The sequence below is a fragment of the Symphalangus syndactylus genome, chromosome 20 (genome assembly GCF_028878055.3).
Source record: "Symphalangus syndactylus isolate Jambi chromosome 20, NHGRI_mSymSyn1-v2.1_pri, whole genome shotgun sequence".
NCBI lineage: Eukaryota > Metazoa > Chordata > Mammalia > Primates > Hylobatidae > Symphalangus > Symphalangus syndactylus.
Window position 1 is genome coordinate 34,334,454 of NC_072442.2, and position 144,179 is coordinate 34,478,632.

The 144,179-nt window shown below is 41.0% G+C and overlaps 1 protein-coding gene, 1 long non-coding RNA gene and 3 pseudogenes across 4 annotated transcripts; 2 read left to right on the top strand and 3 right to left on the bottom strand.

Annotated features, from left to right (window-relative positions):
* Positions 1-1,400: 1,400 nt before the first annotated feature.
* LOC129469472 (protein FRG2-like-2) lies at positions 1,401-18,612 on the bottom strand (annotated as a pseudogene).
* A 660-nt stretch (positions 18,613-19,272) lies between these two features.
* LOC129469638 (angiogenic factor with G patch and FHA domains 1-like) lies at positions 19,273-21,249 on the top strand (annotated as a pseudogene).
* Positions 21,250-22,178: 929 nt separating this feature from the next.
* LOC134735181 (uncharacterized) lies at positions 22,179-28,718 on the top strand (annotated as a pseudogene).
* A 3,144-nt stretch (positions 28,719-31,862) lies between these two features.
* Positions 31,863-32,563, bottom strand: LOC129469475 (TATA-box binding protein associated factor 11 like protein 2-like). The gene has a single exon (XM_055256120.2). The coding sequence runs from the start codon at positions 32,535-32,537 to the stop codon at positions 31,941-31,943; it is 597 nt and encodes a 198-aa protein (XP_055112095.2). The 5' UTR covers positions 32,538-32,563; the 3' UTR covers positions 31,863-31,940.
* A 238-nt stretch (positions 32,564-32,801) lies between these two features.
* LOC129469477 (uncharacterized) lies at positions 32,802-106,213 on the bottom strand. 3 transcript variants are annotated; one of them, XR_010118431.1, is made up of 6 exons: positions 106,144-106,213; positions 105,487-105,666; positions 68,588-68,660; positions 64,086-64,160; positions 63,665-63,737; positions 32,802-33,257 (listed from the first exon to the last, which is right to left on the bottom strand). It is a non-coding gene; the product is annotated as an uncharacterized lncRNA (long non-coding RNA). The 3 variants fall into 3 exon arrangements; XR_010118433.1 differs by lacking the exon at positions 106,144-106,213 and adding an exon at positions 105,933-106,131; XR_010118432.1 differs by lacking the exon at positions 106,144-106,213 and adding an exon at positions 105,912-106,131.
* Between the last annotated feature and the right edge of the window lie 37,966 nt (positions 106,214-144,179).

Genomic DNA, 144,179 nt, shown 5'->3' on the forward strand with positions numbered 1-144,179 from the left:
ATCTGCCTCGCGCTCTGTTGCAGGCTCAGCGTGGGGCTATGTCGTCTGTGAACCATGTGGATGAAAAACAGACAGTCACCCGAGTCTCCGCTCATTGCTCTCTGGGCAATTCGCTCATTCTTTGGGAGGCGGAATTCGTCTGAATTGCTCCGGGATGAAGTGACCCAGGCTGGCGATCCGGAGGGCCGGTGAACCCACCGCCGGCCAACGCGGCTGTCGGCGGAGCAATCCGCCTGCACCGGGCACCCAACATTTTCCCAGAGTGCGAGGTCCTGCTGGTCCTGGAGGCGAAAGACCGCCTTTCTCTCTGCCTTCCTCTCTCTGTCTCTTGCTCCCTTTCTCCCTCTGTCTTTCCTTTCCTCCCTCCTCCCTCCCTTCCTTCCTCCCCCTCTCCCCACTTTCTCCTTTCCAATGTCCTTCTGTCCATCTGTCCTTTTGTTGTTCCATTCCTCCCTTTCTCTCTGTCTCTGTTCCTCTCCCCATCTCTATTTTTCAACATTGTATGACCCCGGCGACCTGGGGCCCCAGCCCCACCACGGACTGCCCTGGGACATGGGTGGCGCAAGCACACCTTGGCCCTGTGGCCCGGCTTGAGCGGCCCCGGCTGTCCCACCGCGCAAGGGCCCGGCAGGCCGTCGTGCTGCGGGTGCCGGTCCTCCCGGCATTTGCTCGGGTGCGGAGGTCATTGTGTGTATCTGTGTGTTAACATTTTTTAGCAATGAAATTCATTTTCATTAAGATATGTACATTGTTATTTAGACACGTTATTTATGTATGTGCATTTGTTTAATAGACATAATTTATTTCAGAGTTATTCTATAGCATAGTGCAAGCATAACTCATAAGCAGTGTCAACCCAAAAATTGTGACTCACATTACTGATTATTTTCTATTGCAGTGGTCGAGAATAAAATCTCTATATCTCCAATTTATGTCTGTGTATTACCATTGAATTGGCCCCATTTCCTGTAATGATAGAACACTATTCCCGTACTATGACAAGAGCTGTGGGCTGTGGGGACGTCAGGGATAGGATGACACAGAAGTGAAGATAAGACATTCTCTTTTTCACATCTTTATTAAATACAAATTCCATATGAAAGAAATTTAAAATTCCAAACAACATTAATGTTTATTTCATTACATAAAATGAAAATTATAAAGCAACCAAACAAGTAATTAATACACTTAGATAATGAAAGATTGTATGATCTCAGTACAAAATACAAGTAGAATATACCTCAAATATAACAAAATACACTGTATTGTAGTATGTGATGAAATCTCCATATCCTGCAATATAGTACAATCAATTGAAATGTATAAAATACAATAAAATATAAATTTAGGATTTTAAAATGAAATAAAACATAAGGCAGTTCAATAAATAAGTACAATCATTTACCATTTAATATATCTTGACTTAAATTTTATGTAGGAATATTAAAAGTAAACAGCTTGCATAGTAATTTTACTATAATTATATCAAACTGTAAAAATGTATAGACATTTTTTCACAGGGAGTGCTATTAATGATTTGTGGATATTAGTACTCCAAGGGTTCAGGCTGGAAGAGTGAGAGCCTACAACATTTTCCGGATTAAAAAAGAAGCAATTTCTTGGTAAGGGGGCTCATGCAGGCCGGGCGCGGTGGCTCACGCTTGTAATCCCAGCACTTTGGGAGGCCGAGGCAGGCGGATCAGGAGGTCAGGAGATCAAGACCACGGTGAAACCCCGTCTCTACTAAAAATACAAAAAATTGGCAGGGAGTGGTGGCGGGCGCCTGTAGTCCCAGCTACTCGGAGAGGCTGAGGCAGGAGAATGGCGTGAACCAGGGAGGTGGAGCTTGCAGTGAGCCGAGATTGCGCCACTGCACTCCAACCTGAGAAACAGAGCGAGACTCCGTCTCAAAAAAAAAAAAAAAAAAAAAAGAGGGGGCTCATGCCTGTAATCCCAGCACGTTGGGAGGTGGAGGCTGGAGGATCACCTGAGTTCGAGGCCAACATGGCCAAAGTGACAAAACTCTGTCTCTACTAACAATACAAAAAAAAATTAGCCAGGCATGGCAGTACATTCCTGTAGTCCCAGCTACTTGGGATGCTGAGGCATGAGAGTTGTTTGAACCCAGGAAGCAGAGGCTGCAGTGAGCTAAGATTTTGCCACTGCACTCCAGCCTGGGTAACATAGCAAGACTGTCTCAAAAAAAAAAAAAAAAAATGGAGCATATAATTTTATATTTACTTTTCTACAGTCTAAAATATGCAAATTCACGATTACATTCTAATATTTTTCTGATTATATAGAAATGCACGACTTTCAGACATCCAAAAGGCATCAAATGACTAACATGAAATATAAAATTTGTCTATAGCCTTAGCGGTCTGCAAAATGCAGGGCTCACCATTCTGAGTATACCGCTCAAGTTTCTTTCCTATGACTTCTTCAGGTTCTGTCATTTATTAACACAGTGTGTCTGAAATTGTCACTGCTGGTCATTTGGAAGATTCTGAGAAGAAGCAGGTCCTCGTTCTCATTCCCAGAGCTGCATCTCTGCTGAATAGGGTCAGGGTGCTCCCAGCTTAGCCTCATCTGATCCACTGACAGGCTCAGTTACCTCCTTCCCACGGAAGGGCTGGGCTTCTCTCTCCAGGGCTGAATCCCCAGGACCAGGCAGTGTGGCTGGGACAAGCCAGACCTCTACGGGGAAGACATAAGCTGCCTGGGTGGCCATGGAATACAAGGTCTGCAACTGGGCACACAGAGGCCCCCGGAGCTGAGTTAGCAGTGTCAGCTGCTCACAGGTCAGTAGAGAATGTATCTGCTGTGCCCACACCTGGGCTAGGTCTTGATAAACAGCCTCTGACATAGCTCGCACCGAGGTCACCAAGCTTTTTTGAAGTGACGATGTTTGGACTGCTAGGGCCCGAGACCTGTGCCGCTTGCTGTGCCCAGTGCGAGCCCTGGAATGTCCCCTATGGTGGGCATCACAGGTCTCCTGGATTTCACTGTTGTGCACAGCAGTGGAGGATCTTGATTTTTTTTCAACATCAAGCTTCACTCCTCTTCTGGACGGTTCCCTGCAAAGAAAGCATGTGAGAGACTCACCAGAGCAGTCCCAACAGACCCTCATTTCCAGAACCTCCTGTGCACCCAGGTGAACCCCACTCGTCTCTCCCATTCCTTCCTGACCATCTCAGCACTGGAATGAAGTGAGGCTGAACCTCTTGGGAGTCCCCAGATATTCTCACAGTGCCAAGATCTCAAAAACTTACTCGTCAATAGGTAATTCCCTTTCTGCTCAAGCCTCGTATAAGTTTCCTGATTATTTGCCTTTTGGGGCAAACCAAAAACAAAAAAACCACCACCAACAACAACAAAAAACACCAAGATTCTACCTGCTCTGTCTTGGCAGCTGTTTTTGGAACTGATTTTTCTTTTCCTGCAGTTTTCCCGATATGAGTTGGACTCTGGTTCTGTGAATACAATGAGAGTTTGAGAAAGTGCCTCCAGCTGAACACCCTGAAATTCCTAGTCCGTCCTGGACACACAGGAGCTGAGGTTGCCACCAAACCCCAGCTCTCGTCTGTTCTCCAGTGTCCAGGATCTGTATGGCCCTGGCTGCCAAGGAGCTCCCAGTGTCCTTGCCAGGGGAGGCTGTGTTGCTGCCCTGTCCCTTCTCACTTTGAAAGAGTCAAATCTTACCTGATCCAGCAGCACTGTTCCCGGCCTTGAGCTTGGTTTCCTCAGAATTCTCCTTGTTTGGATTGGGCTCTGATCCTGCTGCAAAAGAAAGTTTCGATGACTCACCTCTCCCTAGGCAGAGTCCCATAATCTATCTCTGATGCATTTTTGCGAATCAGTCTTTCATGGAAGTTCTTCTGCCAGTGTCACGAGTGAACACATTTCTCAAAGTCCCCTGAGGGCACTAAGCCATTTCCCATCCCCAAATCTCAAAATAAAACCCTGCTAAAGACACATAGCTCAGTATCCCTGAATCCAAGCCTCTTTCCAGCCTCCATAGGAGCAGCCCAAGGCCTTACCTTGCCTTTGTATGTGCTTCTCACTGAATGGGAGAAGGCGGTCTTGCCTTTTCCTTTGAATGGTTTCTTCTCATCTAGCCCTTTTCTGTAAAGGAGATCTGTTGGAAAGGGGGCTGGTCAGTGGAGCATCGGATGGAGGAGCAGTGGAGATCGGGGTCTTCATTTCCCTTTCCCATGTTGAAGCTCAAGTGAAAGGTGCACTCTCACACGTTCAAAGGCAGAGTGTGGGTTATTCTGATAGACCTGCCTTTTATACGTCCCTCGGCTGTGCGTGGCTTACTCTTATTGGCTGAACAGTTTTCTCATTCCTGCCGCTTCTTAGAGCCTCAATCAGAAGTTTCTTGCTGTAGTTCTACTGGGGACCTAGACACAGTTAAGGGGAGACATTTTCAGGATCCTGTCATAGTATCAAGAAAACAAAGAACCAGTAGCACAGGGATCGGAAGATCAGGGAATCATTTCTTCCGATTTCTGTCCCAGTTCCTACCTGGAAGTATTTATGATCCCGTTCACCTTTCAAGATGCACAATTAAACATGCCTATATTGACATACGTTATATGTTTTGCACAGAAAGAATTTATTATACATGGTGCTAACATTCTATGCATAGATATTGTAATTTCTTAAATGCTTGGAAACAATAAATGTCAAATTATGGTTGATTGTATTATCCACACATGATGAAATAAAAATGCAGAGAAAAAATAAATAACGAAATGACCCTTCCTACCTTAAAAATGGGGAAGATAATTAGATCAAATGCAATAAAATTCAATTGATTAGGTTGAGCCAGTGCTAACCTAATCAGCTCCTGATTCCTGAGGTAGCAAAAAGTCTAGGTGGAAAAAGTTTCCCCCTTTCTCACCCTTCCTCAGTCATCCTGGGAGCGCCATTGTGTTCTGTGGAATTTATTCAGCCTCCCTAGTAAAAATGGACTTGCTCTCAAACAGGTAATCCAACTGATCACAAGAAAAGCAGCCTCGATTCTGAACATTCAGCTCCTGTCTTCATACCACAGACACCACCTGAATCCCGGCAAAGCCCATATTGTTTCTCAACATCACCATATTCCAGGGCAGCCTCTCAAAATTGCCTCAGTGAGACGGGACAAGGTGTGGTGGAGCTCCAGCTTCAGAACAGCTGCCTCGTCCCTTCCTACTGCGGCGGAGTCTGTCTCTGCCGGTCAGAGCCCTCCAACTAGCCTCGTCTATGTCCAAGCAAGTGTCCCCTAAAAGGACCTTCTTGTCTCCCCCTTTGCTGAGGAAAGCATGCAGGAATGAGAACTTCTATGTTAGGGAGTACTCAGCCTCCAGTCCCACATGACTTGATTGACTGATGAACTGATCCCTTGAGGAGGAGAAAGACACGGGGAAGAGACTGTGTTGGGTGAGGCTGTGTTTTCCCAGCTGTGCTGCCTGTGCAAATAGTGGAACCAAAAAAAAAATTAGTGGTAGACAGACACTGCCTAGTGAAGTTGTCTGAATGTAAATGGAACTTATCGTAATATAATATCGTTATATATTATAATATTATGATATCATAAAATTTATTTGACATCTAAATAAATTTTGATATATTGTGATATAATATATAAAATTTGATCAGGTAATTTATAAGAAAATTGAGTTAAATTTTGTAACAACATTAACATATAAACTCAACAGAAAGTTAGGAAAATTGTCTGCTCTTGTGTAAATGACTGCTTTTTGGATAACTCTGTAAAAGGTGTGAAGAGGGGTCTGTTACTTACTTGATAAGTAAGTACTTGATAAGACATCAACTTCCACATCTTTGCTGTTTTTAACCAGTGCCCTCTCAAGATATGAGAATACTTTAGTCTAAGAAAGTATTTTCATAGGTATCATAATAGGAATTTTGTTCATTTTAGTTAATAAATTATTATAACATTTAGTGATTATTAATAATTTATGCCATTGTTAAAATACACTCCTACAGACAACATATTACACATGTGTTTTGACTTGCCCTTTAATCTCAGGTAAATTTTTTAAATTTTTATTTATTAAATTCTATTCATTTTAGATAAAAGAGTCTTTGTAACTGCCACATGATGTACTTACTTAGAAAGAGAAACTCTCAGTCAAAACTCAGGCTTGGCCGGGCACGGTGGCTCATGCTTGTAATCCCAGCAATTTGGGAGGCCAAGGAGGGTGGATCACCTTAGATAAGGAGTTCAAGGCTAGCCTAGCCAACATAAGGAAACCCCATTTGTACTAAAAATACAAAAAAAATTAACTGACTGTGGTGGCTCACGCCTGTAATCCCAGCTACTTGGGAGGCAGGAGGATTGCTTGAACCCCCGGGAGGCAGAGGTTTTGGTGAGCTGAGATCACACCACTGCACTCCAGCTCGGTGACAGAGCAAAACTCCATCTCAAAAAAAGAAAAAAATCAGGCTTATTTTTATCAAAATCTAGATTTTAAATAACATTTTTAGGTGTCCCCTTTCAATAAAGATCCAAACCAAAACAAACAAAAAATTTCTAGGTAATTCCCATGAATATTAATAACTGTTAAATTGGGTACTTTCATTTTTAAGAGAGGGATTGTTTATATGGATGTGTTGATGTGTCAAACATGTACAGTTAAAATTGTACCTTTTTTTGACACATTCTCACTCTGTCCCTCTGGATGGAGTGCAGTGGTGCAATCACAGCTCACTGCAGCCTTGACCTCCCAGACTCCCGTGATCCTCCCAAGTCAGCCTCCCAAATAGCTGTGACTACAAGTGTGCACCACTATGCCCAACTAAAATTGTTGTAGAGATGAGGTCTTACTATCTTGACCCAGTGAGATCTTGTTATGTTGCCTGGGCTGGTCTCAAACTCTTGAGCTCTGGCTTCCAAAGTGATGAGGTTACGAATGTAAGCCACCATGCCCAGCCAAGATTAGACCTTACAATGAGTGCACATCTTACCTCAAAAAAAAAAAAAAAAGAAACTTATTAAAAGATAAAGTCTGAGTTAAAAATGGGTTCACATTAATGATTTTTAATTTGGTACTTCTATTGTTAAAAGAGGGATTGTTTATATGGGTGTGTTTATGTGTAAAAAGCTAGCTAAGATTGAACCTCTGTTTATTTTTCTTTGAGACAGTTTCACTCTGTCACCCAGGCTGATGTGCAGTGGCACAATCACAACTCACTGTAGCCTCAAACTCATAGAATCAAGGGATCCTGCTATGTCAACATCCCAAGTAGCTGGAACTACAGGCATGCACCACCGTGCCTGATTAATTTTAAAAAAAAATTAATAAAGATGTGGCCTCACTATGCTGCCCAGGCTGCTCTCAAACTCCTGACCTGAAATGATCCTACTGCCTTGTCATTCCAAAGTGATGGGATTACACGGGCTTAAGCCACTGTGCTCAGCCAAGATTTTACCTTCAATGAGCACACATTTTATATCAGAAAAAATAATAATAATAAAGTCTGTGTGAGAAATGGGTTGAAGTACAGATAATACAAAATGGGCATGTTATTAGTCGTTGTTGAGCCTGGGTAACAGGCCTATTGTACTGTTTCTTTTATTTTGTGTGTTTTAAATTTTCTGTAATAAAACATGTATAATAATACAAAGTTGATCTACAGTGTTAGCTCTTAAGATCTTAGTGACTTTGGAGGAGCAAAAAGAGAGAAAGTGGTTGCCAGGGAATCAGTGACGCTGGTTCTATTTCTAGGTTACACACGTGTGTTCACTTTGTAATAATTCATTGAACTTTACATGATTTCTTTGTATACATCTTTCTGCATGAATGTTATACATATATAAAAATTTAAATATTACCTATTTGCACAAAATTTTAACTTCATATCTCAAAATAATAGCACTGTTTCATATTGTTTTAAAGTGGGACATGTTTGCTCAGGGCATTATCAGATGGATTTTAATATTCCAAGGTATTTACTTATGTCCTAACTCTTTGGTGACCTTCTAGGTCTTCCCATGTTTACATCAATTTAGTAAGTAAGATAGTTTTAATTTTCTAGGGTATAGGCCAAGCACAGTGGCTCATGCCTACAGTCTCAGCTCTTTGGGAGGCCAAGGCAGGAGGATCATTTGAGTCCACTGTTTAGAGTTTTTTTAGGATACAATTATTATTCAGCAAAGTCCTCTTCTCCAAGTGAGGTTCAGCAATGCAAGGGCACCTAGTGCATACTATTCATTTGGTATGAGTAGAACTGGATTGAATCAGGAATAAAATGTGTAGCAGAGGTCAGTTCAGCAAAGAAAAGTAGGTAATGCAGGTAAGATCAGAAGACCACAACCCAGCAGCAAATCTTTCCATTTATTTCAGGAATACATTTGCCACTAGTTCACCGGAAGAGGATGATTTAAAGCAGCAGTTTGGGCGCTTGGTTGTACCCCATACTCACCCAGAGAGCTTTAAAAGGCACTGTGGCTAAGGTCTCACTGCAGGGATTCTGAATTAATTTATCTATTGCCTTTTGAGTTTAGGTGATTTTAAAAGCCTCCCTGGCGATTCTCGTGTGCACCCACGGGGAACAACCCCTGGTTCGGGGTGAGAAATGTGTTTGCTGCCCATGCATTCCATGTGTGCAGCAGTGATTTGCCCCGTGGCCACTCCTGAGTTTGGGGTCTTAGAAAATAGACTTGTCCTGTTGAAAACCAAAAAATAACTTCAAGACACACTCAGTTGTTTTGCTAAAATGCAACAGGAGAAAATATCTTCTCAACAGATGTATCTGGATGGCACTTGCTTTCAGAGTAAAAGGTGGTTTCAAGCACAATATAGCACTTTTTTCCCAAAGGCTTTTAAGGCCTTATACTAACATATCCTTATGAATCACAGGAATAAAAAAATCACAGTTATATAACTGTCAAATATTGTATTAGGAAAAAAATTAAGGGCATGTCTTCCATGCTCAGGTACCCTGATTAAAATCAGTTAAGACCCATCTGCCCTGTGTGGTGGCTCACACCTATAATTCCAGCACTTTGAAAGGCAGGGGCTGGAGGATCACTTGACCTCAGGAGTCCAAGACCAGCGTGCTCAACAGAGAAAAACCTCATTTCTGCCAAAAATACAAATATTATCTGGTTGTGGTAGTGTGCACGTGTGGCCCCAGCTACTTGGGAGGCTGAGGTGGGAGAATTGCTGGAGCACAGAATGTCAAAGCTGCAGTGAGCGACTGCACCCCAGCCAGAATGACAGGGAAAGAGACCCTGTCTCAGAAATAAAAATAAATAAAGAGACCCATTCTTTCAGACACTCTTATTCTTCTACATAAAACACGGGGCTTTTGACTGAAATGTTTTAAGATGAACTGAAGATTCTCCCATGATCAGGAGCAGTAGATGGGGGTTGCTCCCTTCCTGTTCTTTGAGTTGAAGCAAAGCAGAGGTCTGGAGACTCAAACTGGTAAATACTCAAACTGGTAAATATATCAATTGCTTTCTTTTCATATGATGTATTAAGCTATTCTTGCATTGTTATTTAAAAAACCTGAGACTGGGTAATTTATAAGAAAAGAGTTTGATTGGCTCATGGTTCTGCAGGCTGTACAGGAAGCACAGCACCAGCGTCTGCTTCTGAGAAGGTCTGGGGAAGCTTACAATCATAGTGAAAGAGAAGCAGGCATCTCACATGGTAGAAGCAGAAACAAGAAAGATGCGGGAGAGATGGGCCACACTTCTAAACAACCAGATCTCGCGAGTACTCACTATCACAAGGATGGCATAGAGTCATGAGGGACTCACCCGGTGATTCAACCACCTCCTCCGCAGGCCCCACCTGCCATATTGGGGATTAAAATTCAATATGAGATTTGGAGGGGACATCTAAACTACATCACGTGACCATCAGAAAATCAGATGAAGAATTCATGGTTTCTACCGTCCAGAAACTTTTCATCTAGAGCAAACGGATTAATGGCTGAATTCAACATCCTGTGGTCAGAAGGGAAATGGATTAATGGCTGAATTCAACATCCTGTGGTCGGAAGGGAAATGGAATAATGGCTGAATCCAGCATCCTGTAGTCAGAAGGGAAATGGATTAATGGCTGAATCCAGCATCCTGTAGTCAGAAGGGAAACGGATTAATGGCGGAATTCAGCATCTTGTGGTCAGAAGGGAAATGGATTAATGGCTGAATTCAACATCCTGTAGTTGGAAGGGAAGTGGATTGATGGCTGAATTATGCATCCTGTGGTCAGAAGGGAAACAGATTAATGGCTGAATTCAGCATCCTGTGGTCGGAAGGGAAATGGATTAATGGCTGAATTCAGCATCTTGTGGTTGGAAGGGAAATGGATTAATGGCTGAGTTCAACATCCTGTGGTCAGAAGGGAGAAGGGAGCTGCACAGGGGGCCTTGGCTGCATTTGCTCCACTTCCCTTATGCTGTTCCTTGAGTTCTGATGTCACCACCTGAAGGGCTATTCATGGACAAAAGAATTATTGTTATTGTTGTGATTATGTCTATTTCTTTTATCTTGGTAAAAATAAGTTTTTAGCTTCTCATATAATTGTCCTAAAAAACCCTAAGAGTTTTGCTTAAGTTTCTTGTTATTGTGTGTTATAAAAATTGACAGGGAAGTGGCTAAAACCGATTAAAATTACACAAGCTCTAAGAGTCAAGTCTCTGTCAGGCAGGCTTAAGAAAGACAGAACTGGAAATACTCCACCAGCATGAACATCAGAAACATGGGGTCCACTTTCTGTTCCAGCCCTGCCCAGATCCGCCCTCTTCTAAGGCCTCATCCAGATCTGGCCTCACCCTGGAATCTTCTCTCACAGAACTGATTAAAGGAGACCAGAGATTCGGGCGGGGGCTCCTGCTGCCTCTCCTGAGCTGGTGCCCACAGTTTCCTAAAATGGAAAAGCAGATAAATGGAAAAAAATAATTCTATATGTGGGGGCTATAATTTACTTTTCATTGAAGCCAGTGCTTCTAGAGACACCCCACCTAGCAACTTGTTTTCCATTCCTGCAAATTCAGTAGCTGCTCCACAAGGCACAAGAAGGTAAATATAAATATAAAACATCTCTCTGAACAGTTCACCCTTTTTTCTCTATCCCTCTCATCTGTCGATATAGCTTTTATTCTGCACATTTTATTTTCCAGGTAAATAATTTTTAAAATGGAAGAAGAAATAGAAACGCTAGGCCCTTCATTTGAATCCTGAAAATTACAGAAAACTTAGCACCCAATTCCCAGGGTGCTATGAGGATTAACTCACATCATGTAATGTTTCCTGAACAGTGCTCTATAACAGACTTCTGAACACATAGTATGTGCTCAATAAACATTGTATTAACTCATGTGCACATGTTTTCCAAATGCAGACTTACTCAAACATTGATACCTTCTCCAGGCTTTCTAAACTGTAAAGAGCCAGCAGAAAATGACATGTTTGAAAATGGTGATTGGTGGCTTCCACTTTGGGCCAAATGTATTTGTGTTGTGGTAAGAGTGTTGGGTGTCAGGAGCTCTGTGCTGTGCCTACTTTCTCTAGCTGAGTGCTACTATATTGGATGTAGTGGAAGCAACATCAGCATTAAGAGGAGACTTTTTAAAGAAGCCAATTCACGGACCCCTTCCAAACCTGCAGAATCACATTACTAAGAGAAAGCCTGGAATCGGAAATAATTCATACGCACATTGAAACTTGAGAGGCAGCTGGGCGCGGTGACTCACGCCTGTAATCCCAACACTTTGGGAGGCCGAAGTGGGCAGATCACATGAGGTCAGGAGTTCAAGACCAGCCTGGGCAACATAACCAAACCATGTCTGTACTAAAACATACAAAAGTTAGCCAGGTGTGGTGGCTGGTGCCTGTAATCCTAGCTACTCAGGTGGCTGAGACTGCAGAATCACTCGAACCTGGGAAGTGGAGGTTGCAGTGGGCCAAGATGGCACCACTGCACTCCTGCCTGGACAATGAGTGAAAATTCTGTCGAAAGAAAAGGAAGAAAGAAAGAAAGAAAAGAGAAAGAAAGAAAGAAAGAAAAGAAAGGAAAGAAAGAAAAGAAAGGAAAGAAGAAAGAAAGAGAAAGAAAGAAAGAAAGAAAGAAAGAAAGAAAGAAAGAAGAAAGAAGAAAGAAAGAAAGAAAGAAAGAAAGAAAGAAAGAAAGAAAGAAAAAGAAAGAAAGAAGAAAGAAAGAAAGAAAGAAAGAAAGAAAGAAAGAAAGAAAGACTTGAGAGGCAATGCTTAGCTAAGTGGCTCTCGGCCCATGCTTCCAACCATAATCACATGGCCAGCTTAAAGAAATACCATCACCTGTGCCCTCCACAGAGACTCTGTCTATTGGTCTTGGTGGCAGCATCTATGTGGTTGTAATTAGAAAGTCAAATTGTCCCTCTTTGATGATTGTATAATATCATATATACAAAAATTCTAAAGACCACCAAAAAAACTCTTAGATTTGATAAATAAATTTAATAATGTTTCACGATGCAAAAATGAATGTACAAAAATTGGTAGCATTTTTATACACTAATGATGATCAAGCTGACAACTGAATTAAAAAGTCACTTCCTTTTACAATAGCTACAAAAAAGGTAAAATGCTTAGAACTAGAATTAGTCAAAGAGATGAAAGATCCCTACAAGGAAAACTACAAAACACAGATGAAAGAAATTGTATATGACACAAATGAGAAAAACATCCCATGCTCATGGATTGGAAGAATTATGATCATTAAAATGACTCTACTGCCCAAAGCAATCTACATATTAAATGCAATTCCTACCAAAATGCTAATGTTATTTTTTATAAAATTAGAAAAAAAAATTAAAATTCACATGGAACCACAAAAAGAGCCTGAATAACCAATGCAAATCTAAGCAAAGAGAATAAAGCTGGAGATATTACATTATCTGACTTAAAATTATGCTACAAGGGTGTAGTAACCAAAACAGCATGGTACTGATATAAACTGACACATAGATCAGTGGTACAGAATAGAGAACCTAGAAATAAAGCCACATACCTACAAACAACTGATCTTTTACAAAGTCAACAAAAACATACACTGGAGAAATGACATCCTAGTCAACAAACTGTGCTGGAAAAATTATACTGCCGTATGCAGAAGTATGGAATGGGACCTGTATGTCCCACCATATACAAAAATCAACTCAATATGGATTAAAAGACTAAAATGTAAGACCTGAAACTATAAAAATCCTAGAAGAAACTCTAGGATAAACTCTTCTAGAGATTGACTTGGACAAAGAATTTATGACTAAGATCTTAAAAGCAGATGTAACAATAACAAAAATAGACAAAATGAACTCAATTAAACTAAAAAGCTCCTGAAAATGAGCTTTTTAATTAACACAGTGAACAGAAAACCTATGGAATGAGATAAATGTTTACAAGTTTTGCATGTGACAAAGATCTAATGTCCAGAATCTACAAGGAACTCAAACAGCTCAACAAAAATAAAGCACATAACCTTATTAAAAAGCAAGCAAAGAACATGAACAGTAAAAAAAAAAAAAAAGACAGTGATGGTCAATGGTCAACAAGCATGTAAAAAATGCTCAACGTTGTCAATGGTCAGAGAAATGCCAATTAAAAACCACAATGAGATACCAACTTACACCATGCAGAATGGCTATTACTAAAAAGCAGAAAAATGAGCTATCGGCAAGGATACAGAGAAAAGAGAACACTTATACATTGGTTGTGGGAAAGTAACTTTCTACAACCTCTATGGAAAACAGTATGGAGATTTCAAAATAGACTAAAAATAGAACTTTCATTTGATTCAGCACTCTCATTACTTGGTATCTACCCAAAGGAAAATAATTTGTTACATAAAGAAAATACATGCTCACATGTTTATCACAGCACTATTCACAATAGCCAATATATGAAATCAACTTAAATGTATCAATCAATAATCAAATAAAGAAAATGTGCTATACAAGTATACCATGGAATGCTACTCAGCCATGAAGAAGAATAAAATCATGTCTTTTGCAACAACATGAATAAAACCAGAGGCCATTTTTGTAAGTGAAAAAACTCAGAAACAGAAAATCAAATTCTGTATTTTCTCACTTGTAAGTGGGAACTCAATTATGCACACGCTTGGATATAGAGACTAGAAAAATAGACACTGGAGACTCAGAAAGATGGGAGGTTGGAGAGGGTTTAGGAATGAGAAAATAGCTAATTGGGACAATAAACAACATTCAGATGATTGTCACACCAAAAGCCCATACTTCATCACTATGTAACATGCTTCTTTAAGGGAGCTGCATTTGTACCCTCTAACGTATTAATAAAGAGATAATAAAAAGGCCTGGCGTGCTGGCTCAAGCCTATAATCCCAGCACTTTGGGAGGCTGAGGCGGGAGGATCACGTGGTCAGGAGTTCAAGACCAGCCTGGCCAATATAGTGAAACCCCGTCTCTACTAAAAATACAAAAATTAGCCGGGCATGGTGGAGCACGCCTGTAGTCCCAGCTACTCGGGAGGCTGAGGCAAGAGAATCACTTGAACCCGGGAAGTAGAGGTTGTGGTGAGCCGAGATTGTGTCAGTGCACTCCAGCGTGGGGAACAGAGGGAGACTCTGTGTCAAAAAAAAAAGAGAGAGAAAAAAAAGAGGACAAACTGAATAGACCTCATAATTTTCATAAATAATTAGATTAGGCAAAAAAACTTTAATAAAAATAAATAAAAAATAATACTGTATTTTAAGAATGGTATAGAAAGATAATTTGATGAATTAGAGTAGTTAGTACTTAGCACATACAGTATGTTAGGCAAGATTCTAAGCCACTTAGACCTTTATGGACAGAATATGTAACAGAGTAAAATAAATAACACAAAGATTCATTGGCAATGACAAACTGACATATTTTCAATCATATTTGATGATATTAAAACCATTAACAAATTTACTGTTTAGTTTCATAATAAAAAAGAATGTTAAATAACTTCATTAAAAATTTGACTAGTTAGGCATATAGATAAATGGGCAGCATTTTGACCAATACACAGAGGATACACATTTTCAAAGACCAGACAAAATTATTTATTTGTTTTTTGGTGGGAGAGAATAGTTTTATTATCTGGGGATACAGTGGGGTCCTCTCCCTGGGAGGTGGGTCTTCCACTGGTTACTCCCGCCAGGGCTCCAGGGGGCGCCATGTGATTCAGTGGTGGGCTCCGCTGGGGGCTGCACCTTGGAGAAAGCGAACTGTGCGGGGAAGCAGCAGCTGTGGGGTCCTCACAGCCCGCTCCGCCCGGTTGCACCGGGTTTCCTGGTGCTTCTCAGGCTCCCGCAGAGTCTGCGTCTCTGGAGGGTGGCGAACCATCCTGGCCAGAACCTTATCCTCACAGCCCAGTTTGACGCAGGTCAGCCATTTCTGCTTCCTCCCCTCGGGCTGGATTTTGCACTTGGGTTTCTTCCAGTCCTTCCTCCGGCCGCTTCTCTGCCCGAGCTTAAATTCCAGCCTCACAAATGTTCCTGCTGGGAAGGGCGTGTCCTGGGCGCTGTCCACACTGGTCTTCCGGAAGGCCCGCTGCACGGGCGGGTGCTTGCAGATTCCTCCAGGGCCACCTGCAGGTCCCGGCGCTGGGCCCGTGAGCTCGGCCCCTCCCGCCTGCCCCGCGCCCACCCACGGGGCCAGCGAGATCCGCAGCCGTCTCAGGCTTCCCATGTCACCCCGGCCCTGCGAAGCGGGTGTGCGCCCCTTAGTTCTCCGAGCCCACCGGGGGCCACCTCCTCCCCTGCCCTGCCCCTGAGGGGGCCTGCTCGCAGAACGCTGGGCAGAGGCGAAGGAACCGGGAAATGTCCCTTTCTCCACACTGACCTTGGGGTCTGCTGGGTCCTCTCCACTCCCTCCCACCCAGCTCGCGCTCTTTCCTGGGGCCCGCGGTTTCAGCAAAGTTCCCTGCCGCGCCGGGAAGCCGTCCTGTTGCTCACTGTGACCCTTCCTCCTTCTCTGTCCCATTCTCTCTCCACACTGGGTCTCTGACACGACCCTCTCTCCTCCCGGCTGTCCCCAAGCCTCTCTCTACTTCCCCAGCTCAGCCCCCTCTCTGAAGGCTTCTCCCTCCCACCCCCAAGCGAATCTCCGGGCTCCCACGGGGTGCCCCCAATCCCTGGGGCCTAGGTCAACCAGATAAAATTACTTTAAATGGGAAGATTTGAATTCCATTGAATTCATGAAAGCAGGAATCCATCTGGTCATATTTTAAATAATTTTGAAATGATAATAGCAACTATCAATTTAAAGTTTAACCAGAATTCAGAATACTCACCATTTTACCAGAAAAAAAAAAAAAAAAACCTGTTATAACTAACCAAGTCAGTAAATTTTCAGGATACAATATTAACACATGAACATCAGTTGCATTTTTTTACAGTAACAACAAAATATTTGAAACAAGAATAAAGATAGTTTTATTTACAATATTATCAAATAGAATGAAATACTTAGGAATGAGTTAATGAAGAATATGAAAGATCTGCATACTGAAAACTATAAAATATTGAGGAAAGAAAATAAAGAATACAAAATGGAAAATATGTGTTCATGGATTCTAAAAATTAATATTGTTAAAATACCATATTACACAAAGTGATCTACAGAGTTAAATTTCTATCAAAATTTAAATGCCATTTTATTAAAAATGTAGAACAACAATTTTAAAATTAGTATGGAACCACAAAAGACCTCAAATAGCCAAATACTGAGAAGAACAAAAAGGGTGAAAGCCTCACACTTCCTGATTTCAAACTATATTACAAAGCTGTAGTCATCAATATAGTATAGTACCTACATAAAAACCAATAGAACAGAATAGAGGACCCAGAAATAAACTCACAAATGTACAGTCAACCGATCCCACAGAATGGAGAAAGGATAAGCACATCAAGGAGTGGTGTAGGAATAACTAGCTATGCACAGAAAAAAATGAACCTTTCTCTCATATCATCACAAAATGAATTTGAAATGAAATAAAGACTTAAACATAAGAACTGAAATCATGAATCCTCTAAAAAAAAAATGGGGAAAAACCTCCTTGACCCTGGTCATGGCAATGATGTTTTCGATATGACACCAAGAACACAGTCAACAAAAGCAAAAATAAACAAGTGGAACTATGTCAAAGTAAAAATTTTCTGCACAATAAAGGAAACAATCAACAAAATATAAAGGCATTATAGGGAATGGGAGAAAATATTTGTAAACCATATGTAGGATAATATGTTACTATCCAAAATATATGTCATACTAATCAATACAAAAAAAGAACCCACAGCAGAATTAAAAGCAATTTCTTGATTAATAATTGGGCAAAATATATAAATAGCAATTTTTCCAAAGATATACAAATGGCCAGCAGGTATATAAAAATAAAGTATAAAAGCTACACAAATTAAAAAAAATAAAGCAGTTTAAATATTCTACAATTTGCACTTACTTTCTTAAATTATAGAATATCCTAGGATGTAATATTGCACAATGAATAAAATGATGTTTGAGAAAACTGTTAAAAATCAATCAATAAATAAATAAAATAAAAAAATGCTCAACGTCACTACTTATCAGAGTAATTAAAATCAAAATCACAATGAGGTATCACCTTATCGTGGTGTTTGGATGCCTATTATCAAAAAGTCAAAAGATAAAAAGTGTTAGGGTGTAGAAAGAGAGAACACTTGTACACTGTTGATGAGGATGTCAATTGGTGCAGCTATCATGAAAAACAGTATGGAGGTTCCTTAAAAATTTTAAACTAGAACTACCACTAATCCCAATTGGGAGTATATAGTCAAAGGACATAAAATCAGGATCATCAAGGGCATCTGCGCTCCTCTGATACAGAAAAATAAACTGAGAGATACATCGTTTCAGCTTTAATACAAATGAAACTCTTTCATCTACAACAATATTGATAAATCTTGCAGACATTATACTAAGTGAAATAAGCCGAATACAGAAGGACAACTACTGCATGATCTCGTTTTATGTAAAATCTAAAAAAGTAAATAAAAATAAAAAATAAAAAGCCATGGAAACAGTAGAACGATGGTTCCCATGGGCTAGGAAGAGGGGAAAGTGGGGAGATACCCATGGAAGGGGCGCACGTTCAGTTATAAGGTGAGTAACTGCTGGGGACCTAATGTACAGAATAGTGACTATAGTTAACAATACTGTGTACTTGAAATTTGCTACAAGAGTAGATCTCAGGTGCTCTCACCACACACACAGAAACGTATTAACTATGTGAGGGGATAGATATGCTAACTAGCTGAAGTGAGATAATTTAAAGACTACTGACATCTCAAAACACTATTGTACACCCTAAAAATATACACTTTTCAATTTGTCAATCATAGCTCAACGAATGGAGAAAAAAATAAGAGTGACCAGCAGGTCATATCTAGCCACACGGAAACTCGATTTAAAACACGCTTGGCCACTGTTTCCAGCTCAACTCAGGGACTGGCCAGAACGCTTCTGGCCACTGGACTTGGACGCTCCTCCCGCCGCCCCCGTGGCTGGGGAAGGTACCTTCGTTCCCAGGATTCCAGGCCACGCAGATCCGGCGGGGCCATCGCCGTCCCCTTGCTCTTGTCGAAGCCCGGTTAGGCTCCGCGTTTCGGGGCGTCCAGGCCCAGGCCGAGGAGGCTGCCTGTGGCTGCCCGCGCGCCCCCGTGGCTGTGGCTCCGCCGGCCCCCGCTTCGGCCCCGCGCAGCCCCTCCGAGGCCGCAGCCGTCTGGCGCCCGTACTCACGGCCTCGGGCCCGTACCCGCCGCCAGCGCCTTGGCTGTGGCCACTCCTCCCCCTCCCTGAGCCCGAGCTGGCCCAGCGCAGAAGGAGGGCGGAGACGCTGGAACGCGAACGCTGAGCTGCAGGCGGCAGGTGCGGGAACGGTAGAAGCTATGGCCTCGCACAGGACGGCTTCTTAGAGCGACACGAGCGACCGCCAGGAGCTCCGCACGCAGCTGGAAGAACTCAGTACCCTACTCCGCTGTGGGAGAAATGGAGATAATAAAAGTCTGATGTAGAAGTACTCACAGAGAACCATGCTCCTTCGTCAGTCTAGATTATTATTATCAGACCTACTCTAATGATGTTAGTCTTCCAAATAAAGTGAGTGACTGAACAGTCAAATCAGCAAGATCAGGATATTGAAACTCCTGTTTTGAATTCTAACGACCAGTTATAAATAGAAAATGGTGCTCACCCTGGTACTGATAGGACAGCAAATGTTGAATGTAGACAAGAGGGTCATTTGCCTCAAATTCACAGGAGCCAGCATCTGCATTAGCAGCACAAGGTACGTCCTTGGAAGGTTCGTCATTAGCTGGAAGTTTGAGAGCTGCAGCAGAAGCTGCTTTATCACAGACTGGATTTAGTTATGATGAAAATACTGGACTGTATTTTGACCACAGCACTGGTTTCTATTAAGATTCTGAGAATCAAATATATTATGATTTAATTTAGTACTACTGTGATGTGGAAAGTGGTCACTATCAGTTTCATTCTTGAGTAGATTTGCAACCTTATCAGACTTACAGCACAAAACAAAAATAAAAAATTGAGAAAAGAAAGGATCCAGATTCTTCTACAAAAAAAAAATGAGGAAAACGATTTGAATTCAGAGGATCAAGAAGCCTTCAGTGTTGAACATACAGGCTGCAATGGGAAAGACAATTTCACAAATGTGAAAAAAATGCCAAAATAGGCATTCATCAGAAAAATAATCCCCCAAAATTCACTGTTCCAGTTAGTAGAAATACTGTGGAATCTCTTCTTAATGAAAACGTGTCAATTCAACTTTAAGGATGAGAAAATCACAGAGACTCATAGTGAACCAGAAGAAGGTGAAATTACAGACTCTCAGACCGAGGGTAGTTATGATGAAGGCGTTACCGGTAAAGGCAATGCAACTGCAAAAGATGCTGAGGAGGAAGATGAGGAAAAAGTGTGGCCGTCATATATGAGAGTAACTGTCATTAGATCACCTGTGTTACAGACAGGATCACTCTTCATCATTACTGCTGTGAAACCTGCTACAATTGGAAGGGAAAATGATAGGGAGCATACTCTTTGAATCCCTGAAGTTGGTGTAAGTTTCATGCAGAGATTTATTTTGACCATGACTTACAAAGTTATGTCCTTTTGGATCAGGCCGTCAAAATGCAACAATTGTTAATGGAAAATGGATTGTTCAGCTGAAAACTAAATGTGACCCTTATGAACCTGAGCATGGAGATAAAGTGAAAGTTGGAGACACTGTGTTATCTTATTACATTCACCCTGGCAGTAATAGCTGTGTTGGATGTGAACCAGGGCAGGTTAGAGCTCACCTTTTCCTTGATAAGAAAGATGAATCATTTGTTGGTCCATCATTAACTAAGAAGGAAACGAGTTGGAAAGGAGAAAAGGATTTTAAAAATATATGAGTAAAATATGGTTTACAGAATACATGCTACAAAGATAAGATACTAGAGAATCAAAAATATAAAGATAGAGCTGGAAAACATAGGGAGCAGATTGGAAGTGAAGGAAATTTCCAAAGAGATGATGCTCCTGCATCTGTTCATTCTGAAATTACTGATAGCGACAAAGGTCAGAAGATGTTGAAAAAGATGTGTTGAAAACAGGAGAAGGCCTGGGGAAGGATGGTGGGAGAATAAAAACTCCAATACAGCCTCAGATTTGGCAAACACATGCAGGGTTGGAGACAGAAAAACCATCCTCTATTAAAGAGACTCACCTTCTCCAAAACAATAACAACAACAACAACAACAACTGGGACAAAGCACAGGAGAGGTTTGCTGAAAACTTTCAACAACAACAACAACAACAACTGGGACAAAGCACAGGAAAGCCTTCCAGAAACTAAACTTCCAAAAGATGACCTAGGAACCATTCCTTGGGTAAAAGGGACGGAGGAGTGAAGGTTAATCACAGAAGAAAACTCAAGCTTTTTTATAAATAGAGTTTGGAAACTCTTATTTTATTGCAGAATGTTTCTCCCCAAAAAAGTCAGTGGCACAAGAATGCTGGGGCACAGTTCACCCCTTCCTGATTCAGAAATGTGTAATAAAGTGTGGTTTTCAGCTTTTAAAAAACATTTTTTAAACTAATTATTAGTGACTGAATTAAGTTATATAGTAAGTGAACTAAAGTTCACAGGGCACAGATAAGTTTATCAAACTTTACTGTTTTATCTTGTCATTTACAACATCCATATAAGCAATTAGCCTTATGAGCAAAATTCATATAACCACTTAAATGTACATTTGTCCTTGTCTCCATATATTCATACTAGTATGCACAGAAAATACAGCAAAAGAAACATCTAAAGTCTATAAAAATAAATCTGACAATATACATTCTTTTTTATGCCCTCTGGGACCTAGATAAAAAATGTTGAGACAACATGGATAGTGATGCATACATTTTCTTACATTTGGAATAGCCTAAATCATATTAAAGAACTAATGAACCGGTGACATGTCACAGAAAATTCAACTTTTATTGTTTTCTTCAGTGAAGAATCTGAATTTGTTGATATATATTATACATCAGAATTTGTATTTGCTTTGTTTCATAGCTAATGAAATGTTTATACATGAACAAATGAGTACAGTATTGAAATAGTCCATGTGCTGGCATTCATAGTTTTTATAAATACCATTGCAGCATCTCAAGGCAGAAGAATTTTTCTTGCACAGAGCAAAATGGAGACTCCTATGTCTACTTCTTTCTACATAGACACAGTAACAGTCTGATCTCTCTTTCTTTTCCCCACATTTCTGTATCCCGAGATCATGGTCATTTTCTTGACTATTCTGCCTCAATTTCCTCCTAAGAGATCTTAGGGTCATAATCGTATTGGAGGTTGAGGGGCTAGATCATTTTTTCTGGAGCTGTTTCCTGCTGAGTGGGTGTTATTCTGCCTAGCCTGGGCCCTAAAGTTTATTCCTGTGTGATCTAACCTGGTGTAAACGATGTCATTCGTGGAACCAGTGGGCAAGATGTTGGCAGCCAAAGGTTGAAAGCCTTGCAAAACCATCATGCAAACACGGAGTTGCCATAAGCAAGAGAGCAGGAAATCAGTAAACATTTTAAACAAAATTGGAACAAAAGTAAAAGCTGACAGTATAGTAATGACTGTTACTATTAAAGAGAGTAAGGCAGGTAATAGACATTGCTTTCATGTTCCCATGGAGGTTCCTAGAGATTCAATTTTCTCTGCTGGGGTGATGATATTATTAATATTTTCTTGGACTAAACCAGGCTGATTGATCTCAAAAACAGCATTCTTCTTCTAGATATAAACATGCTCCTCATTGCCCGGCTGGGAGAAGATCCCAGGCTCTTTGGTTTTGTTGGACTGCAGTGGCCATTGTGTCCAGATGTTGTTGAAGTCTATTGAGGCCTCTGCTGCTTGTTGCTGACCCATTGAGGTTTTCTGAGAGTTTCTACTGGATTCCCAAGGCTCCACCTTATGGTGACATTTGTCCTGCAAAAGTATTTTGCATTAACATGGTGAAAGCAACAAATGTTTTAAGTATTTTCTATTTTTTTGCCAATAAGCAAAATTTTGTGCAGCTAAGTTGACAGAAGTCATTCTGTCCATTTATGGATGGTACAGTTGAATGGTGGTCAAATTTAGAGCCTGGAAGTCTTCAGTAAATGCGTTGAAGTTGTCTGCGGGCCATCAGAGTTGTTGCTTATATTGGATTAGATCATTTATTGAGAGTAGAACAAGCACTCTGATGGTCCTCTCTCTATTTGGGACTTTCTGTAAGGGGAGCAATTTATCTGGCCCTGGATGGTGTGAAGCTCCACGTGAGTAACCGCAGCTGGGCTGGTCTCGATTGTACCTGGCAAAGGCCGATAGAGAGGAGCATAAGGAGGAAGTGAAACAAGCTTAGATTCTACATTGGACTCTGATAGTGGGGGGACGCTGGGGATTCTAAAGGTGGCATGGGCCCCTGAGGGCCCCTGTCTGGAGCTGGTGTTGGGCTGTGGGGTCTGGGGTCCCTTCCCCTTAATAACAGTTGATCTTCTAATTTCTCTGAGGGGCTTTCTGGCTTACTAGGCTTTAGCCCACAGGTGCTGCATAGAACTGGGTTTTGTTGTCAGATCAGAAAGGTTTGCACATAGGATACTTCAGACAATTTTCCCTGATTTCCACAGAAAAGATCTAGCTGTAGGATGGAGTTAAAGTTCACAGTCTCATTCTCCAGCCATGTTTTGTCAGCTAATCTCTAGGCAGGCTAAATAGTGTTACAAAAGGAGATAGGGTTTTCTTTTTTCTTAGTTCATTTAGCCAAAAGCTGTTCTAATTTTTAGATATACATCCCAGGGGTGTTTCAGTGACAGTAGAGGAAGCGGCTCCCACGGTGCCGAGGGAATCCTGCAATGACAGAACATTTACTGAAGTCCAGAAGGCTGTGGGCATCCCCACGGGCCAAGTGGTATCACCAAGGTGTCTAGGGCATCCCCTCGAAACCCCATTAACTGAAGCTCTAGGTCATAGGCATTTGCGGTACACCATCCTAGCTCTCCCCAGCGGTGGACATCTCCAGCCCTACCGAGATGACTCCCACTGCTGGCTGGGGGGCAGATGTCTGGCTGACAAGCCTTGCCCTAATTCACTGGTTTGCCATTTGTGATGCCCAATTATAACGCCTGGAATGCTCAGATGCAATCCCTACGACCGGGAATCTACATGACTGTGCATCTTTTGTTCAGCAAAGAAAGCCTGTTGAAGAACAATTTCAAGGAGCTGGGAAGTGCATAAAGCCTGAAGGGACAGGGTTCTATTAATGTGCCGCTCAAAACAAAACAAAAATTTTGTAAACAGAAAACCTGACCAGAAAATACATTACAATAGCCACTAGGTGGAGATAGAGTACTGCTGAAGGGACAGCAAACAATAAGCTGAGTCTGAACTGTGGCCAGAAAGATGTGAAACTAAGCGGCAAAGTAGCCCAAATATGAAATATTGAGGGCAACCCATGTGGTTAGTGTATTTATCGATACTACAGAAGCAGCAGCCAAAAGGAGAGCGGACAAACATTCTCTCTCTAAAGAATACAGGTGACTTAAAAACGTTTCCCCCAGAACTTTACTGAAACAGCGCTGGAACAAGCAGCGCTAGTTAACCAGTTAGTCTGAAGCTGCCATAGTATTCACTGCAAGTAAAGGGAAACTGAAGTTAATGAAGCAGACATGCCTCTCCCCAGGTCATGGCACAAGAATTGTTGATAGCTGATGTAATACCTTGTTTCTGATCTTCTTAGTTTAAAAGAATTTAAACAAGAGACACACAACAAAAGAAGTACAGCAAAATTTATTGCAAAAAAAGAATATTTTGAAAATTAAGTGCAGAATAGACGGTACAGTCTGAGAAAGAGATTCCAGGGCAGCTGGCTCATAAAAGTGAAACAGCATTAATTATTGCTGGAGAAACCCTCTTTATGGTGAGTTTTGCAAGATTATTCACAAGAAGGCGGAAAGAAGTGTTACAGTAAACATGTTCTGACTGGTCTTCTGGGTGCACATGTGCAGTAGCTGTACATATTTGTGCATACATTGCATGTCGCATTAGCATCTTAAATCTCCATGCAGGAATGTGTTTTTTACTATTAAAATAAACAAAGGGTCAGCTTGAAGACAGATAAAATCAAAATGCAAATGCTTTCTAGAAGTAAAAGTCCCTACTGAAGACAGCGGGTTTCAAATGACCCCAAGTGCTCCACATCTTAAAAGTTGCCCCCATAAAGCTGGAACACTATCTGTTCCTCAGGTATCAGGTCCCATTTGTGGCTCTGAGACACTGGCAAGCCAGGCCTGACTTGAATTCAAGTGTAAAATGCCTAAATAGTCAGCAGCTTCAGGTTGTATTTCGGAGCTTGTCCACTTAAATGGGTTGATGAAAATGGCTCACAAGACTCACGCCTCAGAAATGGGGTTTTTTCCTTTGCTCTTAGCTGATTTTCTGCAACCGAATAATTAACCTTTCTGATGCCTAGACTTTCGCATTTATGAAAAAGGCGCCATTGAGAGTGACATTTCCAGGAAGCCACAGCCCTTTTCACCCCCTGTAGAACTCTGAAGCTTCTCACAAGCAGGCCAGGTGGAAGATTTCTCTCAAAAACAGTTGAGTGTGTGCTCTGACTAGAGAAAAAAGAGGGCTGCAGCACAATGAACCGTGTCTCGGACATCAGGAAAGTTTCCACAGCAGTTTAGGAAAGAAGGCAGCGCCCCGGGCTGCAGAAGACGTAATGCTCTGGAAAGAACCCTGGGTGCAACTGAAAGAGGAACCTGAGAAAGATAGGGCCAATCGGGTGAGGACAAGCCGTCCGATTTGGGAAAAGGTAAGGTATCTTCTTAGGGTAATACCCTCCTCAATGCTCAGCCCAGATCTGCCCTCCAGGTGCACCCCTGTACTCACTCTCCTTGCAAAGAGTCGGCATAGCATTAGAACTCAGCAGTGCTTTGGACACCAGGAAGTCCACACCTCTCTGCCCCTCCCTCCAGGGCTATGCACCCCCGATCCCGGTACATGCTAGGATTATAGTTCTGAAGCCTGCCTACAGACAGGCTGAGAGTAGTTAACGGACTACGGCTCCCAGCATATTAGGTGGGGCGCGTACCACTCTACCTCTTCTTCCAGGTCTGCGCCTCACCCTGGAGCCTGGCCCATGCTGGGATCGTAGTCCTGTAGCCCTTTGACCAAACGGTTGGGAGTATTTATGACAATACATCTTCCAGCAATCCTAGGGAGGCGCACACAGCCCGGTCTCTTCCTCCAGTGACACGCATTGTCCCTGAGACTTGTGCATGCTACGACTGTAGTCCTGCAGCTCTTTGAGGAAAGGACTGGAAGTGTTTAGGAGCATATATCTCCCAGCAAGCCTAGGGAGATGCACACAGCCCCGCCTCTTTTTCCAGTGATGCGCACTGTCCCTGACCCTTGTGCATAGGGAGATGCACACAGCCCCGCCTCTTTTTCCAGTGATGCGCATTGTCCCTGACCCCTGTGCATACTGGGATGGTAGTACTGTAGCCACGAGACCGGAAAGTCTGGGAGTCTTTATGAAACTACATCTCCCAGCAAGTAGAAGGAGGCACCCACGGTCCAGTCTCTTCCCCCAGTAATGCGCACTGTCGCCGAGCTGGGTGCATGCTGGGACTGTAGTCTTGCAGCCCGGTGATGAAAGGGCTGGGAGTGTTTATGAGACTCTATCTCCCAGCAAGGCTACCGAGGCACGCACTGCCCTGCCTCTTCCTTCAGTGACGCGCACTTTCCCTGAGCCTGGTGCATGCTAGGATTGTAGTGCTGCAGCCCTATGACCAAAGGGCTGGGAGCGTTTATGAGACTACATCTCCCAGCAAGACCAGTGAGACGTGCGGAGCCTCGTCCCTTCCTCCACTGATTAGCGCACTCTCCTTGAGCCTGGCGCATGTTGGGATTGCAGTGCTGAAGCCCTGTGATCAAAGAGCTTTGTTACAATTATATGGGAATTATTCTACAAACTACTTTACTTGTTACTGGAAGCCAGAAACTCAGTTGCGTTCATTTTTGGATTTTATATAAGTGAAATTGTATAATATGTATACTTTTACATCTACTTTCTTCTATGCAACATTATAGTTATGGTATTCATTCATGATATTGCAGATAGCTATAATTTGTTTATTTAAAAATTATTTTTTACATAGTGGTAAAGTGTACAGAAAATTAACCATTTTAGCTATTGTAAGTGTGCAGCTAAGAAAAGTTAACTACATTCACATTGTTTTGCAACTATCATTCCCATTCATAGGGACCTTCTTTCAATTTGTAGAGACAAAACTCTATACCCATTAAGTAAGCTCCTTGTTACTCGCAACAATGCAGTATTTGGGCCTGTTCTGTTTTTTTCTTCTTTTCTTGTTTTTGGACTGAGTCTCTCTCACTCTGTCACCCAGGCTGAGCTGCAGTTGTGCTCTCTCAGCTCACGGCAACCTCTGCTTCCCGGTTTCCAGTGATTCTTCTTCGGTAGCTGGGATTACAGGTGCTCACCACCACAGCCGGCTAGTGTTTTCTATTTTTAGTAGAGAACGGGATTCTCCATGTTGGCCACGCTGGTATCAAACTTCTGACCTCAAGTGATCCGCCCTCCTGGGCCTCCCTAAGTACTGGGATGACAGGAGTGAGCCGCCAGGATTTCAGCCTTTAAAAGCGCAGGCCTTGCCACCTTTCACTGTGGACCTTATGCTCTAATGACATGTCATCTCTGCCATAGGTTGACTCCTTGAGCCCGCTATGCCATTGCACTCTAGCCTGAGGAGCAAGAGCGAAACTCCGTCCCCCCACCTCCCTGCGCAATAAATAAATAAATAATAAGTAAATAAATAAATAAATAAAATATCTACACATGACCTATAAGTTTGTGTTCCCGTGAGTGATTTCTAAGAAATGGCACTGTACACTGAACGCAGTGGCTCACCTCTGTCATCCCAGCACTTTGGGAGGCAGAAGTGAGTGGGTCACGAGGTCAGGAGTTCAATGCCTCAGGTTTGTGAAACCCAGGCCCACTTGTTTGTTCTGCCAGCTGCCTGGGGGAGGCTCTGAGCTCTTACAGGTGTTGCCCAGGTCTGGGCCGTGCAGCTCCCTGGGTCTGCACCTCCAGGGCTGAGGAATCACCCACTGGGGAATGGAATCTCAGGGAGGTTCAGTCCCTTATAAAGAGCTCAGATGATTGAATTAGACCCAGCCCTTAACAGCTATTGTTTCACGGTATTCCTAATCTAATCAGGTGTTTGGGCTGGCTCCTCAATTCAAGGTTCCGTCCACACCCAAGGGAGGGGCAGAGGCAGGGCTAGGCTCTGGGGGGGGCGGGAAATGCAGGGGGCATTTCAGAATTCTGGATTCCTCACAGAATCGCAAAGTTCATATTTCACAACAATAAAGAAAACATTGAGAATAAAAATGAGACCTTTTATGAAGTTGCACATTAGAAAACTTAAACGTCTGAGAAAAAAATCTCTAACTCATAGAGAAACAAGTGGTTTATCAGATACTCTGAAAATAGACTGGGCTGGGTGAGGGGAACATGAAAATATTATTTCAATCTTATTGTATTGAATTGTATTGTATTGTGTTGTATTGCATTGTATTGTATTATATTGTATTGTATTGCATTTTATTTATTTATTTTTGAGACACAGTCTTGCTCTGTCCCCCAGGCTGGATTGCAGTGGCCTGATGTCAGCTCACTGCAGCCTCTGCCTCCTGGGCCCAAGCAACTCTCCTGACTCACCCTCCAGAGTAGCTGGGACTAACTGTGCGCACCACCACGCCAGGAGAAATTTGTATTCTTTAAAGTATAGAAGAAGTTTCACCATTTTGGCCCGGCAAAGCCACAGCCTGGCAGGCGCCACGAAGACCCTGGCCACTGCAGCCGCCAGCAAAAGGGCGCCGCCTACAGGAGGGATCAAGAAGCCTCACCGCTACAGGCCTGGCACTGCACAAAATCAGAAAGTACCAGAAGTCCACGCAGCTGCACCTCCTCAAGTTGCCCTTCCAGCGCCTGATGCGCAAGATCACGCAGGACATCATCCTGAACGTGCGCTTCCAGAGCGCGGCCACTGGCGCCCTACAGGAGCCCAGTGAGGCTTCCCTGGTGCACCTCTTTGAAGACACCTAGCTGTGTGCCATCCATAAAAGCCCTGCCCTCTTCTCCCCTATATATGTGTATTAGCGCTCTGCTTTGTACCCTCTTCCAGAGGAAACACAAATTCATCAATTGATCATTTAAGCCTTTCTAGCTTGGGTACAACTTTTCGTGTAGTTGTACTTGTAAGCTTTGTACTTTATACTTCTAGAGACTAGACACTTGACAGTATCTGCTTGGAATAGTGGAGCTAACTAGCTTCAACTTTAGTGAGGCATATGCTAATTACTTGTGAGGGCAAAGGCAGGCAGTGAGGTTGTTAAGCTTACCCCAAAATAGTAAATTTTGGAAAATAGTCAAGTACCGTCACTTTATGTGTTAGATATCTTGTCACCACCTTGACACCAGCACCAGTCAGAGACCACTTTTTTCTAGGCAGTCTCCAAACATACATTATGAGATAGACTTTAATAGTAGTGAAGCTCCAGGAAAAACCTCATTGTCGTTAACGTGTAACACAACCAGCCATGAAAGCAGTCAAAGCTTTCTCCAGGAAAGATAACACTTTCTACAGACTTCTTTCTTGAGAGCTGTGGCTATATGATATTATACATTGAGAAGATTTCATATGCGATTATTAAAAAGTCAGGAAACAACAGATGCTGGCAAGGCTGTGAAGATACAGAAACACTTTTACAATGTCTGTGAGAGTGTAAATCAGTTCAACCATTGTGGAAGAGAGTGTGGGAATTCCCCAAGGGTCTAGAACCAGAAATACCATTGGACCCAGCTATCTCATTACCGGGTACATACCCAAAGGATTATCATTCATCCTACTATAAGGACACGTGCACAGGTATATTCACTGAGGCACAGTTTACAAGAGCAAAGACCTGGAACCAACCCAAATGCCCATCAGTGATAGACTGGATAAAGAATATGTGTGGTATATACACCAGGGAATACTATGCAGCTATGAAAAAGAATGAGTTCGTGTTCTTTGCGGTGACATGGATGACACGGGAGACCATCATTCTCAGCAAACTAACACAAGAAAGGAAAACCAAACACCACATGTTCTCACTCATAAGCTGGAGTTGATCAATGAGAACACATGGAGAGAGAAAGTGGAAAGTCACACACCGTGGCCTGTCACAGGGTGGGAAGCAAGGGAAAGGAGAGCATTAGGACAAACACCCAACGCACGTGGGGCTTAAAGCCTAGATGGTGGGTTGATTGGTGCAGCAAATCCCTATGGCACATGTATACCGTGGTAAGAAACTTGCACGTTCTGCACAAGTATCCCATAACTTACAGGGAAAAAAATAATAAATGCGTAGGGACACTGAACCCTCTCAGCTAATCCAATTTTCCTCTCTGAGAAAACAACGCTGTGTTCCTGCTCCTGAGCTGACCTCTGAGACCTTGATGGGAACTTATTTCTGTCTTCAGCAGTTCAGCCTTACTCAGACCCCACTCAATGTATTGAGTTCTATGAGGGGCAAGAGAAATGTTCTAAGCTTGTGTGTGGAGTCACCATCAGCACTGCTCTCTGCAGATGCTTGTCTACACCGCAGGCTGCTTGGGCCAGGTTCTCTTTTCCTCTAGTGTTCTGAAAGGGCCAGACCTGCCACATCTGCCAGAATACAGCTTCTAAGACTGCTCCATGCCATGGAAAAGGAATGAGCTGAGAGCAATCTAAAGACTGGGAGATAATGAGTCTCTTGGACCTTACTTTTTTGGGAGATCAAGCACTTTAATTCCTGAGCGAGCCCTCCCATCTCCATCAGTTCTGCCAAGAACCTGTACCCTCCTTGTGTCTCTAAGACACACTGGTCTAACTTGTTGTACGCCTTTAGAAGAAAGTTGGTAAAATAAAAGGAAAGCTGAAGAACGCCAGAATATGGAGGTATGAAACAGAATTTCCCCATTCTTGGTAAAGTTTAGAAATTTGTGTAATACCCAAAGGCAGATTCTATGCACAATAAGTCCTATTTTAACAGCAAAAGCTGAGTGTATGAGGAAATACAACTATATTGTATGGGGGTATATTTTGCTTCAGGAATAAAAAGTACATGTTATTCTCCATTGAATATTAGAGCAGAACAATGGGATCTTTTCGATTCTTTTGGCTTATACTCTGTGATTTAGGGGGCACATGGCAGAGGTAAACAGACTGAAATGGCACCACGGATATCTGTGAGCTGTGCTGGGAAGGTTCACAGTGATTCCGTAATAAATCTCAGGTCTTTATTCTATAATGAAGAATTACTCATTTGCATCATAAAGGTACAGCAGAGTATGTACAAGTAGAGTATGGAATAACTTTGTCACTCGTGATGAACCTACTTGGTCCGATATTTTAATAACTTCTCCCGTGTCTCTGTACTCAGGTTTGATTTTCTGAGTGGATCATCGGTAGAATGAGTAAAGTCAGGAATAGTGTCAAGCAATGTTTTGAACTAAATTTCAGTGTCTCTGGAAACACTGGCGATATCACCATGTGTAGCAAAGCTGAAATATCAATAGGCTGTCTCTATGCCTTTTAAACTACATATAGGTTCATTAAAAATGGCGGCATGAGGAAAGGTGGTTTTGGAATTGGCTGCTTTCTAGACTTATCCAATGCATCTATACTACATTACATTCTAAAACAGGAAAGGATCACTTGCTGACATAAAGCACAGTAGGCAGGAATACGAGAAGAGTCAACTGAGAGAAAAAAATGCTTTGTGATGTAACTTTTATTTCTTCAGTTTGGAAAAGCGTTTAACTGTTTCTGTGATGACTCACAAAAATACATATGAGCATGAAGAATACACAGGACAACAATTGGGAAACATTTCTGGGGGCTTCACTTACTGAAACCCAGACATAAGCATACAAGCTAAGACACGGCAACAGCAGGCTTCAGCATGAAACCGCAGAAATCTCCTGGAAAGGGCTTCCCTCTCCGAATGCAGCTTCCTGTCCACAGGATGCTCAAGGCCCAGGCACCTTTCTTCTTCCAACTAGAAAAACATACAAAAATGCCTCAACATGACCTCGGAGGCCCAAACATTTGGCCTAGGCTGCTATGAAACAATCTGCTGTCTTCATCCAGGTAAGGGCAGCTTGACATTTGAAGACACTAAGATGGTGGGTAAATCCAGGATAGACTGAGATGCAGAAGCTCCTGCAAACGCAGTCCTGTCACTGAAAGACGAATGCAGTACTTATGCCTGCACAAACAGACCCTTCCCTCTGGCCTTGGGCCTAGAACATGATTTTTTGGTAGTTGCTGTTGGGGAAGAGGCCCTTGGGCTTTAACCTGCGAACAGCCTCCCTTAAATGCTTGGGCTGCAGTGGGGGCGTTTCTCCCCACATCTCACACATGTCCAGGGCCTCTGCCACCACCTTTCCGACGAAGACCTTGGCTATTCCAGCCATGTCAATGGCCACGTTCTCAGGCACCGATCTGCCAGTGATAGAATGCATCAGACCTGCAATGCGTGCTTTTGGGAAAGCTGACCGGCGACACACTTCGTAGCGGGCCAGCTGCTCCTCAGACATGGCAGACAGCAGGGTTGCCATCCTCTGAGCCTCCTCTGCATCCACGGTGGGCTTCCTCTCCTTCTTTCCTTGGGTATCTCTTTTCCGTCTTTTGGCTGCAGGAGGAGCTGAGGCTGAGGCTTCATTGTCACCTTCTATGAGGTCCGTGACATCCTGACTGCTGAGCTCACCTTCCTGACCCCTGGGTTCTTCCAAGTGCCCATCTAGGTCCTCAGGTATTCCATCCTTGTTGCTGCCCTTCAGACCTTGGGGCATGGCGAATATCTCAGCAGACACACCTGTTTGCCTGCCTGTCCCCATGGGTGAGATTCAGGTCTGCTCCGTGACAGCAGCTGTAGCAGCAGAATTTCCAGCTGAGGTGGTTGGATTGTGGATTTGAAGTGAGATTTTGAGAACCTTTCAAAGGTTTTGGCTGCTATGTTTCTGACAAGCCATAGTTTAGCCACAACTGGACACAGCTCCCTGCCTCCCCTTCCCACACACAAACACACACACTGGTTTTTCTCACTTCCACAATGTGAAGAAACTTGTGGATGGAGAGTAGATTAGTTTTACATCAACACAGAATAAATTCTCACAAATTTTGGATATTGAAAACAAACCCCAGCTCACAGGTCAGAAGTTCTACTAGGCCAAGTGACTGCCTCCTGCTCAAGGTTGAACAACGGACCTCTAGGGTGGGCCTGGCTGCGTTGACGCTACGTTGACGTTGCCTTGACCTGGGAAAGGTCTGACTGTGATCTGATTCCGTGGTGGAATTCAATGCCTTAGGGTTGTGAGACCCAGGCCCGCTTGTCTGTTCTGCCTGATGCTGTGAGGATGCTCTCAGCTTCCAAAGTTTCTCCCAGGTCTGGTCGTGTGTCTCCCTGGATCTGCAGAGCCAGCATAGGAGAATCTCCCACATGGGGGAAGCGGGGCAAATCTCCCTCTGGCTGGAGAGCTCTGTCATTTCAGGGGTTATAAGCAGAAACAAATGGCAACTCAAAGAGGGGAAACCATCCAGAACTTGAAAATTAACCCCTGAAATAAAACAGAGATACATAATCTTTTAATAAAAATCAACTACTCTATATAATTATCTCTCATTCTGATAGCGCAGATGATTGAATTAGACCCAGTACTTAATGCCCATTGTTTCAGGATATTCCTAACCTAATCGGGGATTTGTAGGCACATTAATCTCATGGTTTCATCCACACTCAGGGGAGGGTCAGATGCAGGGCGTGCCTCTGAGGGGCAGGAAATTCATGGGACATTTCAGAATTCTGTCTGCCTGAGATATTCTGAATGTTTGCATTTCACAATAATAAAGAACATATTTTCTCTGAAAATTTGACATTTTATGAAGTTGCGTGTTAGACAACGTAAATGTCAGGGCAAAAATCCCCCACTGATTTGGCAACAAGTCGTTTATCAGGTACTCTGAGGATAAACTGGGCTGGTAAGGGGAATATGGAAATATTAATTTCAATTTTTATATTATATACATATATGTATACACAGGTTGCAGAGAAGCACATAAGAGATGAAATTATTTCAAGCACAAAAATATGTATCACATTTGGAGAAAATTATGTTGGGTAAAAAGCATAAAATTAGTTCAGAAGATAAAGTAGACACTAAAATACTTGACTTTTAAAGACCTTTCATATATTTAAAAATATTTGGTAGGAGATATGAAATTACTGTATTATTGCCATTATGCTGAACATATTTAAAATAATGATCTAGTTATTTTATTTTTAAGTAACAAAATTTGCAATATGTCAAACATCTTTTGCAACTATTTAAACTTGTAATGAAAATTTAGATGTCTACATAAAAATACATGAGGACTATAAAGATTTAAAAACTTTTAAAGATTGAAAACCAATGCCCCTCATACTTTGTTTATGCCATTAATTACTAAACTGAGAATTACTCAACTTCTCAGTTCAGTAAATTAATATAAATGTTAAACTTAGAATTACTCAAATTCTAAGCAATTTGCCTTCTCAACATTTCTTTCCTAATTCTGATTTTGCTGGTACAAAATCAAAGGCCCTAAAAAAATCTGAGAACTTGGCAGTACTTCACTGCATATGAAGATATTAGTCTGTACTTGAATCAAGTAGTTGAAGCATTCTTTTGATGGGTTTTATTCTTCACTGAGAAAATAAAAATAAATTTATATTTTATTATATTGTCCTCTAATTAACATGATACTAAGTATTAAAGAAACTAGATTTTAATACTTCAATGTAAAAATTGGTCCATATTTGATATGGGCTTCTTTGACTTGCCTTCTGGTATTTAATTGAATGCAGAACATGATAGCAAGACCTGGAACTCACATGACAATGATATTTAATACAAGTTCATTTAATATTAACATTGTTGAAAATTTTTCTTTGCTATAACATTAAGGATAAACTAATCACTTGGATTACTGGTGCTTCTGGAATAAGATTAACAATGACAATAACATAGTGATAGTCTTCAATAAATAGAGCTGAAAATGGAATCCATGACAGTCAATGAAAAGAATGACTCAAAGTTCTGAGACCTTATTATACCTTAATACTAAGTAACCAGTTTTACTTAACTCACCTGAGGGGTCATGAATGTGGTATAAGAACACCTGTGAAAGTCATGCATCATCCAACACCGTCACTTCCCCATCTCAGCAACACATATTTACATCACAGCCTTTGCTAGCCACCTAAGGCTTTCCCTTTTCAATATTTACTAGTACTAAAGGCATGAGCAGTAGGTTATAAGCAGAAACAAATGGTAACTCAAAGAGGGAGAACCATCCCAAACCTGAAAATTAACCCCTGAAATAAAACAAACAGCGATACATAATCTATTAATAAAAATCAACTACTGTATACAGTTATCTCTCATTATACTCTAAGGAGAGACTGAATGTATCTAAGCTTTTTATATCGCCCATTTCTCTCTTAAAGACTATGTGGTTCTTTACCTACAGGCTAGAGAAAGGCCTACATTTATGATTTCTAAAATGAAGTGGGGATGAAAAGGCTATATACCCCAAGAAATATGCAAGATAATTGAGGCATAAAGAAAAAAATTAATGTCCATTTATGCTTATTTTTATCTAAAAAGCAAGAATTAAATTTCTAATATTTAATATACAAAATATAGCACATAAATAAAGTTTATAAATAACAAGATATATGCTGGGTTATTCCAAAATATTTTACTGGCTCATGCCTATAATTCCAGCACTTTGAGAGTCCAAGGCAGGCAGATCACTTGAGCCCAGGATCTGGAGACCAACCTAGGCAAGATAGTGAAAACCTGTATTTATTGCAAAAACCTCAATTGCTTTTGCACCGGGCTAATACAAAAATTAATAAAATTATCTGGGTGTGGTGGCCTGTGCCTGTAGTCTCAGCTACTTGGGAGGCTGAGGTTGGAAGATGGCTTAAGCCTAGGAGACAAAGGTTGAAGTGAGCAGAGATTGCGCCCCTGCACTCCAGCCTGCGTGACAGGGCAAGACTCAGCCTCAAAAAAAAAAAAAAAAAAAAAAAGGTACATGATCTTCTGCACGGACTAGATAACCTTCCATGTAAACTATCACAGATTGGGGAGAACGAACCAGCTCACATTGTATAGTGCTCCAGAGAAAAATTACAGACACTTTCTAAGCATCAGTGTCAGGATAATTTTTGAATTGCTTTTTAAAAGGATAAAAGCACTTAAAATTTTTTCCACCAAAAAATGTCATCATTCTTCATCCCATTATGCTTATTTCAGAGCATTATTCTTGCTCTTAAATCCCTTGTCATGTTTTTAAAGCATTTCTTCCATATCTGTTCTATGCCCAATTAAGTTAAAAAAAAATTTATGCCAGAACTGCCATTATTATTTTGCAGAATGTTTGCAAAATCATTCATGACAATCAGAGCCTTTCTGGATACATCTATAAAAGTGCTGGCAGAGGAAAGTGGTAAAACTGTTACTCCCCCAAAATAATGATGCGGCTCTGGTTTTCAAATTAAAAATAAGAAAGAAACATACCAATTAGGTGGCCGTTTTTCAGATCCTTGACAGCCTCTTTTTAGACGTATCCTCTTTTTTGAATACATACTCAAAAAATATTTTCAACAAATATGTATTGAACATTTTTCTACATGCTACGTATCATGGAGGAAATGGTGTGAATATGTACAAAATTTAAACTTCCTCCCTAGATCTGAAAGATCTGATATTTTAAAGTATTTTTTGTTATTTTTTAATTTTATCCCTGGCAGGGGAATTTCTTAACCATCATGGTCTTTCAGAAAACCGGTCAATGCCTTGGATGCCCTAAATCTACCAAGCAAAGTTCCAGGCATTTATTTCCTACTTGGTTTATCCTGTTGTAACTTCTTTAATTATTACACAGACACTGAACTTAAACACATAATTGAAAGTGTTTATGATATCCAGAGACCTTAAGTGTTTCATTTTATTGTGGCAAAATTTCTTGTTAGGTATCAAATAGGGATAAGCAGAAGTTAGATCTCTGATGACTCTAAAATGAATCTGAAGTTTACAAAAACCAACACTGTGCTTACAAATTATTTTGATGCTTCATTTTTTAGCTGAACAATATAAAAGGGAGCTGGAAAAGAAAGATGAGTTCCCTTCATGGTAGAACATAGAAGCTACATGGACGGGGAAGATTGATTCCAACTCTTCATTCTACCAGATCTGAATCGACTCCGCTCTCTAGTGGGCACCCCCATCCTTTAACTTTGGGGTATGGAAAGATCAAGACAGAAGAAAATAAGGGGCAAGGGAACAGAAAAGAAAGAGCGGTATGCTCTATAGGAACTGGCATTTCCTTAGGAGTGGAACAAGAAAATTCAAACCCAACTACGCCCCTCCGTCCTCTAATCTTTCCCTATCGAAGCAAGCTGCCTCCTCTCAACCACTGTACTGAGATCTCTAACAATGTTGTGCCAGCTTTCCCCTGCCTTGTTCCTCTAACATCTCTCCTCCCATCCTTGAATAATGAGAATCAGCTGACAAAGTCTGGGTCTAAGAGATCTATATGCTTCACTTGTTTTCAGCATTGGGCATGAAGATCCAAGGGGGTGACAATCACAGAGCATGGTAAGAAACACGTATTTATTTCTAAAGGCTTTCAGGTTGACTGTAGGGTGCATTTACATTGGATGATTTGATTTCTGGGGTGTGTGTGTGTGCGTGTGAGCTTGTATGTATTGTGAAAGGATTGTATTACCACTAAAACTCTCTGGAATATAGTAAGACCAATTTAGATTTAACACTTTGGTTAGTTGGTTGATTTTATTTTATTTTTTCTCCATAACAATAAATGATTATTTTATAATTTCTGTTTAGGTACAATCACTGAGTGTTATTAAAAAGGGAAAAAAATGCAAGCTAAAAAGAAAAAAAAAAGGAGAAAAAGGTAATTACCAACAAATTGTTAAGAGTATATACATCTGTTTTTTTAACATTGCTTATTAGCATTTATTCCATAAGTATTTAGTGTTCATTGAGATTATAGCAATAATCTCCAGCTTCTCAGCAGACCACATTGTCACCTCCCTCAAAAAATTATATATGTATAATATACAGTACTTATATCTATTATATATTATACTTCTATATAATTTTTATATATAGGTATGTATATCTATATGCCTATATAGATATATACACACCTATGTGTGTGTGTGTTTTTGTGTGTGTGTGTGTATATATATATATATATAGCACATATATATCAGATGGAAACGGATTGATTCCTACCCTTAAAGGTGTCTACATCTGTATCCAGATCAGAGTTTTCAGATTTCTCTCTTCTCTTTCATCACAATGATGATTCCTTCCCCACCTATAAATTATTCTCTACCTGTGGTCTAAGTCTCACAGTAGCCTCTCTGAAAACGTCCCTTATTTATTTATTTCTGTCTTTCCTGTCTACTACCTTTATCCCAGAAGCAGTTAAATACTATCAAATATCTCCTGCCTTGAAAATAATTAACTTCACTCTCCTCATCTACCCACTAGCTATTGGCTATTCTCCTCCCACCTAAGAACTGGGCTCCTTCTGAGAGTTGTCAATCTGGCCTGTCTCCTCTTGGTCAACTTCTGTTGACTTCTCAAGTCTTGCTTCTGCCTTCATCATGCCACTGACACTCCTCTCATATGTCAAATGCAGGATTTGACAATGTTCACCACTCACTTCCTTTAAAAAAGTATCCTCTTCCTGTGGCTTCTGGATCAGGTTCCCAAGCTATTCTAGGTTGATTTCCCTGTGTTGACATACTTCCTTTTTTTTTTGAGACAAAGTCTCACCCTGTCGCCCAGGCTGGAGTGCAATGGTGCCATCTCGGCTCACTGCAACCTCCACCTCCTGGGTTCAAGTGATTCTCCTGCCTCAGCTTCCTGAGTAGCTGGGATTACAGGTGCACGCCACCATGCCCAGCTAATTTTTTTGTATCTTTAGTAGAGACGAGGTTTCATCATGTTGGTCTTGAACTCCTGACCTTGTGATCCACCCACCTCAGCCTCCCAAAGTGCTGGGATTACAGGCGTGAGCACCGCGCTAGGCCGACATACTTCTAAGTCTCCTACTGAGCTCATCTTTTTCTAGTTGGCTGAATGGTCGTCAATTATCAGGGTCACTCTCTCAGCCTCTTAGTTTCCTCTTTTTCCTGGTTCTCCTGACAACCTCATCCATTCTAGCCTCTTACAACCATCACTATGCTAATGAATACACCTCCCATTTTCTCCCTTCATTTTCAGCTCATAGAATTTCAAAAATTGAAGAAACACAATGGAAAGAGGAATAAAAAAAGTATTCCTCACACCATAGGTCTGGCGCCAACTTTTAAGTTGTTTTATTTCCCCCAAAACTTTGTAGCATTTATGCATCTAAACATTGCATTACAGGCTTTGGTTGTGAAGATCTTGATAAAAGCAGAATTCTTTGCACAGTATACGTTTTCAAACTGGAGATTAAATTGTCAATAAACTGCTTATTATATGTTTAGTAATATGACAAGAGGGGTTAGATGATGTTAACTTTGAATCGAATTATTAAATGTTGAATCTGGGTAATGAGTGCATAGGGACACATTATCTAGCATATGTTTAAATTTTCCATAATAAAAAGTTTCTTTTTAATTTCTACCCTCATAGTACTTACATGCTACTTTACAAAATACAGAATTCTCAATTCAAAGGAATTGAACAAAAAATTAACCTAATCCCATTACCCTTCATTAGGATTAGAGAAACTAAGTGACTTTTTCATGTTTTCTAGTTTCTTACACAAAAGTATTGATGAAAATGACAGCATATAGACTCATCTATTAAATATGAAATTTAACCAGGGCTGACTGTGTATTGAGCCCTTTCCAAGGGTCAAGAGAATTGAGATGAACCATTTGTGCAAAATTTATACTACAGACTTTGAACCAGTGAACAAGCTAGAATAATGTAGAACATTTTGGGCAGACATCTTTATGGTTCACTATAAAAATCGCAGAGAAAGGAGCACACCACAAAAGCCTTCTACTCCTGACAACATGGAAAACATGGATCTCTGAATCAGCTTTGAGAAGGTGACAGTTTTGGGTTTTCTGCTTTGAAGACACCTCATTTAGAAATGAATGTGCCTTGTGTGTGCACTGAACACCTTCCCAAATGTTGTCACGTTGCCTGCAGGAATTTTTTTTTTTTTTGAGATGGAGTCTCGCTCTGTCACCCAGGCTGGAGTGTGATGGTGCAATCTTGGCTAATCACAAACTCCTCCTCCCGGGTTCAAGCGATTCTCCTGCCTCAGCCTCCCGAGTAGCTGGGACTACAGGTGTGCACCACCACACCTGGCTAATTTTTGTATTTTTAGTAGAGACGGGCTTTCTCCATGTTGGCCAAGCTGGTCTCGAACTCCCGACCTCAGGTGATCTGCCCGCCTCAGCCTTGCAAAGTGCTAGGATTACAGGCATGAGGCACTGCACCTGGCCTCCTGCTTGAATATCTTAAACACGCCTATCAACATAGGTGCCTGTAGTGGAGTGAATGGTGGCACCCAAAAAGATACACATCCAGTATCATCTGTCTGGGCTCTCAGTGCAATCACATGTTCTGGGCTCTCAATGCAACCACCTGTATCCTTTTAGGGAATGGTCTGACTTTGGGGACAGACACACAGAGGAGAGATACACATAAGAGGAGTAGGTGACATGAAGATAGATCAAGGAGAGACACGGCCACAAGCCAAGGGACAGCCGCAGCCACCAGAAGCTGGAAAAGGAAAGGATCACATTCATCCCTAGAGCTTCTAGGGAGTAAGGCTCTGCTGATACCTTAATTTCAGACTTCTGGTCTCCAGAATTGTGAGGACAGTAATTTCTGTTGTTTTAAGATATCTAGTGTGTGCTGATGTGTTACGGCAGCCCTGGGAAACTAATGCAGTCCTACATTTGAGGCCTTAGATTTAAGTCTTTAATACATTTTGATTTGATTTTTGTATATGGCGAGACATAGGAATCTAGTTTCATTTTTCTGCATACTGATACCCAGTTTTCCCAGCACCACTTATTGAAGAAACAAGTCCTTTCCCCAATGTGTGTTTTTGGCACATTTGTCGAAAATGAGTTCACTACAGATGTATGGATTTGTTTCTGGGTTTTCTAGTCTTAAGCCAATGGATTTTATCATGGCTCAAAAACAGAAACAATGAGAGAAATAAGTCGTAGAGAAATAAGTTGTAAAGAACTTGTAGAACACAAGAAGTGGATTCTAGGAGAAATCTAAATAAAAATGTTTCTGTATCGTATCCAGCTGAGGGCTTTTCATTGATCTTTAATTAGAAGGTAAATGAATTTATTATCATATGCAATCATGTTTTAAGGTTTTATAGCAATTTAAGCTTCCATTAACTTCCTGGTAAAATGAATGTACATTATATTACATGGTGTAATTCAGTCATACTCAATCAAACTTTTTGTCATCTCAAAATGCTGTGAAGTTTAAAAAAATGTGTAATCACAGTTACAGAGAGCAATGTAGATCACTGTATAAATTCTGCCATCAAAGTCTAACATTCCACAATAAGCAACTCCAGAAAACAAGAGCCATTTACAGAATGTTATCACAACCGAAAGTGTATTTCTATCTTGGCACTGTACTTCACCAAGCACAGGGGAGGATAGAATGAAGAGTCAGACAAATACCCTGCCTCAGAGAGCTTACACTCCAGCAACCAAAACCAAAATAGATACTTCTATATCTATATATCAACCTGCATCTACATCTATAAGAAAAGTGGTAAATTCCAGTGGAGCCTGAAATTTAGAAGTTGGAAATAATCTCAATACTTCTTGAATCTCTCGAAATTGTCAATTTTCTCATTCCGATCCAAGTACTGTTAGTTGCCCGCATCTTTTGTCTGTTCATATAGTGATACATCTTCATGATGAGCCATCTCCTGGCTCACCAGGGCCCAGTTACATTTTCAATAACTGAAATTCCTTTGCCTCTCATTCTCTCAGAGGAAATCACCATCTTACTAATAGCTAACACTGATTGAGCACTCTCCTAATTCCTGGCATGAATTATCTCATTTAGTACTTATAAAAATGCACAAGGGAAGTACTTTAATGTTTGCATTTTGCAATTGAATAAACTGAGGTCCATGGAATATAGGAAATTTGCCCAGCATCATCGGTAATAGGTGGAGGAGTCAGCATTAGGGACTGTGCACAGCTTGAACTCTTATTCTGTCTCCTATCTCATACAACCTGGCCTCCATATTTATATTGCTCCTTCACTGTGTTGTAGGGGTATGTTTTGATAGAAAATTTGTTACTGATTATGTACTTTCCCAAGGTTTATTCAAAGCATTGACTCTTTCCAAATGAAATAATTGCTTCAGTGCATATGCTGTATTTTCCTGGGAGTGGATTGGGGATAAGAGTTCTATTCACATAATCGTGTACCTTCCTTATTCTTGGTAGAGTGCTTTGTTCTGACTACTCACCTTTGAGGCTGCATCCCCTCCATTCGCCATGCCTCCCCACTTCCAGGTGCTATAAACCACTATTCTAAAATTGTGAAACCTTGAACTCCTGTGGCAGGTAATCAAGCGAGGAACTACTCATTTAGTCCAAGCTGAAAACAAATTCCCCTATTCTGTAGAACATAAACAGGGTTACACCTATATCACACCTTTAAATACTTCTGATCTCAAGAATCCTGGAATTCATACTGTCTACTCATGTTCCTCCCAACATCACCTATGCTACCTTTATCACATATATGTGTTCTTCTTGTTAAAATGAAGGTGTATAAAAATGCTGCTTAAGTATAAATAATCAACACACACACAAACACACATGCACACTAAAGATTCTTTCCAGAATGCATGTATTTATGCCAAGTAAGACTTAGCAAAAAGAGAGTAAAATGTTTAGAGTTCTGATATGTTGGAGAGCTTCTTCAAAGAATAGAATAGGGCCTCAAATTCCACCTGTAAATTGGCAACCTTGATTTACAAACAAGAGAATAGGGTAATATACTCACATAATTAACACTACACAAAGACTGTAAAAAGTAAAGTAATATGTAAGGTACCTAGTAAATCTGTGAGTCAACAATCCTTTGTCTTTTCATTGCATTTATGTTCTTAATCATTGGTGTTTGCGGGCCTTAACCATCGGAGCTTTGGGGCCTCAATATTTCAAATATTCTGTCTAGAAAATCTTTTACATAAAAATATACTGTCATTCATCTTTTTCATATCTTTGATCTTTTTTCTTTTTTTTTTTTGAGACGGAGTCTCACTCTGTCGCCCAGGCTGGAGTACAGTGGCACAGTCTTGGCTCACTGCAACCTGGGCCTCCCGGGTTCACACTATTCTCCTGCCTCAGCCTCTCTGAGTAGCTGGAACTACAGGCGCCCACCACAACGCCCGGCTAATTTTTTTTTTTGTATTTTTAGTAGAGACGGGGTTTCACCATGGTCTCGATCTCCTGACCTCGTGATCCGCCTGCCTCGGCTTTCCAAAGTGCTGGGATTACAAGCATGAGCCGCCTTGCGCAGCCTGATCTTTTTTTCTTAATTTTTTTATTTTGACCTTCATTTTGGTTCATTCCTTCAAGTATTTCAAACTCACCTTACTGAAGGTACCCTCTCCCCTGATTTCACATCTCAAAGCAAATGAATACAGACACACACACACACACACACACATCAAGATGGCAAAGGATGAATCCAAATTCACAAAAGCAATCAACAGCAAAACAGACACACTTAAGTACAAGTATTTTTACATTCTAGTTCAATCAATGTTCTGCCCACTGAACCTTGTGGGCAGTGGGACATCTAGTACATTGTTACTGATCAGCAACTGCCAAATCTTTAACTACGAGTAAAAACAGCTTTGTGTTGAACCTATGAATGATACCCAGGTCAAAGCCAAACGGCCTCCAACCACTGCATTATTATCCCATCTATTGTTCCCAATTCAATGCTGCAGCCAGCCAACACAAATCAGCCTTTCCTGGTGGGTTTATTACCTTTCTATCACAGCCATACCTCCCCCAGCAAGAATAGGAACCCTGACTAAAGCAAATCACAATGTTACCATTCTGGAAAGAGGGGCTTGAATGCAGGCAGCCACCAGTACCAGCATCTCCTGCCAGGTGGAAGCACAACTCTGTGTCACAGGACTTCTCAACAAAGGCACATTTGGTTACCTCCTGACACATAGTCAGATGGGCTTCATCAGCTATTCATTAAATTTTACCACAGTTCTTCATTTTCTCTGCCTACCTCAAGCTTCCCCTATCTGCAACTTTCTCAGATGAACTGAGCTTTTAGCAGCATCCACTCTACTTCCAAATCATCAGTTTATTACAGGATTTATTCACCAAAATAGGTGCAGTTAAAAACATATTCAAATGGTATACTTTTACTTTTGATATTTGCATAGATGCCTTATTCTAGCAACTGTTCTACTGTCTTCAGAGAAAGTAGAGAAAGAGTATTTCAAGGAGGAAATAATTTGATAATTATAAAACGCTGGAGCCAGAAGGGCCTCAATTCCAACTGCTGTCTTGGAATTGTCTCTATACCTCGGTATAGACAAGGTATAGAGAAGTTGAGGCAGTTTCAGGTCACACTAGAAAACTAGGCTAATATCTCAAACTGAAACTGAGGCCCCCAGACTCTCTGTAGAAACTTTTCATCACCCACAATGTGTTGCCCCCTTACTGCACTACCAACATGAAGCAGCCGCTATCAGCAACCGGTCATTAGGCATTGGCAAGTGACTCTCATGATGGGCTGGCTTTTATTCTCATCATTAGCTATTTATTTTCTTCATATTAAGTAACAAAGATAAAAAAGTAATCCAATAGCTCTTGTAAATTTTATTTCCTATTCTTACTCACAAAACAAGTGAACAAGTATAAAGCTCCTATTACACGATAAATAGAAACACTCATTACATTCATAAGCATTTTCACTCATATATAGATAATGGCAACCAGAACCCTTAGAAATGGATTGGCTTTTAAAAAAACTAATTTGAGATATTCAAAAAGATTTTTTTTCCTTGTTAATCGTTATGGTATCAGAATAGTAACTATATAAAACATCTTTTCATTCAGTAATTATTTAGAAAAAAAATTAAATTAGCATCAACGGACCTGGTTACAGAATTTAGTTGGTATCATGGGAACCATGGCATAGCACCATGGTTCTCAGTCTCAGCTGCACATTTGAAACATCTGGGGAACTTTTAAAATCTCAATAGCCAAATTGTATTTACAACTGTTTATTTTTTTAAAAAGTCTATAGAGTTGGGATCAAACCATCAGTAGTTTTAAAACTCCCCAAGAAATTTCAATCTGCAGCCAAGTCTGATAATCACTGGCATAATTACAAGCTTTGTATAAAATATATACAACACTGGGGGCGGTGGCTCAGGCCTGTAATTCCAGCACTTTGGGAGGCTGAGGTGGGCAGATCACGAGGTTAGGAGATCGAGACCATCCTGGCTAACACGGTGAAATCCCCTCTCTACTAAAAATACAAAAAATTAGCCAGGCGTTGTGGCGGGGGCCTGTAGTAACAGCTACTCGGGATGCTGAGGCAGGAGAATGGTGTGAACCCAGGAGGCGGAGCTTGCAGTGAGCGGAGATCCTGCCACTGCACTCCAGCTTGGGCGACAGAGCAAGACTACGTCTCAAGGCTGGGCGTGGTGGCTCGTGCTTGTAATCCCACCACTTTGGGAGGCATAGGCGGGCATATCACAAGGTCAGGAGCTCTAGACCAGTGCTGCCAACATAGTGTAACCCCGTCTCTACTAACAATACAAAAATTAGCTGGGTGTGGTGGCACACACCTGTAGTCCCAGCTACTTTGGAGGCTGAGGTGGGAGAACCACTTGAACCCAAGAGGCAGAGGTTGCAGTGAGCTGAGACCATGCCATTGCACTCCAGCCTGGGTGACACAGTGAGACTCCATTTCAAAGAAAAAAAATACACACACACACACACACACACACAGACACACACATCATTGAATTTTGCTTCTGTCCCTTACTTTATAAAGTTGGGCAAATTTGTTATCACTCTGTGCCTCAGTCTCTTTTCAGTAATATGATGGTGATGATTGATGATGATGATGACAATGATGATACTTACCTTGTAGTGTTGTTATGTGGATCATTGTTAAGGTACATAAATCTCTCCCACAGCACATGACAAAGGACTGGCAGGCAACCAATATTAGATATCAGTTTATGCAAAAATTCTGTTTCCATTTGTGGTAGAATAGCTAGTATCAGACTAAATCTCCCATAATAAGAATTATAAACTCCAGACAAATTTTTTTTAAACTGTTTGAAGGCACTGGTGTACAATCGAAAGCAGGCAGAAACTGAAGGAGCACAGTAGGTGAGCTCCGTAATTAGTTGGCTTTTCCCCTGATAACACGTTCAGGCTCCCTGCAGTACAGTAGAAAATGAAAATCAAGCAAGAAATGTAATCCTATTGGGAAAAGGACAGGAAGACAAGTTCAGAGATTCTAGCAGAACATGAAATTGGAAGAAAAATATTCAGAAAAAGGGAGACACAGAGGGGTTACTGCCACATCTGCAAACAAACTCTCCTCCAATTCTTGGCTTTTACCTAAACTGTCTATTTTCATGATGAGAATCTAAGCAATCCAGAAGAAAGCAGCACCTGAAAGGATAAAGAACTGAGAAACTATCTCAGCAGCTACCTAATGACTCTCCAGCCTGCAGCTCAAGTCTGGCTAGGTTAGAGGAGCTTGATAAATACCGTTGCTGCTCATTAAGACTCTGTAAGGACCACACATTAGGAGTAATAAACACATATCATGACTAAGGTCTATGGCACAGAACTAAGGGAAAAACTAAAACAGATGCCCATTCAAAAACTCTAACACCAAGCCTCCGAAAGATCAAGGGGATATGCTAGTAACTTAGTCACCTTCCAAAGCAAAATTTAACACTCTATAAAAAGATAACAAAAGGTTTATCATCTTAAATGTTTATCATCCAATCAAAAACTACTAGGCATACAAAAACACATGGAAATATGACCCACAACTAACAGAAAAAAAAAAAGGTAAATAGGAGCAGACCCTCAGACTGGTGATGTTGACTTGTTGACTTTGATGTTCAAATTAGCAAAGGCTTTAAAACAGTTAATAGAATTCTGATTAAAAATTTGGGGGAAAAAGTGGACAAAATAGATGAACAGATGTGGAATCTCAGCACGGATGTAGAAACCTAAAAAAAAAAGACAACCAAATCGTAAAAATTATGAAACTGAAAATACATCACCATAAATAAAAAGTTTGTTAAATCAGTTTAATTGCAGGCCAGACCTACAGAAGAAAGAATAAGCGGCCGGGAGCGGTGGCTCTCGCCTGTAATCCCAGCACTTTGGGAGGCCGAGGCGGGCGGATCACAAGGTCAGGAGATTGAGACCATCCTGGCTAACACAGTGAAACCCCGTCTCTACTAAAAACACACACACAAAAAAAATTAGCCAAGCGAGATGGCGGGCACCTGTAGTCCCAGCTACTCAGGAGGCTGAGGCAGGAGAATGGCGTGAACCCTAGGGGGCAGAGCCTGCAGTGAGCTGAGATCGTGCCACTGCGCTCCAGCCTGGGCGACAGCGAGACTCTCTCAAAAAAAAAAAAAAAAAAAGAAAGAATAAGCAAATTAACTTAAAAACAGAAATATAGAAAAAAAAGAATAAATTCACACACAGGAACAGAGCATACAAGATCTCTGGGGCAATATTTTATTATCTACCATATGTGTAATTGAGGTTCCAGAAAGAGATTAGAATGAAACAGAAGAAATACTTGAAGAGATAATAGCTAAAACCTATTCTAAAACTGATAAAAATACATCAACAGATCCAAAAAATTTGCAAACTGCAAGCAGGACAAACACAAAGATAAACCCATCTAGGAATTTTTTGGCCAAACTGGTGAAAACTAATGATTAAAATAAAATATATTAAAAACAATTAAAGAAAAAAATTATGCGTTACATTCAGGGTGACAGCAATAAATATGACAGTTGACTTCTCATGAAAAAAAGAAGATAATGAAATGATATCTTTAAAATGCTAAATGAAAAATGTTAACTGTTCATTTTTCAAAAATGAAGGCGAATTAAAGCCATTTTCAGACAACGGCTTAGAGAATTTTATTGTAGGCAAAACCTCACTACCAGAAATGTTAAAGCAAGTTCCTCAGGCTGAAGGAAATGACAACAGATGAAAAGCCCAATCTGCAGAAAAGAATAAAAGAGTGGCTGGGCCCAGTTTCTCACGCCCGTATGGGAGGCCAAGGTGGGCAGATTATTTGAGGCCAGGAGTTCGAGACCTGCCTAGCCAACACGGCAAAACCCTGTCTCTACTAAAAACACAGAAACAGAAGGGGCTAGGATGGCCGACTAAAAGCAGCGACATTGGGTGGCTCCTATTAAGAAAAGAAAGAAAAAACATAACAAGCATGTGACTCCTTCACCGGCAACCAAGGTATCCAGGTTCTCTCATCAGAACTGAATAGAAGGCTGGTGTGGCCCACAGAGAGGAGGAAGAGCAGTGTGGTGCTGCAGCCACGTGGGGCAGGGGAGCACCCTCCCCTCAGCCAAAGGAGGCAGTGAGTGAGTGTGTTACCTAGCCAGGGAAACCATGCTTTTTCCACAGAACTGTGCAACCCATAGATCGGAAGTTCCCACCTGTGAACCCATGCCGCCAGTGCCTAGTGTAGCAACCCCAGAACACACTGATTCTCAACAGCTGGAATCTGCTTAAACCCAATGAGAAAAAAGAGACAATGTACTAGAATCGCTGGGACACAGCTAAAACAGTGTTAAGAGGGAAATTTATAGCACTAAATGCCCACATCAGAAAGCTAGAAAGATCTCAAATCAACACCCTCACATCACAATTAAAAGAGATAGAGAGACAAGAGAAAACTAATCCAAAAGCTAGCAGAAGACAAGAAATAACTAAGATCAGAGAAGAATTGAAGGAGGTAGAGACAGGAAAAATCTTCCAAAAAAATCAATGAATTCAGGGGCTGGTTTTTTGAAAAAAACTAACAAAATAGACAGACCGCCAGCTAGACTAATAAAGAAGAAGAGAGAAAAATCAAACAGACACAATAAAAAATGATGAAGGGGATATCACCACTGACCGCACAGAATACAAACTACCATCAGAGCGTATATAAACACCTCTATGCAAATAAACTAGAAAATCCAGAAGAAATGGGTAAATTCCTGGACACATATACCCTCCCAAGACTAAACCAGGAAGAAGTCGAATCCCTGAATAGAAAATAACAAGTTCTGAAATTGAAGCAGTATTTAATAGCCTACCAACAAAAACAAGCCCAGGACTAGATGGATTCACAGCTGAATTCTACCAGAAATACATAGAGGAACTGGTACCATTCCTTCTGCAACTATTCCAAACAACTGAAAAGGAGGAACTACTCCCTAACTCATTTCATGAAGCCAGCATCATCCTGATACAAAAACCGGGAAGAGACACAACAAAAAAAGAAAACTTCAGGCCAATATCCCTGATTAACATGATCCAAAAATCTTCAATAAAATACTGGCAAACCAAATCCAGCAGCACATCAAAAAATTTATCCACCATGATCAAGTCAGGTTAATCCCTGGGATGCAAGGCTGGCTCCACATACACAAATCAATAAACATAATCCATCACATAAACGAACCAAGGACAAAAACCGCATGATTAGCTCAATAGATGCAGAAAAGGCCTTTGATAAAATTCAACATCCCTACATGTTAAAAACTCTTAATAAACTAGGTATTGATGGAACATGCCTCAAAAACAAGAGCTATTTATGACAATCCCACAGCCAATATCATATTGAATGGGCAAAGACTGGAAGCATTCCCTTTGAAAACCGGTACAAGACAAAGATGACCTCTTTCATCACTCCTATTCAACCTAGTATTGGAAGTTCTGGCCAGGGCAATCAGGCAAGAGAAAGAAATAAAGTGTATTCAAATACGAAGAGAGGAAATCAAGTTGTCTCTGTTTGCAGATGACATGATTATATACTTACAAAACCCCATCATCTCAGCCCCAAAACTCCTTAAACTGATAAGCAACTTCAGCATTCTCAGGATACAAAATCAATGTGCAAAAATCGCAAGCATTCCTTTACACCAACAATATACACGAAGAGAGCCAAATCATGAATGAACTCCCATTCACAATTGCTACAAAGAGAATAAAATACCTAGGAATAGAGCTAACAAGGGATGTGAAGGACTTCTTCAAGGAGAACTACAAACCAGTGCTCAAGGAAGTAAGAGAGGACATAAACAAATGGAAAAGCATTCCATCCTCATGGATAGGAAGGATCAATATCGTTAAAATGGCCATACTGCCCAAAGTAATTTATAGATTCAATGCTATTCCCATCAAACTACCGTTAACATTCTTCACAGAATTAGAAAAAAAAATATTTTAAATTTCATACGGAATCAAAGAAGACCCTGTATAACTAAGACAATCCTAAGCAAAACGAACAAAGCTGGAGACATCACACTACCTGACTTCAAACTGTACTACAAGGCTACAGTAACCAAAACAGCATACTACTGATACCAAAACAGACATATAGACCAATGGAGCAGAAAGGAGACCTCAGAAATAACACTACACATCTACTACCATCTGCTGTTTGACCAACCTGACAAAAACAAGCAATGGGGAAATGATCTCCTATTCAGTAAATGGTGCTGGGAAAACTGGCTAGCCATATGCAGAAAACTGAAACTGGACTCCTTACTTACACCTTATACAAAAATTAACTCAAGATGGATTAGAGATTTAAATGTAAAACCCCAAACCATAAAAACCCTAGAAGAAAACCTAGGCAATATCATTCAGAACATAGGCATGGGCAAAGACTTCATGACAAAAATGCCAAAAGCAATTGCAACAAAAGCCAGAATTGACAAATTGGATCTGATTAAACTAAGGAGCTTTTGCACAACAAAAGAAACTATCATCAGAGTGACAGGCAAACTAAAGAACAGGAGAAAATTTTTGCAATCTACCCATCTGACAAAGGTCTAATATCCAGAATTTACAAGGAATGTAAACAAATTTACAAGAAAAAAAAACCCCATCAAAAAGTGTGCAAAGGATATGAACAGACACTTCTCAAAAGAAGACATTTATGTGGCCAAGAAACATGAAAAAAAGCTCAACATCACTGATCATCAGAGAAATGCAAACCAAAACCACAATGAGATACCATGTCATGCCAGTCAGAATGGTGATTATCAAAAAGTCAGGAAACAATAGATGCTGGTGAGGCTGTGGAGAAATAGGAATACTTTTACACTGTTGGTGGGAATGTAAATTAGTTCAATCATTGTGGAAGACAGTATGGTGATTCCTCAAGGATCTAGAACCAGAAATACAATTTGACCCAGCAATCTCATTACTGGGTATATACCCAAAGGAATATAAATCATTCTCCTATAAAGACACATGCACATATATGTTTATTGCAGCACTATTTACAATAGCAAAGACATGGAACCACTCCAAATGCACATCAGTGATAGACCGGGTAAACAAAATGTGGTACATATACACCTTGGAATACTATGCACCCATAAAAAATAATAAGATCGTGTCCTTTGCCGGGACATGGATGAAGCTGGAAGCCATCATCCTCAGCAAACTAACATAGGAACAGAAAACCAAACATTGCATATTCTCACTCATGAGTGGGAGTTGAACAATGAGAACACATGGACACAGAGAAGGGAACAACACACACCAGGGCCTGCTGAGGAGTGGGGGGTAAGGAGAGGGAACTTAGAGAATGGGTTAATAGGTGCAGCAAACCACCATGACACATGTACACCTATGTAACAAACCTGCACATTCTGCACATGTATCCCATTTTTTAATAGAAGAAATAAAGAAAAATAATAAGAAATACATAAAAAAAAAATACAAATACAAAAATTTGTTGGGTGTGGTGGTGTGTGCCTGTAATCCCAGCTACTCAGGAGGCTGAGGTGGGAGAATTGCTTGGGCCCAGGAAGTGGAGGTTGCAGTGAGCTGAGATCTCCCCAACACACTCCAGCCTGCGTAATGGACTGAGACTCTGTCTCAAATGTAGATAAATAAATAAATAAAAATTAAAAATTAAAAAAAAGAAAAGAGCACAGGAAATGGTATTTGGGTAATAAAGACCAAATAAGGGTCAGGTTTTTGTTTTGTTTTTTTTTTTTGAGATGGAGTTCGCTCTTGTTGCTCAGGCTGGAGTGCAATGGCACCATCTCAGCTTACCGCAACCTCTGCCTCCCGGGTTCAAGTGATTCTCCTGCCTCTGTCTCTCAAGTAGCTGGGATTACAGGCATGCACCACCACACTTGGCTAATTTTGTATTTTTAGTAGATACAGGGTTTCTCCATGTTGGTCAGGCTTGTCTCGAACTCCTGACATCAGGTGATCTGCCTGCCTCAGCCTCCCAAAGTGCTGGGATTACAGGAGTGAACCACCTCGCCCAGCCAAGGGTCAGTATTTAAAGGTCAGTTGGTTGGCCAGTCCATTAGCTGGCTGGTTAAATAATGCTACCAGAATCTCAGCACACTCAGATGCTCATGCCATGAATAACACCCAGAAACTGAGGCTGAGATTACAGCTTTACATCACCCATCTCATTCTCATGGCAGAGCACAGGCTCACTGGGTGACATGAAAGGCATAGTCATTTTCTATATGTAAATTCTTATGTCTTGTCAAGCTGTAGTAGAATCTGCATGTCTTAAATGGACATATAACATGAATCCATTGTGTCAACAGAGTTCATTCTTGACAGCATAGCTTTAGCATTCACTGGGTCCTAGAAATCGGGAAAAGATCCATGTATTCATGAACAATTAAGAACAATTAACAACAAAGAAAACATAGATAAATATTTCTTATGAATCTCTCTTTTTTTTTTTTTTTTTTTGAGACTGAGTCTCGCTCTGTTGCCGAGGCTGAAGTGCAGTGGTGCAATCTTGGCTCACTGTGGCCTATGCCTTCCAGGTTCAAGCGATTCTCCTGCCTCAGCCTCCTGAGTAGCTGGGACTACAGGCCATCATGCCTGACTAATTTTTCTATTTTTAGCAGAAGGGGGTTTCATCATGTTGGGCAGGTTGGTCTCAAACTCCTGACCTCAGGTGATCCACCCACCTTGGTCTCCCAAAGTGTAAGATTACAGGCATGACCTACCAAGCCCAGCCATGAATTTTTTTTGTTTGTTTGTTTTGAGACAGGTTCTCACTTTTTCACCCAGGCTGGAGTGCAGTGGTTTGATCACAGCTCACTGCAGCCTCAACTTTCTTGGGCTAAAGTGATCCTCCCACCTAACCCTCCCAAGTAGGTGGGAGGATAGGCATGTACCACGACGCCTGGCTAATGTTTAGTATTTTTTGTAGAGATGAGGTTTTGCCGTGTTGTCTATGTTAATCTCAAACTCCTGGACTCAAGCGTCCCATCCACCTTGGCCCCCCAAAATGCTGGGATTAAAGTGTGAACCACCATGCCCAGCCATAAATTTCTCATAGTACTTTTATTGTTAGTTTGTTTTTCCTCTTGTCTATTCTTCTTCTCTTCCCACCAAATGGAGGAGAAGATAGGGAGTAACCCATCAGAAAAAAGACTGGGCTGAATTAACATGGTTCTGGTATAAAGGATTAAATTGAAGGACACCAAAATGTATAAATACAAATTCTCCCTATAATTTAACTTGGGAAGAAGAGTCAGTGTGTAGTGGCACTTCAGTTCCAAGGCAAACATGAATCCTCTCCCTTCCATTCTGAAAACTTCCACTTCCCTTCCCTCTTCTTTATCGTTCTTCCTATTGCCAATATAATCATCTTGCCCATTTGCTGTCCAAAGTCCCTCATGTTTACCAGAACAAAACAAAAACAAGCAATACTTCTCTTTCCAAATCCCTACCTTATCTCCTTTCGATAGAGTTTTTATCTGATGAATAATTCACATTCAGTTTGGCCAAGAAAAATACTACAATACCACCTGGGTAGAATTTGTAGTTTAAAATAATTTGCTACTCAAAATAGTCTTTGCTTATAGAGGAGCATGCCTCAGTTCTAGGTTTATTCCTTGCAACCCCAACACATCCTATGCTGTGTTTTCATGCACATTAACACACACACATTATAGTAAAGTCAGAACTAAATGAAAACAGCTATTCTTTCAGGAGAATACAATAACTGGCTCAAAAATGCAAGTCACAAATACAACAGTAAGGAGAGGCTTTTAGACTTTATTTCTGGCAAACCACTTGAGCCAGAGCCCAGAAAAAAATGCCATTACATTTTTTAGTCTAGTATTTCCTGCTAAAATTATTTCAAATAATAAATGTAAAGGAAGCCACCAAATTGATTTCTTCATCCAGTTTGGGGATTGTGACCAACTTCTATATGGCCGTACAATCAATCATGACTCCCATTATGGATGTCCAACCTCACTATTATCATAGCTAAGTGGTTCAGTTAATTCATTCTCAAATCAATATTTTAATTATAAACCATCACCTCAGGCTCTTATAATTTTATCCTGTTTCTCTCCATTGTCATCAGTTTTTTGGTAAATTTCATAATTCCCCAGAGCTTGAACTTGCCTCAACAGTGGCTCCATTTTTAATTGCTAACATTATTAGAGAGATGGACTTCATTATTGAAAATTGAAACAGACAAATAATGAAAGTTATTAATTAAAGTGAATTTGCAAGATGTTAAACATATCAACATGTAGTAGACATTCAATAAATATTTGATGAATGTATAAATGAACTAATGAATAAATGAATGAGAAAATATTTCTAGGCTTTAATATAAAGAAATGATACTTTGAGGAGGATTACACCTTTTTCTTACCTGAGCATAGCCATACACTTTGACAGTGCCCCTCTGGTTTTCCTTTATAATTATAAATATATTCCAGTTTGAATTATGCATCAGAAATTTACTTCTCTCCATTTGTTCAAGCACCACACTTAGGTCAGGCAGAACGTACTTTTTGCAAACCTCATGCTCAGGCCTTGTGGAAATTGCACGTCAGTTCTGTGCATACACAGGAAAGAGAAGATCCTGTGGCACTGAGCTTGGAATCAAGCTTCATTCTTGTACCTGACACCCCACAACCCAGCACCTGCGCTGATATCCAAATCTTTCCTTCCTGGAACCTTTGACCAGGCTTATTGATCTTTTCTTCGCAGCCTATAGGTCTAGACTCTGGGCTCAGCACACATTTCCTCTGGGTTTCTGATCTGTTGCCCGACTTCCCCATTGCCTGCCTTAGCTGCTGAGACCCATTGTGCATATTGACTGCTCCACAATCAACTAAATTCTATGAGCCAGAAATCTTGACCTAGTCCAAATTTCAGAACCAACCTCCTCATCCTATTATGTGCTTTTGCCATGTCCAATGCCACCTAGTATTATAGCTGTTCATGAAAGGAAAACCAGGGCAGATGCACTGCCTTTATGAGTTAGTGACTGAATTGGCCTTTCTCTTGTCTACAATAGAGTTGCATCTTTTTCAACCCCATTCCCACCCTTACTACAATTTCTCAGTAGTGAACCTTGCTTTCCCTGAGCTTTGCTTTCTCAGTTTTCTCAGTTTGATGAACACTTATTCAGGTCTTTCCAGTTCCCACCAGCCTCCTTTATTTCCCAGTTATGACTTTGTCCTCTTTTTTGGCCAGTGATTCTTTGGACTGGTACAGTAATGAAAACAAGCAAATAAAAATAAGCAAGCAAACAAAAACAAGAAAAAGGCAAAAAATGCTTTTTTTCTTGGATCAAAACATCTCATACTTACAACCTGCATAGATAATACTGACTAGGAACAATTCCACAGAGATCTCTGGTGTAAAAAATGCTTTTGCTGCAAAGGAGGGGGAGTGTGATTGTCTTCAATTCCTCATGTTCTGAGAGCAGGTACCGCACTTTAGTGCAAATTAGAAAATTTCCCTGTTCAGGTGGATGAGTCCCAAAAAAAAATACTCGCTCTGAGTGTTTGATGCATTGCAAGTTCACCCAATTCTATCAAACAGAGCCGAGACTACCCTGCCACACCCTAAGCTAAGCGCTTCCTAATTACAGTTAAACTTTTGTGTGATATCTAGAAATCCAGAATCCAGTGGAATAACGTTCTAAAGTATAATAGAAGTTATAAAATGTGTGTGTGTTCATGTAAAGCAGGCTTCTTGATTTTCTGTTTTCCTCCACCTTCAATTCTGATTACTTATTGCTCCTTGTGGCAGACTATTTTTGGAAAAGGCACAACAATTGCTTCATATTTAATACTGAACAGGAAAGGCGAGATGTTGACTTAAAATTTTTATTTTTCTGTGTACATGTCATTACATATTTGTCTAAACCCCTATGATATACAACTCTAAGGGACTCTAAATTAAACTCTGGGCTTTGGGTGATAATCATGTGTCAATATAGGCTCATGCATTGTAACAAGGGTACCACTCTGGTCAGAGGTGTTGATAATGGGGGAGGCCAGGTGAGGGGGACAGGAGGGATATATGGGAAATCTGTTTTTTTCTCTCCATTTTGCTATGAACCTAAAAGTGTTCTTAAAAAATAAAGTTTTTAAAAAACGTTTTAAATTATTCTTATTCTGACCATCTAATTCCTAACAAAAGACAAGCATGGCTGGAAAATGGCATGGAAGATGCAGACGAACACACAGGAAGAAAGCGTGCTTGCTGCAAGTTTATATGTGTCTACTTGAGAATTTCCGTATGCAAACGAAAAGAGAGAGATTGCAGACTAATCAGATGAACTCATTTTGTTTTACATTTTCACAGTTGCTGTGTATTCTTCCCCTCAAAGTAAGAAAGAAACCCTCATCAGTGAGAAGCTGGAGGTTGGAAGAGGAGTGATATAAAAATCCTAAGTAACTGACTTCAAGTATTCTGATTTATGGTGTTTCAAACTGTTGCAAGCATTTTTCTCTTTTCAGATAGAGCAGACTGAAGACTGATTTCCATCCAAATTTTGAAAAATAAAGCTGATCCTCCAACCGGGTGAGACAAGAGAGAAAATTTTTGTTTTATAAATTAGAAGGCATATGACAAATGGAACAGTTCTAACCAAAGACTTTTTTTTGCACTATTTTATATTTGGTATTAGCATATGGAAGTGTCTTGTCCTTCACATGCGATTAGTGCCATGGGAAAGTTGCTCTGCGATTTCTACTCACATTCCAGTCTTTGAAGGGACTCAAGACAAATATGACCCATGTGACTCATTTTACACTGCTGAGAGAAATAGGCTGTTCAAAATCCATCTTTAGATTTTGAGAGCCATGATTATAAAAAGTCACATGAAAACAAATACTTGAGAAAGACTTCCCTAGAAAATGTGTCAATAATTGAGGGAAGGAAAAACTTTAAAATCAAACATCATAATTAAAGTGAATAAAGTACACATTTTAAGCATAATTCATAACTGAATTGCAAAAATAATTGTCATCATAGTTTTACTGCTTAATCAATTTCCATACTCAAGTACACTAATTCCCACCTTCTTTTTTGTGTGACTTTTTTGTTCCTTTGAGGCAACTTAATCTTGATATTTTTTCAAATTTATTCCATTTATCTCATTTATGTGAGATCATGAAAATATTATTTGATCTTTCTGCTCCAATGGATATGAAAGAGAAAGAAATACCAAAAAGAGGACCCTTAAAAGGAAAACAGAAATCAAAGCAAAAAACCCAGGAAAAAAGTAAAATATTAATGCTTATGATAATTAAAAAAGTAAATAAAATAGGAAACTAGCAAAAACTCCTCAGTAGAAATTATTCACAAATTGCTCAATATCAAGGGCTTACACACATTATCAAAATCTGTTTGGTCAAAGGGTACATGTAAGCCTTTGGGGGTGATGGAAGTGTTTTGGGTCTTGATGGTTATGGTGATCTTACAGGCATGTTAAACTGTCAATATTCATCAAACTGTACACTGGATGCAATCTATTACACATAAATTACACCTCAGTAAACTTGATTACAATAAGAAAGCAAAACACTTCTTTATGGTGCTTAGATAAAAGTTAAATGCACTGAAAATAAATGAACTATGAGTGATAGCAAATATTCATATTTCACAAAAGCCATTGCTTTAAATGTACACTTACACTCCAATATTTCTCAGTGAGACGTTTCAAACTTTGTGATATGTAATAAATGTGAGGTATCATAGGCACCATATTCATCTGCAATCACAAGGACAAGCAGATGTAGTAGTTTTTGACTTTTTGTTATTTCATCTATGTATCAGTCTGTTTTCACACTGCTGATAAAGACATATCCGAAACTGGGAAGAAATAGAGGTTTAATTGGACTAACAGTTCCACATGGCTGGGGAGGCCTCAGAATCATGGCAGGAGATGAAAAGCACTTCTTACATGGTGGCAGCAAGAGAAAAATGAGGAAGAAACAGAAGCAGAAAACCCTGATAAACTCATCAGATCTCGTGAGACGTATTCGCTGTCACAAGAATAGAACAGGAAAGACCAGTCCCCATGATCCATTTACCTCCCCCTAGGTCCCTCCTACAACACTTTGGAATTCTGGAAGCTACAATTCAAGTTGAGATTTCGGTGGGGACACAGCCAAACCATGTCAATCTACAACTTAGAGTTCCATCCTCTCAATGCTGGAAAAGTTGGAATGTTTCATATTTTATGGTAGAATAGAGTCTACGGATTGGAAGATAAGACACTAAAGTGCATTAACCATCAAAAACTATGAAGGATGCCGAGCGCCATGGCTCATGCCTGTAATCCAAGCACTTTGGGAGGCCAAGGAGGGTGAATCAAGAGGTAAGGAGATCGAGACCATCCTGGTTAACACGGTGAAACCCCGTCTCTACTAAAAATACAAAAAATTAGCCGGGCGTGGTCGCACATGCCTGTAGTCCCAGCTACTCGGGAGGCTGAGGCAGGAGAATCACTTGAACCCAGGAGGCAGGGGTTGTAGTGAGCTGAGATCATGCCACTGCACTTCAGCCTGGGCAACAGAGCACTACTACATCTCAAAAAACAAAACAAAGCAAAACAAACAAACAAACAAAAAACTGCAAAGGGTCTGAGGGTTCACCCTTCTTGCAAACTAACAAGTTAGCCTGACAAAAGTTTCATGAATGCTGGTAGAAGACACCAGACTCCTGGGTCACAGACAGAGAATAGTTTAGTACTCATGACAATAGCAGTAGCAAAAGTATTAGCATTTTTTGTACCAGTTAACCAGGCCTCCATTTTTGCAAAGTGATGCAAAGAGAACCAGATGGTATCTACATGTTCAGTGATTGTGCTATAGAAGAGGAATATTTAATTTTGGGAATCTGAATCCTTCATAATGGGCAGTGAGCATGACTGGCCTTTGCTGCAGAGAGAGACACTGGCTCTATGTTCCAAGACTGTTCACAACATAAATATCCTTGAAAAGATAGTTCAGAATGAAGGACAGTTAGTTGCTCACTCACAAGAGATGCAGAAATACAAAAAGTCTTGGAGAATTGACCTCCAAAAATAACAATTCAATCATTAGAGAAAGTACTTCAGGGAAACTTGAATTCTTCAAAGAAAATGTTGGCTAATTTATTAGAAATCTCTGCTTATCCAGATCCAAGTTTTACATTAATACATGTATATAAAAGTGTATACATTTTCTCAGTTTGAATCAGAATACCAAAAACTACACAACAATATTTGTATTAATTAACAGAAAACAGACGTGGCAAGGATTAGCACACTACATGCATGTGCTGTACCTCCCTGTAAATTACCTCATGTAATCAATGACAATCCATCTGTTACCATCTATTTCAAATGATGAGTTCTTGTCCATGAAATTTATTTCTTATTTATCAAGGTAACAGGAGTAGAAATGAATCAATCTTCAAACCAGCTGCTCATAATCACAAAGTACATTTTATTAACGTGCTAGAAGGACCAATATTGGAAAGTTTTATTTGGCTTCCAACTTGACCCTACTTAGAAATAAGGTGACAGTATATTCCACTTCAAAAAATATATATTCCCCATCAGCTCAATAGCCCAAGCCAAAATATACATCATCCTAGATTCCACTCTCCTTGTTACTCTTCTCACATGTGGTCAGTTGCCCACTTCCGCCATCTTTGTTTAATAAATAATTATCATATCTGCTTCTGAACAAGACTGTGCCTTTTATTTGTATCAACTGCACTTCCCATTATGCTGACGCATAGTAAGCATACAATAAAGGTTTGTGAAATGAATAGATCTACTGCTTTATCAATGTCAGAAAATAATGCACATGGGAATGTAAATTGGTACATCCGTTATGGAAACCCATATGGAGATTCTTCAAAAAAATTTGAAAAGAGCTACCATATTATCCACCAATCTCATCTCTGAGCATACCGCATATATCCAATGGAAATGAAATCCATGTGTCAAAGAGATATCTGCACTCCCATGTTCATTGCAGCATTATTCATAATAGCCAAAAGATGGAATCAGCCTAAATGTCCAACAATGGAGGGATAGATAAAGGAAATGTGATATATATGCACAATGGAATACTATTCAGCCTTAAAAAAGGAACTCTGTCATTTGTGAAACACGGGTGAATCTGGAGGACATTATGTTAAGTGAAATAAGCCAGGCACAGAAAGACAAATATCACACGTGGAATCTAACGAAGTTGAACTCACAGAAGCAGAAAGTAGAATGGTGGTTACAAGGAACTGGTGGGGAGAGAGGTGGAGGTTGGAGACATGTTTGTCAAAGTATACAAAATTTCACCTGGACAGGAGTAGTAAGTCCAAGAGTTCTATTGTGCAATATGGTGACTACAATTAATAACAATGTACGGTATTGTATTCTGGAAAATTTCTAAGAGAGTAGATTTTAGGTGTCCTCACCACAAAAATCATAAATATGCATATGAAAATTAGCTACATTTAGCCATTCCAAATATATGCATATTTTAAAATATTACATTGTACACAATAAATGTATACTTTTTTTGTTTAATTTTTTCAAATAAGCTTTTTTAAACAGAAAACACCATTAAAAATGAAAAGGAAATTGTAAAACCACAGTGCACAAAGAAAGATATGGAAAAAATGGATTTTTCCTGGCAAACGTGTGTTTTATCTTTCTAACAATTATAGATATTTTCACATAATCGATAATGCAGGCATACATTTTGTGTACTGGTAAACACAAACCCCATTCAAAATGGTGAAATTTTTTCCTGCAGCTCCTGTTCCAATCTGGTTGCACTTATCTGTTAAACATCAGTTTCCTAGAGAAGATACTATCATTTCAAACTGCAGCAAACAAAATATTCTACAGGACATATAAATCCTGTATAAAACCTGAACTTTGAGCTATGAAATTTTGGTGGCTTTCTCAACCCAGTCAGTTTGACACTGTGAAATCTAAGACTATACCAGAAATGCTCATTCATTTTAAGGTATGTGTGTTTATTTAGGTCTATTTTGCTTTTAACCAAGTGGTTATCCTCAAAATATACAGCTTCTGTCAGGGAGGATAAAAGGAGAAAAATCAAAGTTTAATCTCCAGTTCTCATGGGAAAAATCTGAAGAGCAGTTGTCCTCCTTTAAAAAAAGTTAATCTTCAGATAATTCTGCAATAATATAAATACCTTCACAGATAAGATCCTGGCATGTTAAGACAATTTAACCATTTTAATCTGATGCAATAATTTCCTCTAAAATAGATACTGCATTTGCTATCCAATGGGCAGTGGTTTGGGAGAACATTTCTGAAAGATCCTTTGGTTAGTAGTTGCCTAGGACAGAATATACCTCGGAAACAACAATATCCACACACGGTGATGATTCCCACTATTCTTTTGACTACACAGCTTTCACTAAGGTAATAAAAATATCAGCTATGTTTTCAGGATGCAGTCAAGACCCCATCCAAAAATAAAATAAAAACTTACATTTTAAATTAACTTAAATGTCTATATTTTATTCAATTTGCTTCTTCAGTGCTAATGTTCATCTGTCAAATAAAAACTGTACAATGTTTACAGTCCAAATAAGAAGAAAATGAAGCACAATGATCAGGAAGTTTCTTCAGACAAGTTACATTCATAACTCCAACAGTAGCATAAAATGTTTGAAAATTAATTTTTCAGGTTTTGATGAACTTTTCCAACATATATGTCTAATTTTTGTATTTTAAATCACATGAGCACTGCAGGAACAAATATAAATAATAAATAAAATAATCTTTCAGCCTACCTACCCTGACTTCATGCCCCCAAACACTTTTTTCTACACATTTGCATAGAAAATACTAGAATGTTTGAGTGCCTATTATATACAGTATCATTTATTCAACAGAAAGAGCTACCAAGTGAAATGGTACACATTAGAAGAGAGTGATATTGCAATTACTGGATCACTTGACTGTGACTTGAGAGAAGGTTTCTAGAAGAAATTCAAAGTTTGGATGAATGCCTGAGGGTAGTCTCTTCTTACCTTAATCTACATATTTCTAACACATCATTATATCAAAGTTATGAATCACACATACACACACACACACCCCACACACAGTTTCTCGACTTCACTGAAACCCACTGTCCCCTAAGGATACTACTTCTCCTCTCAAGTGGGGGCTGGGAGATGTTTTCCATCAAACTCCAAATATCCCAGTATCAGAACCAAGGCATTGTCCTCCTGACTACCCAATGCCACTTGCAGACAAATGACTGCACTCTCTTTTGTAAGCTGCTCCTTTGAGTAGTTGACAATAAGAGCCTCTTCTCCCTCTAGTCCTCTCTTAATCATTTGGTCATTCCTTAAAGAATTTAGCACCCAACTCAAAGTCTCCTTTTCACCCAACACTACCATCGTGCTAAGCAGATTTAACATCACTTAGATGCACCATCAACACCTTGCCCAGCAGTTCCTTACCCTGATACCCACTGATAGTTGTCATAATTTACCTCAAGCACCAACTTCCACAGTCACACCATGAATTTTGTCAACATTGGAAACTGCACTTCAGATAATTCTGCAATAATATAAATACCTTCACAAACACCACCACCACCACCTTCAACTTCCCTTTCCAATGGCCTTGTTTTTGTCCCCTCCTACAACACTTCTACATATCAAGAACTGCAATCCAGTGACACTTCAACTTTCTCTACATTCATCAGCCTCCTCAGCTCTCCACATCTCTCCATCAGTACAATGTCACCTCCCTCCCCCATGTCCACCTCCAACTCCTGGCTTCGTATTTTATCTGGCCTATTCCTATTCATCCTTACTCATACCACTGTCTTAGAAAGGGGCTATCCAGACTTCTAAGCTAGATGAAGTTCTTCTGTTAAGCCATCTTGTAAGTTCTTTGTGCTTTTCTTAGCTATTCTTCAAACACAACAATGATCATATTGCAATTAATGTCATTGTGGATTTGAACATGGAAGGTCTATTTTATCCTAGATTGTAAATTGATTAAGAGCAGAGATCATGACTGTTTTACTCTCAATTACATATGTCAACCAACAACATGTCTGGCACATAGAAGGCACTCTAGAAATATATGTGGAGACACACACACACACACACACATTCTTATGCATACACACTCATACACTTACCCATGAAGATTTCTTCCAGTAAATGGGTATCTGTATTATGCAAGCAACGTGAAATCAAAACGAACATTTTGGGGTTTTTGCTGCCTAACACCAAAACTAATTGCAGCCACTCTTCAAAAAAATGCAATAACTTTATAGACAGCCACATCCTGATTCTTACCGTAGAAAGCTCTCCGTTCTCTGCTGAATATTCATCCGTTGGGAGGGACACTTGCCTAGAAGCTCAGCAATTTCTGAAAAGAGAAGCAGCATGAATAGAAGATGTGTAGAGAGGAAAGAAAGTCAAAGGCAGGCTCCCACAATGGAAAGGTGCCAGGAAAAAGGGTGCAATCCCAGGCTGTGTAACACAGGATGGAGGAGGGAGATCTCACTTTTATTGTAAATTGCAGAATTATTTAAAGGTAGCTACATTAGCAATCAGATCTCAAAGATGGTGGAAACAAAAACACCTCCTTTCTCATTAAGAGTAGGGGGCTCCAGAATAATTTCTCTGGACCAGGAAGATGGAGGAGTCTTACTTCTCTTCCCTTCCAACTGCATCCCCCACTCAATCCTAGATTGCACAAGGAAGTCAACACTACCTCCCCCAACATGCTCCAAATCCCTGTCTTCACAGCATTGTCAATTGATTCTCTTCATCCAATCTTGGAAACAGTCTGGAAAAAGAAGCAGAAGAGAGAAGAAAGGGGAAAAGTTCAAAAGTACTTTAAACTGTGCCAAAAAACATCAATTAATACCAGTATACACCGAGAAATGAATGATAGAAATCATCGCAGCAAGGTATTTCCTCATGACTCCTTCAACTGGCCAGAGCCACACCAAGGTGTGCAAATAATCTGAGCAACTGTACACTTTGGCACACCTTTGTGTGCATATCTTCAACATGTATTTACAGAAGCTAGAAATTGCACAGGGCCAGACCAGGAAAGAACTGGCAGAAATGTTCAACTGCGTGGCCAATATCCTGAGCTTTAGCCCCAGAGTGTGTGTCCTACTCTGAAGCCCTACAAGTCACAGGACCCATTCACCCCAGAGCCAGTGTAGCCTATTTCTTTGAGATCTCAGTCCCATCCCTCTAATGGTATCGAAGTACCCTCCATTTACATATATGCTCTTTTTGAAAGGAGCCATGATAGACTTTAATCCAAATTTACAAAAAGAAAAACTGGAGTCCAAAGAACTATGTAATTAGCATAAATACTGAGACTACACACTGTCACATAATAAAACAGAAAACATCAAAATATATAATTAGGCTGGGCGCGGTGGCTCACGCTTGTAATCCCAGCACTTTGGGAGGCCGAGGCAGGCGGATCACAAGGTCAGGAGATCGAGACCACAGTGAAACCCCGTCTCTACTAAAAACACACAAAAAAATTAGCCGGACGTGGTGGCGGGCATCTGTAGTCCCAGCTACTCAGAGAGGCTGAGGCAGGAGAATGGCGTGAACCCGGGAGGCGGAGCTTGAAGTGAGCCGAGATCGCGCCACTGAACTCCAGCCTGGGTGACAGAGCGAGACTCCGTCTCAAAAAAAAAAAAAAAAAAAAAAAAATATATATATATATATATATATATATATATATATATAATTATGCATAGCACCTATACACTAGCATAGGTCAAACAGCTGAATGATTTAAAGGAGTTTTGTTTTCTTTTGTTTTGTTTTGTTTTAATCAGTCAACTCTGTACTTCTTAATGCAGTCACTTTGGCATGATACAAACAAGATCTTTCAAACTACAACACATCTTAGAAACAGCAAATACTACTGCTGTTCACATAGCAAGGAAGGTTACAAGTAAATCTCCCAATATCTCAGGTGTAAAGAAGTGTTCTAACAAGTTCCATTTGTATTAAATCAAATCACCAGACTAAGGCATCTATTTTGCACCATTTACTCAGAGCAACAGACAGAAAGACAGGGCTTTGGCTTTATTTATATAAACATTCTTCCACAGGTAGTCAGAGGAGGAAGGAGTACAATGTAATTTGATGGTGGATGAATTTGCACAAAGAGGAGACTAAAAAAGAAAGGTTATTGTGACCCAACACTCACTCTTTACTTTTTAAAGTTGTGGGGAAAAGAAATGGCAAAGCTTTCTATTACGGTAAGCTTTTGTTCTAAAGAATTGAACCAAAAATAACAATACCTAATAATCTCTAAATTACTTCAACTAAAAACACCACTAAAGACCTTATAATGTTTTTTTAAAGAATTCATTCTCATAATTTCTTCCTTGGCCCTGAAAACGATTGTTTAAAAATAGCTTGATTTGCATCTTATTCTTATAATGACTTTCTACAAATATATTTTGAAATGCTTACTTATGGAAAAGCTGTTGCCTGCTTAGCTTTCATCAAGTATGAGATCGCACTACTTCGCTCACCTGGAACTGTTCTGTTCTCTGTTCCCAGCAACATGAAGGACGGTCCGATAAGGAGCATCCTTGCTAAATGTTACGTTTAAAGTATGTATAGCTACATGTATTTTCAAATGCATAATCGATTTCTCAAGAGAGAAGGGAACTCATGCCAGAAGCAAGGAAAAGATTGAAAGGCAGGGCTGGAACCAGAGCTGGCCCAGTAGCAGCTCCAAATATGGCAAAATGCTAGTGTTATTTAAGACACCAATACAATATCCCTGATGATGAAACAGGAAACGTTTCCTTGCCCCCCTCGCAGGCTGTGCAACAGGAGGAGTGGCTCGCTTCTTCTGTGCCCCAATGCTCAAACCTCTAGGGGAGCATGCTGACGACTGGGTTGTGGGGCCCAACCCAACAGCAGTGTCTAGGGGTGAATGTTTACAGCTGAAGCCCCAGTGGGCACACGTGTGTTACAGGGTGCTCTTTTAGTTTTGCCATCTGTAGGAGACTTGTGTTAGTCAGCTCAATTAGACCCCCGGCTTATCTCAAGGACAGAGGACTTTCTGTATCCCAGGGTCCTTGCCTTGGTGTACAGGAAGAATCAGATCACACGTGGGCTTGGAGAATGAGTGCTAGGTTTTATTGACTGGAAGCAGCTGTCAGCAGACAGGGGAGGCAGAAGGGAGATGGAGTGGGAAGGTGTATTTTCCTGGAGTCAGGCCACCTAGCGGCCTGGCTCTCCTCCGACTGCCCAGCCAAACTCCATGTCCTTCCGCCAGTCGATGGCCTGCCAGGGTCGGCCTGTCGGCGTGCTATTCTTGACGTCCTCTGGATGTCCAGCCGCTTGTGTGAGTGCCCACTAGGGTTTCGGGGTTTTTCTAGGCACAGGATGGGGACGTGGCGGGCCAGGGTGGTCTGGGGAAATGCAACATTTGGGCGCAAAGGCAGGAGTGCCTGCCCTTATCTAGGTCTGTGGGCACGGGCACCAGGGTGGAGCCCTCGCCAGAGACCTGCCTTTCTCCTCCCAGCACTTCCCTGCCCCCCTCCCTTACCAATAACCTCTCCATTTGTAGCTGGGTAACCAGGGTATTCTTCATATAGCTGCAAGTGTCTGGCTAATATATTGATAGAGTTTGGATCTGTGTCCAGGCCCAAATCTCATGTTGAATTGTAATCCCAGTGTTGGGGGTAGGGCCTGGTGTGAGGTGATTGGATCATGGAGGAGGATTTCTCATGAATGGTTTAGGACCATCCCTTTGGTGCTGTCCGCAAGACAGTGAGTGAATTCTCAAGAGAGAGTTCTGGTTGTTTAAGAGTGTGTGGCACCTCACTCGCTCTCTTTCTTGCTCCTGCTTCAGTCACATGAAGTGCCTGCTCCCATTTCACCTTCCACCATGAGTCAAAGTTCCCTGAAGCCTCCACAGAAGTAGACCCAATATGTTTCCTCTACAGCCTGCAGAACCGTAAGCAAATTAAACCTCTTTTCTTATAAATTACACAGTCTCAGGTATTTCTTTATAGCAATGCAAGAACAGCCTAATACACACATTATGTCTTCAAGTGGGGGTGAAGACATGCTGAACATTTACTTCTTGAAATATCCACTATATGATGGTCAGGGTGTTGTATGTTTAAAGCATGTATGTGTGTAGCTTACATTATTAAAAATTATTGTTTTAGAATAGAAAAAGGAAGAGTGATAAAATATTAGGCCAAACCATATGAAATTGCGGATATTTTATAATTTTTAGGCAACAAAATTCTCGAATGAGAGTTTTGGGTCCAATACATTTGCTTTGCTCCAGGCAACTTGCCCCACTAGTGTAATTCAGGGTCAAGCCATGTTCAAGGCCATCAGACGTTTTGCACATCCAAGCATGACCACTCCATGCTATATTATGCTAAGACAGTCTCTGTAACTTTCTCTGCCTTGTGTTAAGTTACTTAAGTCCTCTTTCTGTTACTCAACGTTTGTGGGTGCCAGGTCCCTGAAAGGAAGCTATAGGAGCAGGTAAAAATTCTTTCCATATTTATTGGTGTGGAATTTTTACTTTTTGACTGTATACCAGATGTAAGGAAGTGTTCTTGCTCTAGGGCCATCTGTCATTGCAGAGGTAGGATAGATTCACATAATGATAGAGTAGAAACAAATAAGTAAAGTGACCCAGGTTTAAATCCTGTCACCTGCTGTTATTGGTTGTGTTTCACTTCTTGACCTACAGAATCCCTGTCTATAAAACTGAACTGGGGACCGTACCTAGTCATGTAAGTTCATTGTAAAATTCAAACAAAATGAAGTCTGTCAAAGATTTTGAAATGCCAAGATACAACCATGTCATCAGGGAAATTTACATAAAGAACAGAGTTGGGATAACATGATGTTAGAAAAACCAGAGAGCGGTCAGACACAATGGTTCACACCTATAATCCCAGCAATTTGGGAGGCCAAGGCAGGTGGATTGCTTGAGTCCAGGAATTCAAGACCAGCCTGGGCAACAAAGCAAGACCTTATCTTTATAAAAAAAAATATTAAAAAAAAAACAGATGGAAAACCAGAGTGGGCCAAAGTTAAGGGCACTAGAAGTTCAATTCCAAAAGGAATATGTATTCAGAACACATCAAAGGGTCTACTGGAATTGGAAACACAGTCATCATTCTTAAGGATAATGACAGCCAGTTCCTTCGATGCAGGTCCTCTGAGTCAGTGGACTCCACACACCTGGGCTTGCATCCAGATTATCATCGACTTCTGTACTGATGCTTGCAGGGGAGGCTCCGTGGACTCCCTCTATCTATGGACACACAGAAAAAAAGGACAGTCAAGTTTTTCATGTTGGACAGTAAGAATTTAATTTGTAATCTCTATTTGTCACATATGTCCATACTTTTCTTTGTGATAGTCTCATCTGAAGCTTCTGGAAAAATAGGGGAAGATCTTATGGACTGTTAGGTTGGAAGGACATAGCTGCACAAGGCTTCTTAAAAGTTGACTCTAAGGGGACTTGTGCTTATGAATAGAATGCCTTTGGCTGCAGGAGAACACAATCCTGTTAGACTAACTAAAAAAAGATAAATTAATTGCAAAAAAAATCCATTTAAAGAGATCAGTGAATTATGGAAACAAAAAGAATTAAAAGAACAAAAATTCCAGAGAGCAGAGTGTTTTGCCAAGATTAGCTACCTTTCACAGGCTATTTTCTTTCTTGGGATATTTGCTGACTTGAAACACAGATCAGATCTGGTTCATGCAGAAGCACTGTAGGAAGGAAAGAGAAGCCAGCAAAGCTTGTGGCATTCATAGAAGCAACCACAACAATTTGGAAACAAAAGTATCCCCAAATGACTTGCCAATTTTCCACACAGTACCCTTGCTAAATTGAGACTGAGTAAAAGGTTAGGAGTTTCTGCAAAGTAAGTTAAAATCTTCAGAAGTCCCATAATAATTGGGAGGAAAAGTTCCACTGGAGGAAAGGAGTCTGCTCAGAATGTGGCTGGTCTCCCCAAGATGCTCATCGAATTTGGATGGAGCATATGGCAGGATACTAAACAGCCTGAAACTTCCACTGTCTTTCAGAGCTGTCAATCAACAGTGTGGAAGAGACAGGCCTGAGGAATAAAAACATAACTAGAAGTGGAGGGGATCTTACTAAAATGTCAACCCAGTCTTGATCTAGCTCAGCCTCTTGGATTGGGGTGAGGATCTCCTCACCTTATCTGCCCCACAGAGAAAGCACAGATTCCTGTCTGGTCGAAGTAGCATCATACAGAGTTTTGACATGTGCTTTGTCCACAATATCTGGCATACAGTCACATATTACTAACATAAAAACAGTCAAGAGATTGTGATCAATTACCAGGTAAAACATACAAACAATATAAGCAGATGCAAACAAAGAAAATGATATTTTATTTAGCATCTTAAAATTACATTTTGATACAATGATCAATATATTAAAGAGATTGAAAGACAATATGAACAAAAGTGATGAAAAGATGTGGGGTTTAATCATTGAATCAAAATCTGTAAAAAGTAATCATTCTAAGACTGAAAAATACAATACTTGAAATGAAGACCTCATTGGATGAGTTGAACAGTATAGCTGAAGATTGGCTCAGTGATCCCAAAGACAGATCAACATGAAATATTTGACTAGAGCACAGAGAATACAAAAGAATACACATATCAGTCACATGCAAGTCATAGTGCAAACCCCTTTATTCCTGTTATCGGAGTTACTAAAGAAAAAAGAAAGAATAGGGTGAGACAAATATGTAAAGAAAACATAGTCAAGAATTTCCCAAAACTCTTAAAGCTAGCAATCTTCACATTCAAGAATCTTAGCCAACTCAGGATAGCTATAAAGAAAACCACAACTAGGCATTTTACAACTAAACTGCTGAAGATGAAAGACTCGCTGTTTCTAATGGGCTAGATGATCAATGTGCCACAGTCCTTATTTTAAACCCAAATAAAATATTTCACAAATTATTTGAATATCGCTAGTTTAAAAAGGAAATTCGTTTCAACAAAGTCAAAACAAGGAACAGATGAAAGATGGATAAATTGTGTTTATCATTTGAAGGTTGTAGCTGCTTTTCAAAACAAATAGAAACCATTTGTTTCTAACTGTCTCATAACTGAGATAAATAAAACCAACTTTAAGGAGAAACTTTATGCCTGACGAGTATGAGTTAATTGGAACATTGAGAAAATAATTCAAAAGAAGTAGAGTTTAGAACTTTACATCTTAACACTTACTTTGTTTTGTTTTGTTTTTTGTTTTTGAGACGAAGTTTCCCTCTTATTGTCCAGGCTAGAGTACAATGGCGCCATCTTGGCTCACTGCAACCTCTGCCTCCTGGGTTCAAGCAATTCTTGTGCTTCAGCCTCCTGAGTAGCTGGGATTACAGGCATGTGCCACCATGCCCAGCTAATTTTTGTATTTTTAGTAGAGACGGGGTTTCACCATGTTGGTCAGGCTGGTCTCAAACTCCTGACCTCAGGTGATCCACCCGCCTTGGCCTCCCAAAGTGCTGAGATTACAGACGTGAGCCACCACACCCGGTCTTAACTCTTACTTTGTATGTTGACTTTAGAAAGCACAGATATACACTGCAGAAAGCTTGACTGAGATTGCTCACATACCAGAAAAATAGAGAATCAGGTATAATTGTGGGTAGAATCAGAAGTAAGAAACCAGCATTCACTGAGCCCTTAACAGTGCCAGGCATTAGACTACATTTCTTACAGAGAGCATTGCAGATATGAAATGAACTTCACATAGATCACACATGGATGTGGAAATAAACTCATTCATTAGCCTGAATGCCCATAAGGTAAATCATTTCAGAGAGTATAATATCTTCAGCTCCATTTCAGTTCTTTTTTCATTCCATTGAGAAATAAACATTCATTTTAGCTGCCAGCTTCTGGATTTGTCTGAATTGTTGCAGATGCGAGTGGAATCAGCCTGGATTCCCATCGATTTCTTTCCTCAGGAACTAAGCTTGTGTTCCTCTTCTTCCTCCTCTCAGAAACTACCAAGCCCTCTCTCTCTTCACTTGCACCATCCCCTCCCAACCCACAAGCCTGACTATGAAATGAGATGTCACCCTACTTTTGCCTCTCCTTCCAGCACATATATTCATTTCATCTTAAACCGTTTCTGCTAATCACTTTGGGAAACAGAGATAATTAAAATCATAAGCATGAAGGGAAAAAAATGAAATAATAAACATGAAGGGATTCAAAAACTCATCATTTGCCTGGAGCCATGCTTCCTGGAGCACTCTTTATTCTACATCTCAAATTATAATTAAGCACAGTTGGGATTCTGCCCTTCTTCCCACACTGTCTCAGCTAATGTATTTCTGGGTCCTATTCATTGATTGAATTAAATCCTACTGATGTCATGAAAACATCCAATGTTTCCCTGCTCCAAGTGCTCAACTCACAACTCTGAGGCCCACCAAAAGAGGTCTCTGCTGACTCTACCAGCTATTTCCTCCGTAAGGTGGGAATCTCCAAGGTAAACAATCCACCAGCACCTGGTACCTCTCCTTACCCTGCCTCCTTGGAAGAAAGGGAAAAGAGAATTTAGCAGAAAAAAATTCCTCAAACGTAACAAAGTGTCCCAGCCTCTTTGGACAGACCTATGTACCCATCTGTCATAAGTAAACCCATACAACAAGAATGTTGCCATGTCTTTAAAAATTCCTGGGGTCCAGCTGGGCACAGTGGCTCATGCCTGTAATCCCAGCACTTTGGAAGGCCGAGGTGGGTGGATCACGAGGTCAGGAGACCGAGATCATCCTGGCCAACAAGGTGAAATTCCATCTCTACTAAAAATACAAAACTTAGCTGGATGTGGGGGAGCAGGCCTGTAATCCCAGCTACTCAGGAGGCTGAGGCAGGAGAATCGCTTGTAAGTGGGAGGCAGAGGTTGCAGTGAGCCGAGATCAGGCCACTGAACTCCAGCCTGGTGACAGAACTACACTCCGTCTCAAAAATAAAAATAAAAATAAAAATAAATAAAAATTCCTGAGTTCCTGGCTTTCAAGCCCTCAATGTGTCTCCCCTGTTCACTCAATTGAGTCATTATCTTTCCAAACTAGACACATAGGAGCTATCTTTTCCTCCTTCGTTATCCTTTCCATTTGATCCATGGTCATCACTTATTCCCCTATTTATTTTATTGCCCCCTTTTATCTTCACTCTTTTTCTCTTGTATGTTAAATGTATTTGCTAGTTATATGTTAGTCACCCTTGAATTATCTTGAAAGAAACTGACAACAGCTGATGTTTCAAAGATTGACTTTCTATACCTGTTCTGTACTTTCATTTTAGTGATCATTTATTCTATTGTTTTAGCTTAAAACTGTTGTTTTCATACCTTAATAACTTTGTTTCCCACAAAGTAAAGAGTTTTTTTTAGAATTTCCTATTTAAAGCTTTATAAACACAATAACCTAGGAAATGGGGTTACTTTATATCTACCTTCCACTCCTCCAGCTTTGATTCCTGGCACACAGCATGAAAAGCAAGCAGAGGAACATAGCAGTTAGCAACTTTCACCTCTTTTCATCTGTTCTTCCCCATTATTGAATCTATCTAAAGAAGACATCACTGTGACTGCCGGGAGATGTCAGGTCTCAGAAAGGAAGTTGAAAATTATGTAAGAAATGAGCCCAATGACCTCCATTTCCTTGCCTCCTTGGTAAATAATTTGTGATTTTCCAAAACTGTGGGCATATTTTAGAGTTCAAGCAAGCTTGGCAGTAAATTGTCCCAAGGCTCATAAAAATGTGCACAAAGGGTTTTGCAGACACCAAATCAAATAACTAAAGTGAAGTGAAACCAAAACAGAGCAGATGCGTGTATGCACAGGCATATCCCAGTCCCAGAACTGCAGAGTTGTCTATCTTTTACTGTGTAACATAAATTCTAGAATATTAAACAGTTCAGTGGTAGGGAGGTTCAAGTTGCTCTTCCTTTAACCTCCAAAATATTTCTAACATCCAGTTTTGACTGTTTTCATAAAAGAGATAGCTCACGGGTTACAACTTCGAACTTCGGAACAATTCAGGGCTTAGCAAAGCCATTGTCCACTGTTCTCGTCTTCTGCATGTGCTAAGAGAGGTTGGGAAGGAAAGTCAGAGCTGTTAGTAAAGAAACTATGAGGACAGAGGTGGGTCAAGCAAAGGCACAGGCTCTGGTGTTGGAAAAAAAGGAAAACAAACTTGAGGATCCTAACAGGCTACAGATGACAGCGATTAAGAAGAAATTGGCTCAAACTTAAATACTAAGTGTTCACTTCTATTTCCCTTCTAAATAAAACATGAAGTGATTGTGCCAATACCCTCCGGCAGTTAGCGGAAGAGTTCCAACTAGAATACAGAACTCGAGAAGGTAAGTTCACGGCTCAGTGGACATATACTCAGATCGCAAACCCTTACAAATAGGACTTTCTACATCCTCCCAGTCCCTCCTATGTTTTTCTCAAGGCACCTACCAGAATGATCCTCTTCTAGAGAAACCAGGTAATAAGGCTTGTTCACTTCTCAGCTGCAATCATGCAATGGAACTTGAAATCACACAGAGGGAGAACCAGAGCCTCACAATGGCCTCCAGGGTGTCCACCATCTGCTGAGCTTACACCTCCACCCGCCCTGCCACCCTCACCTCTCAGGCCCCTCCGGCTGAACCCCTTTTTCAATCTGTCCCAACCGGTTGGGGCTCATCGCCGCCTCTGTGTCTTTGCACTTTCTACTCCTCCCCCAGAGATCTTCTCACCCTGTTCTCTATCCTCCCATAAGTCTCTGCTCAGACATTACCTTTTCAGGGAGGCCTCTTTGACCATATCATCTAAATGGGTAAATGACAACTCTTTCAAGACTCTTGTCCCCCACCTGGCTCTGCTTTTGCATACAGTACTTACCCCCTTCTTTTTTTTTTCCTTTGAGATGGAGTCTCGTTCTGTCACCCAGGCTGGAATGCAGTGGAGCGATCTCGGCTCCCTGCAGTTTTCACCTCCTGATTTCAAGTGATTCTCGTGCCTCAGCCTCCCAAGTCGCTGAGATTACAGGCATGTACCACCACGCCTGGCTAATTTTTGTATTTTTAGTAGACACAAGGTTTCACCATGTTGGCAGGCTGGTCTTGAACTCCTGACCTCAAGTAATTCCTCCACTTAGGCTTCCCAAAGTGTTGGGATTACAGGCATGAGCCTCTGTGCCCAGCCCTCACCTTCTTATATTCTGTATATTTGTTGTCTCCCTCACCAGAGTGTGAGCTCTGTGAAGCCAAGAGCTTTCCTCCCTTTCCTTCACTGCTGAATCCCAGCATAAAAAATTATGTCTTGTACACAGTAGGATTCAACAAGGAGATCTATGTGTTATTTATATATAATATAAATATATCTCATTTACTTATATGTTATTTACATATATCTATTTCTTTCATATATCTCATATAGGTATATACACAAATGGTCCCTAACTTACAATGCTTTCAACTTTACAATGGTATGAAAGTGAAACACATTCAGTAGAACCTGTACTTCAAGTAGCCGTACAACCATTCTGTTTTTCATTTTCAGTAAATAATTCAATAAACTACATGAAATATTCAACACTTTATTATGAAATAAACTTTGTGACAGATGATTTTGTCCAACTGTAGACCGATGTAAATATCCCACATTTACATGTTCAGTGTCTAAGCACATTTACAGTGGACTAGGCTAAGCTATGGTTTTCGAAAGGTTAGGTGCATTCAATGCATTTTTGACTTGGAATATTTTCAGCTTACTGTGGGTTTATCAGAACATAACACATCATAAGTTGAGGAACATCTTTCTCTCTCCCTCTCTCTTTCTCTCTCTCTCTCTATATATATATATATACACATACACACATATACGTATATATATACACACATATGTATTCTCTGTATATATATAGAGAGAGACAGAGACAACTACGTTCTCTGAGTGTGTGTGTGTGTATATATATATATACATACGCACAGAGAAGAGACAGAAAGTGAAATCAAATCATCCATGGCTAAATTTGAGAACAGATTTGTGTAATGATCTTTATTTTCCCAATCAAAAACTTAATGAAGAAATGAAATGGACAAAAACAAGTACCAAGCAATATTGTACTTAATTAAGGTTTTTCTCTTTTGATTTAGTGACTAGACTTATTATAACTTCTTCTTATGAAATAAATTATTGAGCAGGACACAGCTTTGTTGGGGACTAGGACTTTTCAGACATTCAGAAGTCTATCCTAGTCTATCCTCTGGGTCTAATGGAAAGTTACTTGCTCAATGTTTATGTGAGCCAGGAGCCAGCAGAAGTGGGTGGGTAACTTCAGTCAAAACACAGGGAGATTTTAGAGGATGATGGCTGTCGGAAGTCCAGTTGCATATCTGGAAGCCATCTCTTCCTTGATTCATGACTTTAAAGACGAGTGGACATTTTTGAAAAGGTTCCTGGTGGTTTCTTTATAGTTTGGCACTGTGGACTCAGTCACTGCGGACTCAGGGTGTCCCAGATACAGGAAGCAAAGTGGGTGGCAGAGGAATCTAAGGGTGGTTCGTGATGACTGTTTGATCCAGCAGACACTTTTTAGACTTCTAAGTGGTTGGCATTTTATGGCCTATTTAGTCATTTAAATCCTCATGGGCCTTTGACCAGCAGAAGTGGGTGAATAACCACAGAGCAGTTCAACCTCAACTTCCAATTACAAAAAAGAAAAAGCGAGGGGGCAGGGGTTTGCTGGTGAATGACCGTCTCTTCCCTGAAAAATAGAACAAAAGTTAAAATAAAAAAAATTAAAGACTACTGAAAACTAATCTAATAATATTGACATTTCTTCCGTCAAAATATCAGCTTTAAAGAATTGAATAGAGAGTGGTGGAGAGACTGAGCTTTCCTTTGTTATTGTTCTCTTTTGATCATTTCACTTCTCCTACTTTATTTTAATAATGCGTCCAAAGACTGATTCAACCTCTGTCTCCCACTTTAATAAAGGTACATTAGTGGATTAGGAGAGATTTGAAACCGAGCCCAGTGGAGTCAGCAGAGACAAGTTTCAAACAGTCGTTCAGCACATTTTGAAAGGCGCTAAGCTAGCAACTTGGAAAGGAGCCACCAATAAAATGTGGGTGTGCTTGTGTACATGGAGCCCCAGTGGAGAGACAAAGCACCCCCACTTTCAAGAGGGGTAACATGGCTCACTGAAAATGTCCAAGGCAAAGATTGTTGTGTCTACTTTGAGCCAACTCCAACAAAATAAATATAGCCCATCCACATGGAAAATAAGGGAGAAACTAATGACCACATATATTATTATAATCAAAATAAGTGAATAAGTGCAGCCACTTGTGCTACTCTGGGATCCCAGCATCCTCTTTGAAATCTACAAGCCCTTCTCCATAATAGCAGGTCCCACAGTCCTACCTGGCCTACAGAGAGGGTCAATCACAGGTGTTTGCAAGCATGTAGTGGTTTACATATCAATGCTTCACTTCCTTCTAAGCCTTCTCCAAGGGTGAAACTAAGGAGGGAGCTGTTGACTTCATCCTTTTCCCCCTGTCTCCATGGGTCTTATCAAAATTATTTCTGATTATATTTTCAATATGTACATAAAAATTCTACTTCTAACGAGGTCAGGAGATCAAGACCATGGTGAAACCCCGTCTCTACTAAAAATACAAAAAATTAGCCGGGCGTGGTGGCGGGCGCCTGTAGTCCCAGCTACTCGGAGAGGCTGAGGCAGGAGAATGGCGTGAACCCGGGAGGCGGAGCTTGCAGTGAGCCGAGATTGCGCCACTGCACTCCAGCCTGGGCGACAGAGCGAGACTCCGTCTCAAAAAAAAAAAAAAAAAAAAAAAAAAAAAAAAAAAAAAAAAAAAAAAATTCTACTTCTATTAGTATTACCAATAATGATAACAAGCTAACACTTGAGCACTTGTGATTTTTTCTAAGAACGTTACAGCTGTTAGCTCATTTAATATCCAGAATCCTGTAACACACTATAACCCACACTCTTGATTGTCTGACTTAAGCCCTATCTATAATCTCCTTTCTCTCCCAAATTCAAGCAAAGGTGGTCAGGAGACACAAATCAGGCCCGTAAGTGAGTTTCTGCTTATTGGACATTTGAGAAAACCTTTGATTTTCTGATAACAAGGCAAACTCAGCTAAAATTCTCCCATGTCTCTTTTCCCTTATTTTTGTATGAAAAGTAGAATCGCATACAAAGTATGGCAGAGACAAAAAACCTCATTTCTCTCACACTATTGATCAGCAGCACCTGCTCTTTGGGTTTCTCTTTGTTTAAGCTACTGTAAGTCATACTTTCTGGTACCTTCAGGTGAAGATATTCCTATCAGGTGCCATTTACAGGTGAGGAAGCTGAGACATGATAAAATGAAGCCATCTGTCCAAGATCACCCAGGTGGGAAGTGCAAAAGCTTAGTTTAAACTCAAACTCTTTTTCCCCAGAGCCCACATTACTAACCACTATGGCATGCTGTGATGCCCCTGGCAACCATTAGATTAAAAATATGGACATTCTAGGCTGGCCCAGTGGCTCACACCTATAATCCCAGCACTTTGGGAGGCCCAGGTGGGCAGATCGCTTGAGCTCACAACTTCGAGACCAGCCTGGACAACATGGCGAAATCCCATCTCTACTAAAAACGCACACACAAAGAACTCAGGCATGACGGTGCATGCCTGTAGTCCCAGCTACTCAGGAGGCTGTGGCAGGAGAATTGCTTGAGCCCTGGAGGCAGAGGTTGCAGAGAGCTGAGGGTGCACCACTGAATTCCAGCCTGGGCAATAGAGCCAGAAAGGAAAGAAAGAAAAAGAAAGGGGAGGGAAAGGAAGGGAGGAGGAAGGGAAGGGGAAGGGAGGCTGCGCACCACCATGCCCAACTAATTGTGTCTTTTTAGTAGAGATGAGGATTCACCATGTTAGTCAGGCTGGTCTCAAACTCCTGACCTCAGATGATCTGCCCGGCTCAACCTCCCAAAGTGCTGGAATTACTGGTGTGAGCCACTGCACCCAGCCTATTGTGATTCTTTTACTCAAGTTCTCTATACAACTTTCGTATTAGCCACAGAAACACAAAGTCAAGTTCTGGATCCTCCTGCCTCTGCTTGCAGCTCTGTTGCCATCTCGCCCATCCTGGATCTAGCCAATTCCTCCCTTTAATTCTTTACTTTTAAATTATTTTAATCTGTGGGATATGCCGGTATGCCAGAAGTTTCCTAACTGTATTCATTTATATGATGCCAAGGGAAAATGGAAAGAGGAAGAAAGGAAAGGGGGTGGAGGATGGGAAGGGGAAGATGAGGGAAGAGAAGGAAAGAAACCATTGTTATAACTAATTTTACCCAAAGTGATACATTGTGTTGGGATAACCTTTTTAACTTTCTATTTGGAAAACATTTTTAACACTACAAAAAAGTGGCAAAAATAAAAATAGTACAAAGATCATCCATCCATTTAGCCTTTACCCAGATTTTGCTGCTGTTAACAGTTTATTCCCATTTGCTTTGTCATTTGCAATAGATGATAGATGATCAATAGATCAATAGATTGGTAGGCTGACAGATGATTGACAGACAGACAGATAAATACTTTTTTCCTGAACATTGTTTTTTACCCCTAAATACTTCAGTGTATCCTATGGGATATTCTTTTCTACAACAACGACCATAGGCTTATCAACTTCATACATTTGCATCGATACAATAATTTTTTCTAATCTAACAATCATATTCTAGTTCTGTCCATTGACCAAATAATGTCCTTTCTTGCATTTTCTCCCTCCAGTGCAGATTTGGTAGAGCTTCATTATAAAAGTGTTTGTTGCTGCTGTTGCTGCTGCTGCGACTGTTTATATAGTAGTTAAATTATTTGATGGAAAACTTTTAGCCCTTGAATAGGGGCCAACCTGTGGACAGCCCTTATCAGGACTCAGGCTTCCAAAAGCGATTCATACTTGACTTCATCTCTTCCATGCCTACCTTCTGTTTTATACTTTCCACTCCTTTTTGTTGCAGAAAGAAACAAACAGCAGGACTCACTTTAGACCCTGATGATCTGGGCTCCTCCCTCAGTCCTCATGATTCAGGGGCCCATGAAAATGTCTTTCATGATAGTGTCTGAGACCCCCACCCCCACCCCCAACCATCTGATTCCTGGGCCTGGCTGGAGCTGGTAGTGTGGTCTAGGCAGGTCTCCTGAGCCCAAATGGGGATTTGCTTGTACCCAGTCCTCCTTTCTTCCCTTTAGAGTTCTTTCCAACCCACTTTCTTATGCATGGGGTGGGCTTGACATTCCAAAGAGCTCCAGAACTCGTGCCTGCAAGGTCATCCTGAGGCCCTGGGGCTGACCTCCAGTTCCAGAAAAGCAGCCTAGTGAGTGGATTGATTCTGCTGACTGGCCCAGGATTGCTGTCATGGGTTGGTGTGCGACTGGGCTGCCAGAGTGGTGCTGACATCCTGATTTTGAATGATTCTCACTCACTTGGTCACAGGATGAGTTCAGGACTCCGGGCTCCCGACAGCCATCAGCCAGCTCTTGGGTTCTAGCTGCATGTGAGGTTCCCTGCTTCTTCAGTTATCCCCCTTGCTGCTGCTGTGGTGCTGTCTCTGCTCTGCAGTATCCACGGTGGCAGGCAAGGTTTATGCTGTGCACCCCCTGCTGCTGAAACCCAGTGCCATCCCCCATCCCTCTGCAGGCTGCATCACAGTGCTCGAGGGTGGCTTCACCCACCTCCTCCAAGGGCTTTCCAGATTGTTGTTCTGCAACACCAGCAGGCTCTTCCAATCCATGTTCATTCTTTCCTCCAGCTGATGTGGTGACTGTGCCCTCCCAGCTTAAGCTGAGCCAGATAAGGGTCAGGGATTCCTTGCATAAATGGGATCATTCTTCTTGCTCCACCACTGGAAACAGTGTGAGGAAACCAGGGGTGCAGTCAACATGAAAAGAGATCACATTTTAGGAGTGCTATGATTACAGCCTCAAGGGTTCAAGAGAAGACATAGTTGGAAAATGTGTTGTTCTATATTTATACCATAAAGTTCCAAAGGGTAAATTTAACATGACCATAAAATCAATGATCGTGCACATTTTCCTGCATACTCTGTGCATTTGTGGTTGCCTTCAAAGAAGCACCGGCGCAACCTCTAAAAAAAGCCATCGGAAGCCAGTATTCACAGGCAGCAGAATGGATGGTACAGCATCATGAGTAATGATGTAGCCAGCATGAAACAAATAGCACTGGGGACTTTAGAGGCAAGAGGCATCAGAATGTCTCAACACAGACAGGTTCTGACAAGCTATCGGTCTTGAATAATAACAAGATTGCTACCGTTTTCTCACAGTGGGAGATATGAATTACTCAGGAACAGCACATTTGACAATAACTAATAGGAAGAGATGATTCCTGGATCCGGAAGGAAAGAGGTGGTGTCGGGATGCTACAAAGAATTATCAAGTAGTCTGGACAATCAACAAATACATCAGTACCTCTTTACCCATAATTCTAAATCTTCAGTGATCAATCACTAAACCTTATATATGTTTAAAATTTTGGAAAGCATTTTTCAAAGGAATTGCTTGTATAAATGAGAGACCCACAAAAAATATACTTGCCCAGAGTCCTACATATCCTAGTGTGGGCCCTAAAGACGTAGACACGTTCTCCATGTCCTAATTCTAAGAAGGGCACCACAAAGTGTGAAAGTATTCCAAAGACAACTCTGAGTTTTTCTTACATATTGATCAATTCCCATTGACTTTTAAGCATTGTAAAAAGTAGAAAAATTAAAACGGAAAATGTGTCTGGAACACAGGCAGATACCCACTGAAACTTGAGACCAGAGTAACAGAGACTGACTTCAGCTCAAAACAGTGAAGTCTCCAAGGCCTCATGCACACCCTTTGAACAAAGAAGAAAATATGGCTGTGCAATAGCACAACTTGAGGAATAGCCCGTGGGGGATAGGCTGCCAGTCTAGCTGGAGAAGGAAGTATACAATCCCATTACTGCAAGCTAAGGAGAAGCACAATCCATCATGACAAGGTTCTGTGGCAGTGTCTAAGGAGACACTGTACTTTATTCAATAGTAAAACAAAACTCGGAAAAGAAGCTGATCTGTTTTCACAACTAGGTGAGCCCTAGTCACCTGTTCCTTGGAAACTGCTTCATTTTCTTTCTGCTTCTTTTGTGCTACACCCACATTTTCTTCCCCTTCCCCGCGGGGTCTCCTGTTCTGCAGGATTAGAGCTCAGCCCAAAGTGGTATGTTCTGTTCCTCCCTGGCAGCAACACTTCCACATTCGGAAGTGCCAACCTATGCGCATTTCCTCTCATGTCAGTTTCACTGTCCTTTCCCTCCTTCGCTTTGTGATAATTATGCCTATTGGTATCTCCATTTATTTTTCCAAAGAGCACTAAGAAATGTATAACCCCAGAGCAACAGAAGCACAACCCACCACTACTTCCTTTTTTTTGGAGTCTTTGGCTTGGATCAAGTTACCATTTGCTGTATTCATATGCGGGCAGGAAGAATTACAGAAATAAATAAGTTAACCCTCACTTCAACAATGACTGGAAACCATGATTAATTCAAACAAAAGATATGTGCAGTGACTTTAACATTTAGAAGGGCCGAATTATGCTATCTTTCCTTTATTGAGTAAAGCATATTCTGATAAGGAGAGCCTAATTTCTGTATTTCTGTCACTTAATTGGTAGCAGAGGATGTCTACAGCTTTTTTTGGAAAACTTCAGACATGACAGGGAAAAAGAACAAAAAATTAAAGAAAACAAAGAGTATGGTAAAACTGTGAGAGGAAAAGAAGGAAATAGAAAGAAATGAAAGAAAGCGCTATGTCTGATAGGATGGAGGAGTCAGTTCCATGTAGATAGAAAGCCTCTTGGGATACGGTTATTGGCCAGATGCCATATATGTTGTATATGAAACTGGGATAGTAATAGCAGAGGTTGTTTTGAAAATGAATTGGCTAATGGGAATTTGCTCCACGCCTATCTTGCGCTATGTATAAGGAACATTTCAAGCCCGGTTGTTACACATCAGTACTTTCTCTTATTGTTACATGTCAGTGTCCCTCTTTAAATCACAGTGAGGGCTGGGATGCAGGAAAAATGAAGCCTGAGTTCACCTAGCACAATACCCTTTTTTCTCAGCAATTCTATTAACATGACAACTGCACCAAATGTCATAATACAAATGCCAACAGACAGCTGGACACGGGGGCTCCTGTAATCCCAGCACTTTGGGAGGCCAAGATGGGAGGATTCTTTGAGCTCAGGAGCTCAAGACCAGCCTGGGCGACATAGTAAGACCTCATCTCTACTAAAAATAAGAAAATAAAAATTAGCCAAGCATGGTGGTGTGTGCCTGTAATCCCAGCTACTCAGGAGGATAAAGTGGGAAGATCACTTGAGCCCAGTAGTTCAAGGCTGCAGTGAGCTCGCGCAACTGCACTCCAGCCTGGGTGACAGAGCAAGACACTGTCAAAAAAAAAAAAAAAAAAGGCTAACCAAAGAATTTGAACACATTGTTTTTATTCTGGCTTTACAAGGAATTTCAGTACATGAAGAGATTTCCTTGCTTAAATTATTTTGCTAAAATATTTAAATAATAGCTGGCATTAATGAGTGAGCGTGATGTTCTAGGTATACTTTCAGGTACCTTAAATTTAATAATTTATGGAAACCTGACAATAGCTCTACCCTCATTTTGCAGATGAAGAGACTGAGGCTCAGAGGGACTAAGCAACCTTCCCAAAGTTTCCCATCTGGTAAGAGATGAATCTGGGTTACAACCACAAAGCAGCTTATTCAAAGCTACTTTTGAACTCTCGGATATTCCAACACATTAAATCAATTAGCATCAACTAGCATTTTTAATGACTTTTTGATTTGGTTCTACTTGCTACTCTGCAATCATTGTCATACATCCACAAAATAAATATGCTTTCTCACTCTCCTGATTTTTAAAGTGCTCTGTTCTCCTGAACTTGACAAAAGCTGAATATTCATTCAGGAAGCAAATAACTGGTAAAATCTATTAAACCATCCAGAGACTTTTCCATGCCATAGATCTGAAACTGTCATGGGTAGTTTAGTAATTTTTGAGAATCCACAATGCCCTTAGAACTGCACAGAAGATGAAAGAATATTATGCCTACCTCACCCTCTTAAAAAAGCCAGAGAAAAACCAGCACAACTTCTTGTTCCTGTTATCTGGTGGCACATCATATGCTTTTAGATATGATCATCGAGACAAGCAGAGCTTCAATTTTCTTTTTAAGCCCCACCCTACAACCAGCAGAAGAGAAAGTTTTCTAAATCATGCAGACCCATGTTACTTTTACAGTGGAGCTGGTGAGGGAGTAGGGTGCTGTTTTTAATTCTGGAAACCAACACACACAGTGGAAATCTGATCCTACAAAACCATACCTCTGGGATAGCATCACCTTTCAGTCTCATAACATTTAATTGCCTATATAATTCACACTTTTAGAATATAATTATGGGTTAATATCACATTTGCACACAAACTTCACATAGGCATAATAAATCAATTACAGCAACCTGAAAAATCAAAGACACGTCTCTGAGGTATCTACTTATCCACAAGCCTGTTTAGAAAAATTTCCCCTCCCTTTTTAGTTTGTCTCCAGGGCTAATACCTAAATCCAGAAGCCTGAACCATCCCATCATTTCCATATCTCTTTTACTCAAGGAGAGCTCTAAACTCCGTTTTAGGACTTTTTCTCAAACAGGTTCTCTTAATGGTAATATTCAAATAAAGGTAGAAATATTTCAATATTAATAACTAGTCTTTAGTGGGCTGTATCATTTGCAATTTACTACCTCATATATTTCTCTTGTAACACACCAAGCAACCCTGTGAAATGTCATGTGAGTGACATGCGATTATCAGCATTTTACACATAAAAAATGTGACCTGAGAGAGGCGATGTAATATTATTACTGGTTACATGGCTGGGAGATATTACAATCAAGATTCATACCTAGGTTTTCCGAGGCTGAAATGTTCAGCAAAAATCCACTTTAATTTGAATCAGGTCATATGGACATACATTTTATTAAACAAAAATCTAGAAAATATACCAAGAGTAGATTGTAAGCATTCCCTGAGGTATTTTCTATGAATTCAAGTATACTACAGCTACCACCACATAAAAGACAGACGTGAAACCAGACTGGAAATGAAAACCAACAGAACTATTTTTATTAGCCACCCTTTGTATAAAAAGCAAGAGGAGAAAAAAGCCTGAAGATCAAATGACAAAGAACTTTCTAAATCTGTCACTTAGTAATATATTGCTAAATTCTTGTTTTCTTTGTCCCAATATGTTAAAAGTCTGCCATCTACAGAAGATTTTATATTCTTTCTCTCTCTCTCAACATTCTACCTTCTTGAGTGCAATGGGAGAATGACAGGGTGGCTGATTAATACATGCATAATATGAAAAATGTGTAAGACATGTGTAAAGATAATTTTTTTTTTGTCTTTGACATTGCCTGTGTTCCTCCCATTTTTACTAATTTTTCAGGTATGGGTATTGTATAATGAAGATCCAGGATACTGCACAGCCAATTAAACACAAAGGACATAACTTTTGCCTCCGGAGATGCACACATGCCCACAAAACCCACCACTGAGCTGCCTCTTTCTCTGTGTCTTCATTTCAGACCATCTCTAAAACATTCGTGGGCAGCTTGTAATTCTTGCCAAATCCATATTTAACCTTCTGCAGTCACATCAGTGGACAGGGCTCTGGCATTCGTTGCCTAGAAAACAGATCCATAGACTACATTTTGAAGGGCATCAAATCTTCCCAGTCAGGGGCAGAGAGGCAGTGGGCCTGAGAAAAGCCAGCATCAGTCAGATCGAGCCTCACTGTGCTGCCTGCGCCGGACCGAACAGAACCTTTCTGGGGCTTGCGAGGCATCCCTCACCTAATGGGGGCTGAGTTGCTGTGCTTCTCCTGGGCACTCAGAAATGCATCAGCCTGGACCAACAAATCAAGGCCGAAGCTCAAACTAATTACAGTCTGTGTGTGGCCAGAGCAATCTCAACAAGTCCCATGATTAAACTTCAGAGAGGTTTCAAAACGTCTGCAGGTAGACACAGCCATCTACCTGCCGTCTTTTCTCCCTTCAGCATCTTCTTTTCTCCCAGCCGTCTTTTCTCCCTTCAGCATCTTCAACAAACTCTTGGGCAAGATTACAGGAGATTCTCCCTTTCTCTATTATATATTTCTGTAATTTCTGTAACAAGTTGCGTCTCTTTAAATGGTAAGCAGATATCCTTCTTACTAAAAAAAAAGCTTAAAAATTACCTCCAGTCCAATATTCTTTTTTATCATTGCTGTATCTGAATAACACGTTCAAATGAAAACTGTGTTGCCTCTGTTTGCATCACAATCATTAACAGCTGAGCTGCTTCCAAAGACCACAAAGAATGTGCTTCTCTTCAATTTAAATGATTGTCTCAATGTGGAATATGAGTAGGTTTTGTTGGGGTCTTTGAAATCGTTTCTCAGTCGCATATCATAAAGTCTGTGCCATTCACAGCCATGAATCAAATAACAAGTTGTAAATGAGTAAAGTGTAAAATTGCATGCACTGCAATTTGACCCTTTCATTCAAAAGCTGAAAAATCTGGCTTAGTTCTGAAAATTCCTTCAATAGACTGAGTTGGAAAATTTCCACCAAACTGTGTGTTTATTTTATAAATAAAACACACCATATCGCACATCCAATGTCAAAAATGTTCTTGGCTCTACCTTCAAAGGCTACCTCGGACCTAATCACTGCTCACTCCTTCTTCTGCTTCCATACTGGCTCAAGCCATTCTCCCTCACCTAGGTCATAGACTATTTGTGATTCCATGTAGCCCCTCAAATGTCTATTCCAAACACATGACCCTCTGAAAACATAAGTCAGATCATGTCACTGCTCTGCCCAATACCCTACAATGGTTCCCTAGTTCCCTCTGAGGAAGAGCCAGCACCCATAAAGGCCATCAGGCCCTCCTTGAATTGTCCCCATTAGAGCTCTCCTTCTCATCCCTGATCCAGCATAATGGCTTCCTGCTGCCTTCAATGACGCCTTGGCTGCAGCTCCTCTCTGCATAGAAACCTCTCCTCTACATATCTGCATAGCTAATTCCCTTCACTTCCTTCAAATCTTTTCTCAAATTATCCCATTTCAGTGAGGCCTTCCCAGACCTCCCTATTTAAATGGTAACCACTGCCTTTCTTCTTCCCCCACTACCCTACTCCACTGTTCCCTGTTACCACAGCATTTTGTCTCTTCTGGGATATTACATAAATTGCTATTGTATTATGGTGATTGTTTATCATCTGTCTTTGTTCATTTGGTTCACTTGTATATCTCAAATCACCTGGAACCATACTTGACCCATAGTAGGGGCTCAGTAAATATTTGGCAATGAATGTTGAAAGAAAGATGAGTTGGAAATAGCTAAAATTATGCTATTCCTTACCAATATACTGCACTGCAAATTTTGGAATTTCCTTTTTCTTACATACAGTTCTTAATATTGATTTACCTCTCCAACATAATCCACAAGGGAATAAAAGAAGATTCAATTCCTCTCTTTCTATTCCAATCAATGTTACACTTTTTGAGGAGAGAAAGTGGAAAGTAGGCCTGTGAGCTCAAATATTTTCTCCATTGTGCATGTTTGCATATGTGTATCTGTTGTTAGAATGGCCTCATAAATGGTAACAACAAATCAGAGAAAGCCAAGTGAGCTATCCAAAATTCAACAGAATATCATCTTAAATATTCATCAGAGTTGTAAGGTCTTAAGACCATGAAAGAATCCAGAATCACATCAAGAAAAAAATCTTTACCACTTAATAAAAACTACACATTTAAATATCTTGAGATTCCATCAATTGTCTTTAGATGGTACGATGGTCTGCAGAAGACAAGGAAAAATATATTTACAACTCTTACAGAAAAAAAAAAAATTAAGTTCCATCAGGTGATCAACCTGGATAAAATCTGCAGATTTCTGTGAATAAAGAGAAGAACTGGGGAGCTATGTGTATGAAACATCAAGCCAGAGGAATGGGCTATGGGACCAAAGAGGTCCACCCTTATTACATTTCAAAGTCCATGAAATGACAACTGTAACACGGGGCTCCATGTAACCCACTGTGATCATTCACAAGACTCCCAGTCTTAAGTAACCTGAATTAACAGGGAAGGAGCTTACTATCTTCCATAAATTGGGAAGCATCTTTTAACCTTGGGAAGATATAGCATTACCAAATAAAATTTTAAAAGCCTGAAGATCTTGGCATATTATTTGTGATAAAACAGAATCAAGAGGCCAGATGTAGTGGTGTACACCTGTAGTCTCAGCTACTCATAGGACTGAGTTAGAAGGATCAATTGAGCCCAGGATTTTGAGTTCAGCCTGAGCAACATAGCAAGATCCCACCATTAAAATTTTCCTTAAAAATTTTTCATTAAAAAATGTATTTATGCCTATAATCCCAGCACTTTGGGAGGACAAAGCAGGCAGATTGCTTGAGTCCAGACGTTTGAGACCAACCTGGACAACATGGTGAAACTTCTCTACAAAAAAATACAAAAAATTTGCTGGGTGTGGTGGCATGTGCCTATAGTGCCAGCTACTTGGGAGGCTGAGGCAGGAGGATCCCTGAAATCCAGGAGGTGGAGGTTGCAGTGAGCCGAGATCACACCACTGTACTCCGGCCTGGGTGACAGAGTGAGACCCTGTCTCAAATAATAATAATAATAACAATGTAGAAGTAGGCTTGGCACAAAAAAGGTGTTCAATAAACAGTGGCCATCATTATATTAAAATGGAATCTATATGCGTTTAGTGTGCTTCTCATGACAAACTTCTCAAATCAAACATTTCAAAGTATTTGGAATGATTTGGCCTGTTGAAATGACATTTCAATGTTCATTTAAAATGTATGTTTGAGTCATTGGCTTAAACTTCGGGTCTTAAGATAAAATCATACTAAGTCTGGGCATTATACTAGAATATCAAAGATTATTAAGGCTCTCTTTATAAAGTATATTTTTATATTTATAATAGTTATTTGGGATGAGGGAAAGTTTTATTTGTTAAGGCAGATAAAATTAAAGTAAAAACTATAAAATGTATAAATGCTTATTTACTAGAGTAATATACCAGGATGAAATGAGATTTATCTAGGTCTGTAAATGGAACCCACATTATTTCCAGGCCCTTTAGAAATTATTGTGAAAATCTGCTAAATTAGAATAGAATAGAATAGAATAGAATAGAATAGAATAGGAAAGTGTGTGGGCTGTGTGCGGTGGCTCACGCCTGTAATCCCAGCACTTTGGCAGGCCGAGGCAGGCAGATCACCTGAGCTGGAGAGTTCGAGACCAGCCTGACCAATATGGAGCAACCCCATCTCTACTAAAAATAGAAAATTAGCCAGGTGTGGTTGTGCATGCCTGTAATCCCAGCTACTCGGGAGGCTGAGGCAGGAGAATTGCTTGAACCTGGGAGGTGGAGGTTGCTATGAGCTGAGATCGTGCCATTGCAGTCCAGCCTGGGGAAAAAGAGTGAAACTCCATCTCAAAAAAAAAAAAAAAAAAAAAGAAAATTTGTAAACTGAACTTTAAAGATTCAAAAACAACTGGAGTTTTGAATTCCCAACTTTCATTTTTATTTTATTTTTTTTTTTGAGACGGAGTCTCGCTCTGTCGCCCAGGCTGGAGTGCAGTGGCGCAATCTCGGCTCACTGCAAGCTCCGCCTCCTGGGTTCACGCCATTCTCCTGCCTCAGCCTCTCTGAGTAGCTGGGACTACAGGCGCCCGCCACCACGCCCGGCTAATTTTTTTTTTTTTTGTATTTTTAGTAGAGACGGGGTTTCACCGTGGTCTCGATCTCCTGACCTCATGATCCGCCCGCCTCAGCCTCCCAAAGTGCTGGGATTACAAGCGTGAGCCACCGCGCCCGGCCATCCAACTTTCATAAACTAAATACTAGTTGGTTCAAAATAAAAGTAGACAATTGATCTCTTCTAAATTTTATACACCTTTCTGCACTCAAAAGAGACTTTGGGAAGAGTAAAAAAACAATGAAGATGAAAACCCAAATGTGTGACTCTTAACCAAGGAAAGCTGGTGTCAGGAGAGTGGGATGTCCTCAGTGTGCAGGGACTGGAGAGGGAATGGGTGGGTAGGAAATGGGTGGGAACAGTGGCAGTGTCTAGACAAGTGGCCCCAAAAATAATAGTATTATGGGCAGAAAGGGAAATTTTCCCTGAACAAGAAAAATAATCATCATCATCTCAAAATACTCAAAGTGCTCTGGACACCATGAATGAGGAAGAAATGAACCCAGGTAGGACTTGCCAGACTGGGAAGGGAAGGAAGTTGCCCAATGCAAGTTCTTGGAGAACCACAGCGGTGACAGAGAATAGAGTTGGGGACTGTGGATCTGAGCACCCTTGCTCTGCACAGGCTCCCTTTATCCTGAAACTGTGCTGTTGCCGCCATGACTAAACCAACAGGATTTCTTGGTAGACACTCCATAGCACATATTCAATAGTGACTGTGTGCGGATGTAACTTTCTGTTAACAAGTTCATTCTCCAGGACAGTTTAAAAGATCTGAACTCTGAACACCAAATGCTGAAAGCTTTCTTGAATTCCGAAGGGTATGTACCATAAATCTAGTAAAATTTAGTCAAAAAAACTTAAAACACCTTGAATGTCTACACGGAAATTATAATAATACTGCTGCTTGCCTTTATTTAGTTTACAAAGAGCTTATTTTCTGCATTCTCTCCTCTGCTCCTCAAAATGGCCCAATTATCAGGTGGACCAATCAGGCCATTTTTAACTTGATTTTGATTAACATTTTAGTAATGTAACTAAATGCGTGCACACACACACACACTCGTTTTCTCCTGAACTTTTGCAGGAAAAAACAGAATTCCCATGATGAATTGGCTTTCTGGGCATCAAGTGGGGATAAGCTGCTGAGAGAGGCTGGCACTGATGGCCCTGGGCCTGGTTAATATCCCTCTGTTTGGGAAAGGGTTAGATTCTCCTTTTGGATTTCAGACAACATAGATCTCTAAGACTGGAGCTGCTATCGACCGTAAATTTCCCAAGGTGGGGGCCACCTCTCTGGCCAGCCAGGTGACCTTCCCTGGGTGAGCTTAACCCTATTCTCTCCTTTAATGCCTAGGCAAAGGAAACATTAATTCTGCATTTCAATGTAATGGAATGAAAAACATCCCAGACTGGAAGATTTTGGCTTCTCACCCACTGGCTGGGTGATTTTAAGCCACTCACTTTATCTTAGGTGTGTTTTCTCACGTGTAGGGTGAAACATTTTACAAATATGAATATGAAAATATGAGTGTTGATAATATGAATTTGAAAGTACCAATACTGTTATAAAAACATCAGCAAAAATCTCAAAATAGTAAAAACTTCAGCATACATAGAGTCATCTGGAAGGCTTGCTAAGATATAGATTTCTGGGCATCACCCCAAAGTCTTCCATTCAGGAGGTCTTGGTGCAGCAGAGAATTCACATTTCTAGCAAGCTTCCAGATATTGCTGATGTTACTGGTCCAGGGACCACACTTTGGTTTTGTTTTTTGCTTTGTTTTATTTTAGAGTCAGGGAGCACATGCACAGGTTTGTTATATGTGTGTATTGCATGATGCTGAGGTTTGGTCTTCTAATGATCCTGTCACACAAGCAGTGAACGTAGTACCCAATAGGTTGTTTTCAGACCCTTGCCGCACTAGCACTCTCCCCACTTTTGGAATCCCCAGTGTTTGTTTATTTATTTATTTATTTTTGAGATGCAGTCTCAGTCTGTCGCCCAGGCTGCAGTGCAGTGGTGTGATCTTGGCTCACTACAACTTCCACCTTCTGGGTTCAAGCAATTCTCCTGTCTCAGCCTCCCGAGTAGCTGGAACTACAGATGTGTGCCACCACGCCCGGCTAATTTTTATATTTTTAGTAGAGATGGGGTTTCACCATGTTGGTCAGCCTGGTCTCAATTACCTGACTCCAAGTGATCCACCTGCCTTGGGCTCCCAAAGTGCTGGGATTACAGGCATAAGCCACTGTGCCTGACCCCCCAGTGTTGATTGTTCCCGTGTTTGTGTCCATGTGTACCCAATGTTTAGCTCCCACTTATTAATGAGAACGTTTGGTATTTGGTTTTCTGTTTCTGAGTTAATTCACTTAGAATAATGGCCTCCAGCTGCATCCATATTGCAGCAAGGGACATGATCTCATTGTTTATGGCTGCATAGTATTCCATGGTGTATATGTACTACATTTTCTTTATCCAGTCGACCACTGATGGGCACCTGGGTTGATTCCATGTCTTTGCTAGTGTGAATAGTGCTGTAATAAACATATGAGTCCAGGTGCCTTTTGGTAGAATGATTTATTTTCATTTTGGTATATACTCAGCAATAAAATTGCTGGGTAGAATGGTAGTTCTATTTTTAGTTCTCTGAGAAATCCTCAAAATGCTTTCCACAGGGGCCGGACTCATTTGCATTCCCACCAACAGTGTATAAATCTGCAGAGACTACACTTTCAAAACCACTGAAATAAGCAGTTAAGAGAGTACTGTATTCAACTAATTTGTAAAGTGGGATTGATAAATTGTCTTGAGTTGTAAAGAAAAGGGTAGACATTGTTGCTACGTACTCCTGTAACCACCCAGCAGGTTCTCCTTGCCCACTGCCCAGAGTCTATTTATCCAGACAGGAATTGCAATAGAGAAAGAGTCGAATTCATGCAGAGCTGGCTATACAGAAGACCAGAGTTTTATGATTACTCAAATCACTCTGAATTTGTTTGGCTGCATGTTTAGCTGTATGACTCTTTTTTTTTTTTTTTTTGAGACGGAGTCTCGCTCTGTCGCCCAGGCTGGAGTGCAGTGGCGCAATCTCAGCTCACTGCAAGCTCCGCCTCCCGGGTTCACGGCATTCTCCTGCCTCAGCCTCTCTGAGTAGCTGGGACTACAGGCGCCCGCCATCACGCCCGGCTAATTTTTTGTATTTTTAGTAGAGACGGGGTTTCACCGTAGTCTCGATCTCTTGACCTCGTGATCCGCCCGCCTCGGCCTCCCAAAGTGCTGGGATTACAAGCATGAGCCACCGCGCCCGGCCAGCTGTATGACTCTTAAACCATAATTTCTAATCTTGAGGCTAATTTGTTAGTCTTACATAGTGAGTCTAGCCCCCAGGCAAGAAGGGGGCTTGTTTTGTTAAAGGGCTGTTACCATCTTTGTTTCAAAGTTAAACTAAAAACTAAGATTCTCCCATAAAATACCTAGGATTTCAACTTCCAAGGGATGTGAAGGACATCTTCAAGGAGAACTATAAACCACTGTTCAACGAAATAAAGGAGGACACAAACAAATGGAAGAACATTCCATGCTCATGGATAGAAAGAATTAATATCACAAAAATGGCCATACTATCCAAGATAATGTATAGATTCAATGCCATCCCCATCAAGCTACCAATGACTTTCTTCACAGAATTGGAACAAAACTATTTTAAAGTTCATACGGAACCAAAAAAGAGCCTGCATCACCAAGACAATCCTAAGCAAAAAGAACAAAGCTGGAGGCATCATGCTACCTGACTTCAAACTATACCACAAGGCTACAGCAACCAAAACAGCATGGTACTGGTACCAAAATAGAGACATAGGCCAATGGAACAGGACAGAGGCCTCAGAAATAACACCACACATCTACAACCATCTGATCTTTGACAAACCTGACAAAAACAAGAAATGGGGAAACGATTCCCTATTTAGTAAATGGTGCTGGGAAAACTGGCTAGCCATATGTAGAAAGCTGAAACTGGATCCCTTTCTTACAACTTATACAAAAATTAATTCAAGATGGATTAAAGACTTAAATGTTAGACCTGAAACCATAAAAATCCTAGAAGAAAACTTAGGGAATACCATTCAGGACATAGGCATGTGCAAGGACTTCATGACTAAAACACCAAAAGCAATGGCAACGAAAGCCAAAATACATAAATGGGATCTCATTAAACTAAAGAGCTTCTGCACAGCAAAAGAAACTACCATCAGAGTGAACAGGTGACCTACAGAATGGGAGAAAATTTTTGCAATCTACCCATCTGACAAAGGGCTAATATGCAGAATCTACAAAGAACTTAAACATTGGGAGGCCGAAGCGGGCAGATCACGAGGTCAGGAGATCGAGACCACGGTGAAACCCCATCTCTACTAAAAACACAAAAAATTAGCCAGGCGTGGTGGCAGGCGCCTGTAGTCCCAGCTACTCGGAGAGACTGAAGCAGGAGAATAGCATGAACCCGGGAGGCAGAGCTTGCAGTGAGCCAAGATTGCGCCACTGCACTCCAGCCTGGGTGACAGAGCGAGATTCCGTCTCAAAAAAAAAAAAAGAATTTAACAAATTTACAAGAAAAAACAAACAACCCCATCAAAAAGTGGGCAAAGGATATGAACAGACACTTCTCAAAAGAAGACATTTATGCAGCCAATGGACACATGAAAAAATGCTCATCATCACTGGTCATCAGAGAAAACCACAATGAGATACCACTTCACACCAGTTAGAACGGCAATAATTAAAAAGTCAGGAAACAAGAGGTGCTGGAGAGGATGTGGAGAAATAGGAATGTTTTTACACTGTTGGTGGGAGTGTAAACCAGTTCAACCATTGTGGAAGACAGTGTGGCAATTCCTCAAGGATCTAGAACTAGAAATACCATTTGACCCAGTGATCCCATTACTGGGTATATACCCAAAGGATTATAAATTATGCTACTATAAAGACACATGCACACGTATGTTTATTGCAGCACTATTCACAATAGCAAAGACTTGGAACCAAGCCAAATGTCCAACAATGACAGACTGGATTAAGAAAATGTGGCACATATACACCATGAAATACTATGCAGCCATAAAAAATGATGAGTTCTTGTCTTTGCAGGTACAAGAATGAAGCTGGAAACCATCATTCTGAGCAAACTAACACAAGGACAGAAAACCAAACACCACATGTTCTCACTCATAGATGGGAATTGAACAATGAGAACAGGACATGCATGGAAGCAAACAATGGTGAAATGGTTCCTAACTGGCTGCAGAGAACCAGAGCCTTTAACATTCCTGGCCTGAGACAAAACATTCAGAGCCTCCCTGGTGAGCGTGAGTGATGCTGGCCTGAGAGAGCCTCGCTCTCAGCGAGGCTGTTCAGAGGCAGAGGCAGCTGGAGGAGCCAGCAGCGCTTGCTGCTTTGTGTTCAGAGGCAGAGGCGGCTTGAGGACCCAGCAGCGTTCGCTGCTTTGTGTGCGGGGACCCCTTGACCCTGGTCCTGTGTCACGACAGCTGGTCACCCATCTGTCCCCTCTCAGTGCAATTGGGGACAGGATAACATGAAGTCCAAACCTAAGTGATTCTGTTTTCTTTTTCTTTTTTTTTTTCCACTAGCTGCTGATGGTTGACAAAGGGATTAAAAGCAGAAAAGATTAGACCTGTCTTTCAATACTAGCAGCAACAAATACAGGGGGAAAAGGGTATTTTATGGGAATTACAAATGGCTACCAGATAATTACACTCATTGAACTTGAACAATGAGCCTGCTCTGTTTACTCTGTACTCCTGAGTCCTGTCTTTCTCATGCTTGCCCCACATGTGCACTATTTTCCTCTTAATAAAGTTTAATGTTTAGAGTTCGGGGAAGAGGTCAACATAAGCTATTTGAGATATTTGAGAGTTCTATTATTTTTCTCTAAATAACTTTTTAATTTAAAATATTTTAATCTAATATTCCGTTTGGTAGCTAATGTTTCGGAGAAGTTAAATACATTAATTAATATATAAATGTGTGTATGTTTATGTATGTGTATATGTATAAACATATATATGTGTTTATGTGTATATGTGTGTGTGTATATATACACATATACACACACATATTTTTATATATATATATATATTTAGCATACTCCTGAAAAAATTATGAGCTATATTACAGTAACCTCTTTGTAGGCAATCTATCCTCTCTGTAAAGTTTGACTAAAGTAATATGTTTTATTATTTTTTTATGAACATGCCTGGTAACCTAGCTCTGAAGTAAGCAGGCGATAATGTGCTTCAGTGTCTACAGACGATGCTTTACTAAGTCTTCCAGATAAATGGGGATTTTCAAATGAAATATTTATGAAAATAGTTTTCTTTGGAAAGAGCCAGTGCTGCAAAGATGGCTACCCAGACATATAAGGACAATCCCAAGGTCAAATATGCAATCTCATTGTTATATTCCATGTGCCAGTTTTTTATTAGGAGAATACATGGTGATATAGTGAATGGCAGAGCTGGGCCACACATTGCCTCACAGATCAATCAGTTTGGCTGCACAGGACACTGAGAGTGAGAGGCTTGATGCCTTGCTCAAAGCTACACAGTAAGTTTGTGCAAGTGTTAAAAGCAGGACCCAGAACTTCTGCCTCCTAACTCAGTATTCCTTCCTGAATGATGAAAGTATTTCCCTGTTGCCGAGAGGTCACTCATCAATGGACGCACCTGGGGAACCTACCTCTGAATCACCTCCTTAACCAGTGCTTTCCTTGTAGTGAGAAAAGTCGTGGGCTGGCTGGGAGCAAGGCAAGATTTCTGCAAGAATCTGTCTCTACAGTCTTTCTACAGGGCAGAAAATCCAGTATAATTTTATGATTATTTTCTGGGGTTTCTAGTTCACAGGTTCTAAGCCTGATGGTGTAGGTGTGACTCACATTTGGGTACTATCCATGGTCCCTCTGCCCCACCTCCCTTTGCTTTTAGCACTGAAACTGTCTCAGCTGCAAACAAGGGAATAGTCTGAAGCTCTGATATTCCATTTGAGAGGTACGAAACCAGGCAAAGCCCGCATTTCTTCTCTCCAAGGATCCTGGACAAATGAACATTCAGGACAACCTGAAAGACATGAGGAGTCCCAGAAGTAGACCCTGAAACCTGAATGGAAAGTGCAAAGTGAACTGGCATGAATTGAGCACACAACCTTTGTCTGTCTCTGTTGAGCTAATTTCTTACCTCAATCTCAATTGAGAAACTTGGAGGTGGAGGAGGTTGTTTGTGTGGACCTGTCTATTCCTTTTCACCCCTAATTAGCCTATGTTCCAAGATGGAGCCAGGATCTTCCACTCCTCCATCCACAATATGATGAGTCATCTGTCCCTCCCAGGCACTGCCCCAAAAGGGGAAGCCTCGTATGTGACTTAATTCTAACAGCTCCATCAGGTGTTCAGTCAAAAGAAAAAAAAAAGCGCCTGGTGACCAGTGTCAGAATTATATGGATTATCCGCTTCCTCTCTCTTTGGGATCTTATGAAATGCAAATCCTCTTTTGTTCATGATCTCCAAGAAGCAGATTTGAAGATGGAAGTAGATTTGAGAGATTGGGGTGGGGGACCAGGGAAGGATAAAGGGGAGAGGAGGAGAGAGGGAGCAGACATATGTGGGAGACGATCCCTGGACTGAGAGCAGTTCTGACACCTGTGACAGAAGAGACAAAGTTGCAGGATGTGGTAGGAGGGGCCTCAGCCTCTGGCAAGCTCTGCGTGCATTATATCCATGCTGATCGTGAACCCTGGAGCCAAGTTTACCCATTAGAGGACACCCACCTTCTGCAGGAATGGCATGATGCTAGCACTTCTGCCTTGCTCAGTCACAGGTTGAGCAGCCCCGGGAAAATGTAGCCTCCGCATGAATGCCCCAGTGCATTTGAAGACAGAGCAGGTGGAGGGTGTTCCCCAGCCTCCCACCTTGAAGCAAGTTCTCTTGAAGGGAGAGCTGAGCAAGGCGCCTCATGGCTCTACATGTGTATCTGCTATCTTGATATTTTGCTAGCTCTATCCTAGAGCTTTCCCAGGAAAACGAACAATTCAGCACCTCAAGAAGAAAATAGCATTAGCAGCACATGACATAGGCACACCAGTAATACTTTTTTATCTTTCATATTTTGCTGGAGAAAATAATTCCTATTCCTGAAACAAGAATATTATATTTCTTTAACTCAATTATTGTATGTTAGAAATAAAAGGAGGCTTTAGAAGTAATTGAGTAGGTTTATGTATGAGGAGATCTGATTTAATTTACACAGGCTTTCTCTCCTACCTCTTACCCACCATATATTTCTTGATCTTTCTTCAATTCATTCACCTAGAAACCAGACATCTGGGTGGTGTGGTAGGACTGCCTGGAGGAATTCCAGGATTGCCCTTACTCTGGCACAATTCTAGCAGAGGCTTATGTGTGGATTTGATATCCAATGGATCATTCTGGGCCTCGTCAAAATTCCAACAAATGATCTCGCCCCACAGAATGCCCCCAAACTGTGCTTACTTCATTGAGATAAACAGAGCTTATGTTTGTCCTGTGTTTCAAATGCACATGACTGCATCCCTTGCCTGTTCTTCTGTTCTACTAAAATCTACCTTCATGTTATTCATGCCTGTGTTGCCCTGACTACAGCTCAATTGGCTTAAGTGCTGTATTTTTTGAAATAGCTCAGAGCGTGTATATTCTCCAAGTTCTTGGGTCTCCTACACTTGGCTGTACAGTGTTTTTTGAAGCTCAGTAACCTGATTCAAATTGCCTAGAAAGCTTTCAATAGTGGCTTGTTTCTTAGGCACACTGACACCGTGTTCAATAATCCGTGGAAAGCCCATTTTTTTGCTTCTTTTTGGCACAGGATAACTGGAACAATCAGATCACGTACTTAGTTGGCATCACATCGGAATAGATTTGCTTCTTAACCGAGAAAAGAAATAGGAATATCTCACTAATTGACTTGAAAGCTAGAACGTGTGTTCATTTCCTACATCAGGCAGGTTGCTCATTGTTTATGTAAATCTCAAAGCATCTGTCCATAGGATACTAAGTTTCAGGATATAGACAAGTCATTACAAAAACCCCTTACACATTGCTCATCTGTATGCTTGTCTATTTTAGGCTAATACAGTGACTTCACTTTGAACTTCCCTTCATCGTACTCCCACTTTTTCCTTATGATCTCCAGATAGTGCAAAAAACACTGAGTCTGTACTGAGTTATTTTGCAATGTAAACTCCATAAGAGTAAGGGCTGTGCTTCCCTTATTGCTGTTCCTTCCATATCGCAAAGAAGACGTTTTACTGAGAGCCAAAAAACATCATTATCTTTCTCAGGAGTGACTGTGGATTGCAGAGCAATTCTACTCAGATACCTAGACAATAATAGCTAAACACATTTCTTAAGGGCTTATTATATTAATAATATACTAATAGGCACTGTTCTCATATTGGTAGACAGACATACACAGATATTTTTATATAGAGATATGTATGTATATACACATATATACAACTGATTCTCATTATTTGTAGTTTTTATGTTCCATAAAGTCGCAACAAACGCTAAATTAGCAAATATTGAACTACTGCTCCTTTGGGAAATACACAATTAGGTTCCCAAGAACATCTGGTCACAACATTTTGATTAATCAATCAATTCATAATTGATTTTATTTCAGTTGTGTTTTTTATTTAATATATAATGTTGATTCACTAACATTAAGCTCAACAGCACTGTAACTCGTGTCTGAATGATGTTTCTCTGACACACATGTTTTCTCCATAAGGACTCCATCATAGACTTCTTGCCTTTAGGAACACTAGACAAGACATGAGCACTGCACATTGCAGCGGGGGGGTGCATTTTAGATATCAAAATCACCCACAAAAAGCACGGAAATGTGAAAAAGTGGCATTATATATATAGAGAGAAAAGGGCCCTTGTTTACAGCATGAGAGCTGAAACAAGAAGGCAGGACATACAGTTATTTGAGCTCACTGGGAAATGGGCGTCAGGCAGTTCTCAAATGCTGTGCTATGTTGTGCATATCCACAAATGATCACAAAAATGCCATAAGAATTGACTGATTAATTTGGAGGTTTGAAATAAATATTAGCAAGTAGGCAAAATTGCAAATATGGAATCTGTAAATAATGATAAGTGACTGTATGTGTATAAGTACACACATATATACATGTCCAGAGGAGGGAGTGTGTGGAGATATTTAATGTTGAGGCAGATAATACTGCTATCCCTATTTTATAAACCTGAGGCAGATAACACTGCTATCCTTAATTTACAAATGGAGGGATGGAAAACTTAGGTAAGCAGCCGAAAGCTATAAAGCTGGAAAGTCCTTAAACCAAGGGATTTGAAATCCAGAGCATGTTTATCTGATACTCAGTTAAGAGTTAACGGTTACTTTTTGTTTTGTTTTGTTTTTCTTTATTTTCTAAATAAACAAGTATTTATTGAAATACAACATGAAGGCAGGAAAGTACACATAGCCTAAGTGTATCCTTGATGAATTTCACTGAATGAAGAAGCCCAGGCAACCAGGACTGAGATCAAGAAACAGATCGGATACACTTGAAGCCTCTTGGGGATGTCTTCCTGTCACCACCACCCCACCAAGGGCAACCACTGTCTTCACTTCTGAGTATTAGTTACTATTTAAAATAAGATTCACACCTAGTGCCTCAACCTTGGTTTCTAATGCCATTCTTCAGTCAAAGGAACCAGGGCACCTTGGAGAAATGGCCAGCTCTAAGACTGAAGCAGGAACACCTAGGGCATCCTATAATGCCAGAAAACAAAGAAGTGCTAAGTACTAGTCACAATAGCAAAATCATGGAATCAACCTAAATGCCCATCAGTGGTATACCGGATAAAGAAAATGCGGTACATATACACTGTGGAATATGACACAGCCATGAAAGAAGAACAAGATCACGTCCTTTGCAGCAACGTGGATGGGGCTGGAAGCCACTATCCTAAGCGAACTAGCACAGGAACAGACAACCAAACACGGCATGCTCTCACGTACAAGTGACAGCTAAACATTGAGTACACATGTACACAAAGAAGGGAACAACAGATACCAGGGCCTGCTTGAGGGTAGAGGGTGGGAGGAGGGTGAGGATCAAAAAACTACCTAATAGGTACATGTTTATTGCCTGGGGCTGAAATAATATGTACACCAACCCCCCAAGACATGCAACTTATCTATAGAGCCAACCTGCTCATGTACCCCTGAAACTAAAAGTTCTTTTCATAAGTGTTAAGAAAAAAAAAAATCCACAATTATGGGCATGTCAAGAACACAAAGGGGCCAACAGAACATGCTCCCAATGGCTAACACTGGCACAATTTGGGCACAAAGATAAATAAAATCTTTTGGATTATAACTCATAACATGACATGAATACCCATGAGTCGATACTGATATAAATAAATGACTGACAAAATAAATAAATGGGGAAAAACAGACAAATCTCCAGTGCAGAAGAATTCCAACATATAAAGATAGTCTGCCCTTAAGAAGGTGAGAAATAACTATCCACTCCTTAAGTGTGAGCTATGCATAGTGACTTTCTTCCAGAGAATACTGTTCTCCATTGCTGCCCCAACCCTGATGGCAATCTACTCTTTACTGGCCTGTCTTTAATGACTTGCCTGTGGAGAAGAATTCAAGTATACTAGAAATACATCAAACTAAGATTCATAATACCTGAATTATTGCCTTAATTCTAACACATCCTATTGGATTAGTCACAAATTCTGATCCTCTCTGCAAAATCGACGAGAGAATTCTCTTTTGTCCTTGTAAGTTCTCATAATTGTGGTTATATGTACAGGCTCTCAAGGCTAAGTTCAAATACCAACACTGCTACTTACTAGCTCTAGGCCCCTAGATAAGCAACTTGATATCCTTCCACCTTAATATCCTCATTTATAAAGTTAATAGTAGTGCCTATATTCACGAGTTTTCATGAGGATTAAGTTACACGATACGTAAAATGTGTAGCATCTGATGTAGAAAACAAGCAATATATACTAGAAGCTAATAATAATAGCAACAATAATAGTATGCCTGCCCTTGGAAATCTACCCTGGTTCCGAGCATCATCTCCTTCAGACAAGTCTTGGTGTAACAGCAGAAATCTCTTCTGTGATTTCTTATGCTTTTCTGGCTTCTCAACCCCTATCTGTTGGACACATATTTTTCTTTAAATATATGGATACATTTCATTGACTGAGACTTGAGGTCCCAGTGGCCTGGGATCATTTTCCCCCTAATCAGTATCTTTGTAAATCCCTACTCTTGCTTCCTTATAACTCAGTTTTACAATGTACTCAGAGGGCTCTCTCGGGTTTCCTAATGCAGGATTTTTTTTTTTTTTTGAGATGGGGTCTCAACTCACTCTGTTGCCCAGGCTGGAGTGCAGTGGTGCGATCTCGGCTCACTGCGAGCCCTGACTCCCGGTTCACACCATTCTCCTGCCTCAGCCTTCCAAGTAGCTGAGACTACAGGCGCCCACCACCGGGCCCAGCTAATTTTTTGTATTTTTTAGTAGAGACGGGGTTTTACTGTGTTAGCCAGGATGGTCTGGATCTCCTGACCTCATGATCTGACTGCCTCGGCCTCCCAAAGTGCTCGATTACAGGCAGGAGCCACCGCGCCCAGCCTAATGCAGCATTCTTAAGGACCTCATTGTAGTGCCCAGTTTGGTCATAAGCTCTGACTGGAGAAACTGTAGTTTCTTTGAGTACACAAATAACTCTATAATTAGATTTCAGTCACACACACATGGCAAACATCTACTTATAGATCTTTAACACCTCGTATCTAGAAAGAGATTGAAGAAAAATATTTAACACACCCATTTCTTTACAAATAATGCCAAGTGGAAATGTAATATCTAATTATGGGCCTTGATTCAGTATGTAATTTCTACACGTATGTCATATAGTAGACAGTAAATTAGAAAAAAAATGAAATTCAAATGCTAAATTCATATATACTTTACTTTTCTATTAAAAAGTTTCTTAAAGATTCAAAGTAAGCTTCGAATTCTCTCCAACTGAGATGCAGACAACTTTGGCAAGCAATCGTGAGCTCCTTCAATCTCTACCTGCTCTCCCGCATGAATGCTTGCAAGCCAATTTCCATCAGCCAGGCAATTTCACAAGCTTTGCAAACTCTGTGTTCTCATTAGTGGTCGTTATTAAATATTTACAACACACAAAAACATGTGAACACCTATGGAACATCCACTAGTTTAAAAAAGCCAAATGGCCAGTTGCAGTATCTCACGCCTGTAATCCTGGCACTTTGGGAGGCCGAGGCAGGTGGATCACCTGATGTCAGGAGTTCGAGACCAGCCTGGCCAACATGGTGAAACCCCCATCTCTAATAAAAATACAAAATTACCCGGATGTGGTGGTACACTCCTCTAATCTCAGCTATTCGGGAAGCTGAGGCAAGCAAATGGGCATGTACACGAGGCAGAGGTTGCAGTGAGATGAGACTGCACAGTTGCACTCCAGCCTGGGCAACAAGAGAAAAACTCTGTTGTAAAAATAAATAAGTAAATAAAAACAATTTAAAAAGCCAAATGTTGATAATGAATTAAGCTCCACCCCATCAGTCCCTCCCCATCCAACAAGAGTATGAAATCTGTGAAGAGGTTAATAGAAATTATCCTCTTATAAAGATGAGGAAATATAAGGTGATGTCTGGTAATGTGCCCAAAGTCATAACAAAGCAAATGGACATTCAGTCACAAGTGACTATAAAGGGAAATTCACAGCCAGAATTTGTTGGACAAATCATGAGCAGAGTAAGTTCAGAGGGTGAAGAGAGAAACAGGGCTTTAAATCAGAGTAGGGAAATTCTTCAAAATCAGCAGTGTTTGTTATTACTTCACAGTATGTGGATTTATTTCCCAGATTGTGACAATATGGAAAGACAGCAAGGCCAAGAAAACCCTGGACTTTGAATCCAAAAACCTGGATTTGGATATCTGCTATACTTACTAATCAAATGTGACATCAGGAATGAGTCAGAAAGTGTGGTAATGTATCAGTTAGCACTCAGCTGCCAATAGGGGCGTCAGCACAGTTAACTTTTAATTATCTCACACACAGTGAAACTCTAGGTAAATGGTTCCAGATTTGGTGCAGTAACAAACTGATGTGATCAGAGATGTAGGCTTCTTCTTATTCTCCCTTCAACCTTTGTATCATTTCTCTATCTTCTATCATCCAAGATATGCAATGAATTTTTTTCCCCTTAGGCTTATTGCCTCATGGGTTAGACCAAGATAGCTGCCACAGAGCCACAATCATTCTCTGGCAGAATTGCATTCATGGCAGGAAAATGGGGCAAGGGGCAGAACCAGGGAGCCATCTTTTTGCCCCTGACCCTTTCCAAAGAAAGAAACACCTTTCCTAGAAGCCCCTGAGTGGAATTCTCCTTAGATCTCATTGGTAACATCATTGCCCTGAGGTGCGAGGGCAATCATTTACCAATCCTTGAAAAATAACTTTTCCAGGAAGAAAATGAAATGATTCAACTGCTTGATATTCAGCTAACAGTATCCATCAAGGATATCCCTTGTTATTAATGGAATTGTGTGCGAATTCATGTCTATAGTATGCACACAGTCACACATATGTTTTGATCGTAAAACAATTGGGATACTTATGCCCTTTTAGCAGAGTGGAACAAAGTAAATGTGACCAGAGATTTCTACCCTTTTCAAATAAATAAATAAATAAGGCATTTTAAGATTATTTTAGAAATAATTTGCTAATAACAATTACTCTTAAATGTTCCTTAAACTTTACACATGTGCTTAAAAATAATAAAACTATTTGTGTAGTAATCACAATTTTAGTCATATGAGCCTTAACAGGTTTTGTAACAATCACTGAGGATTGACTACACCTGTGATTAAAGCTATTTTTAGTTTTATTTTTATGACTTATTACACTATTTTTCAGTGTTTGCTTTTTAAATAATTGTTAGAGGAAATATATAACCTTTTATAAAAGTAATTTGGGGTGTAAACTAATTTTTTCTCCTTCTAGTTCAGACGTTTTGTTGCTATAGAGAAAATGAATGCAAATTATCAGAAAGGTAACTAGGTAATAAGCTTAATGTCTACTGGGAATGAGGAAAATTAAATTCCTCTTATAAAATGGAAAAGTTATTCCCCTCTGCCGAGCATCATCGAGATATATAATACTCACATATAATACTCACACAGAGATTTGCCTAAATTGACTACAGACCATTGTAAGAAAAAAAAGACTCAAAAAGATAAAACCAGAAGATGAGTGAAGATAAATCTCTAGTTGTTGCAAAGACCCAAGAAATACATGAAACAATTAGTTGCCAATGACTTGGCAACTAATTTCAGGGACTTTGAGTGCCATATGTCTTGAAGAACAAGAACTATACTTCTAAAATGTCAACAAATTATAAAAGAAATAAAAGTAAACACAGGTTAGATTAAGCAATGGTTGATCATGGTTAAGGATTAATGATCACACCTAGATAATTGATTTATTTAAATGTACACACATTGATCTTTGAAGACAATGTAATATAATGCTGCTATAAAGAGTTGCTCTTTTTTTATTGATTCTTAAAAGAAAGATATAAATTTAAGTGTTCAAAAGTCTTACTAAAACTCCACACCAACTGTCCATGAAAAGCAACAGTTCTTAAGTTGTTCCCTTTTATGCCTCCAGCATCTAGCACACAATAATATTCTTGGTAAAATAGTACTTTTTACTATTTTTATGGTATTTTTTTCAATAGTATTTTTTGATAAAAATGAGCCATTTCATTTTGGTAAAAATAAAATCACAAATATGAAACTGCAGTTTGCTTGAAGGCAAATTGATAGAAATAAGTTTTCAGTGGTAAGATGAGAGATATTAACATGTAAAGGAAAGCTGCAAATATCTCCATAGCCCAGGAAAAAATGCAAAAAGATATTGAGCAGCCAGGATCTGTTACTCCACAGAAGAGCTGTATCTCTTTATGCAACATTTAGTAATTATTTCTAAGCAACTACTTACCTGATTCTTTCAGAATCATTTAGGTGGAAAATTCAGGCTCTTTTCCCTTAAACTTGTATGTAACTCCCTCTCAAGAGCAGAAAACTCAGCCTCCCACCGTCTTCCATGAACACAGGATTTAGGAGAGGAAGAGACTTCCTGTTACCTCCTCATTGCTTTTCCAAAGCACAGCTCCCCAACCTTGAAATAAAAACATCCGTGTTGAGGCTTATGGTACCCAGCTTTACCGGTCTCTTCTATTAACTGCCTGACTCTCTCCCTGACGTTTGTGGAAGATTTGCATATCTAGTAGCTGCCTGCTTTTCTTCTCTATCTCTGTTCCTGAAAATGCTGCAGATGATATCTGTGTCTTAAAAGGGATGATTGACCTTATAACCTGGCATTAAGTACTTACTACCCTTGAACTTCTCAACTGCAGACTTTACCTCCAAAGCCCACTGAGCCACCCCATTCCATGGCAACTGTAGGGTGTGGCCTTTGCTCTGAAGTGTTCAGCTTTGCCTTGTCACTGCAGGCTCGTAGCCTTCTCTCTCACTCCAAGCTTGAAATCCATCACTGTTGCATTCTCGATTTAAAAATCTGGTCTGCACCCTCCTCTCAGCACATAGAGCTCTCTGCAATCTGTCCACTGTCTGTTTGTCTCCCCGCATTTCTTACCCCACACAAACAGACTCGCCCCTTTCAGACATCCTGAAAAACTGTGTTTCCAGTGTGGCTTTGAGCTTCCAAAGTGGTGTTGCTTTTGTCCTGCTTTTTCTCTTTTAGTTTACTCCTACTCAGTCCTTCAAAACTGACCTGAAAGTATTCATTTCTGTTAAAAGCCTTTCCATGCTCCGTCTGTGCAGTCTGCTTTATTCCCTCCTTCTTCCGGCTCCCAGAATATCCTTTATATAAGTCTTGGGTACACTCGCTAAGGCCAGGAGGACGCCTTGTTCACATTAGTAACTGCAACACCTGGGACAATGTTAGGAAGACAGTAGCTAGGACAAGCCTTGAGGATGCTTTCCAGAAAATATTAACACCAGAGAAACTGAAAAAGAGGACATAATTCCAAGTTTAAATTTTTTTCTGCTGTACACTTTATACTGGTTTGCTAATACCGTTAGATATTTTTATTCACCCCTAGATAGTGGTTACATTTTATCCCCTTAAGGGCTGTTTTTAAAAATGTGAAGAAACTCACTACTTCAGTCACCAGTTGAATTATTTAAAACAAGAATTATTTAAAACAAGAAATCTGAGTTTGATTCTGCTTTCATAAAAGAAGCAAACCAGCAAAACAGGTCTTTTAGAATTACTATATTATAATAGTTTAAAATAGAAACGCAGCTAGCGCATTTAACACTTAGTCTTCTTCTCCATATCTTAGTTCTTTAAAATCATCACCAGTCCCCTGGTAGTTGAAAAATTGAGCTGTAACTCAATATGTGCCTTTAATGGCAGAATCCTGGGTCAGTCCATTAACCTATTTTGCTCTCAGTTTCCTCATTTGTAAAATGAGGAGAAGAGAGTGGATAAGTGATTTTTCAAATGTTTTATTAATTGGCAGAACTCCCTTCTTTTTCCCAAAGGAAATGTTACCAGGAATCCTGAGACAGGAAACCTGAAAGGCAGGATGGAGAAGATTCAGCTTCCCTCTCTCCCTCCAGGCACATCCCAGAATTCTAGGAATGAGAATTGGAAAACTAGCTCAGAGGGTCCTATTTTGAGTCTTTCACAACAATCCTGGCAGGTCCTGGAGTGGACCTGCAAGAAAGGATGAAATGAAGGCAGGTATGCTAAGCTGATAGCCCACCTTAGCTCAAAGGGAAAAGAACACATTTTTCCTAGTTTTAAGTCTGAAAGTGGAATGAGAGCTTAGTCCTGAGATAACCTTGGAAAAATCTGTCCCCACCTCCAGGGTTACAATGTTGACTCCTTGAATGGTATTTCTGCCCTGCATCTTAACTTCCCTGGAAACCCCTCTGCCTGCTCTGATCCCTGAGCCCAATTTAACCTCTTCCTTCTCATCTTCCTCTTAACCCACCATATGGCTCCCAACACCCACAATTTGGCCCACGATCCCTTCCCTCTATGACCGACCGGAGTGGGCAGTCCTGATTCAGGAAACTGGGGTTATAGTCACTGAAAAACAGATGGCAATAGGACAAACTTTGGAACAAAGGATCTCACGGGTCCTTTATGACCTAAAATCTCTAAATCTCTTGCATTGTCTTGCTCAATTGAAATAAGCCGGGGCTTTGTATTTCCTCTCATCCGCATTCAAAGAGCCGGCGCTGATGACACTTGATTTTCCTCACTCTTCGTTCCTAAGGCAAAGTGAGATGCTTTCAAAACTAGCTCTAAATTTGGTTCATTTTCACTCTTTGGAAAAAAATAAGAGAGAGAGAGAGAAAGAGAAAGTCTCACTTTCCTACTCCTACAACTTATTTTAAAATTTGAAGAGGAATTCCCACAGAACTCCTGCAGTTTAAAAAAAAAAAATCTATTAGCCTGCAAAAGGTCCACAAATTCTTCGGCACCCAAATCCTAGCCGGCAGCTGGTGCCACACGGTTCACTATTATTATCCCAGCCTGGGATTCACTTGTAAAAGCCTCACACACAGTAAACAAATGTCAGAGAGCAAACACAAAGCTCTCTCTAAACTCAAGACATTCTAATTCTTATCTGTTCACTGTCTAAATGTTTACCTGTCCCTTCAACGTTCTGGGCATCTCAGCTGTCAACTAAATGAAGAAGCTGAGGCAAAATTAACATAAATAGAGAGCTGATTTGGGCCAAGCTTGAGGATTGCCACCCTGGAGAGTATTCAAGTGGATTTTTAAAGGAAAAAGAAGAAAGCAGTTCCTGAGTTGTCTACCAATAAATTATGTTAAAATAACATAAGCTGTTGATTGGTTATACATTGTTCTTTGTATTGCAAATTCCAGCAACAAGAAGATAGTGTGTTAGGCAGCTAATCTGGAACAAAATGCCTTTAAAACATTACCCCCAGGCAGGGGTGCAGGGTTGGGAGGGAATGATTGAAGTTCCATACTTCTGTCTCTCTGGGCATGATAAATTTCTCATACCTCATGTAGCTCAGAATGCTCTATTTTTCTTTCCTCACAGACAGGTGCCTTAGAACCTTGTATTTTGAAAGTGAAAAGACAAATAATGCATTCCAGGGATCGCAGAGGTGATCTCCACCCAGCTCCACTGCAGTGGCTTTGATCTCTTTCAACTGACCCTCCTCCTTCAAAACCATCTCCGGGGCCCAGCAATCTCTCTTCTGAAGGGACTAGAGATGCAATGGCTTGAAACTGCAAGATCCCAGGCCTCCTGTCCTAATGACATTTTGTTGGTGTCCATTTATTTAGTACACAAACAGGTAGGGAGGCAGTTAGTTGTTCTGCTTGCTGGGATGATGAAATAACAGACTCTTACTCCCAACTTCCCCTTGCTAAAGTGCTAGCTCACCGCAGGACTCATTCGGCACCCCGTGGGAATGGAGAAAGGGATTACTTGTCAATAATACATGAGCACAGAAAGCCCTAGAAATGTGTGCCTAAGGCCAACTTGAAATGGGGAGTTGGGGAGAGAGAAGTCACTTGACGACACAGAAGGGACAGAATAGCCCACATTCTGCTACAAATTTTCATTCGGCAAACACTTCTCTCCTCCTGGTCCTTCCACCTGTGTAAATTTCACATTAGCAATCCTGAAACAACAAATACAGCTCTTACTAGAAAAAGGCAAGGGAGGGAAAAGAATAAAGTGACTCGGGAGGGCATTGATCATGTGTGAGTGAGTGAGTGTATGTGTGAATATGAGAGTGTATGTTTGTGTGTGTGAGTGTGTATTGAGTTGGCATATGTCTCTGTGAGCGTGTGATTGTGTGTGTGTATCTGTGTGTCTGTTCATCTTTATTTTTACTCCTTTTATTCTTCAACATTGTTGTCTCATAAACTGACCCCAGTAGTGATTTTTGTTCTGTGAAATCTAATTTTCAATCTTTTCCTCTCAAGGATGAGGCGCAGCATAACTTCCACATCAATTTCCCCACATTTCAAGGGATACATGGCTCTACGTAACACTTTTCCAGATCACTGAATTTAACCTTTTAACTCAAACTCTCACTTTCAAATGAAACACCTCATATATTATAAACTTATTTTCCTTCCTTAGTAAAATACACAAACATGATTCAAAGTTTTCTTGATAGCTGAAGATCATAATTCTGAGCCACTATTTCTTTATGCTGTAATATAATCAGCCCTTTGTGGGCCATGACATGTAGCATGGTGACTTTCTACACAGCAAAATAGTTCCAGTTTTCTTCTCCTCAGACCTGACACCCCCTCCTCCTTGTCACTGCCTGCTAGTCACTGATAGCCTAAGAAAATTACAGTCTCCATCTGCAGCCAATCAGCCACCATGCTTGTACCTTTCCACTAGGCTAGGCTGCTTTTATTTTATTTTGACTTCTTTTATTCTGTTTCTGTTCCCTCCTCCAAGCTTCCTTCCCTTCACTTCTAGTCTTTTAGCTCTCAGGCTGGCTCTAGCTGAAGGCTGTGCTGTTTGGTTCTGCTCTGATAAGTGACAATTTCACCACCTTGAGGTATTTAGGTCCCAGTTCTCATTTTTTCAGTTTTTGTTTTGTTGGGGAGTTGTTTAATCCTAGTTCACTTCACTGCTGGAAATATTTTCTTCCCCTCCCTTGATACCTTCTAATTTAAGGTTTGATGCCATTCTGGGAAGGGGAGATGGCCCCAAAACTGCCTCTGATGATCCAGGCTCTGCAGTGATTTCCAAATAAGAGATAAAGAATTGACAGTTGTAGAAATCAGAGCTGGCAGCACTTCCCTAAAAATACATTAACTCCAAAAAGAGATGAAATAGGCATTTTGAAGGATGAACTCAAATTTTTCCTATAAAAAATAAAAGTCCTAATATATAGGACAGACAGGAATTGGATTCAGCAAACTATATGCTATACAAACCTGAACATTTCCTCTAATTTCCCAACTGGTAACCTCAATTCTACAATCATGGGCACAGAGTCCATTCCCCAGTGGTCTCAACTCACTTTGGGACCAGACCGTGTTCACCTGCCACAGTTAGAGAGCAATCTTCCCAATCTTGCATTTCTTCCTTTAGAGAAGGAAGATTTGAGGGCTGCAGCCACCTGTTGCACCTTCTGCAACCCTCAAGCTACCAAAATTGTACTTGACAACAGTTTGTTGAAAAATAGACAGAAGTGCCAAATATCCATTTGTCTATTCAAATGTCCAAGCTACCTTCCTAGTGAAATGTTGGTTGCAATTGCATTTGAATTAAACTTTAGAGTGGGGGGAAAGAGATGTGTACATTTCCACATTTCAGTTCCTTTAAATGTTAAATAGACATCATGATATTCAGTCAGTCCTGCTTCCTGAGATTATTACCAGGCATACGAAAGAAATACACTGAACTATTTTAGGGAAGTGTAGAATGTATGATATTGAAGTATTACAAGATAATACCTTTTATGGAGTTAATTTTCCATTTCATTTAATGAATATAATCAACCGCTACCTCTTTGATCTCCAGTCCATCACTTAGTTAATCATGCAAAGTGAACATGTTCTGGTCCCTGAATAAAATTGAGAAGTATCTGCCATAGTCCCTCAGCCTCCAGGCACAGCTGTGTGGAGTTATCGGCATCCACAGCCTCCCCTTGCTGAGGCACCAGTAGTCCATGGTTAATGCAGCCCTGGCTGAGTAAGGGAGGGGCTTAAGCTTGATTTAGATGGGAAACGCACAAGTGGTTTTCCCACTCATCTGTCAAAGAAAAACCACATTTCATTCTCCCCAGAAGGTAATGCTGCTTTGTAAGAAAAAAAGTGTGGCTCATTTCATTAAGACTAAATATGCAGGCAAAAAACTGAATGAGTCAACCATTAGCATGTGGTCAGGAATTTGACTACCAAAGCCAGCATTGGTTTGTCATCACAATTGGGTCAGTAGATAGAAAGCTATCAGGCATTGAAGGAAATTTTGGAAGGTAAAGACATACACAGTTCTAAAATATTAATACTACAAATTTCAGTAAGATCAGCACCTGAAAAAGGTCTTGAATAAACTTGAGTAAGAAAGTCCAGTCGTGAAGGGCTTATAGTAAATGACAAGTTGCAGAATGCTTCTAGAGCCTGTGACTAAGATAAAGCCCTACCACCAACCACGTTTGGGGTCACAAAAGCTGGGTTGCTCAGTTCAACTTCCATTATCTGATAATCCTAGTGATGCTGTAACAATGTACCACAAACTGGGTGGCCTAAACAACAGAAATGTATTCTTACAGTACTGGAGAATAGAGGTCCAAGATCAAGGTACTGGCAGGGTTGGTTCCCTCTGAGGGCTGTGAGACAGAACCTGCTCAACGTCTCTTGCCAAACATCTGATGCTGGGTTTAAACAATTCTCCTGCCTTACAGAAGTATCATCCTAATCTCTCCCTTCATCCTCACATGAGGTTCTTCCTGTGTGCCTATCTATGTCACCAAATTGCCCCTTTTGTTAAGGACAACAGTCACCTAGGACTAAAGTCCACCTTAATGGCCTCATCTTAACTAACCTGCAAAGATCCAATTTCCAAATAAGGTCACATTCTGAAGTACAGGGGTTTAGGGATTCAACCTATGAATCTGGGGAAGAAAGGACACAATTCAACCCCTAATATCTACCCTGCGGGTCCATGCTAAGGTCTGAGGGAGGAGGCAAGAATGCTCATCCAGCTGATCACTGAGCATGTATAGGAAGACAAAGCTAAAACTGAGACAGAGAACTGTATGACTAGATGGAGTTTGTTAAACCTTAATGGAGTTTGTTAAACCATTGATTTGGTTTAAAATCAATGAGTTGGCTGAGCGTCGTGGCTCACACCTGTAATCCCAGCATTTTGGGAGGCCAAGGCAGGTGGATTACCAGGTCAGGAGTATAAGACCAGCCTGACAAACGTGATGAAACCCTGTCTCTACTAAAAATACAAAAATTAGTCAGGTGCACACCTGTAATCCCAGCTACTCAGGAGGCTGAGGCAGGAGAATCGCTTGAACTCGGGAGGCGGAGGTTGCAATGAGCCAAGATTGCACCGCTGCACTCCAGCGGGACACCATCTCAAAAATAAAAAATAAATCAATGAGTTTATTACATTTCCATATTTAGAATTTGATATGGTTTGAGTCTGTGTCACCACCCAAATCTCATGTTCAATTGTAATCCCTGGTGTTGGGAGGTGATTGGGTCATGGGAGTGGTTTCTCATGCTTGAGCAGCATCCCCCTTGGTGCTGTTGTGGTGATAGTGAATTATCACAAGATCTGTTTTTTTAATGGTGTGTGGCACCTCCCCCCTGCCTTCCTCCTGCTTCAGCCATGTAAGATGAGCCTGCTTCTCCTTCAGCTTCTGCTATGACTGTAAGTTTCCTGAGGCCTTCCTAGAACCTGAGCAGATGCCAGCATCATGCTTCCTATACAGCCTGCAGAACCATGATCCAATTAAACCTCTTTTCTTTATGAATTACCCAGTCTCAGGTATTTCTTTACAGCAGTGTGAGAACAAACTAGTATGGGATTCATCTTTACTTCATCTGAAGATGAAAATACATTCAAAATAATATGCAAACCTCTTTCCACTTACTTCCATCATAATCCTGCATAGGTCAACATTGTTGGGTGTTTTAGACACAATATTCAAGAGAGTTAGCAAGGCATTGGACACAAGCTCTTTACTCAGAACAGAAACAAAAAGGAAGAGCTCATACCTATTTATTTCCTGTCTTCAAACACACAAAATACAGGTCTGCTGAAATTGAAAACATTACCAAAATATTATTTTGCATTCCAAATAAGCAAGGGGTAAAGCTCCATTCCTCCCACTCCCTTGAGTGTGGGCAGGACATACTGACTCACTTCAAAGAAAGTGAAAAATAGTAACTTTACAGTGTACACAGCTGGTGAGCATGATCTTACCCAAATGATCAAGGACAACATCGCTAGTGATAAATCATGTGTATGTCATGCAACCTCTGATAAGATGTGATGAGAATGGTGTTTTGCCCCTGTGTTACTCTACCCCGAAACCCATAACCCGAATCTAATCTTAAGAAAAGCATCAGACAGGCCAAAATTGAAGAATAGTCTATACCACACTTGTCTAATACTCTCAAAACTTTCAAGATGATGAAACACAAGAACAGACTGAGAGGCTGTGTGTGCTGGCTCACGCCTGTAATCCCAGCACTTTGGGAGGCCAAGGTAGGTGGATCACCTGAGGTCAGGAGTTCAAGAGCAGCCTGGCCAAAATCATGAAATCCTGTGTCTACTAAAAAACAACAACAAAAAATAAAATACAAAAATTAGCCAGGTGTGGTGGTGCATGCCTATAATCCCAGCTACTCGGGAGGCTGAGGCAGGAGAATCACTTGAACCCGGGGGACAGAGGTTGCAGTGAGCCAAGATTTCAACAGTGCACCCCAGCCTGGGTGAAAGAGTGAGACTACAGCTCAAAAAAAAAAAAAAAAAAAAGACTGAGAAACTGTCACAGACCAAAGGAGACGTGACAACTAAGTGCAACGTGGTATCCTGGTTAGGATCCTGGGATAGAAAAAGACATTAGGAAAAAACTAGTGAAACTTAAATATATGCTGGAGTTTAGCTACTAGTAACACACCAATGGTGGTTACTCAGTTTTGACAAATACACCACAGTAATGTGAACTGATAACATGAAGGGAAAGCAAAGCTGCAAGAGAATTATACAGGGACTGTCTGTGCTATCTTTAGAACTTTTCTGTAAACCCCAAATTTTTCCAAAATAAAAAGTGTATTACAAAATATATATAGAGAGATAGATAGATGTAGATGTGTCATTATGAAGCAGAACATATCAAGCCTTGTTTTCTACCATATTCAAGTCTAAATATAAACCCACATTTAAAATTCTATATAAAACATAGAGTCCGAAGTATAATACTTTAAATTTGAAAGAAAAAGTAACAAGATGCTTCTCCTTATCTTATGAAGACTTAGAATTTTCCTGCATTTCAGAATGTTCAAGGGTCATGGTCCATGTCAGGCAGGATTATTCATGACACAAACCATACTGAAACTCTCTGCTCATAAAAGTGAAGCTCTTATTCTTGAGACAATTCAAAAGATAACTTCTATCACATGCCAATGTTACCCAACCTGAACCAAACAAAAAACATCCTAGTGCAGTTTTCTGCCCCAGGTCCTGAGAGAATCTCAGTTTAATGACTTACCATCAATGTTAGCTTTGGGATGGGGAACGATGTCAGAGACTTTGCCTGTGTTTTTCTTTGAATCTCAAGTACTCAATTTTCTCACAGTTATTCAAAATTTAAAGCTCTGGTTGTTTGGATTCAGTAGAACATTTTGTTTACATGTATATGAAGAACTCAAAGTAAAAAGAATTCATTTCAAAGTTCATGGAATTTCAAAAAGAAATAAAGCAGACATCCACTGTGAAGTCATTGCATTATAAACTAAGAAAGCATCCTGCTCCAGACCAGGGGGAAACGTACTGTGTTGAAGGAATATAGAGAAGAAAAAGTCATTCTACAGAGAATCGACCCTATTACCTACACCAAGCAATAAACTTTGAAAAACCTTTGAAGCTAATTTCCATGGCACCCCAGCCTTTCATGACCCCACAGTTCAGGAGGAGTTCTCTCTTGACCTCAGCTTCTTTGTTCTGTTCAGGTCTTCAACAGAGTGGAGGAGGTCCACACAAATTAGAGAGGACAACTCATTTTACGTGATCTACCGATACAAATGTTAATCTCATCCAGAAACCCCTCACAGACATACCCAGAATCATGCAGAGACAAATATCTGGGCACCTTGTGGTCCAGTCAAGTTGACACATAAAAGTAACCATCATCCATGCCATTCCTCCCATCAGATGGTGAAGCCCATTCCCCCTCTCCTTCAATCTGGCCTAGCCTGTGACTTGCTTTGAAATGCCACAGAGTTGAAGTGGTGTTGTGTGACTTAAGGGATCTTGCATCTCCCATGTTTTGCACTTTTAGAAGACAACTAATACGTAAGGAATCTTCAGCTGGGCTACAGAACGATGAGAGAAAACATGGAGAGACAGAGATCTGGCAAGTCCACAGAAATTGTAGACATTCCAGCTGAGGCACCAGGTGTGGAAAAACTACTTCAATTCTAGAGCAGTAATCCCGGCCAGCAAATGAATGAAATGAGGCTGACTGCTGAGCCTTGTAAAGAAATTAGAGTCAGAGAAAGTTCTAGTGGACTTAAGTCTCTGGTTCTAGCCATATAGATGCACTTTCTCTTTCTCCTGTTACATAAGATTTAATTGTTTGCTTCTAATAAATTATCCCTTTATTTTTAAGCTAGTTAATGTCACTTGAAAACAAACAGGTCGGGCAAGGTGCAGTGGCTCATGCCTTTAATCCTAGCACTTTGGGATGCTGAGGTGAGTGGATCTCTTAAGGCCAGGAGTTCAAAACCAGCCTGGGCAACATGGTGAAACTTTATCCCTACTAAAAATGCAAAAATTAGCAAAGCATAGTAGTACACACCTGTAGTCACAGCTACTCAGGAAACTGAGGTGGGAGAATCACCTGAGCCCAGGGAGGCAAAGGTTGCAGTCAGCCATGATCATGCCACTGCACTCCAGCCTGGGCAACAGAGTGAGGCTCTCTCAAAAAAAAAAAAGTCCTGAATAATATTTGCTTCGAGTCATTATGAATAGGTTTATAAATTTCCACCCATTAATTTTCCTTGTAGAATGTTCTTCTAAGAAAACAGGCAAAATCGGGGGTGGAGCCAAGATGGCCGAATAGGAACAGCTCCGGTCTCCAGCTCCCAGCCCCAGCGACACAGAAGACGGGTGATTTCTGCATTTCTGCTTGAGGTACCAGTTTCATCTTACTAGGGAGTGCCTAACAGTGGGTGCAGGACAGTCGGTGAAGTGCGCTGTGCGCGAGCCGAAGCAGGGCGAGGCATTGCCTCACTCGGGAAGCGCAAGGGGTCAGGGAGTTCCCTTTCCTAGTCAAAGAAAGGGAAAACAGACGGCACCTGGAATATCGGGTCAGTCCCGTCCTAATACTGCGCTTTTCCAACGGGCCTGGAAAACGGCACACTAGGAGATTGTGTTCCGCACCTGGCTCGGAGGGTCCTATGCCCACAGAGTCTTGCTGATTGCTAGCACAGCAGTCTGAGATCACGCTGCAAGGCGGCAACGAGGCTGGGGGAGGGGCGCCCGCCATTGCCCAGGCTTGCTTAGGTAAACAAAGCAGCCAGGAAGCTCGAACTGGGTGGAGCCCACCACAGCTCAAGGAGGCTCGCCTGCCTCTGTAGGCTCCACCTCTGGGGGCAGGGCACAGACAACCAAAAACTCAGCTAGAACCTCCACAGCCTTAAATGTCCCTGTCTGACTGACAGCTTTGAAGAGAGTAGTGGTTCTCCCAGCACGCAGCTGGAGATCTGAGAACGGACAGACTGCCTCCTAAAGTGGGTCCCTCACCCCTGAGCAGCCTAACTGGGAGGCACCCCCCCAGTGGGACAGACTGACACCTCATTCAACCGGGTACTCCTCTGAGACAAAACTTTCAGAGGAACTATCAGACAGCTGAATTTGTGGTCTCACGAAAATCCGCTGTTCTGCAGCCACCGGTGCTGACACCCAGCCAAACAGGGTCTGGAGTGGACCTCTAGTAAACTCCAACAGACCTGCAGCTGAGGGTCTTGTCTGGTAGAAGGAAAATTAACAAACAGAAAGGACATCCACACCAAAAACCCATCTGTACATCACCATCATCGAAGACAAAAAGTAGACAAAACCACAAAGATGGGGAAAAAACAGACCAAAAAAAACTGGAAACTCTAAAAAACAGAGCACCTCTCCTCCTCCAAAGGAACGCAGTTCCTCACCAGCAATGGAACAAAGCTGGATGGAGGATGACTTTGATGAGTTGAGAGAAGAAGGCTTCAGACGATCAAACTACTCTGAGCTACGAGAGGAAATTCAAAACAATAGCAAAGAAGTTAAAAACTTTGAAAAAAAATTAGAAGAATGGATAACTAGAATAACCAATGGAGAGAAGGGCTTAAAGGAGATGATGGAGCTGAAAGCCAAGTTTCGAGAACTACGCGAAGAATGCAGAAGCCTCAGTAGCAGATGCGATCAACTGGAAGAAAGGGTATCACTGATAGAAGATGAAATGAATGAAATGAAGAGAGAAGGGAAGTTTAGAGAAAAAAGAATAAAAAGAAATCAACAAAGCCTCCAAGAAATTTGGGACTATGTGAAAAGACCAAACCTACGTCTGATTGGTGTACCTGAAAATGATGGGGAGAATGGAACCAAGTTGGAAAACACTCTGCAAGATATTATCCAGGAGAACTTCCCCAATCTAGCAAGGCAGGCCAGCATTCAGATTCAGGAAATACAGAGAACGCCACAAAGATACTCCTCGAGAAGGGCAACTCCAAGACACATAATTGTCAGATTCACCAAAGTGGAAATGAAGGAAAAAATGTTAAGGGCAGCCAGAGAGAAAGGTCGGGTTACCCACAAAGGGAAGCCCATCAGACTAACAGCTGATCTCTCAGCAGAAACTCTACAAGCCAGAAGAGAGTGGGGGCCGATATTCAACATTCTTAAAGAAAAGAATTTTCAACCCAGAATTTCCTATCCCGCCAAACTAAGCTTCATAAGTGAAGGAGAAATAAAATACTTTACAGACAAGCAAACGCTGAGTAATTTTGTCACCACCAGGCCTGCCCTAAAAGAGCTCCTGAAGGAAGCACTAAACATGGAAAGGAACAACCGGTACCAGCCCCTGCAAAAACATGCCAAATTGTAAAGACCATCGACGCTAGGAAGAAACTATAGCAACTAACGAGCAAAATAACCAACTAACATCATAATGACAGGATCAGATTCACACATAACAATATTCACGTTAAATGTAAATGGGCTAAATGCTCCAATCAAAAGACACAGACTGGCAAACTGGATAAGGAGTCAGGACCCATCAGTGTGCTGTATTCAGGAAACCCATCTCACGTGCAGAGACACACATAGACTCAAAATAAAGGGATGGAGGAAGATCTATCAAGCAACTGGAAAACAAAAAAAGGCAGGGGTTGCAATCCTAGTCTCTGATAAAATAGACTTTAAACCAACAAAGATCAAAAGAGACAAAGAAGGCCATTACATAATGGTAAAGGGATCAATTCAACAAGAAGAGCTAACTATCCTAAATATATATGCACCCAACACAGGAGCACCCAGATTCATAAAGCAAGTCCTCAGTGACCTACAAAGGGACTTAAACTCCCACACAATAATAATGGGAGATTTTAACACCCCACTGTCAGCATTAGACAGATCAACGAGACAGAAAGTTAACAAGGATATCCAGGAATTGAACTCAGCTCTACATAAAGTGGACCTAATAGACATCTACAGAACTCTCCACCCCAAATCAGCAGAATATACATTTTTTTCAGCACCACACCACACCTATTACAAAATTGACCACATAGTTGGAAGTAAAGCTCTTCTCAGCAAATGTAAAAGAACAGAGATTATAACAAACTGTCTCTCAGACCACAGTGCAATCAAACTAGAACTCAGGATTAAGAAACTCAGTCAAAACCGCTCAACTACATGGAAACTGAACAACCTGCTCCTGAATGACTATTGGGTACATAATGAAATGAAGGCAGAAATAAAGATGTTCTTTGAAACCAACGAGAACAAAGACACAACATACCAGAATCTCTGGGACACGTTCAAAGCAGTGTGTAGAGGGAAATTTATAGCACTAAATGCCCACAAGAGAAAGCAGGAAAGATCCAAAATTGACACCCTAACATCACAATTAAAAGAACTAGAAAAGCAAGAGCAAACACATTCAAAAGCTAGCAGAAGGCTAGAAATAACTAAAATCAGAGCAGAACTGAAGGAAATAGAGACACAAAAAACCCTTCAAAAAATTAATGAATCCAGGAGCTGGTTTTTTGAAAAGATCAACAAAATTGATGGACCGCTAGCAAGACTAATAAAGAAGAAAAGAGAGAAGAATCAAATAGATGCAATAAAAAACGAAAAAGGGGATATCACCACCGATCCCACAGAAATACAATCTACCATCAGAGAATACTACAAACATCTCTATGCAAATAAACTAGAAAATCTGGAAGAAATGGATGAATTCCTCGACAAATACACCCTCCCAAGACTAAACCAGGAAGAAGTTGAATCTCTGAATAGACCAATAACAGGTTCTGAAATTGTGGCAATAATCAATAGCTTACCAACCAAAAAAGAGTCCAGGACCTGATGGATTCACAGCTGAATTCTACCAGAGGTACAAGGAGGAACTGGTACCATTCCTTCTGAAACTATTCCAATCGATAGAAAAAGAGGGAATCCTCCCTAACACATTTTACGAAGCCAGCATCGTCCTGATACCAAAACCTGGCAGAGACATAACCAAAAAAGAGAATTTCAGACCAATATCCTTGATGAACATTGATGCAAAAATCCTCAATAAAATACTGGCAAACCGAATCCAGCAGCACATCAAAAAGCTTATCCACCATGATCAAGTGGGCTTCATCCCTGGGATGCAAGGCTGGTTCAACATATGCAAATCAATAAATGTAATCCAGCATATAAACAGAACCAAAGACAAAAACCACATGATTATCTCAATAGATGCAGAAAAGGCCTTTGACAAAATTCAACAACCCTTCATGCTAAAAACTCTCAATAAATTAGGTATTGATGGGACGTATCTCAAAATAATAAGAGCTATCTACAACAAACCCACAGCCAATATCATACTGAATGGGCAAACACTGGAAGCATTCCCTCTGAAAACTGGCACAAGACAGGGATGCCCTCTCTCACCGCTCCTATTCAACATAGTGCTGGAAGTTCTGGCCAGAGCAATCAGGCAGGAGAAGGAAATAAAGGGTATTCAATTAGGAAAAGAGGAAGTCAAATTGTCCCTGTTTGCAGATGACATGATTGTATATCTAGAAAACCCCATTGTCTCAGCCCAAAATCTCCTTAAGCTGATTAGCAACTTCAGCAAAGTCTCAGGATACAAAATTAATGTACAAAAATCACAAGCATTCTTGTACACCAATAACAGACAAACAGAGAGCCAAATCATGAGTGAACTCCCATTCACAATTGCTTCAAAGAGAATAAAATACCTAGGAATCCAACTTACAAGGGATGTGAAGGACCTCTTCAAGGAGAACTAGAAACCACTGCTCAATGAAATAAAAGAGGATACAAACAAATGGAAGCACATTCCATGCTCATGGGTTGGAAGAATCAATATCGTGAAAATGGCCATACTGCCCAAGGTAATTTATAGATTCAATGCCATCCCCATCAAGCTACCAATGACTTTCTTCACAGAATTGGAAAAAACTACTTTAAAGTTCATATGGAACCAAAAAAGAGCCCGCATCGCCAAGTCAATCCTAAGCCAAAAGAACAAAGCTGGAGGCATCACACTACCTGACTTTAAACTATACTACAAGGCTACAGTAACCAAAACAGCATGGTACTGGTACCACAACAGAGACATAGATCAATGGAACAGAACAGAGCCCTCAGAAATGATGCCGCATAGCTACAACTATCTGATCTTTGACAAACCTGACAAAAACAAGAAATGGGGAAAGGATTCCCTATTTAATAAATGGTGCTGGGAAAACTGGCTAGCCATATGTAGAAAGCTGCAACTGGATCCCTTCCTTACACCTTATACAAAAATTAATTCAAGATGGATTAAAGACTTATATGTTAGACCTAAAACCATTAAAATCCTACAAGAAAACCTAGGCAATACCATTCAGGACATAGGCGTGGGCAAGGACTTCATGTCTAAAACACCAAAAGCAATGGCAACAAAAGCCAAAATCGACAAATGGGATCTCATTAAACTAAAGAGCTTCTGCACAGCAAAAGAAACTATCATCAGAGTGAACAGGCAACCTACACAATGGGAGAAAATTTTTGCAACCTACTCATCTGACAAAGGGCTAATATCCAGAATCTACAATGAACTCAAACAAATTTACAAGAAAAAAACAAACAACCCCATCAAAAAGTGGGCAGAGGACATGAACAGACACTTCTCAAAAGAAGACATTTATGCAGCCAAAAAACACATGAAGAAATGCTCCTCATCACTGGCCATCAGAGAAATGCAAATCAAAACCACAGTGAGATACCATCTCACACCAGTTAGAATGGCCATCATTAAAAAATCAGGAAACAACAGGTGCTGGAGAGGATGTGGAGAAATAGGAACACTTTTACACTGTTGGTGGGACTGTAAACTAGTTCAACCATTGTGGAAGTCAGTGTGGCGATTCCTCAGGGATCTCGAACTAGAAATACCATTTGACCCAGCCATCCCATTACTGGGTATATACCCAAAGGACTATAAATCATGCTGCTATAAAGACACATGCACACGTATGTTTATTGCGGCACTATTCACAATAGCAAAGAGTTGGAACCAACCCAAATGTCCAACAACGATAGACTGGATTAAGAAAATGTGGCACATATACACCATGGAATACTATGCAGCCATAAAAAATGATGAGTTCGTGTCCTTTGTAGGGACATGGATGAAACTGGAAAACATCATTCTCAGTAAACTATCGCAAGGACAAAAAACCAAACACCGCATGTTCTCACTCATAGGTGGGAATTGAACAATGAGAACTCATGGACACAGGAAGGGGAACATCACGCTCCGGGGACTGTTGTGGGGTGGGGGGAGTGGGGAGGGACAGCATTAGGAGATACACCTAATGCTAAATGACGAATTAATGGGTGCAGGAAATCAACATGGCACATGGATACATATGTAACAAACCTGCACATTGTGCACATGTACCCTAAAACCCTAAAGTATAAAAAAAAAAAAAAAAAAGAAAAAAAAAAAAAAAAGAAAGACACCAACGTTGTCAGGAAGCAGAAGACAGGTGCAAAGGGAAGGTTTAGGCTACTGTTTCTATCCAAGTTTCTGAGGGAAAGGCAAGGCAGGGCAGGGTGAGCAATTTAAGACTGGCTGGTTTGAATAATTGGGATGAGCTTTGGGCTATAGGGGCGATCCTCTGTTGCCTGGCCCTGGGATGATTAAGGCACAGGAATAGTGCATCCTGGGGTGTGGGGGTCCATAGAGGAGACATGTCTCTGAACTGGTTTGTTTGCAGATCAAAGACATGTGCACTGCTGTGCTCTCTACCATCTCTAAGCAGGGGCTCAAAAAACATTTGTATTTGTCAAGTGACAGAGAACCTTCTACTCTAAAACATATAGATAGGGTGATGTTACTGAGGCACACAAGCTGCAAATCTCATGAATAACCAATAGGCATTTTTCTGTTACGACCACATAATGAAAGCAGAGGAAAGAATATTAAACACAAATTCCTGTTTCTTTCTAGTCCAACCTTACCAACTGAAGCTTTTGAAAAACATGCCATTGGAAAGCTCTAGTCTGTTTTATTTTATGGAATCTTTTGCTATGCTTCATGTCTTACCATCATTTTCAAACATATAGCGAGTAACCAAGGTTTGTTTAAAAATATTTCATCTTAGATGCCAGGAAGTTCTGAAGCTGATATGAATAGAACTTTTATGTATATACTTGAGCCAAAGACAGGCATACCTCTTTTTATTGCACTTCGCTTTATTGCTCTTCTCAGATATTGCATTTAACAAATTAAAGATTGGTGATAGACTGCCTTGAGCAAGTCTATCAGTGTCATTTTTCCAACAAAAAAAAAAAAAAAAAAAAAAGAAAACAGGCAAAATCTTGGAAAAAAATGTGTGCAAAAAATCAATGCATAGCAATATTTGTCTCATTGCAAAAATAAAAAATAGATAATCTAGATAGCCAGTCATATGGAAATTATAAAATAAATTATATCATCTTTATAACCAATATCTTTAAGATAGTCTTTTTTTGCTATTTTAAACATAAGTAACATGACAGTAGGTTTTTAAAAATAAGGGTAGATTATATGTACAACATGATTACAACTGTTCTAAAAATTATGGAAAAAGTCTAGAAGAAAATAAACCAAAATTACAGTGTGAATAATATATGCTAAAGCTTCTGGCTCCATTTTACATTTTTATAGCACGCAATCATTGGAAAATTGTTAGAAAATTAGTAGTTATCAATTACATAAGTTGAGAATATGGCCCTTTCTGTTTTCCTACACTCAGAAGTCTAGGAAATTGATGGGACATTGTGGTCATGGTCATATAGTGTTATAAATACTATATTCCAATTTCTTGAATTCTTAACCATCATATAAAGATGCAAATCATAGGCAGTTCACTACTGTTTGGCATTCAGTTAACCTATTTGTGCTTTACAGAACCAAAATGCACTTGAGATCTCTACTGAACAAGGTTCACCTTATCCACACCATTGTTTTCTCGTAGTCATGCAGTTAACCACCTAGGGCAACAAGTTTTTTGATGTCTCATAATCATTCCATTGGAGTAATTACATGTTATCCAGTCCCATTTTTAAACAGCAATTCAATGGAAAATGAAAACAGAAATTCAACAACTGAAGTTTTCTTTTGCCATATGCTTGGACAATTGGATAAAATCTTTTCATCCACCAATCATTAATAACTTCCAAATTATTGAAACACTCTTCAGAATTATTTAATATTAATACAACATGCTTAACATTGTATTTAAAAAGAAAAAAATGAACTCCCACCCAGTAATTACTACCTGTGACTCATTAGTCCAGAACAGGCTAACAAAAGAAAATGCTTGACAACATTTTAAGGAGACTCAAATTGCTGCTTTAGAATTACTAAGATAGTTATTACAAGTTAATTGGATATCAGTTAATGGTATAAAGGAACATTTACTAAGTCTTTTCAGGGTGCAAGGATTAAATTTAGCAAGTAACTAGTTATTCAGGTCAAATTTTTTAATTTTACTTTTTTTTTTTGAGACGAGGTCTCACTCTATTGCCTAGACTGGAGTACAGTGGTAAGATCATGGCTCACTGCAACTTTGATTTCCTTGGCTCAAATGATCCTCACACCGCAGCTTCCCAAGTAACTGAGACTACAGGCATGTGCCACTACACCTGGCTAATTTTTTCACTATGTTACCTAGGCTGGTCTCAAACTCTTGGGCTCAAGCAATCCTCCCACCTTGGCCTCCCAAAGTGCTGGGCTTACAGGCATGAGCCTCCACACCTTTTTATTTTTTTCCTTTTGCCTCTATGTCTATGTTTAACTGTTCTGCATATGACCTGGTTACTCAAAATCCGTTAATACATATCTATTTAGTGCTTATTATGTGCTATGAACATGTTGGAGATCTAGAGAGGAAAATACTAGAATTCTTTCCTGCCAACATGGAACTGTCTTTCCTCCATCCTCTGAGTTCCCCATTTGCATTCAGCATCTCTCATAATCCAAAACTCACACATTGCTTTGAAGTGGAGCCTGTGGCACGTTTTATGGGTGCTAAACAGATCAGAAGCATGACTGTAGACCTAGCACTGAGAAACATCTCTGATTTCTTTGGGAAGCTTTTTCTTTGTAAATGATTAAAATAAAAACTACTTCAGCCCTGGGCATGAGATTCACCCACAGTCAGGCTGCCCCTTATCGGGTACAGACAGTTGTCAAGGTGAGTACCAGCTCTTTCCCCCTGCCCTTCTGTCAGGCAAACATAATGTTAGATCATCAAGAAAATTTGGCATATTTTTATAAAATAATCATATCTTTCTCTCTCCCAAGGAAATGGTTTGCGGCTGATCAATTTCCCATCCATGTCAACTAGATAAGAAATAAGGAATTGGAATAAGGTTGAAAGATTCAAAATGGGACCACAATAGGGAGGAAAGGGCAATATATAACTAATAGCCAATTCTAGAAAAGTGTATAGTTATATGTCTAACATTGTATTTCTCAAATGCAATGAAAAGGTTTTAATTCTGAGACCAAATATGTCCTGCAAGCCATGTTGTCTGTTACTCTGCCTATGATGACAATGGAAACCTGTGATGCTGGTAGACATCATTGCCACCGCAAGTATAGAAGTTACCTCAGAATAACACCAATGGAGCCCAGACATGGAGAGACACAGTTCTAGTGACAACATTTGCTCTCCTGGATCCAGCCATGCCTGAAGCTAGAATGCCCCCTTAATGTTTCCCTTTGCATAAGAAAATAAGATGCCTTATTTGGCTTAAGTTGATTTTCTGTAATCTGCAAGCAAAGAGATCTGATAAATAGAATCTTATAATACTGAAAAAAAAATAATCAAAACAAGAATATTGAAACTAGAAAGAAAAAAAATCACCCATAGGAACCAAAAAGGAAGGCAATGTACCCTAATGTCATTTTTTTAAGTGACATCAAAAGAAAGAAATAGCAACTTTTATCTCTACTGAGTATTAAAGAAGTTATGATAAAAGGATAAGAGTGAATTCAGAATTAGTTTAAATTTGGAATTAAAGCAAAACAATTTTAGAATAACTGGTACAGAACGAATGAAATGCTATAAAATTGCATGTGACAATAATAATGTAACCATCAAAAAGCAGAAGATGAGAGAGAACTCAAAGGATAAATGAATGATTAATAGTGCCTAAAATTTAAAGATGTTGCTTAAAAAACAATGACTGCAACTTACATAACTGATTCCAAATCTTTTTTTCTTAATGTAGTGGTGTTTTTAAGGAAAAAAAATGAGAAGAATTATTCTGAAGTTCAGCAATTCCTTTGCTTTATTTCTTTTTTTTTTTTCTAGTTATTTTAAGTAAAAGTTGTCCAAGTGTGGTGGCTCACGCCTGTAATCCCAGCACTTTGGGAGGCAGAGGCAGATAAATCATTTGAGGTCAGGAGTTTAAGACCAGCCTGGACAACATGGTGAAACCCCATCTTTACTAAAAATACAAAAATTAGCCAGGTGTGGTGACATGCATCTGTAATCCCAGCTACTTGGGAGGCTGAGGCAGAAGAATGGCATGAACCCAGAAAGCAGAGGCTGCAGTGAACTGAGATGGTGCCACTCCACTCCAGCCTGGGCGACATAGCTAGACCTGTCTCAAAAATAAAGTGAAATAATTAAAAAAATTTAAAAAAACTTGACAGAGCAGTTTCAAAGAAGTGACAGGAGGAAAGTCCAAGTTGCAATGGTTGGAAACAGTAAAAGTGAAGTTAAAGTAAGCATGCCTAGGATAGGAATTTGACTGCTAGAAATGGAAATATTGCTTCAACCAGACAAGAGTTCATTTTTCTCACGTAACATAACATGTAGAGATAGATACCCCAGGGCCTGTGGTAATAAATCTAGGCTATCTAGGCTGACATTAGACATCAATATGGTACTCCTTCTACCCTGTCACCTCATTTTTAGCACCAGTCTTCAATTCTCAAGGATGCCTCATGATCACATGATGGTTGCTATTTCCAGCCATCACTTTCTACATTCCAAATAAGGAAAAAATGAAAAAGGAGGGAGAGGGCAAAGGGCAGCTACCAGCTGAGTAATCATTTTTAAGATAGTTTTCCCAGAAGTAAAACTAGTGATTTGGATTTGTTTCTCATCGGCCTCATCTCTCCGCAAAGGATGCGAGAAAATGTACTTGGGCATACCTCCCTCTACAAAACCAGAAATCTAGGGAGAAGGGGGAGAGTTTTATTACAGAATGTGGCCATTGCTGCTGCAGCCTGTTTTCAAGCTAGTGGTAAATAATCCTGCAGAGGTCAGGCACCGTGGCTCACCCCTGTAATCCCAGCACTTTGGGAGGCTGAAGCAGGTGGATCACTTGAGGTCAGGAGTTCCAGACCAGCCTGGCCAACATGGTGAAACCCTGTCTTCTACAGAAAAATACATAAATTAGCTGGGTGTGGTGGTACGTGCCTGTAATCTCAGCTACTTGGGAGGCTGAGGTGGGAGAATCTTTTAAACCTGGGAAGTTGAAGGTGCAGTGAGCCTAGATTACACCACTGCACTCCAGCCTGGGTGACAGAGTGAGATCCTGTCTCACAAATAATAATAATAATAATTTTAAAAATGGCCAGACATGGTGGCTCATGCCTGTAATCCCAGCACTTTAGGAGGCCGAGGGTGGCAGATCACCTGAGGTCAGGAGTTCCAGACCAGCTTGACCAACATGATGAAACTCTGTCTCTAGTAAAACTACAAAATTAACCAGGCATGGTGGTGTACACCTGTAATCCTAGCTAGTTGGGAGGCTGAGGCAGGAGAATCACTTGAACCTGGGAGGTAGAGGTTGCAGTGAGCCAAGATCATGACACTGCACTCCAGCCTGGGCAACAAGAGTGAAACTCAGTCTAAAAAAAAATTCCTGCAGAAAGGGATAGACTACACTGGGTGCTATGCCAGGGTGGCAGAGGGAGAGAATAATATCTTTACATACTTTTAATGAGGTATATTTCTCTTCTTCCACTAGATCAATGACATTCATTGGGAGGTCAGGCCCAGACTAACACAACTGTGAAGTGGTGAATGATTTTTCTTTTTAACATGACTTTCGTGGTGGTCTTACGCCAAAGTGCTTTTGAACTAGCAAAAGCTTAGAGCTAGCCAGGGAAAAGTATTGCTCTCAAAACTAAGAGGGCTTTGATAGTAAGATGAAGACAGAGGCTGGATACCTAGAGCAAAGAGTCTGTCTCAGTTAACATTGGAATAAGAAAGACTGCAGGATAACTCCTAACACTGGTGAAAGGAATTAACACTGCCCACACCTTTTTGTTTGCTTGTTTCAGTTTCTTATTTTGCTGTAGTTAAGAGCCTGGAGAGAGAAAAAAAAAATCAGATACTGTTGATTGTTTCAGCAGGTTGGGGGAAAAGGAGAGACTGTGTTTGATAATCCAGGCTGATGAGTGTGAGGGGTAGGAGAGAAATCTCCATCATATGTATGAGAATCCAAAGGCAGAAAGCTGCTAACATTTGGAATCCTAAGGTGAGGCAGTTTCCCAGACTGCCTGCCCCACAAGGAGCAGCTCCAGAAAAACAGGATGGGGCTGGGGCCAAGGGCAGAAGGGCTGGGAGGTCCCCACCCCAGGCCCCCTCATTTCCAGTGAGGCCTGCAGAAGACCCAGAAAATTTATCATAGGCCCTGAGAAGGAAAAGAACTGAAAATTAGTAAGTTGTATGCCTGCCGAGGGTCACCAAAATGTGGGGCCGGGAGACCCCATAGCAGAGGCACAGGAAGGACAGCCCAAAGCTGAGAGCCAGTGGAGGAGTCCTCCAAGTCCCAGGGAATCAGCAGAACTAGGGGAAAACCGAGGGGGAGATGGCAGACCTCCCGACAACCAAGGGCAGAGCAGACCTGTGCTGAGAGAGCAGGCGTGGGGGAGCTTGGGCACAGTGACTACAGTGGGAAACCCGCACACCAACAAAATGAGGCATTTCCCAGAAGCCACCCTCTGGAGACGATGTTGGGATAGGGGACTAGCGCTTCCCTCGCTGCCATGCTGGTTGTGTCCACACGGCCATAGGGCACCTGGGGAGGCCACAGAAGCAAATTCAACTGGTTGGAAAATTCTCAAAAGATACTTTTCCTTTCTTCCTTCCTTCTTTCCTTCTTTCCTTCCTTCCTTCCTTCCTTCCTTCCTTCCTTCCTTCCTTCCTTCCTTCCCTCTTTCCCTCCCTCCCTCCCTCCCTCCTTTCTTCCTTTCTTTCTTTCGAGATGGGGTCTCACTCTGTTGCCCAGACTGGTCTCTAGCTCCTGGACTCAAGTGATCCTCCTGCCTTGGCCTCCCTAATGTGCTAGGATTACAGGTGTGAGCCACTGTGCCCAGCAAAAGAGAACTTTATTAAAACAGAAAAAAAAAAGGCAGGTGAGGTGGCTCACACCTGTAATTCCAGTACTTTTGGAGGCCAGGGCAGGAAGATCACCTGAAGTCAGGAGCTCAAAATCAGCCAGGCCAACATGGTCTGTAATAAAAATACAAAATTAGTTGGGCATGGTGGCCTGCACCTATAATCCAAGACCCTTGGGAGGCTGAGAGAGGAGAATTGCTTGAACCCAGGTGACAGATTGAAGTGACCTGAGATGGCACCACTGCACTCCAGACTGGGTGACAGAGCTAGACTCTCAAAAAAAAAAAAAAAAAAAAAAATAGAAAATAAATAAAATAGAAAAAAATGTTTGAAGAGAAATGTGTTTGTTGAGCAAACCGAGTTTTTGTTTGTTTTTGAGATGGAATTTCGTTCTTGTCGCCCAGGCTGGAGTGCAATGGTACGATCTCAGCTCACTGCAAATTCCTCCTCCTGGGTTCAAGCAATACTTCTGCCTCAGCCTCTTCCTGGAGTAGGGGACTACAGGCATGCACCACCACGCCCGGCTAATTTTTGTATTTTTAGTAGAGACGGGCTTTCACTATGTTGGCCAGGCTGGTCTCGAAATCCTGACCTCAAGTGATCCTCCTGCCTTGGCTTCCCAAAGTGCTGGATTACAGGTGTGAGCCACTGCGCCTGGCCAGGTTTTTCACTTTCAAGCTGAGCTGTCCAACATGGTAGCTGCTAGCCACAGGTGGTCCATTGGGTGGCTAGTCTGAATGGAGATGTCTGCCAGTGTAATATAAACATGGGTTTTCAAAGACTGAGTCCAAAAAATATATATCTAAATTATCTCTTTAATCATGTGTTATGTGAATTACATATTTAAACAATGTAGTTTTGACATATGGATGAAATAAAATACATTATTTAAATTAATTTCATCTGTTTCTTTTTACTTTTTTAATGTGGCTGAAAAATATATGGCTCACATTTGTGGCTCATTATATATTTTATTGGACAGCACCATTTTAGAGATAGAAAGCAAGCTGTACTTCTGCAGGTATTCATCCTGAATCAAGGATCAAATATAGGTGTGAAAACTTTCAGATCTGTTAGGTATCTACTGGTGTGCAAAACAACTTGATTTAAGTCAGTGTTTATTATCTCGCAGGTCTGTGTGCCAAGAATCTGAGTGCCACTTAGGAGGGCCTGCTGGCTCAGGGTCTCTCATAGGCTGAAATCAAGGGGTGTCACCTGAGGCTACCATCATCTCAAGGCTTAACTGGAGAAGGATGCACATTCAGCCACCCTAGATGGTTGTCGGCAGGACGCAAGCTCCTCATGGGCTATTGAATTGAGGACCTCTGTTTATTGTTCCTGTTGGCCCAAGGCTGCCCTGAGTTTCTTGCCATAAGGACCTCTCCATAAGGCAGCTTGCAACATGGGAGGTGCTTAATCAGTGCCAGCTGGTGACAGAGTACAAGCAAGATGAAAGTCACAGTCTTCTATAACCTGATCTTGGAAGTGACAGCCTATCATTTTTGCCATATTCTTCTCATTAGAAGCAAGTCAATAAGCCCACACTCTAAGTAAGGAGATCGCAGAGGAGCATAAATAGGAGGAGATGGGGATTGCGGAGGGCCAATTCAGAAGCTGCCTGCCTAGAACCAAGGAGTATACGAAGCACGCACAAGATGGTTCATCCTGGCAGAGGAGGAACAGTTCTTCCCTCATAACTGAGCTGGAGAGGCACACATGGCAGAAGGTAGAGGTAGACTGTTGTAGTTCGTGGTGACAAGTTATAGGACAAAAGCTGATGACATATTTGTTTATCTCCATGAAGAAGGAGGCAAGATTGTCTGCTGAAGGAAAGGATATGTGTGGTTTGAGGGCAAGAAGAAAGTTTGGGAAAGACCACCTACTAGAGAAACACAATCCAACTACCAGGCAATGACAAATAGAAGTTCAAAATTACCAAAAGTTAAAAACCAGTCAGCTCAATTGTGTGATTTTCTCCACCAACTTTCAGCTGCCAGGATACTAGCTCAGACAAAGTGACAAAACAAATATGCCAGCTCTAGGGTAGGAAATTTTTTTTTATCCACATGTGAGTGCAGCCAAGAAACAGTAGTGTGAATTATACTGGTTTATATTTCTCTCCATTTAATTCTTCCAACCCACCCTGCCCAGCAGGCCTCTTTCCACGGAGCAGCCAACAAATTAAATAGCCTGGTGTGTGAGCTTTTCATACAGCTGTCTCACGTACTATTACAGAACACTTCTACATGGGTCTAAATGTTTGCCCCGCACATAGTATTCCAGAACACTGCTATGACGGTCTGAATGTTTGTCCCACACATAGGACTCCAGAACACTCCTGCTGTGTTCTGAATATATTTTCCTCACATAGGTTTCCAGAACAATGCAACAAGGGTCTAAATGCTTGCCCCGCACTTACGATTCCAGAGCACCCCAGCTGTGGTCTGAATGTTTGTCCCTCACATAAGATTCTAGAACACTGCTGCTGGGTTCTGAGTGTTTCTCCCTCACATAGGATTCCAGAACACAGATGATGGGTTCTGAGTGTTTCTCCCTCACACAGGATTCCAGAACACTGCTATGAGGTCTGAGTGATTGTAACTTCCATCGGATTCCAGAATACTCCTCTGGTCTGAATGTTTGTCCCTGAGATAGGATTCCAGAACACCGCTGCTGGGTTCTGAGTGCTTGTCCCTCAAATAAGATTACAGAACACTGTTACTGGGATCTGAATGTTTGTCCCTCACACAGGATTCGAGAACAATGCTATGAGGGTCTGAATGACTCTCTCTCATGTAAGATACCCAAACACTCCTTCTGTGGTCTGAATGTTTGTTTCTCACTTAGGATTCCAGAACACTGCTATTGGGTTCTGAGTGTTTGTCCCTCACGTACGATTCTAGAACACTGCTACGTGAGTCTAAATGTTTGTCCCTCACATTGGATTCCAGAACACTGCTAAGAGGGTCTGAGTGTTTGTCCCGCACATAGGACTCCAGAACACTCCTGATGTGTTCTGAATGTATTTTCCTAAAATAGGATTACAGAACAATGCTACGAGTATCTGAATGCTTGTCCTACACATAGGATTCCAGAACACCCCAGCAGTGGTCTGAATGATTGTCCCTCACATAGGATTCCAGAACACTGCTGCCGGGCTCTGAGGGTTTCTCCCTCACATTGGATTCCATAACACTGTTACGAGGGTCTTAATGATGGCACCTCACCTAGGATCCCAGAACACTCCTGCTCTGGTCTGAATGTTTGTCCCACAGATAGGATTCCAGAACACTGCTGCTGGGTTCTGAGTGTTTGTCCCTCACATAGGATTCCAGAACACTTCCATGGGGTCCTGAATATTTGTCCCTCACATAGGATTCCAGAACACTCCTGCTGTGGTCTGGGTGTTTGTGTCTCACATGGGATTCCAGAACAATCCTGCTGTGGTCTGAATGTTTCTCCCTCACATAGGATTCCAAAACATTCCTGCTGCGGTCTGAGTGTTTGTCCCTCAAATAGGATTCCAGAGCGCTGCTACCAGGGTCTGGAGTATTCTCCCTCACACAGGATTACAGAACATGGCCATGTGGGTTTGAATGTTTGTTCCACACATAGGACTCCAGTACACTTTTGCTGTGATCTGAATGTATTTTTTTAACATAGGATTCCAAAACAATGTTATGAGGGTCTGAATGCTTGTCCCACACGTAGGATTCCAGAACACCCCAGCTGTGGTCTGAATGATTGTCCCTCACATAGGCTCCCAGAGGACTGCTGCTGGGTTCTTCATGTTTCTCCATCACATAGGATTAGAGAACACTGCTATGAGGGTCTGAATGATTATACATCACATAGGATTCCAGAAAACTCCTGCTCTAATCTGAATGTTTGTCCCTCACATAGGATTCCAGAAGACTGCTTTGAAGGTCTGAATGTTTGTCCCACACATAGGACTCCAGAACACTCCTGCTGGGTTCTGAATGTATTTTCCTAACATAGGATTCCAGAACAATACTACGGGGATCGGAATGCTTGTCTCACACGTAGGATTCCAGAACACTCCAGCTGTGGTGTGAATGATTGTCCCTCACATAGGACTCCAGAACACTCCTGCTGGGTTGTGAGTGTTTCTCCCTCACATAGGATTCCTGAACACTGCCACCAAGGTCTGAATGATTGTATCTCACATAGGATTCCAGAACACCCCTGCTCTGGTCATAATGTTTGTCCCTCTGATAGGATTCCAGAACACTGATTTGGGATCTCAGTTTTTGTCCCTCACGTACGATTCAAGAACACTGCTATGTGCGTGTAAAAGTCCCTCACTTAGGATTCCAGAACACTGCTACGAAGGTCTGAATACTTGTCCCAGATATGGGACTCCAGAAAACTCCTGCTCTGGTCTGAATGTTTGTCCCTCAGATAGGATTCTAGAGCACTGCTGCTGAGTTTTGAGTATTTGTCCCTCACCTAGGATTCCAGAACACTGCTGCTGGGTTCTGAGTGAATCTCCCTCATATAGGATTCCAGAACACTGCTACGAGTGTCTGAATGTTTGTACTTCACATAGGATTTCAGAAAACTACTGCTGTGGTCTGAATGGTAGACTGTCACATAGGATTCCAGAACACCCCTGCTGTGGTATGGGTGTTTGTCCCTCACAGGGATTCCAGAACAATCCTGCTGTGGTCTGAATGTGTCTCTCTCACATAGGATTCCAAAACATTCCTGTTGTGGTCTGAGTGTTTGTCCCTCAAATAGTTTTAAAGAACACTGCTACTGGGGTCTGAATGTTTGTCACTCACATAGGATTCCAGAACACTCCTGCTGTGGTCTGAATGTTTGTTCCTCACTTAGGATTTCTGAACACTGCTGTTCAGTTCTGAGTGTTTGTCCCTCATGTAAGATTCCAGAACACTGCTACATCGGTCTAAATGATTGTCCCTCACATAGGATTCCAGAACACTGCTGCTGGGGTCTGAATGTTTGTCCCTCTCATCGGATTCCAGAGCACTCCTGCTGTGGTCTGAATGTTTGGCCCTCACATAGGATTGCAGAATAGTCCTGATGGGTTCTGAGTGTTTGTCCCTAACATAGGATTGCAGAACACTCCTTCTTTGGTCTGAATGTTTGTCCCTCACATAGGATTCCAGAACACTGCTGATGTGTTCTGAATGTTTGTCCCTCACATAGGATTCCAGAACACTCCTTCTGTTGTCTAAATGTTTGTCCCTGACAAAGGATTCTGGAACACTGCTGAGTTCTGAATGTTTGTCCTTCACGTAGGAATCCAGAACACTTCTAAGAGGGTCTGAATATTTGTCCCCATATAGGATTCCAGAACACTACTGCTGTGGTCTGAAAGATTTACCTTCAAATAGGATTCCAGAACACTCCTGCTGTGGTCTGAATGTTTGTCCTTGACTTAGGATTTCAGAACACCGGTGTTTGGTTCTGAGTGTTTGTCCCTCATGTAAGATTCCAGAACACTGCTACATCGGTCTAAACGATTGTCCATCACATGGGATTCCAGAAAACTGCTGCTGGGTTCTGAATGTTTGTCCTTCTCATAGGATTCCAGAACACTCCATCCCTAATGTAAAATTGCAGCACACTCCTTCTTTGGTCTGGATGTTTGTCCCTCAAATAGGATTCCAGAACATTGCTGATGTGTTCTGAATGTTTGTCCCTCACATAGGATTCCAGAACACTCCTTCTGTAGTCTGAATGCTTGTCCCTCACAAAGTATTATGGAACACTGCTGCTGAGTTCTGAGTGTTTGTCCTTCACATAGGATTCAAGAACACTGCTACAACAGTCCAAATGTTTGTCCCTCATGTAGGATTCCAGAACACTCCTGCTGTGGTGTGGGTGTTTGTTCCACACATGGGATTCCAGAACAATTCTGCTGTGGTCTGAATGTTTCTCCGTCACATAGGATTCCAAAACGTTCTTGCTGTTGTCTGAGTGTTTGTCCCTCAAATATGATTCCCGAACACTGCTTCTGGGATGTGAATGTTTGTCCCTCACTTAGGATTCCAGAACACTGCTACGAGGGTCTGAATTATTCTCCCTCACAAAGGATTCCAGAACAATCCTGCTGTGAGGGTCTGAATTATTCTCTCTCACAAAGGATTCCAGAAAACTCCTGCTGTGGTCTGAATGTTTGATCCTCACTTAGGATTCCAGAACACTGCTGCTGGATTATGTGTGTTTGTCCCTTGCATAGGATTCCAGAACACTGCTAAGAGTGCCTGAATGCTTGTACCTCACATATTATTCCAGAACACTGGTAAGAGGATTTGAATGTTTGTCCCTCACATAAGATTCCAGAACACTGCTACAAGGGTCTGAAAGATTCTCCCACACATATGACTCCAGAAGACTCCTGCTGTGTTCTGAATGTATTTTCCTAACATAGGATTTCAGAACAATGCTATGAGTGTCTGAATGCCTGTCCCACATGTAGGACTCCAGAACACCACAGCTGTGGTCTGAATCACTGTCCCTCAGATAGGATTCCAGGAGGCTGCTCCTGGATTCTGAGTGTTTCTCCCTCATATAGGATTCCAGAACATTCCTGCTGGGTTCTGAGTGTTTCTCCAACTCATAGGATTCCAGAACACTGCTATAAGGCGTCTAAGATTATACCTCACATATGAATCCAGACCACTCCTGCTCTCGTCTGAATGTTCATCCCTCATATAGAATTCTGGAACACTGTTTCTGGGTTCTGAGTGCTTGTCCCTCGCATAGGATTCCAGAACACTGCTGCTGGGGTCTGAATGTTTGTCCCTCACATAGGATTCCAGAACACTGCTACGAGGGTCTGAATGTTTGTCCCCCACATGGGATTCCATAATACTCATGCTGCGGCCTGAATGGTTGACTCTCACATCGGATTCCAGAACACTCCTGCTGTGGTCTGGGTGTTTGTGACTTACATGGGATTCCAGAACAATCCTGCAGTGGTCTGAATGTTTCTCCTTCACATAGGATTCCAAAACATTCTTGCTGTGGTCTGAGTGTTTGTCCGCAAATAGGATTCCAGAACACTGCTGTTGGGTTCTGAGTGTTTGTCCCCACATAGGATTCCAGAGCACTCCTGCTGTGGTGTCAATGTTTGTCCGTCTCTTAGGATTTCAGATCACTGCTGTTGGGTTCTGAGTGTTTGTCCCTTACAAACAATTCCAGAACACTGCCACATATCTCTAAATGTTTGTCCCTGACATAGGATTCCAGAACACTGCTACTGGGGCCTGAATATTTGTCCTTCACTTAGGATTCTTCCAGAACACTCCTGCTGTGGTCTGAGTGGTTGATCATCACATAGCATTCCAGAACAATCCTACTGAGATCTGCATGTTTGTCCCTCATATAGGATTCCAGAACAATGTTGCTGGGTTCTGAGTGTTTGTCCCTCACATAGGATTCTAGAACACTGCTAAGTGGGACTGAATGTTTGTCTCTCACATAATATTCCAGAACACTGCTACGACGGTCTGAATGTTTGTCCCTCACATAGGATTCCAGAACACTACTGCTGTGGTCCGAATGTTTGACCTCACATAGGATTCCAGAACACTACTGCTGTGGTCTGGGTGTTTGTGCCACACATGGAATTCCAGAACAATTCTGCTATGGTCTGAAAGTTTCTCCCACACATTGGGTTCCAAAACATTCCTGCTGTGGTCTGAGTGTTTGTCCCTCAAATATGATTCCAGAACACTGCTACTGGGATCTGAAAGTGAGTCCCTCACATAGGCTTCCAGAACACTGTTACAAGGGTCTGAATTATTCTCACTCACATAGGATACCAGAACACTCCTGCTGTGGTCTGAATGTTTGACCCTCACATAGGATTCCAGAACACTGCTGCTGAGTTCTGTGTGTTTGTCCCTCACATAGGATTCCAGAACACTGCTAAAAGGCTCTGAATGCTTGTTCCTGACATAAGATTCCAGAACATTGCTAAGAGGGTCTCAATGTTTGTCCCTCACATAGGACTTCAGAACACTGCTATGATGGTCTGAATTATCCTCCCTCACATAGGATTCCAGAACACTTCTGCTGTGGTCTGAATGTTTGTCCCTCACTTAGGATTCCAGAACACTCTTGATGTGCTCTGAATGGTTGACCTTTACAGAGGATTCCAGAACACTCCTGCTGTGGTCTGAATGTCTGTCCCACACATAGAATTCCAGAACACTGCTATGAGGGTCTGAATGATTGTCCATCAGTTAAGATTCCAGTACACTACTGTTGTGGTCTGAATGGTTGACCCTCAAATAGGATTCCAGCACTCTCCTGCTGTGGTCTGGGTGTTTGTGCCTCACATCGGATTCCAGAAAAAATCCTGCTGCTGTGGTCTGAATGTTTCTCCCTCACATAGTATTCCAAAGAATTCCTGCTGTGGTCTGGGTGTATGTCTCTCAAATAGGATTCCAGAACACTGCTACTGGGGTATGAATGATTGTCCCTCACATCGGATTTGAGAACACTGCTATGAGGATATGAATTATTCTCCCTCACATAGAATTCCTGAACATTCCTGCTGTGGTCTGAATGTTTGTCCCTCACATAGGATTCCAGAACCCTCCTGCTGTGGTCTGGGTGTTTGTGCCTCACATTGGATTCCAGAACATTTCTGCTGTGGTCTGAATGTTTGTCCCTCACATAGGATTCCAAAATATTCCTGCTGTGGTCTGAGTGTTTGTCTCTCAAATACGATTCCAGAACCCTGTTAACGAGAGTCTGAAGTATTCTCATTCTGAAGGATTCCAGAACACTGCTACAATTGTTTGAATTATTTTCCCTGACATAGGATTCCAGAACACTCCTGCTGTTTTTGAAAGTTTGTCCCTCACTTACGATTCCAGAACACTGCTGTTGGGATCTGAGTGTATTTTCCTCACGTATGATTCCAGAACAATGCCAGTTGGGTCTAAATGTTTGTCCCTGAGATAGTATTCCAGAACACTGCTATGAGGGTCTGAATGTTTGTCCCACTCATAAGACTCCATATCACTTCTACAAGGGTTGGAATGTTTGTCCCACACATAAGACTGCAGATCACTTCTACAAGGGTTGGAATGTTTGTCCCACACATAGGACTCCAGAACACTCCTCTAATGTATTTTCATAACACTGTGCACCAGAACTATGCTACAAGGGTCAGAAAGCTTGTCCCACACTTAGGATTCCAGAACACCCCAGCTGTGTTCTGAATGATTGTCCCTCACATAGGATTCCAGAACTCTCCTCTTGGGTTCTGAGTGTTTCTCCCTCACATTAGATTCCAGAGCACTACTGTTGGATTCCGAGAGTTTCTCCCACACTTAGGATTCCAGAACACTGCTACGCTGGTCTGAATGATTGTACCTCATCTAGGATTCCAGAACACTCCTGATGTGGTCTGAATGTTTGTCACTCATATAGGATTCCAGAACCCTGCTGCTGGGTTCTTAGTGTTTGTCCCTCAAACGGGATTCCAGAACAATCCTGCTGTGGTCTGTATGTTTCTCCCTCCCATTGGATTCCAAAACATTCCTGTTGTGGTCTGAGTGTTTGTCCGTCAAATAGGGTTCGAGAACACTGCTTGGAGGGTATGAAATTTTCTCCCTCACATAGGATTCCAGAACACTCCTGCTGTGGTCTGAATGGTTGACCTCACAAAGAATTCCAGAACAATCCTGCTGTGGTCTGCATGTTTCTCCCTCCTTTAGGATTCCAAAACATTTCTGCTGTGGTCTGAGTGTTAGTCCCTCAAATAGGATTCCAGAACACTGCTGCAAAAGTCTGAATGTTTCTCCCTCACATAGGATTCCAGAACACTCCTGCTGTGGTCTGAATGTTTGTCCCTCACCTGTGGAATTCTAAATGAGGGACAAACATTCAGACCACAGCAGGAGTGTTCTGGAATCCTATCTGAGGCAGAAACATTCAGACCAGAGTAAGAGTGCTCTGGAATCCTATGTGAGGGACAATCATTCAGAACACTGCTAGGGTGTTCTACATGTTGGACAAACATTCAGGTGCTCCTAGCATTGTTCTGGAATCGTAAGTGAGGGAAAAACATTCAGATCACACTAGGAGTGTGTTCTGGAATGTTATATGAGTGGTGAACATTCCAACCCTCATTGCAGTGTTCTGGAATCCTATGTGTTGGACAAACCCTCAAACAAGCAGCAGTGTTCTGGAATCCTTTGTGAGGGACAAACATTCAGACCACAGCAGGAGTGTTCAGGAATCCTATGTGAGGGAAAAACATTTAGACCCATGTAGCAGTGTTCTGGAATCGTACGTGAGGGACAAACTCTCAGAACCTAACAGCAGTGTTCTGGAATTCTAAGTGAGGGGCAAACATTCAGACCACAGCAGGAGTGATCTGGAACCCTATGTGATGGAGAAGAATTCAGAACCTCATATCAGTGTTCTCGAATCCTATGTGATGTACAAACTTTCAGACCCTCATAGCAGCGTTCTGGAATCCTCTGTGATGGACAAGCATTTAGATGCACGTAGCAGTGTTCTGGATTCGTATGTGAGGGACAAACACTCATAACCCAGCAGCAGTTTTCTGGAATCATATCGGAGGGAGAAACATTCAGACCAGAGCAGGAGTGTTCTGGAATCCTATGTAAGGAACAAACATTTAGTCCCACGTACAAGTGTTCTGGAAGCGTACGTGAGGGACAAGCACTCAGACCACAGCAGCCATGTTCTGGAATCCTATCTGAGGCAGAAACATTCAGACCAGAGCAGGAGTTTTCTGGAATCCTATGTGAGGGACAATCATTCAGAACACTGCTAGGGTGTTCCACATGTTGGACAAACATTCATATGCTCCTAGAATTGTTCTGGAATCCTAAGTGAGGGACAAACATTCAGATCACACTTAGAGTGTTCTGGAATCCTATGTGAGGGACAGAAATTCACACCACACTAAGAGTGTTCTGGAATCCTATGTGAGGGACAGAAATTCACACCACAGCAGCAGTGTTCTGGAATCCTATGTGAGGGACAGAAATTCACACCACAGCAGCAGTGTTCTGGAATCCTATGTGAGGGACAAACATTCAGACCCTCGTAGCAGTGTTCTTGAATCTTATATGAGGGGCAAACATTCAGATCCTCGTAGCAGTGTTCTGGAATCCTATCTGAGGGACAAACATTCAGAACCCAACAGCAATGTTCTGGAATCCCAAGTTAGGGACAAACATTCAGACCATTGCAGGAGTGTTCTGGAATCTTATGTGATGGAGAATAATTCAGAACCTCAGGGCAGTGTTCTGGTATCCTATGTGATGGACAAACTTTCAGACCCTCGTAGCAGTGTTCTGGAATCCTATGTGATCGACAAACATTTAGACACAAGTAGAAGTGTTCTGGAATTGTACATGAGGGACAATCACTCAGAACCCAGCAGCAGTGTTCTGCAATCCTATCTGAGGGGAAACATTCAGAACAGTGCAGGAGTGTTCAGGGATCCTATGTGAGGGACAATCATTCAGAACACAGGTGGGTTGCTCTGGAATCCTACCTGTGGGTCAAATATTCAGACCCTCGTAGCATTGTTCTGGAATCCTAAGTGAGGGACAAACATTCAGACCCTCGTAGCAGTGTTCTGGAACCTTATGTGAGGGACAAACATTCAGACCACAGCAGGAGTGTTCTGGAATCCTCTGTGAGGGACAAACATTCAGACCCGAGCAGGAGTGTTCTGGAATCCTACGTGCAGGGCCAACATTTAGACCCACATAGCAGTGTTCTGGAATCGTACGTGAGGGACAAACACTCAGAACCCAACAGCAGTATTCCAGAATCCTAAGTGAGGAACCAACATTCAGACCACAGCAGGAGTGTTCTGGAACCCTATGTGATGGAGAATAATTCAGAACCTCATAGCAGTGTTCTGGAATCCTATATGATGGACAAACTTTCAGACCTTCGTAGCAGTGTTCTGGAATCCTATGTGATGGACAAACATTTAGATGCATGTAGCAGTGTTCTGGAATCATACATGAGGGACAAACATTCAGAACCCAGCAGCAGTGTTCTGGAATCCTATCTGAGGGAGAAATATTCAGATCACAGCAGCAGTGTTCTGGAATTCTCTGTGAGGGACAATAATTCAGACCACAACTGGTGTGTTCTGGAATCCTTCATGTGGGACAAACTTTCAGACCCTGGTAGCATTTTTCTGGAATATTAAGTGAGGGAGAAACATTCAGATGACAGCAGGATTGTTCTGGAATTCTAGGTGAGGGACAAACATTCAGACCACAGCAGCAGTATTCTGTAATCCTATCTGAGGCACAGACATTCAGACCCTCGTAGCAGTGTTCTGGAATCCTATGTGAGGAACAAACCTTCAGACCCTCGTAGCAGTGTTCTGGAATCCTATGTGAGGGGATAAACTCTCAGAACACAGCAGCACTGGTTTGGAATCCTATGTGAGGGAGAAACAGTCAGAACACAGCAGGAGTGTTCTGTAATCCTATGTGAAGCACAAACATTTAGACCCACATAGCAGAGTTCTGGAATTGTACGTGAGGGACAATCAGTCAGAATCCAACAGCAGTGTTCTGGAATCCTATGTGACAGAGAATAATTCAGAACCTCGTAGCAGCGTTCTGGAATCCTATGTGATGGACAAACTTTCAGGCCTTCATAGCAGTGTTCTGGGATCCTATATGAGGGACAAAAATTTAGACTTATGTAGCAGTGCTCTGGAATCGTACGTGAGGGACAAATACTTGGAACCCAGCAGCAGTGTTCTGGAATCCTGAGGGAGAAACATTCAGACCAGAGCAGGAGTGCTCTGGAATGTTATGTGAGGGACAATCATTCAGACCACAGCTGGGGTTTTGGGGAGGTTTCAAAAATTTTCTCACACTCTGTAGGTTGCCTGTTCACTCTGATGGTAGTTTATTTTGCTGTGCAGAAGCTCTTTAGTTTAATTAAATCTCATTGGTCAATTTTGCATTTTGTTGCCATTGCTTTTGGTGTTTTAGACATGAAGTCCTTGCCCATGCCTATATCCTGAATGGTATTGCCTAGGTTTTCTTCTAGGGTTTTTATGGTTGTAGGTCTAACATATAGGTCTTTAATCTATCTTGAATTAATTTTTGTATAATGTGTAAGGAAGGGATCTAGTTTCAGCTTTCTACATATGGCTAGCCAGTTTTCCCAGCACCATTTATTAAATAGGAAATCCTTTCCCCATTTCTTGTTTTTGTCAGGTTTGTCAAAGATCAGATAGTTTTAGATATGTGGCACTATTTCTGAGGGCTCTTTTGTGTTCCATTGATCTATATCTCTGTTTTGGTACCAGTACCATGCTGTTTTGGTTACTGTAGCCTTGTAGTACTGTTTGAAATCAGGTAGGGTGATGCCTCCAGCTTTGTTCTTTTGGCTGAGGATTGACTTGGTGATGTGGGCTATTTTGGTTCCAAATGAACTTTAAAATAGATTTTTCCAATTGTGTGAAGAAAGTCATTGGTAGCTTGGTGGGGATTGCATTGAATCTATAAATTACCTTGGGCAGTATGGCCATTTTCATGATATTGATTCTTCCTACCCATGAGCATGGAATGTTCTTCCATTTGTTTGTATCCTCTTTTATTTCATTGAGCACAGGTTTGTAGTTCTCCTTGAAGAGTTCCTTCACATCCCTTGTCAGTTGGATTCCTAGGTTTTTTATTCTCTTTGAAGCAATTGTGAATGGGAGTTCACTCATGATTTGGCTCTCTGTTTGTCTGTTATTGGTGTATAAGAATGCTTTTGGTTTTTGCACAATGATTTTGTATCCTGAGACTTTGCTAAAGTTGCTTATCAGCTTAAGGAGATTTTGTGCTGAGATCATGGGGTTTTCTAGATATACAATCATGTCATCTGTAAACAGAGACAATTTGACTTCCTCTTTTCCTAATTTAATACCATTTATTTCCTTCTCCTTCCTGATTGCCCTGGACAGAACTTCCAACACTATGTTGAATAGGAGTGGCGAGAGGGCATCCCTGTCTTGTGCCCGTTTTCAAAGGAAATGCTTCCAGTTTTTGTCCATTCAGTATGATATTGGCTGTGGGTTTGTCACAGATAGCTCTTATTATTTTGAGATACATCCCATCAATACCTAATTTATTGAGAGTTTGTAGCGTGAAGTGTTGTTGAATTTTGTCAAAGGCCTTTTCTGCGTCTATTGAGATAATCATGTGGCTTTTGTCTTTGGTTCTGTTAATATGAGGGATTACGTTTATTGATTTTCATATGTTGAACCAGCCTTGCATCCCAGGGATGAAGCCCACTTGATCATGGTGGATAAGCTTTTTGATGTGCTGCTGGATTCAGTTTGCCAGTAATTTATTGAGCATTTTTGCATAAATGTTCATCAAGAATGTTGGTCTAAATTTCTCCTTTTTGTTGTGTCTTTGTCAGGCTTTGGTATCAGGATGGTGTTGGCCTCACAAAATGAGTTAGGGAGGATTCCCTCTTTTTCTATTGATTGGAATAGTGTCAGAAGGAATGGTACCAGCTCCTCCTTGTGCTTCTGGTAGAATTCGACTGTGAATTCATCAGGTCCTGGACATTTTTTGGTTGGTAAGTTATTAATTATTGCCTCAATTTCAGAGCCTGTTATTGGTCTATTGAGAGATTCAACTTCTTCCTGACTTAGTCTTGGGAGGGTGTATTTGTCGAGGAATTTATCCATTTCTTCTAGATTTTCTAGTTTATTTGCATAGAGGTATTTATAGTATTCTCTGATAGTAGTTTGTATTTCTGTG

Bases quoted from the DNA above. Each gene is read 5' to 3' on its own strand.
- LOC129469475 (XM_055256120.2), bottom strand. From the start codon at position 32,537: ATGGGGACAGGCAGGCAAACAGGTGTGTCTGCTGAGATATTCGCCATG.